Genomic DNA, 144179 nt, shown 5'->3' with positions numbered 1-144179 from the left:
AAGTTCCGTGTTAGTGCTGCTAGCTATTAAGGCGTTGTTAGCTATTAAACCTTCAACAAGGAAATAGTTTTCCACAGTAGGATCAGGCAGCTTACAAAGCATAGAAAAAGGCATCCTTCAAATTGAAACTATTCCAGTACTACTCACAGACTACATTTACTACCGCGTCATCTTTTAAATGAGCATAATCAATAACAACAGTAGCATGCAATTATCAGGTACTAGTATCTCACATTTCTACAAATTCAGCAGTCAAACAAGTGTATTGCTTAGACGAACGCCTGGCAGGATAAAGCATTCATTGACTAGGTGCTTTAAAAAGCAGAGCAAGAAAAGCTCAAGATATCACGGATTTCACATTTTTGTCTGCAACGGTCCAAATTCAGTACTGAGCATACATGTTTACATTATAGAGAAACTGGGCTCATTTATTTTGTGTCCATTTCTTAACCCCTTCCACTAAATTCAGAGCAGCAGGTGTTTAAGATGTAGACACCAAAATTTTCAGTGTATTTTTTGCTTTTGAATGTTGCACAAGACATTAGTTAACATGAATTACCATGGGAAATTTTCCAATTAACACTCATTATCTAATTTATAATTTAGTTTGTTCTTCCAAGCAGTTCCAATTTAAGCAGTCCAAACACGGTTGCGATATCACAAGTTAGCACCCGTTCACGCTGAGGCATACAAAAAGTGCAAAGTAATAACCATTTGAATGAACGAAAAAGACAAAGCAGTGGTTATACTGCACTTGTATGCCTCACGTGATATCATACCCCCCTCTGACGTCACAACTGTCGTATGGCAACTGAAACTGAAAGTACTGAAGAAAAATAAATCAGCTAAAAATTGCCCGTTGACAACACCACTAGGTGAGCTGGTGCAGCAACGACGCGATGCTCGCCGCCTAAAGTCAAACCTTACACACACAACGTGTGCACTCAGGGCATATGCTTCATCGCACTCCATTCTATAGCCGCCCCCGCCACTTCTTCCTCGCTGGCGTTTTGTGCAGCTAAGCGACAACAAGCCAACTGATTTACGTCGGCCATCATCTACCCGCGCGGCATCGTCGTTTCGCGACCGAATTACTGAGCAAGACGCCAATCTGCCGCATGGCTCCATCGTTATGTACGTTGACGCAAGCATCCAGGCCTGCGAAACAACAACGGCAGTTTACTGTCCTTGCAAGCCTGCCCTGAACAAAACGTCAAGGTTTCGCCTCTCAGAACCGCCTTCCTCCTCCTGTGCGGAGATGCTTGTGATTCAAGAGGCACTTTGCTCTGTGGCCTCCGATACCGTTCTACCCACGGCCCGCACTGTCATTCGCACTGACGCCCTTCACGTCACACGCCTACTACGATGCGTCAGTCGCACCCCAGAATTCTTCCAAGACATCCACCGTCTAGCGGCACGCATCCGGCAACAAATCTGTATTGAGTGGGTCCCGCGTGACCTCCTGAGCGCACAAAGCCGCGCAGATTCTGCGTCCCGCCTTTCGACCCCAACCTCGTCTTTGCCTCGAGTCCTCACTCTGGAAGACAGCACCCTCCTTTTAACAAGAAAGGAACACCTCCGGGGCCGCACACGTGCTCTAATCCCTCAGTGTGCGGTAACCCTCCCCCGTGGTCTTACCCGTGCAGAGGAGGTTGCGCTTCGGAGGATACGGGTCGGGGTTGCCCTAACTCCAGCTGTGACACGCAAGTGGCCGCATTAAGTGGCCGCATTTCAAAGATCAATATCCCCGCCCCGGGTGTCCAGTCTGCAAGAACAGAGACTGTGAGGCAGATATCCACCACCTGTCATGGGTTTGCCCGGCGCTGAAGCCGACGAGAATTCGGCACCTGCCGGCGGTGGGTCTCTCACCAGACAATCCGGATTCCTATATTGCCTGGACACAGGGTCCATATCATCGTTCACTACTTAATTTCATTAGATCAGCCCGTGTTTTTTTCACTTATTTAAGCATCTTACTCATCTCTCATTTCATAACCTTTATGCCCCGAGGCAATAAACATTGCTTGAAAAAAACTTCATGTGGTGACCATGTTTACTAATGTCATGCGCATCATTGCAGAAGCAAAGGCAAGGAAAATTTTGGCACCTCTACTCCTTTCGAAAAGTACGATTTAAAACCAAGCAGAGGAACAGCTTTGGCTGCCACTATGCACTGTAGCAAACCATTAATGAACTTTAGAATAGATGATGCATGCTGCGCTGAGTCTCGCACAAGTACTGCTTCTGTGCTTTCACAAAACATCTGAAAAAAAGCCTGCACTAACAGGTCAGCAGACCTCAAAAGGACCATGTAAGAAAAAATAAGCATAGGTTTTGGTCTACTCTCCGAACTTGAGTGCATGCACAGCCTTCCGCCGCCTGTTCCTGCCTCCGCTGTGGCCTGGAGCTCCCACAAGCCACTTTTTTATCACTCCAGTGACGTCCTTCAAGGTTACTTGGTTGCAACTACCTTTGACACAGCCCGCAAAAAAAAAGAAGAAAAAAAGAAAACAAAACAAAACTTGGTTTAAGTTCATTTGACATACATCAGTGCAGGTAAAACAGGTTGAGAAACTGTGCCAGGCATTATTGATCACAGGAGGAAAACTTGAGTACGTACACTTTTCCACCCATAGCCAAGTGACAGGGTATTCACCAGTTTTGTCCCATAGAAGAAAAATAGCCTTCGGCATGAAAAAATTTATCCTAAACGAAGGTAAATACCTGAAAGGTATTAACTAAACATCTGGAAGTGCGCTAGTGGTAGGTCAATGCTTAGGCGAACACTGCACTTGATGGCAGCCAAGGCTCCAGAAGCATGCTTCTCTCAAGTGTGGACACTACAAAAAATGCCCAGCGGCTACATTTTTATAACTATAGCACCTTGTCTGTGCGCAACCCTGCATTCAATCTTGCTGTCCCAGATCCCAAAGTATTGCAACTTTTGTGCAGGCCATGGTTATGAAAACAGCATTCAGCTTCACTGTGCCACCACTCAATATCCCATTGTGTGCCAATGATACAATTTCATAGACCTAATGCTCGCTTTCTGGGGAATAGCTGTAATTTCATTACATGCAACACCAACAAGCCTTAAGGTGCCTCGAAAAAAAAACAGTACTTAACTGCTGTTCTCTCATTTCAGATAAACATCAAACTGAAAACCCAATTTTGAGACTATTAAACTTCCCAGTAACTGCTCCTCAAATAGGGAAGAACCTCAGCTATCGCAACCTTTCCTTTTCACCTTGTACCTCAGTTTTGCTACCAAGAATACACAGGTTACAGCACTCTCAGACAGTTAAACTCATATATATTACGTCAAGGATGGCCTAGCTCTGCTTCTGCCCTCATGAAGGCAATTCTGTCGTTCAAATGATGGCAATAAGCAGAAGCATCAGTGATTGGCGCTGCTTCTGTTCCCAAAAATCCACACACAATTTGTCGCATGGGTAAAATATATAGTACTATAGTTGTAGCAAAAATGACAATCTTACATTTGCATATTTTTAGAGGTATCGGAGAGCAGGCAGAATGTGGTATACATTCCATTTGCGAAGAACTGCATACGCCATCAACTACAGCTTCATTATTACTTCACTAATATGATCATAGAAAGCAATGCGTCATACTAATCATCATGGTGAGGACAGTCTGGAGCTCCTCAAAAGCAAGTTTCTGGCCCCGTGATCCTTTCCAACTGCACCCAAGTGCTGCTTCCTTAGTCAGCAGGAGGTGTGGGAGTGTCTCACACAATCTTGCATGTCTTGGCGCCCAAATCTTGAGAAGTACTGCACCTAAAGAAACAGTGCATACAAATGCTTAGACCCAAGCAATCAGTTCTCATCCTATGTGAATTACCAGCTTTTCGAGGTTGCTGCCTTCCGACAAATATTCGTCAAGCCGCAGCAGCTTCGTTGCTGTAGCTACCGGCAACGTAGGGCAGTCATCCGGCAGATAGTAGTTTTTTGCTTTGTGTGGATGACATCAATGCCCTCAGAGTTTTCAATTCGTGTAAGATACGCATCTGATTGTCAAAATTTTTCTTCTCAAAAGCTGAAAGACACAAACAAGTGTTCACGAGTAATTCTGCATGCCATTCACATTCTTGTTTGATGAAGACTGCGCAAGTACAGATACAAAATTGTGTTCCTACTGCCCACAATCAGGTTTCATTGAACAGCTCAAAATTTTATGGAGTTCCCAGTTATTACACTTATTTAGGCAGCTGTGTTCACATTGCAATACGAGAGTTAGCCGACTAAAATAGAGAGGTCCAGAACATATTACTGCTTGAATTTAGAGCAGTGAAAGTACTGCATCTTGAGTAAATGCCACAGAATGCATGCCTCCTGGAAAGCACAAGTCATAAATCTTAACCACACGAACGTGAAGGGCTAGTGGCATTGAGGTGTATGGCACAAATCATAACGATATATTAAGAATATAATGCATGTATTTCAAGACTTCCCTTGTGCAAATGGCACCAGAACCTATTAGACACAAATCATCGGTAGTTCTAAGCTATAAAAATTTAGTACATTTGAATTTCTCACCGAGGAATCGCTGACTGAGGCAGCGGAGTAGCTGATCAAGGATGTTGAAATCACTGGCAATGAAAAAGGGAGAATAAAGGAATATTTTTTTAGCACTTGTAATACCTCACAAAATGTTAACTGCTGCAGTATGTATGAATACTTTGTGCTGAGGTGATGCAGCACACTCAGCAGCACACAACCTCAATTGATTCACTATGCTGCCAAGTACGAGGCTGTACAAGAGGAGCAACAAGTGCCAGCATAATTTGTTCACCACATGCCTGCTCGATACACTGTCTTAAGTCCTTGACTGCAGATTGCTACAATTATTTGGTCTTGTGCCAAGCTCAAAACTCTTGTGAAACACCCGGCTTTTCAAGAAGCACAGTAGAGGAAAGCTCTGGACACTGCAGTGCTCTATTTACTATTTGCAAGCTAAATTAAGTAGTACTCCCAACAACTAGGACTATACATGCAAGGCTGCATGCAGACATCACCCTCAGTTTTGCACAGCTTCCCCACAACTGATGTTTTTAACTACAATTGCAAAAAGTTGGACACCACCACAATGCTGTTTTCTGTGAGCAACACACAATTATCAGGACGCTTGTTCGTCACAATGCTGTTGTTCCAAGTGGCCCTCTCAAACTGCTTCCAGTTAGCATATGACCAAGCCTTTCTCATGTCTTGAGGATTGAAGAACACCAGCAGTTGGATCTTGTTCTTCCATCACGTTTACTGAAAAGAGCGCTATCCTTTTGTGTGATTCTAAGATATAACTGCTCTAATGGTTTGTGGCCAGACTTCACTGACTGCTTCAGTTCTTTGAGATAATTTTCACAACTTTCAAGTGTTCTAAATTTTTTGCAGTCATCAGCCAAATGGATTAGTGCACGAACATTTTACACAAAAGATACTTTGCCATATATTTCTTTGCATTGCAAAACAAATCTTCGGAGCAACTTCTTTGGATACTCTATATGACCCAACATAGAAGGGGAGCACAAAATGGCAATGGCGACATGCAAACACAAGAAATCTTTGTGCACAGGGGGCATAAAACCTTCTTTAGCACAACTGGCCCAAGATGTAGCAAGAATATATATATTCGGAGGTCGTGAGTTCGGATCCCACCGGCGGCATGGTTGTTTTTTCTGCTGCTTTATAAGTAATTTTCTTTAAACCAATTGATTGGCACTACAAATTAAAAAATTAGAAACATTCACCTATGCACCTTGGTTTCGGTGACTGTTGGCTTCCTTAATATTTGTCAAACGAGCCCCTCATTTCATTCGCCTTGTCTACTAATAGCTTAACGGGGGTCTCGGTTCTGGCAGTCTTGATGCCATAGGTAGCATAAGAGGGCTCTCGCACAGTTTCCGCCTTCGCCGTTAGATGACGTTCTACGTCACACTCGCGGTATTACAGGACGTGCTACGTTCACCGCTATGGACGAGGGTGGCGCTGGTGAACACTCTCAAGGTTCGCTTATAGACCTCCTGCATGTTTGTAAACAAACGAGGTGGCGCTGCCGTCGCTAGCGGGCTCGTGGTAGGCAAAAGGTCGGGGAGTGGCGTTGCGGATAGGTGTTGAGCGCGGGTTTTCAAGGTTTGTAGGCGCGTTTCCAGTTTCTGCGAATCACAGCAATGGTTGATACTTCCAACTTATGTAATTTCTCGAAGTACACGAGCTCGCGTTGGCCACGTGCGGCGTATTCAGAGAAATAGTTTACCACTGTGTATTGCATATATGGTTAGTAGTAAACATGTATAAAGCAATCCTGCCGTTGGTTTATACGCTAGGCATTGAATAAAATAAGTTTTGACACTCTGCACTAGCCGTAATGATTTTATTTCGGGACAGCAGTGAGGGGAAGTGCTGGCGTTGCTTCTTCGGAGCAGGCCTGCGCTCACCGTCTGTTGACACACGTGTCGCGCTCTGCGAAAAGTGGGGACAGCGTCGTGTCCCCGATCTCCTCTGTCTCGCTTAGCGCTGTTTTTAAAAAAGCCGCATGACCACGCACCAGCCAGGCCGACCTCTCCCCTTGTGAAACTGGTAGATTTGGTGAAAATTTTTATTTCTAGAAATATTTTCTTTCCTAGCCCTAGAGTCTTGCTTCGTGACGAAAAATTATAGCAAACTATTGAGTACAAATTTATAAATTACGCTTTCTAGATGTAAGGTCGTCGAAAATTGTGAGGTAATTTCTTTGATTTCAGTGCCGCATTTCTTTGACCAAAGCGAAAGCGAAGAGGCCATAAACGAGGGAATAAACTTAGATTCGTTTTCTGACCTCCCATTTTCTGCTACTGGCATCACTCACCTTCGTAATTCGCATGAAAATCAAATGATTCCATTTGTCGCAAACTATTCCTGAGACGTTGAGGAGCGTAATAAATCTCTCGATTTTTTTTTCCTACACGTGCAGTACTGTCTTATACCCCTGTCACACGGGACCTCTTCAGGGCCTTTGCCGTAAAGTTGTCTTAATGTACTAAAGGAGGAAAACCGAAAAGGAGCAGCGGCGCTGCTACACGGCAGATCCAAAGGAGCTAGAACCAACACCCCCTGGACAGGTTTTCAGGCCTGCGCCCAAAATTTTGACGTCACGGCCCGCCGGCCGACGTTCCCGGCCTCCCTTCTTCCCGTCAGGAATGTGGTTAAAACTGAGCCGTTACGGAAGCGGCTACAGTGGCCAGAGTGACCCTCGACCTCGCCTTGACGGCCGTGCTTTCTCTGTGCTATACTGCAGTCAGCGTTTCAATGCTTGCTACTTGCTGACTTCCTATGCGTGTTATAGGAGGTTGAAGGTGCGATGCCCAATAAGTGTTGCGTGCCGGGCTGTTCTGGCAATTACCTGAAGGGAAAAAAGGTGCAGGTGTTTTCATTTCCAAAAGACGAGAACACCATGAGAAAATGGACACGTGCCATTCCTCGGAAGGATTTTGTGCCGACTTCGTACACCAAGGTGAGCTCATTCTTGCATCTCTGTAGCTTTTCTAGTGCCACTTCATCTGCGTTAATCCTGCTTTATTGAAAGTGTTAATTGCTGATGCAACGATGTGGCAGGATAACCGGTAGTGGTAATGTTTGTGAGACTGAATGTGTACTCCGTGTTTGCGCAGGTGTGCGCCGATCATTTCGATCCTTCGTGCTTCGAGCGAAAAACAACGTACACCGATCCGAGGACAGGGAGAGTGCTTGAGGTGGACTTGCCAGTGCCTCGTTTACGCCTCGGATCTGTGCCGAATTTGTATACCTATCAAAGGCAGGTCACAGCACAAGAGAGGCGCCTGACGTGAAAAGAAGCCGACAGGAAGCTTCAGAACTAGCTCGGGCTCTCGAAGAGTCTGTAGCGTCATATGAGGAACAGCGTCAACAACGTCTCTTCTCAACGCTTGAAGAGATGCGAGTGCGGCTCGAAACTGCACAAGTACCCAAAATGTGGACAGTCATTCATCAGACCCAGTGCACAATGTTTCTGCAGATTGTCGATGAAGGAACACCATGGCTGAAAGCGTCAGTGACAGTTTTCGGCAATCTGCAACTCAGTGCATGCCATTATGGCGTTCAAATCAAGAGGGTAGCAGAAGGTGTTGTGCCTGACTCTGTTCGCGATGTGAGCGACTTGATGGATTTATTAGAACGTCTTGGCTCGTTAGGTCATCATCATCATCATCAGCCCTACTACACCCACTGCAGGGCAAATGCCTCTCCCATGTCTCTCCAATTAACCCTATCCTTTGCCAGCTGCATCCACCCTTTGCCTGCAAACTTCTTAATCTCATCCGCCCATCTAACCTTCTGCCGCCCCCTGCTACGCTTACTTTCTAAGGTAACGGAGTGGGTTCCAAGAGAAAGTAAGCGTGGCTCGTTAGGTGATGAGCACCAAACCTGTTCTCACTTTCTGAACACAATAACTGCTCTCATCGACAAGCTTGAGACGTCTCTGGATGAGAGCAAAAAAGAGACCGTGAAGTTTATGCGGGAGCAGTTGCTACTTGTTGGAAAAGAGCGCATCCAGTACAGTTCACAGACTATGGTTCTTGCATGTATTTTGCACACAATTTCAGCACACGCGTACAAATTTTTAAGGAAAACAGCCTCAGTCATTCTGCCGCATCCCAGCACTATCAGGAATGTGTGTTCATCTTTCCGATTGTCGCCAGAGAATGAGTGCTCAAACAATAATTTCTTGCAATATGTTGCACAAAGGTTCAAGAATCTACAGCCTCATGAGCACACAGTTATTCTGATGCTGGATGAAATATATATAAAAGCTTGCTTAGACTACAAAGGTGGCAACATATGCGGCGCCGCTGCCAATTCCAGTGAAGCAGCGACGTCGGCGCATGTGTTCATGATTCAAAGCCAGCTAAGTTCCTTTAAAGAAGTGGCACACATTCTGCCTGTTAAGACGATAAATGGTGATCAGCTTCATGCTGTTCTGAAAACAGTCATTTTGGGCTTAGAAAAAATTGAGTACAGAGTAGCTGCCGTCGTCTGCGACAACAACTCTCTCAACAGGAAGGCGATGATGATGTTCTCAACACCACGTAAACTTCGCATTGTTTATCAGAATCCAGCAGATTGTTCGCGACCACTTTTTTATGTGGTAGATTCTGTCCACCTCGTGAAATGCATTCGTAACAACTGGCTAAATCAAAAAAATTTTTGCACATGCTTTTTCTACCCTCACTTCGACCTCTCGGACAACAGTGTCCATCCCGAGAGCATTAAAACAGCTTCGTTCAAAGACTTGCGCGAGCTGCACAAGCAGGAAGCTTCAGAACATTTAAAGTCAGGTTATGGGCTAACATCAAAGGCACTGAACCCCAGCAATTTAGAAAGGCAGAACGTAAAACTCGCACTTCAAGTATTTAATCCACATGTAGCGGAAGCCCTCAAAGCCAAGAACTCAGACACTTCTCTCTACCATGCGGAAGCGACTTCGAACTTCATCAAGATCATCAATCGCTGGTGGAGTATTGTTAATGTTAAATCTCCAAAAAAGGGATTCCACCATCGCAATGTGTTCGAGGAGCCCATTTCATCTACTGAAGATGATCCAAAGATAGCCTTCTTGTCTTCCTTCATCACATGGCTTGATGCCTGGGAATTTTACCGTCACGACACAGGCGTGCTGACAAAGGAAACGTTGAGCGCTTTAAGGCTTTCATCGTATTCTCTAATGGAGTTTTCGAAGTATTGCATTAGTGACCTTGGCCACAAGTACGTACTTCTTGGAAAAGTTCAGACCGACTCTTTAGAAAGCCGCTTTGGGCAGTACAGGCAGATGGCAGGGGGACAGTATCACATTTCTGTTCGTCAGCTGTACGAAACTGAAGGAAGGATCCGCCTCCAGAACTCTCTTCCCGTAATGAGTACCGAGGACTTGAGAGATATTGATGACACTGACTCCAGCAACGAGATGGAAAACAGTTTCCACATAACAGTTACTGACGCTGACCTTGATGCTCTGAAGTCGCGTATGCCTGTCATTGCTTATGTTGGAGGCTATTGTGCTCATGCTGCATTAAAAGTCGTAAAATGCGACAGCTGTCGAGACAGCCTGGTTGTTGGTAGGGTTGAAAGTGCGCCAGATGATGATGCCCATTCATTAATAGCCCAGCTTGATCGCGGTGGCCTGAAATTCCCATCAGCATTTGTGGTCACCGTGGTGATGCACGCAGAAGCCGTTGTCAGGAAGCTTGTAGCAGAAAGCACCTACGCACACTTTCTACAAGTCGGAAATCAAAAAAAGCTTGTAAGGTACCTGACAATGAAATCACTCCCAAGCTTTGAAGAGGTGTCTACTTGCGAAAAAGGTCACACATCCGATTTGCTGGGGGCGTTAGTGACTAACTGTGCCACAAATATTTTGCTCAATAATCTGTGTAAGCAGAAAAACGATCTTGACCGTGTCGCACGAGAGGATAAGTTGAAAAAAAGGAAGGCGAGCATTTTTGTTGAAAAGTAAGTTTTGCCTGTCTTACGCTTTGTGTACTTGTGCGCCGGGTGATATATGTAAATACATGTTATATTTATTTGGCTATGTTTTTGATTCACTGCTTGCAGAAGTCATGTACGCTTGTCCTTCGCCCCCCATATATTTTGAGTGTTTTTCCTCATGTACACTTTGCAATAACGTTAGCATCTAAACAAGTTCGCCGATCATTTTTGATTCACGCGTGAGTGATGCTCAAAATAAACAAGGATACTTCTGTTTGATTTCTGTCTGTCATTTAAGGATGTATGGCTCACTGGAATCTGAAACCGTACAAAATGTGTACTCTAGCTCCTTACCAAAAGTTTGTCTGGGAGAACAACCTGTTTCTTCGTGGGTCATCAGCACAATAAATGAACACCAAACGGATGTTCAGCCGGCGCGTCATGAGCTGCGTTCGTTTACATCTCTAAAATTCCTATTTTTATACGTAAAACACACGTCCGTATATGCCGATGCTTCCCTTTTCATGCTCATGCGTTCGCAACGCGCGCGAATGAATACCAGCCAAACCGGCTGGCCTTCGCGCCGTGACGTCGCCGACGTCATATCACGTGACGCGCAGGCCTGAAAACCTGTCCAGGGGGTGTTGCTAGAACGCGGCCTCCGTGAATGCCAAAAGTCACCGCTGTGTGTGAAGCGGCGCTAGTAACATTATGAAATTAAAGCAGACTGTAGCACTTCAGCTAAGAGGATAAGAGTGCTTTTGTGTATGTTTGAAAATGTAGCTAACACTATAATAAACGAGCGTTCTGACGGTGAGAAACAGATATTTTGAAACAAAAGTTTCTTTTTTTTTCATCGTTCCCGGTCCGACCACGGTAGGCGCACTTTTCCGTTCGGCTCCTCGTGTGTGAGAAGCGTGCTTTGTTGCTTATATTCTCGTGCGTATTTCAAAGAAATTAGGTTGTGCCTGGTTAGCGTGCTGCCGTAATCATGAGCGATGAACCGCAAGACGTTAGAACGAAGTGTGTAATTGCCATGAAGAGCAAACGAAGAAAAAACAGCAAAGCGAGAAGCGCAAGCACGTGTGTGTCGATGCTGCTGCTGAAATGCAGTCAAGTCATTTCTTAGCAATGTAGGTGTCTTAAGCCATCCTCCTCTACGGTTAAGTGCACTGTAACGCAAAATTAACCATTAAATAAGATAAATTAGATATTTGTTTTACGTTTTCAAAACTAAATATTGCGTTATTTTTTTATTCTTTGAGCTCGCTAGCTGGCGCTGCCGTCTTGGTTGCTTGCGGCTACGGACCTTTTTCGCAAAGGTCTCGACGCTTTGCCGTGTAGATGCGCGTCAGGCGCCTTTGGGGCAACGGACCTTAATTCCTAAGGCCTTACACGTGCCCGTGTGACAGGGGTATTAGTTATTTTTTGTAATAAACGTTTTCATGTAACTATGTATGCATAAGTACTGACCATCTAGCAAAAGAACTAATCGCGTCATCATACAGAACAGGGCTTTGTGTACATGCTGGAATGAAAAAACTGCGCACTATCTACTCAGTTATTTAAGACCTTGGCGGGACTTGACGAGCGTGTTAATTATAATTACCCATAACTGCACCAGGTACAGCTATAAATAAAAGAAATTACTGAAACTAGCGTAGGAATTAATTCATATTTGCGCCAAGTTTAGTTACGCATCGCATGCATAAATAACGAAAACACTTTTCATTGCCGCGTCCCCTCTCAATCTCGCCACGTGTCTGTTAGCAGTACGCCTGCGGCTGCTTCTTTCCAAACAAGCTTCGCAATCATATACTACCTCATGAAGCATGACACATGCTTGATGCAATGAAAAAGCATATGGCGTTTAGGGCACTTAAGGTACACTATTCTAAGCACACCAGTGCGACCGCGCAAGATTGACGCAAGTTACCAGACTTAATTCTTTCTACTCGAATGAAATAGTTACGTCGTCATATCAAGAAACAGTTTCAAGTAAATATTAAATGCCATAAAACGCGCCATTAAAACACGATGTGCTATTAAAAAAAGAACGCATTCCTTGGGGGCGAGTGAACCTGCCGGCGCCCCGTGCACTCCGGCTCAAGGTGATAAGTACGCGTGCAGCTACATGTCTTTTTTTTCCCTTGAGCAATTATCAACCTACTATCGTGATGTTCAGGCTAATGAACGCAGTAACTTGAGTGGCAGTGCCTATCGACTCCCAGACTTCGCGCTTTACTACCGTGGCCCAATGCCTGTTAGTTTCCGAATGCAGCATTTATGTGCGAGAAACCTATCTAGGCTAATTTAATTTTTTTTTATGCTACTACGCGGATCCAGCAGTGACGCAGGTGGTGAATACATGCTGCTTCTGCAGTGCACAGACTTGAAGCAGCCGCCGGTAGCTGCGGTAGGCACGGGCAAGCGGAACCTGTTTTGCCTACCATGCGAAAGTAGCTGCTAACATCAGTGCCACCGCATCTTGGTGACGTCGCGGGGTGAAGGAGGTCTATACGCAACACATAAATACCCACGAAAGCAGCAGATTGGTCATCGAAACCGAGGTGCATAAGGGTTTCGGTTTCGGTGACTGTTGGCTCCCTTCATAAGTTTGTCAAACGAGCCCCTCATTTCCTTTACCTTGTCTGCTTTATATATATATATATATATATATATATATATATATATATATATATATATATATATATATATATATATATATATATATATATATATATATATATATATATATACAGGGTGTCCAGGCAAACTACAGCCAAAGGTTAAAAGGTAAAATATTTGAGGTCGGCCAGGTACTCCTACCAATCGGCTTGCGCATTATAGGCAATTTTTTGTTTTGCAATTAGTTAATTATTAATTCACATATTTTTAAATGCGTAAATATTGACTCTAGACAGCAAATGTGAATAGCAAAGTTGGAGAGCACCTTCATAAAACCCCATTCTATTTATTTGCGATAAAGAAAGCCTCACATGGGTTTTTTTACCAAGCTCTAAAGAAAGCCGGCGGAATACAAAAAAAAAATCACGTGACTAGCGCATTCTCACGCCACGATTGTGTTTCTCTCAATCCTGGCTTGAGTGAACGAAATCGCGCAGGCTCGCGTGGGCGTCGCAACCACCGTCGACATATCGGCCTGCCCGAGCAATGGGGCCGTCGAGCCTTGCCAGCAGCTGATTTAGTTCACACAAGCCAGTATTGAGAGCTGCACAATCGTGGCAAGCGAATGCGCTAGCCATGTGATTTTTTTTTATTTCGCTGGCTTTCTTTGGAGCTCCGAAAAAAGATACTTGTGACGATTTCTTTATCGCGAATAAATGAAATATGGGTTTCTGAAGGTGCTCTCGAAATTTGCTATTCACATCTGCTGTCTAAAGTCATTATTTACATATTTAGAAAAATTATCTTAATACTGCTTAATTAATAGCAATACAAAAATTGCCTAGATGCCCAAGCCAACTGGTAGATTTATGTAAGTGGTTTCCCTGGCCTACCTCAAATATCTTATTTTTTAACCCTTGGCTAAAGTTAGCCTGGACGCCCTGTATATATAATATAGCAGATATAGCTTTCTATCGCTCAAAACTGAAGTTCTTGAGGCTTGCGGGAGAAATCTCTTGGTATGCAACCTCGAAATGCAGACAGCAAATCTGAAACTTGTTGCAAAAAGGAGGGCTGAAGACGGACCTTACGAGGACCAACAACCCAATAAGCAACCAGCTTTTGTACTACCCCGAGGCACACTACATGCATGTAGTCCAAGGGGACGCCTGAAACCATTTTCAAACCAAGTTTGGTTAGTAATGACAATCCCCTTTGATGTTCACTTTGGGCTTGTTGCTTGAAAGAATCATCTCTTCTCAGAGGGATTTCAATGTACTGATATGTGATAAGACCAAGGTATGTCCCCTTTGAGCAGCATCTGTCACACCCGTAACAACCAGAAAACTGCTTCGTAGCTTTCACAAATGCTTTTCCCCTTGTGGAGGTGCCCATTTTCCAGCAATGGTTTCATTTCTGTTATAAAAGGTTCCAAGTACTCGTTAAAAGAGGATTGCTTTGTTGAACCACAGAAAATGTCTACAGCAAGAACTTTAAGCTATGAGTAGGTCGGATGATGAAGATGAGCCAGAAGTGGCCAAACTTGCTGACTACTGCATTTAAACAAAGGCAGGTCATCAACATTAAGTGAAACAGAAAGTGCACAAACACTGTCATGAAGAGGTGCCCCGTTTCCAAGACACGATCAATGCCACCAACAATACCAAAATGCACAGTCTCCATTTGTCATTTTCACAGTTCGCACCGCACGAAGAGTATGACTGAGAGAACAGCATGTTTTTGGGAGTTCTGGAAAATGGGGACGCAATATCTGAAGCAGGACGTGAGTCAACTGCAGGTTGTGATGCTATATCTCACTGCCCATACTCGTAACTGTGATTCAGTGCCTGCTGGACTTGCTGGTGTCTGCTCCTATCGATGCTCACGTTGCGCCACATCACACTCAGCAGTCATGTCATTCTTAGCACTGTTAGCTCTATGTTCAGAGTCTCTGACAGGCACATCTAGAGAAGATGCATTTGAATTCTCAATTTCATACTCTGGCTCACTTCCACCTGTGGGCACAAAAACACTGCTAGCAGAGTGCGATGCTACTTGATGTACGAGACTTGCACTCCTTCAGATCAGGCTGCACTAGCCTGTTTTGCAAGCCTGAGCTCTCGACGACACCAAGCAGCAAGTAACTTTTCCATGCTAAATATTTCCTAGAAGATTAAGTAGGGCACTGCCACAGGGAATGCTGACTTGCTATGTGCATGTGCTAACAATAGCATACACAGCCATAGTGCTTTGCATGTGCTTGCGCAAATCGAAACAGCCCACCTTTCCCTCATCTATAGAAAGTGGTTGACAGCGTCTAACTTACTTCTGCCGTTCACCGGGCTGCAAAAGGGACGTCATTGCTGCAAGGCCATAGAGAAATATTTGTTACTTGTGAAGCAGGGAGTTACATCTAGTAATAAAAACACAGTTGCACGAAAGGTCACAAGATTCGCAGTCAAAGACACCAAAATTAAAAGATTGCTGCAAGGCCATAGAGAAATATTTGTTACTTGTGAAGCAGGGAGTTACATCTAGTAATAAAAACACAGTTGCACGAAAGGTCACAAGATTCGCAGTCAAAGACACCAAAATTAAAAGATGGTAAGCTGTGCTGTGAGCCACTGAATAAAGCAATGCATAGTGGTCACCTTTGGTTCTTTTCATAATGCTGTTTGCCTTGAAGCACTGAAGAAACAGTATCATGAAGCAGTCTGTTGTTTCTCAAGAATCAGCAAAACATGTGCAAGAAGGAGTTAAGGATTAAGCTTCCCCACATTTTTCCCACAGCCCAGAAAAGCAGTTTACCCGAGGGTCATGAAAAGGTCTATAAAACTCTTATGCTAAATTTCTCCAGAAGCAGAAGCCGATATGGCAGCAAGTGAACAAAGAGCTATTATATCGGAGTTTTTGCATGCCGCATGCGATCCGCTCCTCACTTGTTATCTCGCAACTCTGTTTCGACTGCTGAGGCTGAAACTACAATTAACGACTGAGCATAGGCAAATTTCATGTGGTGATTCAAATTTACTAATCTCTTGCACATCATTCGAAAACAAAAATACACTACAAATATTTTGGTGCGTCTACCCCTTAATAGAATGATCATAAATCATTTGGAAAAAAATTCTTGAAAAAAGCCTCATTTGAGAATTTTGTCATTTTGAAAATTTTTTTAGCAAGCGACAATTCCTTTAGAATGGTGAAAACAAATGTATGGCGTAGTCCTTCTCTCCTGTACTTTTAGCAGGCAAAAAACATCCATCACGGCTTTCTTCAAATGATGTCATTGCAAATTTGAGAAATTGAGCTGTGTATGAAAACACTGTCTCTGCCACGACATCGTTTACAACTTTTTTCTCCTCACAAATATTAGCACTTTCACAAAACAAAATTCGCTCGTGGCCTATCGAATAATGTGTGCACAATACATAAAATAATCAAGGATATTAAGAATTTAAAATATTTGGTTAGTTTGATATCTCTCGTGCAAAGACCCCTCAGCATTTCGCCTCCATCGAAATGCGACTGCCGAGGCCGCGGGATCGAACCCACGTCTTTCGAGTCAGCAGCCGAGCACCACAACCACAGAGCCATTGCGACGGCTTCCTTTAATTAAAAATCAATTTTCAGTTCACTCCAGCCAGGCAAGAAGTTTCGCGCCCTGCAGTGACTCTGGTCGTATCGTTCGGCTGCTGAGCACTGAGTCGTGAATTAACAACATCGTGGCCGCGGCGGGCACATCTCCGTTTTCAGTGAGGCGAAATGAAAACGAAAAAGAAGGCCCCCGTCTACTGATGCTTGCAATCGGGAGCGTTTGTAGTGAACACAAATTTGCCGCGGATAAGCCGCGGTGCTGCCAGCGCGGAACATAGCCGACCGCAGTCGACCGTAGCCAGCCGGTCGCCGAGAAAGGGCCGGCGCACAAAGAATAAAACCAGTTGGCACCGAGACTCTAAACCCCACGCCTCGTCTCTGCTTTCCTCGTGCGTGCCAATAATTGGTGACCCGGACGTGATAGCCATGAACCAGCGAAGCGACGTCGGCAGCCCCACGGTAGCCGTACTTGATGTCGAGCTACCTCCATTTTGGACTGGCGACCCGGAACTTTGGATCGTGCAAGTTGAGTCACAGTTCGCTGCACGACCACCACATGGTGGGCAGCCTCCCGCCTGCGACGGCCAGCTAGGTGCGGGACCTACTGCTAACACCACCCGCAGAGAACGCCTACCAGACTCTAAAAGAGACACTGATTCGCCGTGTCACATCTACAGAGCCGGAGCGTCTCCAGCAGCTACTGCGGGAGGCCGAACTTCGAGACCGCCGACCCAGCCAGTTGCTACGTCACATGCAGCAGCTGGCCGGCAGCGCGACAGCAAGCGACGGCCGTTTAGTGCGGGAACTGTTCCTGCAAAGGCTTCCACAAGCGTATGGATAGGCCTCACGGCGTCGGGCGAGACAGACCTTGCCAAGATGGCCGAGCTCGCCGACAAACTCATGGCTGTCGCCGTGCCCACTGTCGCGTCGGTGCACGCAGACGCACCGTCCGCCAATTCCCTGCAAGAGATACGAGAGGAAAGTTCTCGCCTCGCAGACACCGTCGCAGCGCTGCACTCGAGCGGCAGCCAGCGACCACGACAGCGTACCGCATCACAACCACAACAACGCAGGGTGTGCTGGTACCACCAGAAATTCGGCAACGCTGCACGGAACTGTGTGTCGTCCTGTGAAAATTCGGGAAACGCCCCGGGCCAGAACTGAGGGTGACCAGTGCCCCCGCCCCGCCGGACAGTCGCCCATCGGTTTTCTTCCTGACCGATCGCGAAAGAGGTGCTCGTTTCCTAGTCGACACAGGGGCGGAAGTTAGTGTCGGGCCGGCGTCGCCAGCCGATCGCAAACTGTCAACAATTCGACAATACCGGCGTACGGGCAACGCTCTCTCTCGCTGGACCTGGGCCTCAAGACGACATTTCGGTGGATTTTCGTCGTGGCTGACGTAAATTTGCCATCCTGGGAGCGGACTTTATGCGCAACTTCGGACTGCTTGTCGATGTCCGCAACCGGCGTTTACAGGACCCCCTGTCACAAGCAGAAGTGCGCGCGAAGCCATCCAGGCATCCACCCCTCAGCACCACGCCTGTAGCACCGCCGGGCGCTACACGATTCACCGGCATCCTCGGCGATTTCCCCGAACTGACGCGGCCACCACAGGCTAGCGCGGCCGTCAAACACAATGTATGCCACCACATTGTCACAATAGGCACACAAGTTCACGCACGCCCACGTCGCCTGCCCCCGCAAAAGCTGCAAGCAGCTCGACAGGAAGTCGACCACATGCTCGAGCTCGGCATAATCCTCCCGTCCGCTAGTCCTTGGGCGTCTCCACTGCACATGGTGCCGAAGTCTACACCAGGAGACTGGCGACCCTGCGGCAACTATCGAGCCTTCAATCGAGCAACCGTGCCCGACCGCTATCCGGTACCTCACATTCATGATGTCACGTCCAGCCTACATGGTGCGGCGATTTTCTCCAAGATCGACCTCGTGCGGGCGTACCATCAGATCCCCGTGGCTCCAGAGGACGTATCGAAGACGGCGATAACCACGCCCTTCGGCCTGTTCGAGTTCCTGCGCATGCCGTTCGGCCTGCGAAACTCCGGACAGACATTCCAGCGTTTTATCAACAGCGTTTTGCGTGGCCTCGACTTCTGCCAAGCATACCTCGACGACCTACTCATCGCAAGCACTGCACCGGACGAGCATGAGGCGCATCTGCTATCCGTGTTTCAGCGCCTGGCGGAGCATGGCATCCTGGTGAACACGGACAAGTGCGAGCTGGGTGCCGAGAAGCTGACTTTTCTTGGCCATGTTGTTTCAAGCTCTGGCATTCAACCTCATCCAGACAAGGTTAAAGCTGTCGAGAAGTTTACACGACCCACCACTAAGCGCCAGCTCCGCGAGTTCCTTGGCCTTGTAAATTACTACCGACGTTTCGTACCTCGGTGCGCGGCTGTTCTACACCCTCTCCACCTCCTGCTGTCGACACACGAAGGTGCTGCTAGGGAGCTGCTCTGGACGGACGACGCCGAAACGGCTTTTCAAGAGATCAAAAGACACCTTTCCGACGCCACACTTCTCGCCTACCCGCAACCCGGAGTTCCACAGTGCATCATGGTCGACGCCTCGGACGCAGCTGTGGGTGCTGTCCTTCAACAACTCAACAAAGGAGTATGGCAACCGATCGCTTTCTTTTCTCGGAAATTGACACCCACCGAGCAGCGCTACAGCACTGTCGGACGCGAGCTGTTGGCCGTCTACGCAGCAATCCGGCACTTTCGTTATTACTTAGAAGGGATGGAATTCTTTGTAATGACTGATCACAAGCCTCTCACCTACGCCTTACGCTCCCTCAAATCTGATGGCGGCACGCACACAGCCCGCGAGCTGCGGCAGATGTCCTACATATCGGAATTCACCACGGACATTCGCCACATAAAGGGAGTAGACAGCGCAGTCACCGATGCTCTGTCGCGCAGCCCAGTAAATGCCATCACTCACACGGGAATAGACCTCGCAAAAGTGGCGGCAGCTCAACGCGACTATTGCGAACTACACCGTTTGCAGGAAACATCGACGTCACTCATCCTACAGTGCTTTCCTTTGCCCGGAGCAGGAGACATTTGTTGCGATACATCTACAAGTAGTATTGAAGAAGCGTAGCTTGTTGGGCCAGTTGGTGCATGGTATGAGGAAAACCAGCGAAAAGGACGCATTCACAAGGAGGAGAAGTACACAGGACAACGCTGGAACACAGGACAAGCGTTGTCCTGTGTACTTCTCCTCCTTGTGAATGCGTCCTTTTCGCTGGTTTTCCTCATATCTACAAGTAGCCCTCGACCATTCGTGCCTGCTTGCCTCCGTCGTGAGGTATACGCTTCGTTACACGAGCTTTCACCCCAGGAATCTCGGCGACCCAGAAGCTGCTCACGGCACGTTTCGTATGGCCTGGCATCAACCGCGATTCCCGATAATGGACTCGCGAGTGTCTTGCTTTTCAACGGTTCAAGGTTCAGCGTCACACGGTAACACCGTTGGAGACTTTCCCAGGACCAGATGCTCGATTCGACCACATCCATATGGACATAGTCGGACCATTGACACCTTGCCGGGGCCAAACGTACTTGCTCACTTTGGTCGAACGTTTCACGTGGTGGGCAGAAGATATCCCGATTCCCGACATTAAAGCCGAAACTGTTGCTCGCGCCTTTGTCAACCACTGGCTATGTCGTTTTGGTGCGCCTTCCTCCATTACAACGGACAGAGGAAACCAGTTTGAGTCTGCGTTGTTCGCCAGTCTGGCGAAACTCATCGGCGCCTCGCGCATCAGGACTACGGCCTACCACCCGATGAGCAATGGAATGGTCGAGAGGTTTCACCGGCAGCTGAAAGCAGCACTCATGGCAAGTGAACACGACTCTTGGGTGGAAGCATTGCCTATCGTGGTCTTGGGCATACGCACAGCGTGCAAGGCAGATATCGGCTGCAGCGCTGCGGAACTTGTCTACGGCACGACGCTACGTCTGCCTGGTGATTTCTTTGCATCTGGCCAACAGCAAGCTCGCATTTCCACCAGCGACTACGCATCTCGCCTCCGTTACATCATGAACAAGCTCCGAGCTACACCTCCGCGACAGCCCACAGAGAGGAGGACACACGTGAGCAACGAGTTTGAGTCATGTAGTCACGTCTTTCTGCGGAACGACGCTGTACGACGACCACTACAAGCACCGTACGATGGGCCATTCAAGTTTCTCCGTCGTGGGCGGAAGACGTTCACTATCGAAATGCGGGGGCGGCGGGAAGTTGTCTCGTTGGACAGACTTAAACCTGCGTACGTGGAAACGCAGTCTATGACACCCACCTCCACCCCGTCGCCTGGAACCCATACAAAAGTGCCTCGTCCCAGGGCAGCGGTCTCCACCAGAGCGGAAAACTCACCCACGCCTGATACTCGCACCTACCACACGCGCAGTGGCAGACGTCTAAATGCGCCAAATCGCCTCAACCTCTAATCGCACGAGTGTTTTGTCGTGTTGGTTCCGTTCGTGTTCTCACTAGGGGGGGGGGGGGGGGGGGGAGGGGTACTGTGGTGAACACAAATATGCCGCGGATAAGACGCGGTGCTGCCAGCGCGGAACATAGCCGACCGCAGTCGACCGTAGCCAGCCGGCCGCCGAGAAAGGGCCGGCGCACAAAGAATAAAACCAGTTGGCACCGGGACTCCAAGCCCCAGGCCTCGTCTCTGCTTTCCTCGCGCGTGCCAATACGTTCTGCTACAACGTGCCTAATAAAAAAGATGTGTTGCTCTGGAAAACCATATCCATAAACAGCTTACCATGACTCAAGACCGAGGCTTATGCGCATGTAGGGAAGCCAGTGAATCATTTTGGGCATCCTCACCACAGTGATCTTCACTTTACTTTCACAACCATGCAAAGAGATGCTCGGGGAAGCACTCGTAGCCTTCGGAGTGCGTGCTGTATAGTTTCTCTTTCATGCCACGCATGGTTTCGAAAGCAGCACGATATCCGCAACTCGCATTTCCGTAATTACAGGCTTAAAGCCTTTCATATTAGCGTGTGTTGTTCGATATCTAGTTTGGGTACACAGAAAAGAGTATACTTTCATTCACACTTACCGCACAACCGAAAATGCTTGCGATTGACGGCTCGAAAAACCCGCAAAACGAACCACCGACGCTGACAACGCTGATGTATGGCGGCTTACGCAACCGACGCACGATGCAGAGCTGCTATTGGGCAACTCACGAAGACTAAAAATAAACCTACAGCGGGTTAAAAAAAATGAAGTGTACACGAAAAGTGTAAAAAAGTAATTGTTATATATTTTATATACCGCAGGATTTTATTTTATCAATAAAAATAATCAGTTTTACATTTATTATTTAGGCTGCATTCATTAATCGTAAGACAAAACAAGGCAAGAACCCCGGAGCAGTACAGCAGCGCGAAATAGAGTTTGGGACAGACGTATATAAACAATAAATGGTGAAGGTATCCGTTCAACGACGCCAACATGTTGAACATTGAGGGAGCGTGACAGCTAGCTCTGTCCATGCAGTTCGTGCTAGAGAGCGGCGCCCGTGTGCTTACGAGATCGAGCTCTAAGGGCCTGCAGTGTCGATAACGTAGAAACGCAAGCAATGTGCTTTTTCCTCCTTTAACCCTACGAATTATTATTGTTTGGTGTTTTCACTGCTGACCCGAACATTCAAGAACATCATGTAGAAAATGCCACGTTAGATGTTTGTGAATCAGGAGCAGCTAGCCTAATGCACGCTATTATGAAATAATTGTAGTTTCCTTCGAATTTCAATGGTTTTGATCGCCGTTCAGTCGTGAATATTGTCATTGGAATTTAATTATATACTTAAAATAACCCAGCAAACAGCGGATTGATGGTATAATACAAGATAATGCCATTGATTCATATTACTTGATTGGCACATTTCGAAACATGGTGCATGAAAAATATTGCGACATATACGATTACAGAACTTTGTTAGCGATCAGACCGGCACTAAATTTGCATCGGTTAAACAGTCGTGACCTAAGCTCCATATATGTATGATGAAATATGTCATTTTACACCACCTAATAGCAGTAAGCATATGTTGAAATTAACTGTATATACAGCAGCTGTATATCTAGAAAACATATACTGACCATGTTTCAAAGCCCGACATCGGCCCAACCCGGTCTGCAATAGCTACAGGGCAAAATTGGTTGCACATCGCAGTTCAACGTCGGCCCAACCTAGCTGGCAAACCTCGTGCCAAGAAACTTGGCACCCGATCATGGCCTGGTCGCTTGCTGAGCATGCATTGCCGACCAAGTCGGCAACCGACCAAGAGCCGGGAAGCGGCCGATGATCGGAAGTCGGTCATCGCCACATGGGTCGGCCGCACGGTGTATGATAGGGCGCTCAGAACACAGCACAATACTTGCGCACTGAAACAGCTTTGACATAGATTCTGATTGGTGTGCAGTGCTATAACCGCAAAAAAACAAAGCAAACATATATATTGTGACACACCCGAGAAGGTTGGGATGATAGATGCCTAAAAGGCTAAGCGCGCCTCGTTCAAATATCGTTCGCCCCAACCCCAGTGGTTGCACCCTTGTGCCCTCCAAGCGGAACCGCTTTTCGCCACGTATCAACAGCAGTTATGCCATATTCTTGACTGCTCACGTCGGGGAAAAAAGAAACGCACAGGTATGGGCGTGGCGCCGCCCGCCTTGACGAGAGTGTAGCGGGCGAGATGTGTAGAAAAACGCGACGGCAGCGCCAGTAGTTCCAGCGACGTCCGCGATAGGCGCGCCCAACGTTACTAGAGTAACGTTTAGGCACGTTAGCATGACAGTGTTCTAGAAGGTATTGTAGTGGCAAAAGCGGCGCTCTCCAGCTTTAGAAGCGGTTGCCGTGGCGCGTCGCTGGCGTAGACTCCTGGAGCAGAAACAGCGCGTCGTCGTCACGCACGCTGCGCGCGCCTACGAGGGGCCGACAGGACATTCGCGCTGTTTTTTATGGCGTTATCGCATAAGTATCCCAACTTTTAATGCATCACCTCTTGGCTGCCAATTATGACGCAAAAAATGAATGGATAAATATTTTTAGCCTTTCAAAGGGAAATCAGTGGTTGTGTTTCAGTGACGGCGCCAGCGGGCCGGAGGCAAGAGATGGCGGCCGCTACCACGAAAATTTGCCTGCCCGGTGCTCCTTTCTGTCACTGGAGGAATTGATTTTGTTCGCTCACAAGCACCTAAGCAGCTTAATCTTTGCGTTGCGTTATGTGAAACCAATATATCGCGGTCTCAATGCCGCGATTTGTTCTTTTTATTTTTTCTTGATGAGGAACAATGCCCAAAAATTAACTCCCCCTCCGACGTGCGCCACCCCCGTAGGATATCCTGGGCGGCCCTTGGAATGGTAAAACCATAACCTACACAACTTTTGGCTCCAAGTTTGCTCTATTTGAAAGAAAGGCAACTGCCAATCTTGGTTTTTCCGGGTTTTGTTTCATTATTTTGTTTTTCAAAATGTCAGGTGGAATATCTTCCAGACGAAATAGGATAGCGCAAGTGCCTTTTACTGTTTCGCTCACTCGTTGAGGTTCACAACGCAGGAAACCGGATCCTTGATCTTTTTTTTCCTATGCAATAATTCACCACCGTTCTGACTGTAGTTTTATAACTGAACATTTTATAATGCTATTAAAATATCATGCGCTCAAGGCGTTCCTGTAACACTACTAGGAGAATTTACAACTACTCCTCCATTGTTGGATATTTCATGGCTGATGGAACGGGCGGATGTAGCATCAGCTGCATGGAAGTACGAGGCCCACTATTTAATGAAGGCCATTCATGCATTCATGCAAATCGCCTTATAGTGCGCGATTTTCTACCCATCGTGTGAGTGCTTATTCTTTGTTCAAGTTCACTTAAATAGGTTGCGCCATTAATTACAATGGCCAACCCATACTGTTACTGCTTATTCTAATACTCGCTTCTCAAAGCTTTGTTTTTCACTACTAATTAATTAATGCAGACCTTATAATTGAGTTCCATGTCGCTCCTCCCTAGTGTTAGAAATGACTGTTTTTCAAATTTAAGTTTAACGTTAACGTAACCACAAGCCAAATAAATGCAGTTTTAGAATTATAAATTGATAATTTTGATGCAGTTAACAACGCAACAAACTTCCGCTTTTAATAGAGCATTCATTTCGCGCTTGGACGTACATTTTTAGATGGGACATATTCACCAATAAAATAACAGCTGTTATGTTCACATGATACATATATGCAGACAACTGCCCCGTTTCCACTTTGTACTGGTTCTCAAGCGATGGAAAGCGTGATTCAAAGGTACCGTGGCGGACACCTTAATGGTGTCACTGCAGGGACTGCGGCTGCCTGCCAGGCTTTGAGAGCTGCTCAGTGATCACGAATAGTGGCCGCCTTACCAAAGAAATTACTGAAACCGTTCAAATTACTTCTGCCGCCTCAGCGAGCCCTCTCATTCTCACAGAAAGGGAAATGTTTCTGTAGGCGTCGGCGGACGTAAGTCTCTTCTGTTTGTCTCTTCGCATAGTTTTATTTTTTGCCTTCTTTTTCCTGCTTAATGAGCACTTGCTTTATTGTATTTTTTTCGCGCTTCTCTTTTCTTTCGCCACCGGGGTGACTGACCAATGGTTGTAGTGCGCGCACGGCTGCTGGTCAGAAAGATTCGGGTTGGATCACGGCCACAGCGGTCGCATATTTATATGGAAGCGAAGTGCAATAAAGGCACGCATGTACTTTGCGATGTCAGTGCACATTAATAAACGTAACCCAGGGGTTCGAAATTATCCAGAGTGGCTACGGAGTCCTTCGTAACCCGAGTCACTTGTCCCAATAGCGACTCAGGTTACGAGGTTAAACCCCATCCAGCCGATCCAAGTGTTTCAGTAGTTTATCTTCTCCAACACCTCCGTTCGTTCCTTTTACTCTTCGTCCACACCCTTTCATTCTTGCTTTACCGTCGTTTCGTGCTATTGCCGAGTGGTTTCACCTCCATTTCATTTAGCCTATCATCTTTCACCTCCTCCTCAAGCTTCACTGCTCATAGCTTGTAATTGTTCGTCAAGTTTGCCCTCGTTCGCTGGCCGCCTACTTGCTGTGCAGTGCACTTTCCCTGCCCCAGATGGTTTTTTGCTCTATGTGCCTTTTGTTGGCAATGCATCCTTAGGGTGCCCAACAAAGGGGAAATGTTTGCGGTCGGCTGGGTCGGGAGTAGTACCCGCGGTTTGTAGACTTTTTGCATATTTTTATGTCTCCGAGGGACGCGCTTACCCGCTTTTATTATCCCAACGAGTTTAAACCGCCACCCTTTCCCAATTACAACGCTCAAACTCGCTGAACGCAACGACGCAGCAACGCAGACAGCCGGCATTTCCCCTCCAGTATTCGACGGCAGCGCCGCGCGCAGCCAACCACTTTTTTTTTTTTTTTTGCTTCAGCGCTTCCCATCGAAACCCGCTTCGCTCTTGCCGCGACAACTCCTAGAAAACTGTACCAGCATGGAGGAAAAAAGCTTTTTTTTTTTCCTCCATGCACGCCAGCAAGCGGCGAGTATACGGAGCTGCGAAACTGAAACACAGGCGGCATAGGCGTTTGACACCACTAACAACACATTCTCATTATTGACACATTCTCTCTTCTAGTTCACGGTGGATGCCGTGCTCTTTCATGGCTCTTTAGAAACTGGCATAGACGGTGGCGCCAGTTTTCCCTCTACGTAATATTTAGAAACGCTACGACGACGTATGCTACAATTTTTTTAATATTCCGCAGTCAATAAAATACAACCACCGGAGTGAAAGTTAAAAAAATAGTAAAGTGGTTAATTTACGGAAACTTTTCTATTCGGATCATATATTTCACCACTTCGCATTCTCTTTTACTGGCAATTTTTGGCAGTCGCTATGTATGGTGCTGCGATGCTGCAAATCACCGCGCTGCAAATACATTCCAGCTTCCGTACGCAAAATAGAATGCGCAATAAAATGATTTGAAAACAAAAACCGAAAGTAGGTACATTTCTGCCTCTAGGCGGCCATCGGTACCTTTGACCATTTGATTTTCCCCGCCTGCAGTCTGTGTGCCTGCTTCGGAGGTTGACGTGAACTGCGTTTTCGTCCGCGTTTTTCGAGGTACGGTGTTGAAGGGAGTGGGCATATATGACTGGAGAGGTGCGTAGATTCGTTTACTGCTGTCCGAGTACCGTATCTGACGCATGGGGACAGAAATTGCCTTCGGAGCAAAACTTGTTGGGCTAGTTGGTAAGCCATGGTCTCAGAAGAACCAGTGCAAAAAAGGACAACGGACAAGGAAGGAGGAGGACGACACGGACAGAGCGCGCCTCTGTCCTTCGTTCTTGTCTGTTGTCCTTGTTTACGCAGGTTCTTCTGAGATCACGGCCTTCGGACGCTCTGCCGAATGCGTTTCATTGTTCTAGATTTGGAGAAAGTCTGGCGCTCACTCACATTTTAAACGTTTGAAGTCAGAAAGAGTGGCGGAAGTTATGTGCGCGTGTTCACGCTCCAGAATGCATTTGTGAAGTAGCAATCGTTGTCCTTAAGTCAGCGTTAATGAAAAATACCAGCGCTGCCGTGGTGTGGAGACGGGGAGCTTCTCGGCACGACTACTCACCTGCCTCGAAAGGTACGCGATCCTAGCTATGTCTCGATACATGCTGGTGCGCATTTTTCAAAGGATATTTTGCGTAAATAGCAGCCTCCGGGCTTGCCGGCTCTACCTAAGTGCCAAGACCAGCAGAGCGACAGGCTCCTCTTTCCGTAAAGTATCCAAGGAAGAGACGCAGCACCGAACAGAGTTCGCCGAGGATCATTCGTCTCGCAGCTGTTATTGTTTTGACGAAATGAATGTTGCAGAGTACTGGCGCATGCCGCTTAGGAGCTCAAGTATGTGTGTTCTGTAAAATTTGATGTCGTTTAACGCTATTTTGTCAAATTCCTCGCCGTATGGATTATTCACACGCGGTAATTTTTCCGGCCGTGCACAGGGACTGTGCCTTATCTCTGCATAACATGCATTCCGTAAGCCTGACGTCTGAGTTCAGCTCTCAGTTTTTCTGCTGCACAAGCGCTAACCGCTGGTTGTTTTGTGCATCATGCCGCTTTGCAGTTGGCGCTACCATCAATTTTAGGTTTTGTGTTTTACAACGGCACCCATATTAAGAGATCCTGTGCTGTTGAAGCTAGGTATCTTTAGCATGCTTATTGAAGTTTTTAAAAGCTTCATTGTTTGGCTAGAGTGCCCCAATTTGTGAATTTTCGTGGTCTGTAATCGTGATGGTATTAAATGAATGCCTGCAGGGGAAACAACTACTTCCACATGGGAGCCCACACATCCATAGCGTTTACCTTGCTGCCACTGGGAAATATTCATGAGCAGTATGGAAGCAAAGGTGTGTTTTAGTTCTTGCTGCGAGCTTCTTTTTAGATTGTATGTTAGGTTCTCTTCGGAACATTTTTCCTTCTTCATCGAGGTGCTTCAAGAAACTGGGTACATAGCCTAACCATGCCCACATTTATTTCTACAGCCCCGGTCAAAGTATACAGCCCAACGGGGTTTCCTTCTGAACTGTTTAGCATGTCTCCCTAGCACATCATGCAGTCCAAAGTGTGGGAGGATTGAGGACGCAAAGCCATTTTTCTTTTGAGAGATTTACGGTTGCTGAGGATGCATAACGAGGCATGCTGCAGACCTCACAGCGAAACCCTTTGAGCTGTATACTTTTGACGGGGACTGTACATCCCTGCTAGTTCGTTGTCAGCATACGGTTATCGCTAAACAGTGAGTATTTTTGAACATCGTTTTCTGAAATGCTGCATTAAATGAGTGAAGTGCCAAATGTGTGCATGGGTTTGTTTTGTCTGATGTGAGTAGGCCAAAAAATGGGGCTTCTCGCGCATCTTCTTTAGGTGTGTCGCGAGGATGGGAATTTCTAAACATTGTCAGCATCATTGGTTAATAATGGAAAATGGGTTATTACAAAAAGTGATGCAAAATAAAATCCTTTACTTAAACAACACCCCAACTCACTTCGTGCTTGTTTTAAGACCTGCTTTTATAATTAAATATATTTGTACAGATGTTCGGGCCTCTGTATGACAAACATAACGCAGGTTCACCCATTTACATAAGTCAGTCACAAAGGCCTAATGCATCAGTAAGTATGAATAATGAGACAATCAAGGGTAAAACTTGAAAAAAAAAAAAACCTAGACCCTGACTGTAGCATCAGCATTCAAGCTGGCAGCCGCAGTTAGCATCAAGTAAGAGGCACTGATAAAGATGGCATAGAAAGCCAGGAGGGCTAGTTTGTGTGACATCTGGCACCAAGAGCACACATACAGATGTAGACAAGTGCAGGTTGAGTAGCTTTCTTTTTTTGAAAAATCTTCAATTTCCTCTGCATTAGAAAAGCCTGTACAGTCTCTGATGCCAGTGCAGACTGTATTAAGCAGAATATCCAGATGTGTGGTTCGTAACCCTACTGATTTTTTCTTTTTTCGAGGATGTACGTGTTCATTGACCTTTTTCTAGCAATAGCTGGCTTCCTAATTATTTAAATCATTGGCCACAGTGTAATCAGTAGCATTTACCTGCTCCTCCTAATCCGTATGTCTGTCACTTGCAAGCAGAGGAGCATATTCCACCTCATCACTTCTTGCATTGCATTAGAAACTATGAGCGAAAGGCAACGGCTTCCAGAAGTGTGCACATGCCCACGGGCCAGTCACAGTTGTGGAAACTGTCACCTCACTAGCATAGGTTCGGCTCCACTCTACGAAGTTGTGAGATGGAGCGTACTAGCAGTGTAGGTAATGTGCCAGACTGGGTGTTTAAAGTGTTTTTTTTTCTGGTATAAGCATGCATTGAGGTACCTGCTTATTTTTTATTTATCTTTTATTATTTTTGGAGCAATCCTGAAGCCGCAACATTGAGCAACGGTTAATCCCTGCTCTTTCCATGCAGCCCATCGACGACGAACAAGCGCTCTTGGGTAAAACATTGCAACCGCTTCGCTAGCACATCACTCTGCTGCTGCAAGGGTAGTACACGTGTCGGCGCAAGTTGTTCCTCCTGCACCTCCCCCTGCGCATGCATGGCCTGGACTGACATCACCATTCAGCCAGAAAAGGCTGCGTTGGTTGACAAGAGTCGTCGTTTTGGAGCAATCCAGGCAGCCGCAGCATTGAGCAGCGGTTAATCCCTGTTTCTTCCATGCAGGTACGTGCTGGCTGTTTTCTTGCCTGTTGAAGAAAAGAACGTATTTCTTGTTGCTGGATTGCTGCATATTTGACGAAAGTGATGTCTGATAAACCGCCATCAACGATTAAGGAAGTGGAAAAGGCACTGTCTGAGATGTCTGCTCATTTTGATGCCAAGCATGACGAACTGAAAGGTACCCTGAAAACAGTGATTGAAACAGAGTTGCAATCATTAAAAGAATCTGTGAGCTTGAGCAGTGAAAAGTTTGAGGCTTTCAAATCTGAAATCGTGGAGCAGAGGAAGGAACTTGCTGCTACTAGAGCAGAAAATGAGGAAATCGGAAATAACAACCGTTCGACATCATAATTAAAGAAAGTAACGATGGAGTTCACTGATATGCAACATTATAGTCGAAGAAGTAACCTTCAGATAAAAGGTGTTCCTGTAGTGATGGGCGAGAACCTCATCTCCACCATGAAAACAATATCGAAGTGCCTGAACTCGCAAGTCGATGAGTCTGACATTGAGGTCATTCACCGTGTGCCCACAAAGGAAACAGATGAACAAAACATAATTGTCAAATTTTTTTCTTGTACTGTGTGGGATAAACTTCTGGACAATGCTAAGAAACAAAGTCTGAATGTTCCTCACTTGGGGTTTGAGGGCGAGATGCCCATTTACGTGAATGAGCACATATGTCCTGCAAACTAAGTACTCCTAGGAATGGCACTGAAAGCAAAGAAGGACAAAAAGTGGAAATTGACATGGATATCAGATGGGAAAATTCTGATGCAAAAAGTTTAAAATTGAAATGTTATACTCGTGATAAGTGGAGAAGACTTGCGACAAATTCTCTAACACAATGGCTGTCGGTATTTTGCAAATCGAGCGAATCTGGAGAGAAAGAGAAATTATTTTTTTCCTACATTGCAATTTTCGCAGCATACGCAAAAATTTAGACCACCCTCTTGTGTATTTATCACTGCACTTCTTCTATGAGGTTATTGCAATCACGCAAAAGCGGTTAAAAGAAAATGAAACCGCTGAAATACCTGGATATGCCATGGCATCGCTACAAAGGTCCTGCGCATCATGCGGTGGTGGGGTATCACTTTTTGTACAGAAAGATGTTTATTACCAGGGCATCACGGATAGTTCATGTAGTAAGCAGTCTGTCAAAAACTCTTTGTTCACCTCAGGTGTGTTCTTAATATTGGGGTAGTATACCGACCTTCCAACCCGAGCATAAAGAAATTTCTCTTGGATATGGAAACTGTCATCAATCCGCTAATGAGTTCTAATGTCCCATTGTTATATGCAGTGACGTCTATATTGACCTTTTTTATGGTGATGTTCTGAGTGCGAATACTTGCTTCTTATTTAGTCATTTAACCTTAAAAATGTTAGTAGTTCTCCTACTAGAACAACGCAGAAATCTTCAACCCCTATTAATCATATGTACTGTGACAACGAAATGACCGTGCGCATTGGCGTTTGTGAAACAACTATTGCTGATCACTGTCTAACTTTCATGTTTTTACCGCACAGTTACTTGCATCCGTATTGCAAAATGTACTCTCGAGATGAACTCGAGTGAATTATGCCAGTGCCCCAAACCTCTTGCAGGGCATTGAGTTTAAAATATTATGACAGTGATGTCAACACAGAATGCGAGAACTTCATCCATTCTATATTAAACACTATAATGAAATCCATGCGCGAAGGCGCATGTCACAAGTACGAAGAAGCTGTGCGCCCATGGATTAATGATTGTATACTTGGTGTTCTAAAGAAAAAGATTCCATTTATCACAAATGCAAGCAAAACAAAACAGTTATTATCGCGGACAATTCAAGCATTATGCCAACCTTGTCATGAAACCCAGCATTCATTCGAAACAAGTGTGGAAAATTGTAAAGGATGTCACAGGACGTGGACAAATGAAACGCATTACCCCTGATGGCTGTTCCGTGCAAATTGTTAATGATTTTAATAGCTACTTTGCTAATATTGCTGAAACCCTTGCAAATCAGTTCTCGTCTAATTTCGCTTATACATATTAACCTACCTAGGGCTGTCGACAACAACTTTAATCTCAGTACGATTACTGTCGAGGGCGTTATATCTGTATTAGTCACACTGCCGGTTAATAAAGCAGTTGGACATGACGGTATTCACACTGCAATATTTAAGTACAACACTGACATTCTGTCTATTCCATGGTGTTCTATATATAAACATGTGACTGAGTCTAGTTGCTGTCCAAATATTCTCAAAGTAGCCAAAGTTGATCCTGTTTACAAAAGTGGGGCCCAAAACGATCCAAGCAGTTATCGACCGATATGAGCACTAAGTATTATCAATACTATTTTTGAGAAACTATTCGCTGCACAGCTAAGAATATTTGTTAGAATAACATAATCTCTCTTCAGCAGCATGGCTTTGTCCCAAATAGGTCTACCTCTACAGTGGTTCTAACACTTTTCCATTTGATAAATTCAGCTCTCCATAATAACAAAATTGCAATCAGCATTTTTTTTTAGTCCTGAAGAAGAAGGCATTCACAGTGTATCGCATTTGATACTATTAAAAAAATTTTCCGCTTATGGGCTTTTTGATGATACGCTGAAATTTTTCACTATAGACGGGTACAACTTAAGAAGGCAGCGGCATTTGCCCCTCAATGGCAGATGCACACGAGCCTCCGCCAATAGGCGCGCACTTCAGGTGACGTCATGAGCCGGACGGCCGGTGACCCCGCCGACGGAGAACATGCCTAACATGGCCGCCCTCGCTTCGAACTGGGCCGAGTCGCGTCAGCTGTGTGCGTCTCCCTTCGTCAGAGTGAATTCGAATTGTTTGTGGGCGTCTGTCATGTCGGAAATATTATTGCAAGCTTACGATGCACAACTTGTGCCGCGTGCGTTTGTTCTGAGCCGTGAGGCGACGAAAAAAGGTTACAGCGAACATCGGTGACTGCGCTGCGCTTCGTCTGGAAACAGGATCCCGCAGCGGCACACCGCTGCAAACAAACATCGTGCGTGTTTGTTCTATGGTGTTTTGTTTTGCTCCTAAGTGAAGTTACGACGAGGAGAATTTGCCAAAGTCTGGTACCTACTGTGAGCGGCGGGTGTGTTAGTGTATTGTGCCCCTGCGTTTCACGTCGGACGTGGCGAAGTGATGGAGCAAAACATTTCTCAGGATAAATGAGAAAAGCTTGCGCGGATGAAACCAACCTACGAGTTCCTCAACCGAAAATATTTGCGGAAGCAACCTCCAACGCAAAGATTTGTTGCTGCCAGCTCAGCGCGCAAACGTTCGATCATTGGCAGCAGTATGATAAGATAGCCGAGCGTCTAGCAGGGCGTCGTTCGAGTGTTGTGTAGCACCGTCGATTGATCACTTTCCACCAGTGCTAACAATCAGTGACTAACACGCGCTGCTTGAGCGAATGTCATTGGATTATTAACGGCCAGGCGTGTGGGAGCAGTGTTTGTTTCCTTAATGTCAGCCTTAGTACTAATATAAAATTATGACCGATACACTGGTGCCTTTACAAGGGAGCTTGGCATGAATTCGCGTCTCTGTATGGCTTAGAATTCTTCACTCACTGCACGCGCCAGATGTAGAATGCCTGCTGTGACACAATCGCACATCAGTTGTGCTGCCAGCGCTCGACTTGCTTTCCCACAACACAGCTTTGCGCTGCTTTTCAGTTGTTATGATATGTTGCTACTAAAACGATTCCAAGACAGTGAAGGCAACAGAGCCATTATGTACATCGAATAAAAGTACGACAAAGTAGGCACAGCTGCTTGTGAACTGACTCCTAATACCTCTACTCGCGTCTGCATTAAATGTGTGTGCATGTTTTCTTGCGTGTTTGTTTATATTTGTTATTTTCCCCTTTTTTGCATTTTAGATCTTAGTTTTCGCACTCGCGTTTGTGTGCATGTGTGTGAATATGTGAGTGCTTCTGTGCGTGTATGTGTTTATTATTCCTATTTGTGTCCTTTTATTTTTGTGTTTGTTCTTGTAAGCATGCTGCATCCACCTCTTCCTTTACAATCTCATTAACTCGTCTCATTCAAAGCACCAAGTCCTGTGAATAGCAGGGCTGGCTTCTTCGATGTCATTAAATCCTTACATTCTTGTCTACCTTGCCTCCTCGGTCTGCCATCTTGCTGTGTTTTCTCCTACTATTCTGACCTTGCTTCTTGTGCTGTTGTCGCAACGTGATTAACCAACTTGCACTAAAGAAACTTCTATCAGCTGTGACGACAGAAACATTGACCGATACAAAATGTTAAAAACATCACGTGGCTTGCGCAATAACTTCGTCTCTTACCCCTGTTAATGTGTTTATGCATCAGTGCATACGGCAGCTCGCCAGGAGTACACATGAAAGGGTGCCATATTGTGCAACAGCATCTTGCGATGTTGTTGCATTCAGTCTTAATAAATAGATGGTTTTGCTGCCCGTCATATGTGGGGGTACACATAACATTGTGCAGTGGATTATCATTTCCTGTCTTGGCGCTTTCATCATTACAAATGCAGTTTTCTAGTGAATGGAGTCTAGCAAAGCAGTGCTGTGAGAGCTTTTTCAGCTTTCACCATTTATTACCTCACCAATATCACTGTCTGAATCTGGCCGTCATTTTGCCTTTGGCTTGTAATGTACAAAGTGACTCACTAAAACACGTTCAACCTTGCTGAGCATTTTTCCGGTACGTAAATATGACAAAAAAATGCTAGCAAAGTTATTCACGTTAATAATTGTGCTTGCATTCGCGTTAATGCCAGAGTCAGATAAATAAATTAAAAATTGGCTATGACAAGGCTGCATTTTTCAGTGCATACTGCTAACAGAGCCATAAAGCGTGCTCTGACTACTGTTATTTCAACATGGGGCCCGTCAAACTCGACGATGGCTGCCTGAATGAGCATTTTGGGCCTCAATAAGCTAATGATGCTTTATATTTATTCTCTTATTCTCATTACTTGTGTGAGCCAGATAACCAAAACAAACAATGCAACCACATGAATGTGCTTTGGCGTGCAAGCTGCTAACAGTGGCTGTCAGTTTCGTGTTGACTACTAGTATCGCAGCAGCACTGGCTATGACATGACTGCGATTTCCAGTGCATACTGCTAACAGAGCCATAAAGCGTGCTCTGACTACTGTTATTTCAACATGGGGCCTGTCAAACTCGACGATGGCTGCCTGAATGAGCATTTTGGGCCTCAATAAGCTAATGATGCTTTATATTTATTCTCTTATTCTCATTACTTGTGTGAGCCAGATAACCAAAACAAACAATGCAACCACATGAATGTGCTTTGGCATGCAAGCTGCTAACAGTGGCTGTCAGTTTCGTGTTGACTACTAGTATTGCAGCAGCACTGGCTATGACATGACTGCGATTTCCAGTGCATACTGCTAACAGAGCCATAAAGCGTGCTCTGACTACTGTTATTTCAAAATGGGGCCCGTCAAACTCGACGATGGCTGCCTGAATGAGCATTTTGGGCCTCAATAAGCTAATGATGCTTTATATTTATTCTCTTATTCTCATTACTTGTGTGAGCCAGATAACCAAAACAAACAATGCAACCACATGAATGTGCTTTGGCGTGCAAGCTGCTAACAGTGGCTGTCAGTTTCGTGTTGACTACTAGTATCGCAGCAGCACTGGCTATGACATGACTGCGATTTCCAGTGCATACTGCTAACAGAGCCATAAAGCGTGCTCTGACTACTGTTATTTCAACATGGGGCCCGTCAAACTCGACGATGGCTGCCTGAATGAGCATTTTGGGCCTCAATAAGCTAATGATGCTTTATACTTATTCTCTTATTCTCATTACTTGTGTGAGCCAGATAACCAAAACAAACAATGCAACCACATGAATGTGCTTTGGCGTGCAAGCTGCTAACAGTGGCTGTCAGTTTCGTGTTGACTACTAGTATCGCAGCAGCACTGGCTATGACATGACTGCGATTTCCAGTGCATACTGCTAACAGAGCCATAAAGCGTGCTCTGACTACTGTTATTTCAACATGGGGCCCGTCAAACTCGATGATGGCTGCCTGAATGAGCATTTTGGGCCTCAATAAGCTAATGATGCTTTATATTTATTCTCTTATTCTCATTACTTGTGTGAGCCAGATAACCAAAACAAACAATGCAACCACATGAATGTGCTTTGGCGTGCAAGCTGCTAACAGTGGCTGTCAGTTTCGTGTTGACTACTAGTATCGCAGCAGCACTGGCTATGACATGACTGCGATTTCCAGTGCATACCGCTAACAGAGCCATAAAGCGTGCTCTGACTACTGTTATTTCAACATGGGGCCCGTCAAACTCGACGATGGCTGCCTGAATGAGCATTTTGGGCCTCAATAAGCTAATTATGCTTTATATTTATTCTCTTATTCTCATCATCTTGTGTGAGCCAGATAACCAAAATAAACAATGCAACCACATGAATGTGCTTTGGCGTGCAAGCTGCTAACAGTGGCTGTCAGTTTCGTGTTGACTACTGGTATCGCAGCAGCACTGGCTATGACATGACTGCGATTTCCAGTGCAGACTTCTAACAGAGCTATAAAGCGTGCTTGAATACTGTTATTTCAACATGGGGCCCGTCAAACTAGATGGTGGCTGCCTGAATGAGCATTTTGAGACCGCCAAAGATAATCAGAGTTAACAGTTGTGTTTCAATTCAGATATACCAGCATTTAAACATGTTTCTATGCCACTTCTTAAATCGAGCACAATGTGTGCTGGACGTTGCTTATCAGAATTGAGCTTCTATTATAAGGAATACGCCATAAATGGAACTGCTTATTTGTTTCAGAGGTCACAGAATGGATGGTTGTCTGTTGCGAACCAACGGGAAAAATTTTGGTAGCCCTAATAAAGGCTGTTCTTTCGTTAAAAGAAGCCGTTATGCTTCGTCGAGTGGCTCAATGCCAGACAGCTCGCAGTCGGAGTCGCTTTCTTCAGTGTCATCTTCACCCAGCTGGATGATGATGGGTTGAATGTGCTCACTCCCAGACGTGTCAAGTCTGAACTTTGCCTCCAAGTCCATCACGTGCTGAATGCTCTTCGCCCAGTCTTCCGCCGCTACGTGCTTGATTTTCTCCCTCAAGATGGCGTCGACCGTGGACAGCTTGAAGTCTCTGCTGTCCGCAGCGATGCCATTTTTGACCTTGGCCCAAACAAGCTCAATGGGATTAAATTCGCAGTGGTACAGCGGGAGCCTGAGTACAATGCAACCGGCGCTTACAGCTGCATTGTCTACGATGTAGCTCAGAAAGTGTGACTTTACAGATGCCACCAGCTCAAGCAGCTGCTTCTTTATCATCCTTTCAGCGTAGGTGATCTTCTTGCTTGTGAGCCACTCCTGTATCTTCTCCTTCTTCCAGGCCGTTGTTGGCAATTTCTTTTCTGCCGGCTATGGTAAGGTGCATTGTCTAAAACAATGACGCTACCAGCTGGCAACTTCTGCAGAATGCCATTAAACCAGCCCTCAAAGCGATTGCCGTCCATTTCCTCGTGGTAGTCGCCTGTCTTTTGGCCTCGGAATACATCCAAGCAGCCGTCGACGAAGCCATCCTCGCTGCCGATGTGCATGACGATCAGGCGCTGACCTTTCCCAGAAGGTTGTTTTAGACCCGTCGTTAGGCCATTTGCTCGAGCGAACAGGCTTCCGCGCTTCTGCACCACGGTGTCTGTCCACACGATCGACCGAGTGTGTCCCGCCGTCACCCATGTCTCAACCAGGTAGAAGATCTTTCGGCCTTCCGCTCGGTAGCGCTCCATGTCACGGAGGTAGCGATTCCGCCAATCGGTGATGTCATCCCGGTCGATAAGCAGCGAGTTGCGGCTTCTCTTTTCGTGCTTGAAGCCGATCTCGGCAAGCAGGTGACGCACAGTCCACCTCCTTAGTGATGGGAGTTCCATACGTTCCGAGAACTCGGTAGTGATCTTCTTGACCGTCGGTATCTTGTTGCGGCGAAAGAAATCGTGTACACATGACCTCAGCACGCACAACGTGAAGCTGTCAAACTTCGCGCTGCGTCTTCTGTTCTCCTCATTGCGTGGGCGCTTTCGGGACGGTGTCGTCAGTTTGCCACCAGAAAAATGCAAAGCTTTAACTTCCTTCTTCACCCTGAACACAGTCCTCTCGCTGACACCGAGCATGTCAGCGACAAACTTGCTCGTCTCCTCTACGCTGCGTTCAGGCTCCCTGTTACGCCAAAACAATCGCTGTTCAGGATGCGGCCGCTCTTGCTCTTGCCGAGGCTCCTTGGTGGTGTGATCATCGATGCGACACAAGGCTCGTTCGGCAACAAAGGCTCGTGTTCCGATGTCACCTCGCTGGGCTCCATGGCGGAAAAGAGGTACGGAATGCCGTGCGCGAACGTGCGTGAACTCACGAGATTGTAGGTTCGCAACCGCAAAAAAAAAAAGCAACAAGTAGCAATTGAAAAATAAGCTTGTGAAAACACACAAAAAGTACATATGAATCCTATGCTATTGAGCCAGACTGTTTTGTAATTAGATGCTTGGTGCCGTTGATCTCGCTCCGTAGCAGACGACGCACAGCGTTGTAGAAGGCACGGAGTTATTTTTCTCTCGCGATCCGGCATGTGCTGAAGCATTTGCATCATGATAGTTTTACTAAACCACTCATCAAGATACACAAATCTTATTTATACAGAGAAATACGCGTTTTAGAAGCAGTCACAATTTTTTGAGCGGGACTATTTCTTTAGTCGCGGAGGCAATTGGCTGCTGCGCTTCGGTCATCTGGGCGGGGCCTCTCCTGTCTTCTAAAGTTGTACCCGACTATAGTTACTTATCATATCGACAATAAAAAGTGGTATTTAAATATCATGAGTCTATATATAAGAACATAAAATGCCGAGTTCCCCAAGGATCTGTCCTGGGGCCTATACTGTTTTCCCTTTATGTGAATGACCTTCCATGTGCAGTTTCATACTCCAAGATTCTCAGTATGCAGACGACACTGCCCTCATGTTCACAGGTAATTCGGTGTCTGCAGTGCAAAATGGCATGATGAAAGATTTAGTGGGCATTTCAAACTGGTTCTTTAACAATCAGTTGACTGAGCATCGGCTCTAGCTGCTATTCTTTTCAAGTTGTGAGACATAGGTGAGACAAGTTATGTCTCACAACTTGATAAGAGTAGAAGCTAGAGCTGGTGTGAGTAGTATTCCCTGCTGCAAACAAATTCCAAACCTCTGCAAGAGCATCAGCCGGGAAGGGCTGCCACCTGCATTCTACAGTGCCACGAACATATGGTGTACAGAATGGAGCTATCCTGTGGACTATGTTATATCGGCCAAAGAGGGAAATGCCTAACTGACTGCCGAAGGGGACACAAACGCTTCTTAAAACCACCTCCCAAACGCATTCTGGTCATACATTGGCTGCCGTGCAAAAGCTGCACCCCTGTTTTCAGCCGGACAACTTTAGTGTACATGCATAAGGACCACAGAATGCGAGAGATTGTTGTTGAGGCGTTTGATTCATCACGAGCAAGACAGGTGCATTGGCAAACCTTCTGTTGCGCTCACACTAAGAGAACTAGACTACCTCAGCAGTTTAAACGACAGAGTGGTGGTTTTTGTACGTTTTTGAACATTTTTCTGTTAGTTTTTATTTACCATTGTTTTTGCTCCATGCAGTCAATTTTTGATGCAGTGCCACATGTTTGTTCTGCTCGTTTTTCACTTATTTATTGCGTGACAGTGATAAAGGTCATCAATTGGGACTCAGCACCGTGTCTATCTGCTTCGTACATCTTGTCGCAATCGTGCTGTGCCTTTACCTGATGAGCATCTACCGACTAGCTCGAGAAAGTGACCTTTTACATTGTGAAGCCATTTTGCAGGCTACATGCAAGAGCAGGAGTGTGGTCAGTGGTATGAAGCCTCTTAGAAAGGGAACTTGCATTCATACTTCCAATATTCACAAAAATAAACTGTTTCTTGGCATGAATTTCTGTCCAATACAGTGTAATGTACTGAACATGCCTCATAAAACGAAAAGCTCATCGTTTTTATATTGAGCATTGCAATTTCACTTAGAGCAGTATTTCCAAGCAGTTTGGAGCCTTTGCTTTAAAAATGCAAGCATTAAATTACTAGTGCAGTGCAAGCTTTTCCCATCTCGCATATTGCTGAAAATTGTTGGTTTTCTAGCCTCAGCTGCGTCCAGAACATAAGAACTCACTTGAGCAGTGCCAGAGTGTACTAGAATCAAGATCCCATTTATGGAATGGGGTTATGCTGCCGCTGTTTTTTCTCTTTTCTACTGATTCAGTGAGCCTGGTACGCTAATGGCATACAGGTTAATTTTTTGTTACAATATACGAGCAGTGTTTGTTGACTTGTAAGTGAACAAAAAGTGCAGTAGTAAGGATGCAGTACTACATGTAAAAGTGCTTTTTCTTGCATCTAAAGGATTGTTTTTAGCTATGAATTGCTTTCTCGAAAGTGATCAAAGCCACATTGGCTCTACTGGCATGAGCGCCTGTGGGACCACTGCTGTTTTTGAAGATCGTCACTTGTTGTCACTAGATGCTAGATTGGAAACAGTAGGTGCATTAGTAGCATCTCTGTTTACGAATAATTAATTATACTAGTTGAAGCCTTCTTTATTCATTTGGGAGCCCTGGTTCTTTGTTCTCGCTGTAAATTTGCATCTCGGCCTATTAGTTAGTAACGGATACCCCACGAGAATGAAGTGCATAGGCCCCCATACGGGGCCCTCTAGCCAGCAGTGCCAACATATTGCAATGACAACAGTCAACAGCCTTGTACATATTCGCTTAGCAATGTAGATGACTAGCACATACAATGTCAACATGTAAAGTGCACTGTCATGAGAGAACATCATACTTGACCTCCTGCTTTCCGGTCATGCAACTGAAGCCCCTGGGGCATATTCATGTGCAAGCATGCCCTTTTCATTATGCTGCTGGGGAGTCAGTTTTCTTTTGTCAGCTTCTTGGGGTGCCACAGGTGTTTGTACTGATTTGATTGGTCATGTGTTCAAGGTGGTGGAAGTCATATCACTTTGTCATGACGGCCTTTTTTTCTATTTGTTTCTATATAATTTAGGGAAGTGGCTATTTATATTATTTAACTATGTATAGCGTTTTTTCCTTGCCAAATGAGCACACTTGTAGGAATGTTGTTCTGCAGTCAGCTGCACATTTTTTTGCAAAGGCAGGATCTCGCATGGTTTGAATTAATGACTATTCAAATCACAGTTGGCATATTTTTGGAACTGAACAAGCTTAAATTCTGCAGGCTTACGAAACTGTTAGGAAGGTGCTTACGTCTGTACTTTAGCATCATGAAGTCTCCTTTGCTGCTCAAGTCTACAGGGGCACAATGCTCGAGATCTATGATAATACAGGGAGTATATCTGAAGTACTGGCAGGAACAATGACACTGTCCAAATGCACAGGGGAGTCAGAGTGCTGAGTGTCATGGTTAAACATCTGCACAATGTAAAGACTCAGGTTGATGTCCTCTTTGTAACTTGCTGTCCAGTTAGCACTTGGGTAGGTTTGACCAATTGTTCAGAATAAAAATCGCATTTCAAGTCGTTGTAAAGCAGTAGAGTGAAGCACTTAAAAACTGCTCTGGGAATGTATTTAGCAAAGTAGAATTTTGCACAAGTTGATGAAACACGGAGGAAACAATGCTGAGAAGGTAGGGCCAGTCAAGTGCTGAAAAAACAATGTCTATTGCGTACGTCCTTCTCAGAAAATGACTGCATCTGCTTACAGGCTGCAATAGTGGGAATGTGATAGAACTCGTAATTCCATATTGCAGAGCAAATTTCCTAGTAAAAAACAAAACCTACAGAAGGGTCAAAAATAGCCAAGGAAAGCTCAAAGTAACAGGATACCTACCTTGCAAACAACCAGCACGAAGCATTTTTCGTTACCAGTTGGAAGCATTCTTTTGACACGAGAACATGAAATGAATGACACGCGAAACAATTTATATTAAAGGCCATCTCGGGGGGGTTTTTTGAACATTTTTTGGTGGTAGTCACGTCACATTCTATAGTCTCCTCACTCTGGTTTAAAAAGCCGTTTTTCAAAATACCAAATAGAAGTATTTCAAAGGATGAAAACCCAGGAAACCTATATCATGTTTCGACCTAACAATGACTCCACGGCAGACCGCCACCCTACGACATCACAGATATTTTCACAAAGTCTATCTTGTGCTCATTGATTGGCTGAGCTGGTGAGAGCAAGTGCGAGCTTGGGCCATTATTTGTCTGAAATGACCAGAAACCAGCTCTACACTTTTGTCGTTCAGCAGAGCAAATATCGATGGTCGTGCATCCATTGGCATCACACACGCATTGTTGCCCTCTGCCAGATATTGCCATGATGTGGGAAATTTGAAAGTTCTTTGCACTGCAATAGAACACCTGCCCACTGCGAAACTTGGCACAAAGGATCAAAAAACTGTCGAGAACATACTGTGAAAGTTTTAGTATAAACAGACGAGGTAGAAAGAAACGCGAGTTGGGGGAGAGTGTCCTTAAAGCGGATTTTTAACATTGAGTTTTAAGGGAAACCAACCAAATGGTCTTGCTTTGTTCGTCCTATCTTAGAAGTCATCATAACTGAGTTCGTATTAATGGAAGTCTATTGTAGTTACTGCAATGCTGTGGGAAGGGAGCACGCTGTGTTGCCCCGTTCGAGCCATAATACACATGCGTCAGCCCACTGCAAAGCATGCTGTCGCTGTCTGCAGTTCAGAAACGGTGCAGTCCTTAAGGGCAACTCCGGGAATTTTTTTAGTCATGTATTGTGGTGAAACATTGGCTCCGAGTTTTCCTCCCAATCCTGATTTTTTCTTGCAGGTATGGCAGCCTGTGCGGAATTCGTTCCTTTGCCTATCCATTTTCAAGTTTGCTGTTTCCTTAGCCTCAGTTCCGATGATTTCTGTGGGCAACAATACATTCGCAACCATCACAAACATTAGGCACACGTTATTACTCTGCCCGCATGAAGAATCAATTTTCGTACTTGTATTAGGTCGCCAAAGGCATGTTATGAATGGGGTCATTGCCAGTCAGTATTTCTGCCATTCAATGCGCATACGAGTGTTCTCTGTATAATGTTCATGAGAGCATTGCTGCATTGACCGAAGCATCATCCTTGATTGTAAACTGATGTTCGGTTTTCTGCTTTAAAATAGTTCCACTTTTGATTTTGAAAAATTGCTTCTTGTGCCAGAGATAGGGGAGTCCTAGGAATGGGATGCGCTCATTCAGTCAAGATATTGGAAAACTACCTGAAGTTGCCTCTTTTGTTGCGTTTTCTCTCTTTAAACTGATCCGCAGCACATTAGAAAATACACCGTCATGTAGATTGCTGCAACATGTGGTAAATAATTTATAATTGAATTTTGTTATCTCATGCTATTTCAATTTCAGTTTCAATAGCCGAACAACAGCTGTGACATACATGGCTGGTTCTTGCCAAGTGAGGCATACAAAGACTAGCGTGGTGCTGCTTTGATTGTTTTAATTCATAATCAACTCTTACGAATGCCTGTTCAAGGTTCAGAATGACAAAAAATAAACACGGAGTGACTCGCTCTTTTTGCACGCCTCACATTACCCGATTGCTTCTTGTACGTTAAAGCTATTGTTTGCCTTTTGAGACCAAAACCGAAAAAAAAAACATGCAAAAAAATAATCATAAATCATTCAGTTGCCGTAGGTGAATTCCACGTTGTGACTCTCATCACACCAAAGATAAAAAGCGCATTACACCAAAACAAAAAATAGATACAAAAATTTGGCACCTCTACTTTTAAAGAGGCAAGGAAAGTTTGCAGGAAAATTTTTGACCGGGCACTAATGCATAAATTGGGAGGTGTCACACATGTCTACATTGTATGTGTTGCCATTTAGAATGCTCATACTGCTTAACTTGTGGCTATTTTTATTGGTTTTCACTGTTTTTTGTTTAAAGTCGGGTTTCCTTTCCATTACTCTTTCAAATGTGCGTCAGATGAAATGCTGTTTTTATTGCTTCTCTCAGATTTATCTTCTAATTTTGTGTGCCATTTGGTCTTTAGATCTTTTTTATGTCATTTTTCAGGCATTACAGAAGCTTCTTGTAGTCCGGCCAATATTTTGACCCATATAAGTGCTGCTATATACCTGGTGATAAGTTGGCCGTGTATTTTGTTGTTGTCTTATACTGAATGAGGTCATTCCGCGCCGAATGATCCAGACTTTGCGCTTGACTGAGTTTGATTTCTTAAAAAAACTCATGTCTTGCTATGTACTGTCGCAGATTTTTGCACCTTGTTTTTTCCAGAAAAAAAATATTTCATGGCAAGGCTGTCATTTTAAGTTTACAAGCGATAGCAGAGCCTAATCGTTCAAAATCTTGTAAAAATAAACGTTTTTACGCATGACTTAAAATTTTTCGTATAAATAAACCACATTGTGCTTTCATATCCAATAAATTAAACGAATATTATTTCTTTCTGCCTTTATATACAACAAGAAAGAAGGTACAAAAATATGAAAATTTGTAATTCTTGTCCAATTTATGTTCTCATAGTAGTCATTCCAGCTATTTCTCTTAGTTTTTCAAAAGGCAAAGAAGCTGATAAAAATGTTTTGAGATGAAAAGCATAATGCGTGTCAGCAAAAAAATTGTAAATTTGATGAATTTGTTTTTTTCAGGCATATGCAGCCACCAATTGCACAGTGAGTTAAAGTTTAATTATAACAATTTTTGTTTTAGGCGAGAAAATAAGTTTGCAAGTCGAGTCCCTGCGTTCAACCCTAGCATTGTTCGCTGCTTGCTTGTAACTGCAGTACACGCTAAAGCTGGCATCAAGGACACACATGAGCTTTGCGGCATGGTGCTCCAAGTGGATGCTCCTCATGTTTTGCTTTTGAAAGGTCTGCTGGCATGTTCATTCTCATTTTGTCGCTTTTAACTTTTAGGTTGTTGAGCATGACGTAAGTCCAGCATGCTCCATTGAGAGACAGATGAAGGCTTGATGTGGTGAAACTTTTGTTTTCCTTTTAATGATAGCATTGAAACTGCCTAGTGAGTCCACCTTCATTTTCTTGAATGATTTGTTGGGGCACTCGGAGCGCTACAACACGCTCGATAGTTTTTTCTACGCCACCCACGTAAGCAGCTCATAGAGGGTCAGCATTTGGCCTTTGTACGGCCTCTGAATACTTTCTGTTGCTGGCAAGGGCCTCATAGTTCCACCAATGCCATCGCAAACACGACTACCATGTGACGTGGCGAAAAATCCGTTCCACTGAACATTTAAAATCATTTTCATGGTAGCAGAGATTTTAACTGATTGCTCAGACTGCAAAATGTGCTTCGCAGCTCAGTACCGTTTGTGTTGAGGTACAATAGCCGTTCTGCCATGCGGCCACTTCATTTTTCTTTTTGTAAACGGGCCCTTCAGCAGATGTATGTATTACCAAAGCTGGCAGTATGGAAGCCCAGCACTCCATTGTATTCGAGCAGTGGAGTGCTGGTTTTTTGTATACTTACAGCCGGAGGCAAAATGTGCTGCAGGAAGCACGGAGCAATGTCGATGTTCAAGGCAGGGGCTCAGTTTGCATAATTGTTTTCTTTCTTAAAACAAAATGTGCTCTGAATAAACTTCTAGCAATAGATGCCATTAAATGGTGCCATGCAACTTGCTGATTTCATAATTTCAGTAAGATCACCTGATTGTGCAATTGACAGCTCAATTTGTCGAAAAAAGCGAATTTTCTCAACTTTAAAATTTTTTTGCTGACTTGTCTTATGCTTTTGCTCTCTGAAACGTTTTTATCTCCTTTTTTGCCTTCTGGACACCTTAGAAAGTTAGTTGGAATGACAATTGTAAGAACATAAAATTTGATAAAGGATTCAATGTTTTGCACCTTCTTTTATGGTTTGTTCAAAAGAAAGTATGTTCAATTTACTGCATATGAATGTGCAATGCCTTTTATATATATAAAGAAATTTTCGCAGTCATGTATAAGAATGTTTATTTTTACACATTTTTTTGCAAGCCTAGGTTTTGCTACCGCTTCCAAACTTGAGATGGTAGCCAGAACGTGAGAAAATTTATTCTGCCAAAATCAAGGTGGGATAATGTTTGTCATAGTAATGTAATAAGCCAGGATTTTTTAAAAAGAAATCGAATATGTTCGAGTGCTAAGTCTGGATCAGTTGGCATGGAATGCCCAATGACATATAAATGTCAATTGTGTGCTGTTTTGAAGCAGCCTTTATATTTTCGTAGCTCGAGTAATATTGCAGTGTAGGTAGAATGCAATTTGTTCTGCTTTCATATCGCGGCCTTTAGTTTTGCATCTTGTGTGGGAACTTACATTGCTTTCTAACTAATTTTTGCTGCAGGCATTCATCCCATATGGATACTGCTGCTCTTGAGCAGAACTCAACTGGACCAATGGAGTGGTATCGCTGTTTGTACCTTTTGGTAAATTTGTGGGAAAAATTTATGCATTCATCTGGCTGCTTGTTATTTTAATGGTTCATGTGTAACGGCAGATGAAATGCTCATTTCTCCAAAGGATGAATGTGACCATTTGTTAACGCCATTTTACAATAGCAATATATGCAAAAAGATTCATTCTATTTATCTAGTTAGTACTTTTGCTCACTACGTTTTGCATGTATGCTTCAAAGGAAGCGAAGCAGCACCCCTTGTGTAGTAACAAATTCACCCGACTTGCTTGCTGTGGATATTGTGATGTCCCAGCTAGCATTTATGACCTCCAAGTGCACACTTTTATGTGTATGTATTTATGTGTATTATATGTATGTATATACTGGCTGTTGCCCTAGCACGAGCGCTAGGCCAGCAGCCAATAAATCATCTCTTGTCCATCGTTCATCACACCTCATCCTCTGGCTGACTGCCACGTAACATTTGGTAGAGGTGCTGGATATCATCGGCATCCTGGTCCTGGAGCTTCGGCGTCCTGCGTCAGCTGTGGTCGTTGGCCGTTTAGTTCTTGGCCTGCATCTACTGACCATGCCACAGCCTATCAGACCTGAACCAACCTCGCCGTCCACCCTAGTCCCGTCCCCTGGCCCGACCAGAAGACACGATGAAATGAAGGCGCTGTCGCGACCAGATCCTATGACCCGCCTGGCTCGAGACGCGGCCCTAGCATGAAGAGACCGTTCCGTTGCCCAGGCCGTTTCGTGTATCCAGGTTCCACGGCCATCGGCTCTGGCACCCTGAGGCCCGGAAGCTTTGTTGACCGGGACTCATTCTCTCATCTCATTGTGGGAGCCAGCACTTCACCACATTGCCATTTATTTCTGTTGTGCCGTTGCTGAAGCCGATCACCATTTCACGCATCCCTTTGTCGGTGTCTTCTTCTGTTTACCATGGGAATTGTTCAGTGGCCTAGAGTAGTGTCATGAAGAAGATGGCAGTGGCATGAGACGGAGCGCACGCGCTTAGCTAGCAGCCATGAAATCATCTCTTGTCCATCATTCATCGTGCTCATTCTTTTGCTCGCTGCCATGTAACAATATGGCATGACATCTACTTTTCATTCTTATTTCTCAGTCTTGTATCTTGTAGGTGTAGATAGGCAAATTTCTCTACCTTGAAGCCAAAGCTACAGATGAGGTCATCGGGGAAACCAGGTCACGTAACTGTGTCAGTTGGGCCTCGCTGCTTTCCAGCTTATGGTGAATACACGATCTGTTTAGGGCACGTTTCAATGCACCTCTAGGCACAGCCCTTATTACCAGCTTCGTGGCCGCTGATGATATGTTAACATATCTTATTTCTACCGCGGGCCATAACACCCGCACTTTTGGGCCGCTCTGATGTGCAGCCGTAGAAATTTAAGCAGTCCTCCAATGGCATTTCTTTGGTCAGCTCAATGTCTGGAAGAACTTCAAAGATGATCTTAAAGATGTTTTCAATAGCTACCTTGTGCTGACCCTGGTTAGGAAGGTTTTTGGATCACTAGGAAGTCCACAAGCAGAAAAGTTATGATATTGCAGTCATGCAAAGCTTCTTTTAGCTGGTGGTCTCAACAGGCTGGCAGAAGGTTATAGAGAATTGGTGAAACGCAGGAAGCGGTGCATACTCCTTGCCGTTGAACGTAAAGATGACCATTAAATGTTACAAAGGAGGTAGAATGCAAATAGTTTGCTAGCAACTCCAAGAATCTATCCATTTTATTCTCCATTGGTTTGTGTAGTCTTACTGCTCCCATGAAATAAATGGCTTCTCTCACAGTCTCAAAAAAGGCGGTATGTGGCAGTGAGTAATACAAGTCTGATGTCAGTGGAGAAGACGCTTTTTTTTTTTGCAGTGTTTCAATTGGAATATGGACATTTCTAGTGTCTTATTTACCAGGATCTTCCATAGTGAGGAAGGAGAATGATTATTGCAGGTACCTTCCTAAGGGTTCCTGCCACAATCCTTGTTGAGACAATTACTGAGGAAGGCCACGTATCCTTGTGTGTTTTTGCTGTAAAAAAGGCGTTCATGCATAGTTCCTCGCTTTTCTTCATAGCCGGCCCTGGTTTGGTCAAGTTGTTTCTACACACAATTTTTGGCTTCGTTCTTCACTGCTTGAGACTTGATTTATTTTGCAACTTACGGAAGTGCTTGGCTGTGGCTTGATTTTTTTTATATCTGTACATCGGAGAGGCCCATTTGTGTTATGCCCCACGGTCGAAAAAATGGCCGTGGCTACAGGTGCATTGAAAAATGCCATAAACACATCATGTATTCATCGTAAGCAGGAAAGCGCCGAGGACCAACCGAGTGAACGAATGAAAGTTTAATGAAACAGACAAGATACAAAGAAGTTGGTCTGTCTAGGAGGCTGACGAAAAGGCATGGATGCCTGAAAAGTGTTAGTCCCCTTTTCTCAAACACACTGCACCCAAGCACTACATCAAGGTTACTTGAAGCTGGTTTCCACATGACATCATCTGCTGCTTGAGCAACGTGGAAATTCGGGCTTGTTGGTTCGTATTTCGTGGCAATAGCGCAAACAGGACAAGGGACCAAGACGAGTAGACACACACAGCGCTGTGTGTGTCTACTGGTCTTGGTCCCTTGTCCTGTTTGCACTATTGCCACGAAATCATCTGCTGCCTTGGCTTCAAGGTAATGAAAGAAATTTTTCTATTTACCCCTACTAGGCTGCAGAAAGAAGAACGGAAGTTAGTTGTGAAGCCGTATGTGCATGGTGTTAGCCACGTGCTAAAAAAAGAGGTCGGGCGGGCTGGCCTGAACTTAGTATGTAACGCGCCCACTAAATTCTCTCGGTTGTGCAGAATGGTCAACCAAGGTGCCTCAAAAACTGCCCGCTGTAAGATGAAGCCCAGAAACAAATTCATAGCATGTGACAGTGATGTAGTTTACGAGATCATTCTGTAATGTGAAGCGTCATATGTTGGACAATCAGGTTGGTGTGTCAACATTCTTCTAATGGGACATGTCTCCTACGTTGAGACAGGATATGGTAGCAAGCAAGACGCTTGTCGGACTGTGAGTGCATTACACATTTTTGACGATTTAAAATTCTGAGGAAATATAATCGAAAGCTAATTTGAAAGTGTCACATGTAAAAGGCCAAAAAAGACAAAAAAAGAAGACTACGAAGACGGCAAGGATGAAGTGTGCCAATTGAAGAACAAAGAAGAATTATTCGACGGGGGGCGTGGCAAGAGGTGGTTCATGGAGAAGAGAAGATGACAAGGATGACATATATCAATGCCGAGGGTTTTAAAGCTCGAAGGGATGATACGGCATGGGGGAAACAGAAGAAGTGGAGGCTCCTGGTGGTCAGGGACGCCTTGGTTGGGATAGAGCAACGCCGGCTGCTGCTCCAGCAGTCCTGAGCCTGTTCCGGGGATTCAGCGGCTGACGCAACCACCTCCTGTGCCCAGCGGTATCACTAACGCTGCTGCCACGTGCCAGCTGCATCGCCCTGGTGGGCCCTCCAATGCCAACGTCAATGCCAATGTTGCTTCCACCAGTGCTTTGATCGGGTGTTCATCCGACACCAGCTCTTCACACTTCGAACGTCACCTCGGCGCTGACGCCGCTGCCTGGACCCACACAACACTTCCTCGGCACTGACCTGTGAGCTTTAACACTGAATGCTAGTAATCTCGTACTGGTTAAGTATCGTGTGTACCATCAGATTTTGTCTTTTGTCTTTTTAATTAATTTTCTGTGCTAGTGCCTGTGTGGTGTAGGGTTTATTAAATGTGTGTCCATGTGCGTTCAGCTGTTGTCCGGTCTATTCTTTTAGTCCGAGCGTTCTCCTGTTATCCATGACAGCAATGTATTTGAGGCGTACATCATGGATAACAATTGTTCAATCTGCATAGGCACATCGTCACTAACATTAATGAAAAAAGAAATTGGTTATCTGGATAAATAATCACAACAGATGGGCCAAATGACGATTCCATGACTTTCTTTTGTATTTTGGATGGTGCTTCCTTTATATATTGCAAGCAAAGCAATAAATTTCTCAGTCATTTGTCAGCGCTTTGCCTGTGTCATCTTGTCTGTCTCCTGATGCCCTGCACCTTGTTTTGCAAAGAATCATGCACGAACTGGGCCAGGTGCTCTCCGTGAAATATTTTAGGGACCTCGTGCAAATTTTTCTTGATGGCTTTTTGAATTTAGTTGTTGCGGACACTGGAGATATGTTAACTTAGCGCTGTTGCCTACCTTTCAAGATGTCACATGCGGGGTAGAATAAATGCATACTTTGTGTTGTGTTGTGGTGTACCACTGTCATGGAAGGGGTTGCGTCGCTCACTTTGACACAAATACTATGTTTTCTTCTGTAGCAGCGAATGTTACTTCTGACTTGTTGTTGGTGTGATTGTAAACCATTAAGAAGTGTGCTATTATTTTTGTCTTTGTTATGGTGGTGTTTTCTGCCATGTGTAGTCAACTTATGTTCCAGCCAGGCTGGTGGTTTTTGTGCTGGCTTGTCGCAGTTTGTACGGAATTAATTGCATGGCCTGACCACCTTCATTCAATTTTCTAACAGGTAGAATTTTAGCTCAAAATTGTTTTTATATTGCCATTTAGAGCTGTTTTCTCTGAAACCACAATCACTTCTTTGCAATGGTTCAGGGTCTAACATCTGGCGCTGGCTCGCCATATGGTCTGATTTTTGTTTTCTGTTGGCGTTAGCATGCATAATATCACCCATCATTAAGGAGCAGTATGTTGGCATTTTGTAAGTATAATTGAGCAAAGAAAATTGATGTGAAAAGTTTTTTTTTTTAAAGTGTAGACTCGCACTATGCATGTTGTTCTTGAAAGAAAATGCTGAGGTGGCTGAGAACCTGTTCGGGGGGAGGGGGGGGGGATGACTGCTCGGCACGCTCGCTATTGTAGTTGACTCCACAACTGCCATAATGTCAGGATTATGGATGGTCAACATAAGCTCTTAAGTTTGTGTACAAGCTATTATATGTCTTTGAACACTTATTCTCTGATATATACGTGTCGCAGTCGAAGCGTTCCTCAAGCTGGTTTATAATGGTGCACAAGCATGAATTTTTTATTGTTTGCTCTGAAAATTTAGGTAGATATAAGTTCAGTTTGAAATTTTTGCTTTAGTGTTCATTGGGTGACAGCAAGGAATTCATTGGCGAAGATCTTTGTGCTTTGTTTGTGGGTGTGTTTTCTTCTTATAATTAAAATGTTTCCATATTTCTGTACTGTTGTGGTTTGCCTGTAAATAAATGTTCATAGGTGCACACAGCCTGTCTACTGCTATGAAGAGCTCTGGTAGTACCGGTATGTTGCATTATGTAGGCGTTATAATGGTAAATTTAAAGAACGCTGAAGAAAAGTACTAAATGTGGACACAAAGTATGAACCCATTGCATGCATTTGTCCTGATGGCTGTTGGGCTGTAAGAAGCGTTAAAATGCCATTGGCTTGGCGGTAAAAGCGTGTGATTCACGGCAACAACTTTTGGTCACTTATTTTTATTTTTTTTTATTTTCGGGGCGGTTCTTTTTTGAATACGCAGCGTAAAGCCTGTATGAAAACACAAGGCACCCTTTTGGGCCTTATTATGAACACTTGAAACCGCCTTTAAATATGTTTTTTTTTTTTTTACAGTGAGAGCTCCACTCCTCTGGCTACATTTTCTGATTTCGATGCGGATGACACAGTGTCCTACAGTGCCTCACAAGGTCAAACCAAACTTAACTGCGTGGGGATATGGCTTAAGCTATGTTAGTATCACCACGTGATCATATGACAGGCCATTGGGTACCTGATTTTGACAGTGGAGACCATGCTGAACAGAACTTTCGCTCGTATAACTTAGGTCAAGCCATGTTGAACCCTGGCCAATATTTTTTTTTGACAGTGTAACTGCATGAGGTGTTTTGAAAGAGTTTATGATGCTGTTACACTGGAGCCCTTTTGACATTAGTCTTCCATTAATGATGCTATGAATTCGGATCCAATAGGTGGTATGCGGTCTTCTACCTTTTATATGACCTTATGTCTAAAATGATGACACTATTTTCTCCTCTAATCAGCATCACAATGCACAGATTAATTCCCTAATGGTGTCCATTTCACTAACCATAAACCATTTTTTTTGTACGTGCTGGAACAGGTAACTCAGTGACATTGACAAGCACGGACAGCGTGATGTTTCAATTACTCTGAAGTGGAGCGCTGCTGTTTCTCCCTGCCAGCGCATGACAATGGGTCATGTCTTGTTATAACAGTCGAGAGGAAGTGTGCTACGCAGATTTGGCAAACAACTTTTGAGTGGATGGTGTTCAGTGCAGATTAACAGGTAATTTTCCCACGTTGCAGTGGGCGAACAGTATATACGTCATTTTACAACTTTAACTATTATTAGCGTACCCAGTGGCTTTATTAGATAGGTCATCCACAGATAAGAGACCCCCTCTACAACCCCACAGGAACGAATCATTCATCGCGATGGGAGTTGAGGGAGATGCCCCCCGCCTCAAAACCTTTGTTTCTGAAATTCCTTCCTTTCCTGCTCCAGCTTGCGCTGGTTCGTATTATGCACTCGCGACCCTAGGCTGAGGGTTTTTTTTTTTCTGACTGACTGATGTAATGCCTATTTGGCCAGCAGTTCTCTAAAGAGTATTTTATTTATTTGCACCAGTAGCTGCAGCACCACAAGGGCATTATTAAAGGGGGGGGGGGGGGCAATTGGAGGAAAATGAACATGTGACAAAAACCTAATACAGCTAAGCACAGATGGTAAAAGCAAGAAACCAACAAAATACGTAACATCGATAAGTCATCTCGACGGCAAACGGTCTTCAGTAAACCGCGGTGCAAAATTCCAACACACAAATGGAAAGGGTACACTATCGCATGAAGCGCAATGCAAGCCAAACGATATGGAGTAAACGGGATATTAATCTACCGCTTACTGTGTGACAATAAATACAAGCTCTGAACACGTTTTACATTCACCAATGCTCATATCTTCGGTACTATTTTTTTTTTACATTGGCCATTGAATTTTTTATTGCTTGTGTTTAAGCGGTGATTTTATATTTATACCCCAGCACGTGGCGAAAAAAAGACGACGCGCGCGTGACAGCGCGCGACTGCGCTCTCGGAACGGCAGACATCTTGACGTGGCGAGTGGATGAGGTCGTGGCCAGGGGCTGCTCTTGCACGGACGTTCGTGTTCTGCGCGATACGAAGGAACGGCTTTCAACCAGCTTGCTTGACAGCCTGGAGGTGAGCAATGCTCGTCTATTTTATCGCATTCACCGTCAAAACTAACGCACAATGTATGTGGCCTTGACCACATTGTGCGGCCCTGGAGGACGCGGTGATATTTTCTGTAATTGGCTATGCCTAGGTCTGATTCTGAAAAACTTTCCTGATGACGCATCATCCCGCAGGAACTACCGAATGAGCGTAAACGCGGAAACAAACGAGGGTATTCGCGTTCGATGTACAGGCACGACCAATATGGAAAGGGGACGCTTAAGTTTGAGGCATACTGAAACGCGTTTTCGCAGCGAAATATTGCGCACAGCTCATTCTGGTTTGTTTTGTATTCCCATTTGCTCTCACTTCTTTTTACTAAACTAGAATTATTGTTTCGTACAGTACAAACTGTGTTCAGAAATGGCGGTAGTGGATGTTCCATGAACATTTTTTTTTTTCAACGAAATTTTGATAGGTGATGGGTAAATGTGTCAGTTTGGTTTGGTTTATGGGGGTATAACGTCCCAAAGCGACGCAGTCTATGAGGGACGCCGTAGTGAAGGGCTCCGGAAATTTCGACCACCTGGGGTTCTTTAACGTGCACTGACATCGCACAATACACGGGCCTCTAGAACTTCGCCTCCATCGAAATTCGACCGCCGCGGCCGGGCATTGTGCGTTGCGTTGTGTGTGCGTTGTGGGCAGAAATTGATCGCTCATGTGGAGGCACTCTGTCATCGACGGCTTCGCAACCATTCCTAGGATTTCGAGTTCGGTCGTTGAACGCGAGTGTTTCTACGTTGCTTTTCAATTAAAATGTTGCGGCCATGGCCAACGCAAGCTGCAACTCCGTACTGTGGATCTAGACTCCATAGGAGCTTAGGCCCGTTCCTCGTGCTGCTATTAGAACGAAAAAATTCAGGGGCGCACTTTGTTGACCTAAATTGCGGTGAGGCAGAAGCCTTTAGCGCGGTGTTGCTGGTTGTGTCGCTGATGTGTGGTGAAGATGTTTAAAGACTAACTACAAAGAGCATTTAGGCGGCATATCGTTCCAGATCTGCGTTCAAGAGGCGTCTGGATTGGGATGTGATAGCGTACGTGTTGCAGCACTGCCAAGGAGTCAACGGAACACCACCGCCCGTTCGGCGCGACGCCTTGCCCGTTGGACAATTTAAGGAAAAGAAATGACGCCTGTCACACATATCTCGGTGGACACCCTATCCGCGCTGTAAGGGAAGGAAAAGGCTTTCGTTAGTTGCTGGACCCCGCCTCGGTGGCTCAGTGGTTAGAGCGCTCGTATACTGATCCGGAGTTCCCGGGATCGAACCCGACCGCGGCGGCCGCGTTTCGATAGAGGCGAAACGCAAAAGGCGCCCGTGTGCTGTGCGATGTCAGTGCGCGTTGAAGATCTGCAGGTGGTCGAAATTATTCGAGCCCGTGACTATGGCACCTCTTCCTTCTTTCACTCCCTCCTTTAACCCGAATTTCCTTACGGCGTGGTTCAGGGTTCCGCCTATATGTGAGAGACACAATTGCGCCATTTCCTTTTCACAAAAACCAATTTTCAATTTCAGTTGTGGGATGTAACGGACACATCCACGGCGGCGAGTATGAGCCATTAAAGGCTTAATTTCGCCTTTAAATGGTCGGCCTAGTCGGTGACGCCACAGCGCGATTTTCAGTCAGTCTGTTCACATGCAACGCGTGCCCAGCGAATTCGGTCGGAGGGACAACTTTGCATATGCAAGGCATGATTAAACGCGACGGAAGCTTTACACGAATTATGTTACTGATATTATTACCTGTGTATTTTTGCAAGACAATATTTCGTATGTTTTGATTAGAAAAATGAGCTGCAGTTTAACTACTGCTGAACCTGGTAAGAGAGCGAAAGGTGTGGTGTATCGGGCAAGTAGACGCGGCTTTGCGTCTGTGCGTTCCGCACACCGGATAGGCAGCGTGCCTGCCTTCCTGGCAGGTGGCAATTAAATTAATGGCTGATCGCGAGAGGTTAGTCACCCAATTAATGCTGCGGCCTATTGCTGCAGTGCCTCGTGTCTGCCACAACGTTGTCAGCGCTAATACATGTAGGCCACATGTCTCTCACACCATCGCCACGCCTCAAAGCGCGATTGAGGCGTCCACTGACCCAGGGATCCAGTTATATGCGCCCTTCCTTTCCTCAAAATCATCGGAGTCCGACGCAAACAAACATGAACGCCGACGGCCTATAAGCGGTATTCACATGGGGACATCGGCATGGATGGATGTGGGAAGGAGTTGAGCGACGTCACCGATCCGCCCAAGTCCACCCGTGCTCTTGGATTCACGATTCAGTGGGCGCCTTAGCGTTTTTCCTCCATAAAAACGCAGCCGCCGCGGTTGGGTTCGAACCTGTAGTTCCCGGGTTCGAACCCGACCGCGGCGGCTGCGTTTTTATGGAGGAAAAACGCTAAGGCGCCCGTGTGCTGTGTGATGTCAGTGCACGTTAAAAATCCCCAGGTGGTCGAAATTATTCCGGAGCCCTCCACTATGGCACCTATTTCTTCCTTTCTTCTTTCACTCCCTTCCTTATCCCTTCCCATACGGCGCGGTTCAGGTGTCCAACGATATATGAGACATATACTGCGCCATTTCCTTTCCCCAAAAACCAATTATTAATTATTATTATTCAGTGGGGCAGCAGGGAGACGCCGACATGGACGAGCGAAGCGCTGCCGGGCTGCGGAGAGAGGGGGGCAGGGGTCGAAAAGGAAGTAAGGGGCCAAAACAACGCTTCCTTGTGGGGTTGTGGCGAAAAAAAGACAGAGGGGGAAACAATAGATGCGCGATAGGAGGGGATATAAGACAAAAGAAACCAGAGGGGGAACAGCCAAAAAAATTAATGTGGATTATCCCAGCTAATCCAGCATATACAATGCGAAAGTGAGATCCACTGGACCACAGAGCCGGTTGTGCGCGTTTCCTTTGGTGGAAATGAACTGTATTTGCAAAGTTATCAACGCCAATGAACTGTATGAACGCTGTCGGCTCACTTGTTTTGTTTGGTTTTTGAGGAAAGGAAATGGCACAGTAACTGTCTCGCATATCTCAATGGAATCCCGAACCCCCGCCGTAAAGGAAGGGATAAAGGATCGAGGGAGGGAAAAAGGAAAGAGACAACTGAAAATTGAATTTTGGATTTTGGGGAAAGGCGCAGCGGAACACCTGTGGCTCTGTGCTACTATAGTGGCGCATGGGCAGTATTGATAGGCAGCGAGAGAGAAACAGGCGACGGAGTCAAACAGGCGACGGAGTCGGCGGCGGCCACCTGCGCCGTGCCTGACGTCACTCCTCCTCTGACATACGCCGGCTGGCGCGAAGCGCGGTGTTGACTGGCGTAGTGAAGCTTTTCGCTTCAAAAAGACGGCAGCGGGCTGCACCCCACGCATCACCGAATGCCACATCTCCCAGGGAGACAAGGACTGAACGCGCCGGCCGAACGAACGGTCCCCTCCTCGATGGCGGCGGCCGCCGGAGCAAAACCGAAGGCTGCATCGCCACGATCACTCTCGAAGGCAGGACGTGTGAATACTTTCGGTTTCGGCGGCGCCTGCTGAGTGACGTCATAGCTGCCACGTGGTTTCGTCTTCAAACTCGCGCACGGCGAAGAAGCTGCGCAGGAGTGGTGGTGGTGTTAATAGACACAGGAGAGTTTAGGACACACAGGTCCTTGGGCCCCTGCACGGCCCCACTGCACTCAAACGTTCATGTCCCGGAGGCTTATGACGCTGGTAGCCCGGCCTGTGGCGGTGGCTTGTTTAGCCGCGGGTCCTCGGAGCGCAGTAGGTCTCCCAAGCCTCCAAAGTGGTAAGTGCTCCAGGCCCCGCAGGGGAGGATCCGCCGAGCAGAGGAATAGGATATGGTCGAGAGTGGCTTTGGGGTGGTGGCAGAATGTACAGGAGGGGTTTGTGTGGACTTTGTGATAGCGCGAGCGTATATATATAAGGGGAGGATATCGTGCGTGTTAGGAGCCGCCTCCAAAGTGTCTGGTGATAATTTTCGAGGGAGGGAGGGGGCGGGGGGTAGAGCCGACATCCAGCTTTGCAGGTCTTCGTCTGTTCACTTAATGAATAGATAAGCGCTCCCGTGAGAACTCTAGATCGGAGGCCGCCGGTGCCCGGTTGAGAAACCCCGGGCTATGCGTTGGCAGCCTCGTTTTCGGGATTCCCATAGTGGGCAGGCACCCATATGAGCTCCATGGGGCGGGGCGGGTGTGCGGCGAGCGAGTTCAGTATGCGATATTGCAGGGCCGTGAACTCTCCTGCGAGCAAAATTTAGTATGGCAGTTTTAATATACCAGGCCTCCGTGCACGTGATGGCTAGGGCAATGGTGGCCTCTTCATCCTCCTCCGAAGTGGCAGTGGGGGATATGTGAAGGATGGCAATCGGTTGTAGGGAGGGGTTCGTGATGGCCACAAACGCGTCCGCTCCTGTGCATGCGGCATCCACCCGCATGGCATCCGCTTCCGTGCCATAGTGTTTGTGGAGCGCACGTGCGCGAGCTCTGCGGCGGGGCTCGTGGTAGGTGGGGTGCATATTTTTGGGGAGAGGTTTAATAAGTATAGTTCCTGGAGCTGTATGGGATCCGTGGCTGGTGTCTTGATACTGAGGGTGTGTAGGATGTGTCTGCCGGTGGTGGTTCGCTTGAGACATATGTATTGTATCTTTCAGTGGGCCTCGATAAGCTCAGCTATCATGTTGTGTAGGCCTAGTTGGAGGAGTTTTTTGGATGAGGTATTGAGGGGCATGTGCAGTGCTGTCTTAAATGCTGTTCGGTTCATGGCATCCGGGTTGGAGATTTCTCTGCCCTGGAGTTTCAGGTAGGGGAGCGTGAAGTGAAAGCAGCTGAGGACGGAGGGGAGTATAGTAAAGCTTTCGCTTAAATAAATACTTTTGCTTCCATCGTGGCAACAGCTCCCACGTGACCCCTTGTTGCAAGCCGTCTCCAGCTAGACCGATGTCCCTCCCCAGTCTCAGACCGACAGAAAGCGCAACGCCACAGGTGAAAATCGCATGCTCGTGAAATGGCCCTCATTTAGCCGCCAAGGCACACCGTAAGGGCCTGTCTTTACGGTGTGCCTCAGCCTTCACCTGAATGAAGGCCTTCACGGTGATGCCTTCAGGGTAAAGGTCTTTCAGGTAAAAGCCTTATCCTGAAGGCGTTTAGGGTGATGCATTTAGGGTAGATGCATTCCGAGTAAAGACCTCAGGTAGAAGTTATTTAGGCCGAAAAACTATGTTAAAGGCCTTTTATGTTAAATGGCTTTTGCACGTGAGGACCTTAACTCAAAACTATATAGACCTCCTGCATGTTTGTAAACAAACGAGGTGGCGCTGCAGTCGCTAGCGGGCTCGTGGTTGGCAAAAGGCCAGGGAATGTCGTCGCTGAGAGGTGTTGAGCGCGGGTTTTTAAGGCTTGTAGGCGCGTTTCCAGTTTCTGCAAATCACAGCAATGGTTGATGTTTACAGCTTAGTAATTTCTTGAAGTACACCAGCTCGCGTTGGCCACATGCGGCGTATTCAGAGAAATAGTTCGCCACTGTGTATTGTATATATGGTTAGTAGTAAACAAAGCGTTTCTGGCGTTGATTTCTACGCTAGGCATTGAAAAAAATAGGAAGTTTTTGACACTCTGCTCTAGCCAGAATGATTTTACTTCGGGGACAGTAGTGAGAGGATGTTCTGGCGTTCTTTCAGCGGAGCAGACGTGCGCTCACCGTCTGCTGACATACGTAGGTGTCGTGCTGTGTGAAAAGTGGGGACAGCGTCGTGTCCCCATTCTCCTCTAGCTGTCCTGCTTAAGCGCTGTTTTTATCTGTAGGATCACGCACCAGCCAGGCCGACTTCTCCCCTTGATAAACTGGTTCGATTTGGTGAAAATTTTTGATTTCTGGAATTATTTTCTTTCTTAGCCCTGGGGTGTTCTGTTTCGTGACGAAAAATTATAGCAAAATATTCAGTAGAAATTTTTAAAGTACGCTTTCGAGATGCGTGGTCGTCGAAAATTATGAGGTAATTTCTTTGAATCTTTCTTTGAGTTCAGGGCCGCATTTCTTTGACCAAAGCGCAAGCGAAGAGGCCAAAAACGAGGAAATAAAAGTTAAGGTTAGTTTTCTGGCCTTTCACATTTTCTGCTATTGGCATCACTCACACCTTCGTAATTTCGTAACGCATGAAAATAGAATGATTCTATTTGTCGCAAACGACTCCTGAGACGTTGAGGAGTGTAATTTATCTCTTGATTCTTTTCCTACACGTGCAGTATTATGTTCGTTATTTTTGTAAGAAACGTTTTCACGTAAATTTGCATGCATAAGTATATGATCATCTAAAAAATGAAGTAATAGCGTCATATGCAGAACAGGGCTTTGTGAACATGCTGGCATAAACAATTTCCGCACTTTCTACTCAATTATTTAAGACCTTGAGGTGACTTGACAAAGGTGTTAATTATAATTATCCATGAACTTCATCAGGTATAGCTAAAAATAAAGGCATTACTGAAACTAGTGCAGCAATTTCATATTTGAACCAAATTTAGTTTCATATCGCATGCATAAATAACGAAAACACTTTTCATTGCCGCACCCCTTCTCAATCTCGACACATCTGTTAGTAGCACGCCTGCGGCTGCTGCTTTCCAAACAAGCTTCGCGGTTATGGACTGCATCATGAAACATGATGCAATGAAAAAGCATGTGCCTTTTAGCACACTTAAGGTACGCTATTCTAAGCACGCCAACGTGACCGCACATGAACTTACCAGACTTCTTTCTACTCGAATCAAATAATTACGTCTGTCATATTAAGAAACACTTTCAAGCAAATATCAAATGCCATAAAACGCGCCATTAAAACATGCTGTGCTATTAACAAACGAACGCGATCCTTGGGGGTGAGTGAACCTGTCGACGGGGGCCCCGTGCACACCGACTCAAGGTGATAAATGCGTGCGCAGCTACATAACGTGCTATTTTTTTTTCCTTGCGCAATTATAAGCGTACTATGCTGATGTTCAGGTGAATGAACGCAGTAACTTACATGCTATTAAGTACATTGAGTGGCAGTGCCGATCGACTCCCAGACTTCACGCTTTAGTACCGCGGCCCATTCCCTGTTAGCCAGTTTACTAATGCGAGAAGCCTACCGGGGCTAATTTAAATTTCCTTTTATGCTACTACGTGGATCGAACAGTGACGCAGCTGATCAATACGTGCTGCTTCTGCAGTGCGCAGGCATTATGCAGCCGCCGGTAGCTGCAGCAGCTGCGGTAGGCACCGGCTGGCGGTAGCTGTTTTGCCTACCATGCGAAAGTCGCTGCTGACATCAGCGCCACCGCATCTTCGTGACGTTGCGGGGTGAAGGAGGTCTATAGTACTGCATGATATTGTCACAAATGGGTTGCAGAATCAAAAAGCTAGGCACAGGCCGCAAGTAATCAAGCAGTGTTCCAGCTCCAAAGAGTATGCGCGTCTCACTTCTTTGTCCTCAAGGCGCTGCCCGGGGACACCTGGCGGCATTATTCCCCCTCCCTATCCAAAAAAAAGGAAGCAAAAACGTGGGCGCACATGGGGCGAACGAGGTGCCCGTTACTGCGTAAAGTACGACTTCATACGCTGTACGTGCACGACCTCAGGCTGTGGTCGACGGCGCGAACTGGGCAGAGTGCCATCGGGGTGGACTTCATACGTCACATCCGTGATGCGGCGCAGCACTGTGTAGGGTCCAAAGTAGAGGCTCAGGAGCTTCTCCGACAGGCCGGGGCGACGTACCGGGGTCCATACCCACACTTTGTCATCGGGGTGGTACTCGACGTAGCGATGTCGTTGGTTGTAGCGTTCTGCATCCGTTGCCTGCTGCCGGCGGATGTGCATACTAGCCAGTTAGCGGGCTTTCTCTGCTTGCCGGCTAAATTCCTCGGCGTCTGGTGTGAGCGCCTGGTCGTCAGGGGGGCATGGAAGCATGGCGTCGAGCATTGTTTAGACATCACGCGTGGAGACGAGGCGAAACTGATGGCACGACTAGGAGGTAGGGCCGGTCACCGTTGCTGGAGTTTTTCTTGAACAGTACACCATTGCAAATGCAAAAAGAGGACAAGTGGCATGAAAAGTGTCGAGGTACGTTGGAGGCATGGCCCTCCAGGTGATCCATGACAGACCGCAGGTCAGCGTCAGCACGCTGCTTTGCCACTAAGTCCGAACTGCTGATCACACCTAGGAAACGATTGTCATCCTCTGCACTGTCATCAGCTTGCTCGACGGGTGCGCATGAGAGCGTGTTGGCGTCTTCGTGTTTACGTCCGGACTTATAGGCAATTGTGTAATCAAATTCTTGAAGGCGAAGGCTCCAGCGTGCTAAGCGTCCTGATGGGTCCTGGAGATTGGTAAGCCAGCACAAGGAATGGTGGTCGGTGACCACTTTAAAATGACGACCATAGATATAAGGTCGATGTTTCATCGTGGCCCAGACGACAGCGAGGCACTCCTTTTTCGAGGTGGAGTAGTCGATTTCGGTGCGCGAGAGTGTGCGACTCGCATACGCGATCACACGTTCCACGCCTTCTTGACGTTGAACCAGGACGGCACCAAGCCCGAATTTGCTAGCATCGGTGTGTATCTCGGTAGCAGCCTCCTCATCGAAGTGAGCCAGCAGGGGTACTGTGCAGCCGTTGGCGCAGCTCTGTGAAAACAGCCTGTTGCTCGGCAGTACAGATTAACGGTGTATTGTCACGTGTTAAACGAGTGAGGGGTTCAGCGATCTTGGAGAAGTCGGCGACAAAACAACAGTAGAAGGCGCACAAACCCAAGAACTGCTTGAGCGTTTTCTTTGTAGTAGGACGGGCAAACTTGGCTACGGCGGCAGTTTTCTCGGGATCAGGTCGTATGCCATCGGTGCACACAACATGGCCGAGATACTTGAGCTCTTTGTAGCCAAAGTGGCATTTCTTGGGTTTAAGTGTCAAGTCGGCCAACCGCAGGGCATCCAACACGGTTCGCAGGCGTTCAAGGTGTTGGTCGAAGGTTTCTGAGAACACCACCACGTCATCTAGGTAAACTAAACAGGTTTTCCATTTGAGGCCGCTGGATTCGGGGGCAGGGCGTTGCAACACATCAGCGTAGGTCGGGCGGTAGTAGTCCGTCTGGTTGGGCGGCGGAAATGCCGGTGGATTTGGGTTGGGCGTCGCAGAGCTTCAGCGTACGTCGGGCGGCAGTAGTCTGTCTGGGTAGGCTGTGGTTCGGCGTGTAATAACGGAGGCCTGACAGCTTGCTGCACCTCTTCGTGGATAACGCTCATAAGGGAGCTGGCCACTAGCTGCGACGTGCCTCAAGTCTTCTCTAGCTCCTCACGGACAACAGCGTGGATCATGTCGCGGAAAAAGTTGGTATTGCTGTTAAAAACCGGGAGGAACTCCGTAACAGAAGCAGCAAGGACTGGCCATTTGTACACGGTGGAATGCTGCCGGATGACCTGCTCCATCGTGACTGCCTCCACTAGAAACTCGGCAACAGTGCTGCGCGGTGAGGCCGGCGAAAAGCTGTTCTTTAACACCGCGCATTAGGTGGCGCAGCTTTCTGGCTTCCAACATGGTTGGGTCAGCCCGTCAAACCGTGTCTTGTCTTCGACGTACATGGTAACCGTTACGTTGGGCATTTGCATACAGGACTGCAATGCTCGTTCAGCTCGCTCCCAATGATCAGAGCTGACATACGCGGCGAGCAGTCGACGACGGAACTCAGGCCATGATGAAACAGTGTCGTCACGGTTTTCATACCACGTACGAGCACTGTCCTCCAAGCTGAAGAAAATGTTCCTCAGCTTGGCGGCGTCATCCCATTGGTTAAATGCGGCGACACGTTCAAACTGAAGGAGCCAATTTTCCACGTCCTCCAGTTGAGTCCCGTGAAAGGACTTTGGTAGCAGTGGGTTCTGGAGGGTGTAGTACGCGGCGCCTTGCATGACTGGTTGGGGGGTAGGCGCCGAGGGAAAGTCGAATGGCCTGAGCCAGGAGGCAGTCAGCCAGGCGGTGAGGTTGTCTCCAATAGCCCATGCTCAGGGGGGGCAGTCCAAGATTTCGGCTGCTGACCAGGTGCTCTGGCGTGTCGACAGGGAGAGGTCTGGGGTCCTCGGTGTTCGGAGGGATGTGCGAGATATTCGCACCTCCACCACAAAATGTCACAAATGGGTTGCAGAATCAAAAAGCTGGGCACAGGCTGCAAAGAATCAAGCAGTGTTCCAGCTCCAAAGAGCACGTGCGTCTCACTTCTTTGTCATCAAGGCGCCGCCCGGGGACACCTGGCGGCATTATTCTACACGGAGTCATGCTAAACTGTCTGCTATTTTTAAGGCGTAAGCCTTTCTTGGCTCATGAGTGGCGTGGATAGAAGTCCGCACGAACTGTCCATCATAAGTTGTACAGTAATTAAATGTAAAAGTTGATAAGCAATGTTTGCTAAGCAACATATATGTAATTATAGTAGTGACAGTAAATAGATAGTAAAAAATAGTGATAGCAATAATGACAACTACTGATAGTGAGAGTGCTGGAGATATTGATGGTAATGATAGTGATGATAGCAGTGGAGAGTAATAGTTCTAGAAATAGTGATAATGATAGTGGTAGAGATAGTGATAATGATAGCTACTGGAAGTGCTAGGGATAGTGATAGTGAAGATGACAGTGATGGTGATTGAGATAGTGATAGTCTGTGATACCAATGGTGATGATAGTGGTGACCATATTAATGAAGGTGATTGCAATAGTAAAAAATGAAAATGGAGGGAGAAAAGTAAAAATTGAAATAAATAATAAGAAACAAAAATAAAAACAAGATGAAAAAGCGAGGGAGAAATAAAGGAAAGAGAAAGGCTTTCACATTTCTGCTCTTAAGCATACATAAGTGCAATCTTGTATTTTTTTTTGCAGCAGCACTGTGTGCTACTACAGAATCTTTAGTGGGCAATACATGATGTTATGCATGCACAACACGGCTTCTAATTCTAAAAAACTTATTTACTATGCAACATTTCCTACGGTATACCTGAATGCAGCACTCCAAGATGGCTACCTGCAAGCGGCATAAAGGACACCTACACGAGAGTATCTGGACACCGCAACTTGGCTTAGCCCCAAGGCTGGCGCTGCTGCTGTTCCTCATCGGCAAGAAGCCGCGACTTCAGGAAGCCGTCATGCTGGCGCCCCAAGCGGACCCAGTGGTCGTGGTGCCCAAGTACCGACTCAACCTGTTCCTCATCGGCAAGAAGCCGCGACTTCAGGAAGCCGTCATGCTGGCGCCCCGAGCGGACCCGGTGGTCGTGGTGCCCAAGTATCGACTCAACCTGTCCGGCTTATTCACCCCCAACTGGAGCGACGCGCCAGGTGAGTGTCTACAAATGGCACCTGTTTGGAATGAACTTCGGGGCATTAAATATGTGTAAAAATTTTGCAAAACATATCCTCATTTTAATATACTATTTTTCTTTTATTATCAAAAGAGTATTTTTCAGCATTTTTAACAAATACGCCACAGCTACTGAGTTGCCAAATAGTGTCCTGGGCCTTGAAGGTATATGCAAAAGCGTAATTCGATTCAATACCTGGAGTGCAGAAATATTCACTAATTTCTACAATGTGCTCTCAGCACAATTCTCAAGCAACATTTCATAGAAAAATAATAAAGTAATTATTTTACAGCAAGCCCAGTAACCTCTTTAGGTTACTGCTATAAACATCCATGGTTTCTATCTGACTTATTTGAAATATCACATGCGCTGCAAGATGAGATTGAAGGAAATAAACAACGAGTAGCTACCCTTGGAAGTGACGCATGTTGAACACAGACCTCTGGAATCGTACGTCGAAACAAAAGAACATATTTTAAGGCGCTGTAACAGACTGGCTATTGCTTGTCGAATGTGCCTTGGAGATGAAAAGTGGCTGGCATCGCTAATTTCACTGCCTTCACCATCGCTTAGTTGGGCAATGCGCCAACTTTAGTGACACATTTTAGAGCAAAAAGGGAATTTATTTTGTTCACAGTTTGGCCTCATGTCGCTATAAGTATAGGCAGTAGAAAAGGACACATACAGGAGCCAATTTAGACAGGAAAATAGTTTCACTGGCTGCACTGATGTAGGTGCAACCGACGATTCTGCTTGTGCACAACTTTCATGAAATGCCACTGTGCGTCTTGTAATGATGCCTCTGCAGTATTAAAGGAGGCCTAAACCTAGTGGTACAGATGCGCAGAACTTGCGATTGTGTTTAAATCTCCTTAATCACTAGCTCTTTCAACCCTGGGAACTATTGCGCGAGGTAAACCAACTTAGCAAACACAGGAGAGAACAGTTGGTGTGTGTGCACTGAGCTGATGCCTGCCTTCCATTGCTAAAAGACAGAAACAGAAAAAGTAAGGAATTCATCCAGCCATGTGTGGTTCGATTCTTTGCTGTCACAATTAACTTTATAGGGTTCACATTTAGTTAGACCTAGTATACTCTTCATGGCACTGATGTGGAGGCTGCATGCCATTCTCATGTCTGAGTCTCTGCTCCAGGAGTGTAGTGCTGGAGACGAAATCTCGTGTTTCCCATGCTTTTAGCCACTGTATCGTTTGCACAAACGCTGTGGTCTTAGTCCCACATGTCCATGTCAGGAAGGCTGGTTGGTATTCACAAATTTATTGCAGGCCTTTGTGGCTCTATTTAGTTGACTTTAGCAATATTGTGGACTCGGGGTGGTTTTCTAGTGAATAGCATGTTGCTTTGCTGAAGACACCAGATGTTTTAATTCCCTGGATAATATATAGCTTCATACGGAAAACACAAAAGTAATAGACAGTTGGGCATGACATTGAAAAGAAACTCTGGGAAAATACACTTGACGCCTTTTCTTGAGAGCCCAAGTTAACTGCGCAACATATGTTAATTGTCCTTACGAAATATCCACTATGTTTGCAGAATTGTTGAGCTTTGCTAGACCAGCGACTAGGCAACCATGGCTGCTGGTGTGCGTATCGTCCTTTGGCGGCCACCCAAGCTCCCTGGAGCCGCAGGAGTGCGACCCTGGAGCCACATCGCATGGCCATCAATTGGTGAGTCCGAAGTCCTGCTGGGTGCAACACCGCTTCCGGAGGCTAATGCTTAAGAGGGGCTCGGGGCTGCAGCCTTTCAAGCATGATGTCACTAAAATGCTAGAGCAACTCGGCGCCATCGTGGAACTCACATGCAGGCCCAGTGTGGCAGTGAGTGACCTCGCATTGAGCATGGGGGTTGGTGGTATCATAGATCAGATCAGAATAAAGTACACTCAGCTAGCATACGCTAGTGTACACATATTTGTCTTAGCACACACTGAGCATCCAAGAAGCATGCAAAACATTCAGGACCTGTTATACAGTGAGAAGTCTGTCAAAAATCATTTTTTTGTGACAAATGAAAATTCAGACATAACGCTGCAAATCTCCTTGTGTTTTTAATACGAAAGCAGTTCTTGTCTCATGGGTGGCGGTCACAGGAGCTGTCACCAGAGTGTGTCATCAGAGCATGTCCTCAAGAAAATTACCGTTAGAAAAAAAAAATGCTCCAGCATTTCGGCTTCTAACCCTGGACCTGTGTGCGCCAGGCGGGCACGCAATGCATATGCCATGAAGGGTCTTCTGTTCTAGTGTGTTAGAGGGGCAAGAAGTCAACACATTTTGATGTGTGCAACAGTAAAGTGTGTTCCCAATGTGTACTGATGTCAGACAGCGATGACTTGCAAAAAAAGTTGCTGACATCATCCAAGGGTCACTTGATAGGTGTCATGTGACAATGATGACTTGCAAAAAAGTTCCTGAAAGCGGGTGTTAATGTTCACTGCCATCTGGCTTCATTTGTCGTCATCAGAAGGCGTTAAGGATAATTTTATGCCAAAAACAATGGCAAAACAAGCCCGAAGGGTGCTGAAAAGGGAAGAAAGCATACTTATTAGTACGGTATTAACAGCACTTGTTGCATTGGCGAACAAACGACTATGACGACTTGTAATGCAGAGAGGGGGGACTCTGAATTTTTTTATTTTCCTTTTGATTGTGCTGCTTTATTTATAAGGGAAATAACACGAAGCTAGCATGTCATCATAAGCAATGCATAAAGTGACCAAGATATAAAAGATAAAAAAGGAATCAGAGGAATGGGCCAACAATGCTTATTGAAACCCCTTTAAGCCTTGTGGTTCTTAGGCATAATACAGATGACAGGTACATAGTTACTCCTAATTTTGTTTTGATTCTTGCGCTAATTGCATTATATACTTTTACTCTCCTTTGACTTTCAGTTTGCTTCATAGTGCACCGTGAAGAAAGAAAAGATGCAAGATAACGGAAGTGAATTTGATTTCCTGCAGGAAAAGAATGGCCTGCGAGTGTTGTCTGTGGGTGCACTCCTGCAGCTCGAAGCGTGCATCTGCGGTGCGTTCGAGCCACGTTTCACGTCTGCCTGCCTGCGGAGGGAAGGGGCCTACAACTTCTGACGAAAACTGGTAACGTTTAATCATCAATGGCTCTTCCAGGGGTGTTAAACGGAATGTGCTTTTCGTGCACTTATCCATCCTCAATGCCAGTATCGTTGTGGCATTACAGAAAAAAAGTGAAAATGGCCGCGCTCAGAAGTAGGAAAGTTCCCATTTGAGGCAGTTGCGGAAAGTGCGACAACAGGAGGTTGTGGAATATTTTTGCAGAATATTGAAAAAGGCACAAATTTGTCCCCTAGCCTATGCTATGAACTACATAAAGCTTACTCATTGAAAAAAAAAGAAAATGAAACAGTGACACAGGAAAATATGTCGCAGGATTGTTTTAAAATAATCTAAGTGAACAAACGGAAATGTAGCATTCTGCTGCATTACCTACTTGCTACTTTTAGAAGTGTTTTCTTTTTGTGTTCTTGTATGATGCTTCTAATATAATTGTTTTTCTTTTTTTAATGCTGGAGGTCTTCTGTGGTTCTATTGGGTGCTTTTAGGGTGTGCAGTCTTCTTGTTGCATCTGGTGACAAGTTTTCTGTTCTGTACAGTTGGCTTACAGTTTGAATAGGAAAAAAAAAGATTACTTGATGATCAGACAAATGAGGCGACAATTCTGCGAAAGCAGTTATTTACCCTATATTATTACTTTGATGTTTTCATTTTATTGAATGGTTTTGCTCTAAGCTGAGAATTTTTCTGAAGGGTGAATAAGGGTGGAGGTGAGTGGGTAGTGGTAGGTGGTTGAGTGGAAGGTGCAGGTGGGGTGAGAGGTGGGTGAAGGTTGGCTGTCGGTGGGGGGCAGTCCCCTAGATAAGAGGAGGTGGCTGCTGAATGGGGCTTCTGGCAGCTGATTTACTCACTACTTCTATGAATTCAATTTCCCTATCACATATTTGTTCACCTGCTGCCGAGGCTTCTAGTGGGCTGAGGCCTTGTGGAAGGGGGAGATAGGAGGGCTGGTGGTGTACAGTGCATCTGGAAAATAGAGTTCCCTGGTGAATGAGGCCTCTGAAGGGTGGCGGTGGGCGGGAATGGGGAGGATGACCAATGGTAGTGGTGCATAGATGGGCTGCACCCTATCTTGCGGGGTGATGTGGGGCAGGGTGCTGGTGGGTGTGCTGCCACCCCCTAGGGTTCTGCCAACCAGATCGGCATTTGGTGATGAACAGTAGCACTGCTTCTGCAGTAAAAAAAAAAAGCTTTATGTCTTCTGTGCACTTTTGGTTGGTTGTATTTGGTAATCTTGTAACGATTACATCATTAATGTCTCATTTGATCTTTGACAACAAATTCGAATCGGTTTATGGGTTTTAACGCCCCAAAGCGGCTCGGGCCGTGAGGAACGCCATTGTGAAGCGCTCTGAAAATTTCAACCACTTTGGGAAGAACACCAGGTGGTCATCCCTCATAGCCCTCAGAGCCTTAGCGTTCCTCGTGGCCCGAGTTACTTTGGGACATTAAATGCCATAAATCGATTACATCTTTTGCTAATTTTATTCCGATGCTGTTTCCTATGGTCAGTATACATATTTATGTAGGCCCAGCGTAACTGTCAGCACAGAGCACAGGACAAGAAGGACTTGGACGCAGACACCACTGCGCTTGTGTCTGCGTTTACTTTGCTTCATGTCTCAACATTTACACTGAACCCATGATATATACATGCCACTGCTGTTAAAAGAAACCTGGAGGGGACACTTAACCTCCACCTTAAGGGTATCATGTGATCGTGTTAATCAGGTTATGCCTGTATATGTGGATTTTGTCATCCTCAACTTTACGTTCATTGATCTCTGAGAGACCTTATGCAACCCCTGGCACAGTAGTGCAGCAGTTAAGCTATGTGCAGCTGCCCAGCGATAACAAGTGCTGCTACGAGTGGGGCTCGAGGCCCAGCTTGCTCTTCCCGAACATTGTCTTGCGACCAATTATTAATTGAACTGCCATCTGCCATGGAGGGCAGTTTGCTCACAATTCGGTGGGGAAGTTGTGATGACACCACTAGGTCACTTGACCTAGGTGGCTCATTTAGGCTGCTTCTCTGAGGATTTTTCACTTACTACACCACCGCCGCCGCCGTATTTTTTGCAGAATGAAAGCTTAACATTATCGCTTTTAATATACAGCCGAAAGGGTCTCTTTTTAAGCCATGTAGTGTGGCTCTTGTTTAACTTCTTGAAGATCTGTGCTCCGGACCGCTTATATCAAGACCTGCGGTCGCCTTGGAAAGATTTGGAATGCCCATGAGGCAAAACAAGCTGCGGGCATGGACCAGAAACAAGCCAAGTAGTCTGTATACTTTGTACAAACTGTGTAGCAAGTAGCTCAGCCTCAACCTCACTCATGGTTCTAATACAGTTGGGAGGTTTTGTGTGGCATTGGGTTTCGTGAGGTTTTTCAAAGGAAGGTTGTGCTCCAACCGATATGTTTTTCGTACCGTGGTCCAACACCTTGTAACCCCTCGCCCTGAACCTTGCCACAACTCAGGCACGAGGTATAAAAATCTTGCTGGCTGCATTTCTATTCAGTGGCTTCTTCAGCTCAAGTTAGTACAGCTGAGCTGGCCACCTTGCATCTCTTGTGGCAGAAATGGAACGAAAAATAATTACAGAAATGAGATGTTCTGGATATGTAGGACCCTCCTCAGTGATGGCCTTGTAGTATCGCCAGTAGCATGCAGAACCTAGCGATGTTACTGAGTAAGCCAGCGCGACCCTGCACCAGATCGAACGCTTGGCCTAGATTCCCAGATGTTCCACTGGTGCTTTAAGCTGTGTGCTGGTAAGCGTGTGGAAGGTAAACCGAGTGCTGCTTCGCACATTACAATTTATCGGACCAAAGCAAGTGTTGTGTGGAGACCACATGAAAAATCTCGTTTGTGAATTTGTGTTGCTATGTGTTGGACCCTTGCCACGCAGGGGCCTCCCACGCTGGACACGGCTGTTGCGTGGCTACCGTACAGGGACCAGAGGGGAGCCGCCTTCTTAACCGCACACTTCAGCCCGGAGCAGCGATGGTTTTCCGAGACTTAGGAGCCATGTCGCTGAATTTTCGACACGGAATCGCATCATGGCGATGGCGTATTGTGCTGCCATGCACGTTACTTTTACACGTCTTGGCAAATTTTGTACTTTTTTTTAGTTTGTTTAGCGTAACATTGATTGCGTGCTAAAAAATTGTGTTCTGTGTGTGATTATTACTTAGCCGTGCACTAAAGCCTGCGGTGTGCAGGCTCGATGCAAAATAGTTTTTGTGCAGTTGGCCAAAACGTTAATGAACAGCACTGAATCCCGAGAGGACACGTGCTGCATCCACTGGTGAAATAAGAGCTGATTTACCGGTGAGGCAATGTGGAAATTTTTTTTCCCGCTAATCGGCATATCTGGAACTTTTGTCTATGACTTTACATTGTGAAATTAGCCACCCAAACCTTGCATTCAGTTCCTCGTACGTGGTTTGTAGTACTTGATGTATTTGAATGCGTACGCATTTGAACCCCAACCATGAAAAAAAGTGTCCGGCGTTGTCCGGCGGCGTTGTGTTGTGTAACTTGACACTCGCGACGTGGCCGGTGGAAAGAGCCACATGTCACTACCTTCCACCTGCCATGGTCTCATGGCAAAATGGGCAGGGAAAAAGAACCCTCTGCACTTGTAGGTTAGAAGTGAGTCCAGAAGGTGGCTACCTTGGGAAGGACAAAAAAAAATGATTGTAAAATCGATAAGAACTAATAATGACTATGAAAGGAGAGCAAAATTAAAGGTATTAAAGAAAATATAGAAAAACATAGTAGAATTGAAGAAAAGCAAGGAGCATACCCAATGCTAGTGCACTGCCACCGCATAATGATGAATAAGCATGGCCATAATTTGTAGTGTCAGGCTATTGGCAAGCCGTTAGAGCTAGGGGGAAGCACTCGTTAGATGAGAGCGTGTCTATGAGAGAGAGTGTGATTTGCGAAGTAACTGTGAAGTCCAACGTGGAGCATCTTCAGTTTCGCTACACTTGATTGACGCCAAAAAGCATTGCAGTGACGCATTTTGCTTTTTAATCGTCCATGCGTCAGAGAGGCCTCACTGTGTTCTCAAAGGGCAAAAAATTTTCTTAGGCTGCTGGATTAGCAATCCCCATAGATTGCTGGGGAGTTGAAGACAATCTTGGGAAGACAACTGAGTTCTTTTGGGCCAGAAGGGTGACGTAACTCTTGCAAAAGAGCCCAACGTTCCCAATGGTTGCATTGACGATAGTGGGCTTGTACAATGATTCATTGATGTTATCATGCCTGCAGCTTTGTGGCAGCATCACCGTTATAGAGAGAGTAGCAGCGATGTGCTGCACCATTCTATAACCAGGAATGTAAAGCCACAAGGATAGAGAAATATTCTTAAGAAATTAGGGTGATGGGCAGAATAGAGGAAACTGATGCTCAAATAAATTGTCAGTAAAACAATAATAGCTGTAGGGAGCAGTTGCTGACTGGCACTTGAATGAGGATAAGTCAATTTTCAAAATGGCCTTGCACCAGGGCCTTGAGCAGAAACTGAAAAAAAAAAGCATAACAAGCCATGGGGTCGTAATATTAAAAGCTATATATGAGGAAATTGATCGCTTGCCTTCGTGGCAAACCTTTCAAACTGTAGAAGGTTAACCAGAGTGAGTTTTGGTATACATGTCCAATGCTCTGGGACAATTGTTCTGAATATAAAAAATTGTTAAATGCTGTTATAGAAATATTCAAAATAATAATGCTTCAATCTTCGGATGTGTAACAAAATCTTTCTTTTGGCGTGGTTCCATCGATCGCATTGAACACTGCCGCAGAAGACCAATACGAAACTCTTTTGACGATAGCAATAACGCTAATAGCAAAAGAAAATTCAAGACTGCCGTCGGGTGGTCGGCGGATGTTTTGATCGGGATGCTGGAATCCTACATTATATGAAAAAATTGCGTTCGTAAACTGTTTCCCGCTCATAAGCGCTCTTGTCCAGAATTGTTGGGTATGGATTCAGTGACAGATTTTTAAAGCCTGCTGTGAAGTATATAAGCTGTGGGCGATTTTTGGGAGGAAACATTTTGAACTTATGTACCTCACCCTTAACCGCCTTGCTCATGTAAGCGGGTAGACTGTCTTGAGGGCTGTGCCTGCTTGACGCCTCTAATAATATTCGCGTGGAATATGGTTTAAGCAAGTTTACTGACGTAGTCGCCGCTCTCACCTTTCATGCGCTTAGCTGCAAGCACTGCGATTACCGTGTAAACGCGTGTAAGGTCCGCACCCGTGTATGGGGCTCACCCCGTTTTCCCCAAGGAAATATTACCAAAAATATTATCCTTGTAAAGGCTGCACCCAAGCTTTCCGTGACCCATGTGGGAATAAGCTTCGAAATGCACGCGCCGTGGCCTCCGCTATCAGCTCCGGCTGCGAGTGAGGGGGGCATGATCGCGGAGGCTACGCATGCGCACAGGAGCATCCATGTACCGCCCACGGATGGCGCCCGAGGCGGCGGCTTATCACGGGAGCTATCCATATCGGCATCAGTATCACTAGCTCCATTGTTGCTCTCAGAGGCACGGGGCTTTCATGTGCTGACGCCGAGCGTTGCAGTTTTAGCACAATAAGGCATGACACAGCTGGGTGTTGTCGAAAACGGCAAGCGTGCGGCGGGCAGGAAATTTGATGTGACCGAGAAGTGCGTCTTATGGTGTTGCAACTAAAAGGATGCATTGAGGAACACAAGCTGTAAAAAGCGCGCTTTCCGAGGCAAACCCGGCAGGTGTCCCGAACCGGAAGAAGAGCTGCTCTGCTAAGTGACGGAAGCGCGGAACAACGGCGACGCGTTGACAGCAGAAATGCTGTGCGACTTCTTTTGGGTTGAGCGTACACCAGAGCACGGCTCCAGCTCATAGCCTGAATACACCGCGAATGTCGTAGAACATAGAATATATTAGAATATATGCTGCAGATTTCCTGATTGCTTTTTTTACTTGAAAAAAAGGTTTTTCGCAAATCGCCTGTATGGGCCGCAGCCCGAAAATTGGCCCTCAAGTCTGGAAAAAAAGTGCGGCCCTTGCATGCGTTTATACGATAGGTAACCCTTGAAAATCTATCGAATTCATGGTTGGTGCCCCTATGCGGCACCAACCTCCTCAAAGTTCCACCCTGGCCTCGGGCTCTGCGCCGGATCGAAACGCATCTCACACACTCATGGGTTTTTCAGCGAGCCTTATGGAATGTCGAATTTCTGGAAGTGGAGGAATTACAACACGTGTTCGCTAGCACAGAACATGGGAATTAGAAACATATGGGACGGGAAGGGATCTGGAGAAAGAGGTGAAGGTGGCGGGTCGCCTGGTGCCTCAAGGTGAGTTATCGCATCCGGTCGAATGTTATGTGGATCGTGAGCATGACCGCGAATCCAGTGTATGCGCACAGGACATGTGTACTTCGCTCAAAGCAGATGAATTTATTTTGTAATCGGAATGTGTGTCGAACAGCGTAAGGACGGCGAGGGAGTTTGTGTAAAGACTACCTGTATTGATTATGGGAATGAGCGGAGGGGACGCAGTGCATTGTAAATGAAGTTTCAATGCCAGGGGAGTTCACATATCTACGGTATATGTCACGCGAGAGTTAAGATGAGAATGAGAGGGACTATACCCCTACATCAGTAACTCCCTGGTCTGTAGTATGTCATCCATCGGTGTACAACACACTAATACTACATTGGCTTTAAAAATTAACATATAGCATTGTGTGTTTATAGCAAACGCTCTAAAGAAACATTGTTTTATTATATAAGTCTTTGAAACATCAATATAACAAAGTCATAACTATAGAACAACATTACATATGTATTTGCTGCACTGATTTCCAGAACCTTTCCAACTGTTTTTGCAATAAAGATGTTTTTCAACTAGCAGTAGGTTGCAACCATATCTCTTGGATAGTACTCGCCATAGATTGCGTGCACAGCCCTATTATTTTCTCAGAAAACTTTGGTTATTATGCATTCGCCACTATCACTCAAGGGACATCCCTTAGTAATGGATATATAAGCTTGACTCCATGATATCCGTCCGCAGGTGAGTGAATACGAGTTGTATGTTCTGCTGTATAGTGGAACTGAAGTATCGCCCTCATTGCTGGTTCTTGCAAAGCGTTGTAAGTTGTGTGTCAGCACAACCGGCGGGCCTGCATGCTTGTGCAGGGCTGCTTCACCATTTTCGAGCATATTACATTTATGTTGTTTAGATGTTTTATTACTGTTCATATGTAACATCATAGTAACGTTAGGAAAAGGGGCATAGGCACTATGAAATAACATTTGACGATAACAAAAATGTAACATTATCGTAATGTTTCGGTGCTACAAGGGCAACATGCACCATTCAGGCATATACGCGGCTGATAGCGTCGGGGAAACGGTGGGGCGATTATCTGTTTGCTGACGGTAGAATACGGAGGGAGTTTCATCGAACGATGAAGTTGTAGAGACTTTGCGAGCTGTGCCACCCATTGGTCGATTAGTTCACTGAGTGTATTAAGTTGGGCGAGCTCCTGAAGCTCGGGTATGGGCGTTAAACGGGGCAGATAGGTTATGGCACGCATAGCCTCATATTGATATGGCTTCAAGGGCTTAATACGGCTTCACCCACTTTCTGTGGGTGAGGCGTTGAAATTGTGCCTGATATATTATCCATGGCTGAAGGACAGCGCACACAAGCTGGCTCGCAGTACGAGCACGCGCGTGGTTACACGACTGATCGGGCCTAGAGTAGCGTGAGCCGATTTACAGGTGGCTGTCAGTCACGGGATGCCATTCCAAGACGTATGAAGTTTCCACCGGAGGAATCGGAGAACTACCTATCGTAAAATTTACAGGGCGAGCTTTCCGTAAGCCGGCTTTAATTCCATTGCGAATGAAACATGATTTAGTAGATGATAGGGTTAGACCCAAAAAGGTGGGAGGCGAGATGTCAATCAAGACATCGAGCGCGTGCTTGAGGACCGACTGATGGATAGGCACATCTGGGTGACAGCACCAGAGGGTTATATCGGCGTATCCAAGCACGCAGATAGAGGGGATGGTCTCTAGGGTTCGAACAAGAGGAATAATTAAAAGCCACATTAAATAATGTGGGGGCGAGAACTGAGCCCTAGGACACCTTACTGGAAGTTAAGTTACCAAAGGGCTTTCCGTGGACACGCACACTGAAGGTTCTATTTTTAGAAAGACGGGAATGGAAAGGAGAAACCAGTGAGAGAGACCAAGAGTTTGAAGGAAGGAAAGACTGGCAGAGTGAAGGATGTTATCATATGCCTTTGTTATGTCTGTAGCGATCACTTTTTAACAAGGTGACTTTACGGAGAGTGGTGAAGCACGTCAGCAGTGAAACTAGCAAGCCCGTCCTCTGTTCCAATTTAACTGTGGCAGAAACCGATCTGGGAATCTGGGTACAATCATGGGATTGGAGCCATCATGACAAGTGTGTGGACAGAATGTTTTCTTAAAGTTTGGAGATGGTAGGCGTGTTAACTGAGCTTTATCGTCGCTTTCTGCAGCGCGACAGCACTGCTCCCATAGGAGCCTATGTATTCTGCAGAGGCTTCTCCTAACATTCATCGGCACAGGGCTAAATGTTTGCCATCTAAATACAAATGAACAGCCCGCTTTGTGACCACTGCGGCTCGATTGAATCTGTGGAACATATCGTGCTTGAGTGCCCTGCATATGCTGACGAGCATGCGTACTATGAACAGTGCATGGAAAAGCTCTCCCCAGTGCCTCTAACAATGGACAGGGTATTATGTCCCTTAGCCTGCCCAGCCTGGGCAACAGAGATATGTAATGAACTTTTTTGTTTGCATATTTAAAGGACATTATATACATCTTGACAACCTTTAATTTTATCTTGCATGTTGCCCTCATGCATTTTCCTCGCAGTGAACCTTCTAAGCCCTTTTACCAAAATATATGCACTTCATCATTTCATTTGTTACGTCATTTCTGGCCGATGCACCTTAGTAGGCATTTAATGGTCGCATTTTATATGTTCTCCCCCCTTTTTTTCTTTATTTCACTTAACTTTTCCCGCACCGCTCTCCTTCCGCCACTAGGGTCATACCGCTTACTTAACACTGTTCGGTCTTCATCCCTACAAACACAATTGAAATCACCCAAAAGCATAGTTTTACGATCTGTGGACAAATGGTCTACTAATGACAGGAAAAATACCCTTCTATCACTGCTTTACAGGGCCATAAACACAAATAATTCGCCACTGTAGGCCCGGAATTTCGAGGTCACAGCAGATAAGTCGCCCCTCGTTATCTGGGCTATACGACACGGCAGTAATCCCCAGTGTTTTGGCCAGGAATAGCATGAACCCACCTGATATGCCTCTCGAGTGACTAACGATAACATTGAATTCTGACAAAAAGGCTCGACAGCAGCTTCAGTCTCCTCATCAGAGGACAGCTTGGTTTCCTGGATGGCTGCCACACTCTCACACCCCATTTGTTTACAAGATGCGGTAACTGATGTTGCCTTCTACGATTACGCAAACCCCTGATGTTAAGGGTAGCGACTTGAAATGCTGTGACGCCCGCCATTTTTGGTGCTTGTCTTATTGAAGGCCATCCCCTGTACTGGGGCGGCCAGCCTGCAAATCGGTGGCCTGTAGGCCAGACATCGCCCTGCGTTTTTAGGTGACCCTTCCCAATGCCACCACACCAGGTGCCTTCTGCACATCGCCATCGACACACACCTCGTCATCAGCAGGACGCTTCAAAGGTGCGCTGTTGTCCATCGCCTCTTCTGAGACAGCCAAGGTTTCGGCCCATGAAGCCGAGTGAGGCACTTCACTCGCAACCACGCTTATAGCCGACGGGGCTCCGAACACACTATAATAGAAGCAGACACTTCAGGCGACACACTGCCGCACGCCGGCGATGAAGGGGCATAGCCGGCACAGAAGGCATATGTGGCACATTCACTGGCTGAAGCGCCTCCACTGACTCCACAGCAGGGGCGTCCTGCTCTCGTGATCGTTGGGTGACAGGTGGCTCCTGAGCAGCAAGCACAGGACTCAAAGTAGCAGACCCGGGTCCGGTGGCTTTGGGTCTGGAGATGTGGAATTCCTGTTTGTCCGTACTTGCAGGCGGACCCATGCCATTATTCGGTGCAGAAGCCTTTCGTCCATCTTCTGTTTGGAGCTCTGACTCAGTTCACCCGACGCTTCCACTACACATCCATAATGTGCCCTGACACCATGTCACATATATTAGGGAGCCTAAATTAAATTTTAAAGGAAAGGTGTGAAGAAGACGATATGGGTGAACTGAAGAATAAAGAAGAAGCATTCGGTGAGGTGGAGAGAGATGATTGGTGGAGAAGCATTCTGTGAGGTGGAGAGAGATGATTGGTGGAGAAGACGACGACGACAAGGCTTACGTGGGCTAACGCCAAGGCTATAAAAGGGCTAGAGAGAGCGAGGCACGTGGAGGAACGGCAGAGAAGCGGAGGCTCCGGCGGGTCAGGGACGCATCGGCTGGAAGAGAGCGACGCCGGCTACTGCTCCGGTGAGCTCGCGTTCTGCCGCTTCGCATCGTGGACATCCTGCCGTGCCTGAGCCCGTTCCGGGGAGTCAACGGATGACGCTATCACTTGCTACGGCCAGGGGTGTCTCCAGAGCTGTTGCCACCCATCCGGGTGGTGCCCCCAACGCCAACACCGGCACCACCTACACGGGCGCTTGGACCTGGAGCTTGTACGACGCAGCCAGCGACGTCGCCACTGATGCCAGCCCAAGCACGCCGAACGCCGCCTCGACGCCGGCTACTGGATCCATACAATGCCGCAGCTGCACCGAACCAACTGTGAGCACGAACGCCTACCACTAACAGTAACGCTAGTAGTAGACGCTGGTAGCAGTGTTCCCGGGTCGTGTGTTTTTATAGTCTGTGTTTTTTGTTAGTTTTGTGTTCTAGTGTGTGTGTCACGTAGGGTGTATTAAATGTGCATTTGTGTGGGTACACCTGTCGCCTAGTCCATTCTTTCGGCCCGAGTGTTCTCCGGGGAGATCCGTGACACACCACTTCATCCTCATGTGCCGTTTCCTTGGCGTAACCTGTCAGCATAACTCATAACAATTGTCTACTGTGTGCCCAAAGCGTCTGCACTGGGTGCATCGAGGCGTACGTACAACTAAAGCTTGTACCCCGAAAACGCTGAGCGTGTGAGGAACGGTACTTGCTGACTCTCCGTCCTTGAGCGTGAGCAAGATTTCACGATTCGCTGTTTCCATGTGGTCCATTCCGGTGCATCGCCACTTCTCACGCTCGATAGTTTGTGCAGTTCCAAAAGGCTCCAAAGCTTCGACAATTCTCCGGTGCTGCAGATAGCGCGGGAGCGAAAGAAGCCTATAAGCTGCACATTTTTGGTGTACCGGTCAAACACGATACATTTTAGACATTTGATGTGGAACTCTGCTTTGTCTATAAGTTTCTGTTTTGAGGAACTGCTCTCGCAGGAAACCATCCAAACGTGACTCATTTGGTACTGGCCAATACGCAGAATCTCACGGAGGTCCACAATCTGCGCAGGTGCGTTTTAGAAGCCGGGAACACGGTATGGGCGACCCTTGAGGTGAGCATGCAGAAAGACGGTGTTGAGGACAACATTACCGGTAGGTAGTTGAGGGAGGACAACGTTGTACGAGTCCGTGGAAACTTCAGACGTCGGGAGACCTCGGCCAACGGCCGATGCGCTGTTTCCAGCTAGAAGGAAGGAAGGAAGGCCTCAACTAGAAGCTAGAAGTTAGTCCTCAGACGTTGCTGGCACATACCCACTGTGGGGAGTGGGCAAGGCACAGGCGGTTAATTGCTGGAGATAGGAAAGTTTTGACGGGAAAAGGAGTGGTAATAGTATGTAGGGTGATAGATTTGAAGACGCAAGGACAGGGGTCCTGTTAACTTGGAGATCGAAGACGGGACAATGGCTTAATGTGCATAACCATATGCAATGCCTGTAATGTTTCATTGTTGTACTGACTGAGAGGGGGAAAAGAAATTAGAATGGGAGTCGCTGCGTTTCTTGAATGAAATTTTGCACAGCAGAGCGCACACTCCTGTCGCTTCGTCTAAGCAAAGAAGCGCCAATGGAAAGAACAACCACGGAGGACACAGGCAAACCCAGTTACTGAAATGGAATTTGCTAAAGACGCTTCCTCAAACAAGAGAAGCGGTGGCAGAACAACAAGAAATGATCTATTGTCTCAGGTTGGGCACAAAAAGGGCACAATGGGGAAGCAGCCAGGCCAGATTTGTGAAGGTAGAAATTTAGAGGGGAACCCGGCAACGCAAACGAGTGAAAGAGACCTATAGTCTGCGCGAGCGCCAGTCTTTGCTACTCCAAGGATGCAGAAAATGCTGATATTCGGGAGATGATGTAAGACCCGAGGCAGCAAATTCCTGAAATATTGTGTAGCTGCGAAACCACACCGCAGCTGTATATGCACACGTTGGCAGGACAGCAACAATTGGGCCGCAGAGAGAGGCTCTTGCTAAGAAAACTGCAACCTCATTTAAGTGAAAGCCCATGTGACCTGGTACCTAAAGCAACCTTACCGAATTTAGATGGAGCGGAATCAGGAACTTAAAGAGGAGTAATGTCTGAGACTCAGTTGGTGAGGATAATGAAGAGCAAATGGACAAAGAGTCCGTCATAACCACGACCTGGGAAACGGTAGTTTCTAATTTTCGTAAGGCTACCATTACTGCTAATAATTCTGCCAGAAAAATTGGAGTGAAGTCAGGAAGACGGAGAGAAAAAGACCAATCCAGTGAAGGCTAAAAAAATCCCACACCTGCCTTTTCGCGATCTTGCGAGGCATCAGTAGCAATAATAACATGAGAGGGAAAAGACCTTAGGTGGTCCTGTAACAGACCCTGAAGAAGCGGGAAGGGCTGCAGCTTTGCATTCGATGGGAAAATGTCATCGAATTCAATCTGGACAGTTGAGTTATACATTTGGCGGACATCTGTGAAATGAATATTTATGGGATCAAGGAGGGACTGCACTTAACATATCTGCGGAGAACGAAAACGAGACCAGGCGTCACTAAAAAAGGCGGAAGGTTGATTAAGAAATATACTGGAGGCGTGAAGAGGTGAGTCGCACAATTTTAAAAATGTTTTAACTGTTAAAAGGCGAAACCTAGCTGATAACGACGGGATTCGCGCCTCAAGGTGCAGAACATCATTGGCGACATAATTTGGAAGCCCCAGACAGAGGCGCAACGCCTCACGCTCCAGGAGCACAAGAGGGTGAAGTTTATAGGCAGGAGCTCCTGCGAATAAAACACAGCCGAACTGCAAAATTGGGTGGACATACATTTTATAAATCATCAGAAGTATATGCCTTCTCATGCCTGACCTAGCACTACAAAGCCTGCGCAGGATGCCAATGGCCCGAACTCCTTTTGCAGAGACTTGTTCAATGTGTGGCCGCCAGGATAGAGTAGAGTCGTATATTACTCCGAGATACTTCACCGTCTGAACTTCAGGAATTATGTTATTTCTATAAACCAGGCAGATATTTACAGGAACAGAAACCAGAAATACTAACAATGCGCATTTCTTCACATTGAGGGACAGATGAATTCTTCCTAACCAGTTGTCAAGAGCATTGAGGTAATTTTGCAGGGTTCGATAGAGAGTGTGAATGTCCCCTGCTGATGCAAAAAAAAATGCAATATCGGCGGCGTACACGTAAGTTTTCACATTTTGAATGCATGGAATTGAGCTTAGAAGAATGTTAAAAAGAAGAGTTGAGAGAACTGATCCTTGCGGTACACCTCTCGTCTATTGAAATCTCCTTGAGGAAACACCATTCTGGCAGCAATAAAATTCTCTATTTTCAAAAAAAAACAAATACAGGCTACAAAATAGCTTGGGAAGTTCAGTTCCTGTAATCTTAGTAACAGAGTCGAGTGCTCAACGCTGTCGTATGCTTTACTGACATCCACGGTGACAAGCGCAGCAAACTGTTTTCTATTGCGAGCTAATTTAATACGACTCTCTAGGTCAATATGAGCCCACCAAAATTAAATCCTCGGCCTGAAACCAATTTGACACAGATTCAAGAGCGCATTTTTTGAAATTATTGACATGGCACGGCTGAGAAGGACCCTTTCCACTAATTTCACTAGGTTCGATGTTAATGAAATAGGGCGTATGTTGTCTGAAGTTAAGCCTTCCCCTTTCTTTTTAATCAATGGAACTATTTCCGCAAGACGCCTTTCATGAGGAATCAAAGGACCTTTAATGGAATGGTTAAATTGAGCCAACAGGTCTTCAGAAGATTCATTGAACAAAATTTTGATCATAGATGAAGTGATCTTATCGGGTGCCAGGAGCCGCTGGAGATAAGCACATAACAATTTGCGACAGCTCAGTCATAGAGACCTCAGTGAAATCACTTGAGGTGAATGTGAATATAGCAGGAGAAGGTAGAGCAGATGTAAAGCGAAGCTCTAGGCCACACGCAATATCCTCTAAGGGCTTTGCGACGTCAGCAAGGGACTGAACGAGGGATTCAATGTTGACAGCCGGTGAAATCACCTTGTTGTGCGTCATGAAATTAATAAAGCTCGTTTATTTCCTGATTGCGAAAGGAAATCATAATGGTTTCTATTATAATCCCCCTTTGCACGGGCGACAGTGCGCTTAAATGTTGCTGCAACATACTTATAATCCAACCATTTTTTGGGGATTGATTGATGAGAAGTTTCCTCCAATCTGCTTTCTGTCGTCTATATGCACGCGTGCACTCAGCATTCCACCGGTTGTTCGCGATTGCACCCTTGGTTCCCTTAACCAAAAATTCAGACTTTTGCCTTGCATGATCCAGTACTGAACATGGATGTTTAGCCTTGCTTTCGGCATTTGCCTCAGCGCAAGGATCTGAAGTGATTTGAAGAGCTGACTTTAGCGTGTCTTTAAAGCAACTGTAATTTATTAACGTGTGCTGATGTCGCTCAGGAAGAGTTAATATACACACAAACTTGAAACTAATCGGAAGATGAGCACTGTTTGTTGCACAGTCAACAGGCGCCCAAGACATAACAGAGACTCCTTAGGAGGAAAAAGTTAAATCCAAGGCAGAGCGGCATTGACTCTGAACAAACGTAGGCAATCCGGAATTGTTGCAGATCAAGTTGTTGTCAGAAGCCCAAGCAAATAGTGTAGACACAAAGCTGTCTGTTTTAAACCCCCACGTCACATTATGCGAATTGAGGTCTCCAAGTAATAAAACCTGAGAACGGCTACTAGACATGAGTGAGTCAAGGGGCCGAGTGTCATGCACACCAGACGGGAAATATGCATTAGCTACCGTAAAGGGCTGTTGACCTGGGACACTGAGGGCAACCGCAAGAATTTCACATTAATTGTCCGCATACTGGAAAGAAATGCAAGCCCTGCGGCAAAACTTTGTAGAGATGAGCACTAACAACCCTCCCCCTCGTGATGACTGGTCAAGCCGGATCGGACGGTAATACTTGAGATGATAATTGAAATTTGTAGTTAGCCATGTTTCCTGTAATGTAACTCAATCTGGTAGAAGCTGATTGCATAGGCAATTTAAATCTGCTGAAGCTGAGAATATAGATCGGCAATTCCACTGGAGTACACTTAAGAACCCTATCTTGGCGGGAGTGCCGCAGCCGCGACTACCTTTTCTAGAATCCTGGTCTTAGGATTTTCACCTGCGTTACATTTCTTTGTCTTTGACTGGGGGCAAGATGGATCTGCAAGATTCAAAAGAGACCCACTTCGTTTCTGGGCACGGAGGTCAGACTCCGTATCCACACAGTGCATAGAGGATGCGTCCATAACGCTGTTCGGAGGAGAGGCCTGAGAGGTCTTTTGTTGCTCATATTGTTTTTGGCCCTGTGGAGCGGAATTGATTACCACAGGAGGAGCAGCTTCCGAAGCCAAAGAAGGCAAGAGCGGAGCGGTGGGCATCTGCTGCATATTGGTCATCTGCGTAGCTATTACCTGCGAAATGCTCGTGGAAACGGTTTCCATATGGTGATTCCATTGCATTTGCCACAGCTTTCTCAACAGCCGCTGTAATAGCCTGGGACCAACTGGCATCAATTATGGCCATGCTGAAAAACAGCGCATACAATACAGGGATGAAGAAAGGAAACGACAACACGAGCGCTGACTTACAACTGATATTTATTGACCAACACGTGCATAATATATAGAAAGGAAGGAAGTAGCAGATGCAATCAGAAGCTGTCAACGTCAGGTGTAAATGGCCATAAAAGCGATAAAAACGTAAACGGGTGGTAAGGATAAAACAAGACGAAATCTCGAGATGGTAACGGTTACGAAGCACTATGGTTGACTACGTAGCGAATAATGTCATAAGGTGTAAAGAGCCATAAAAACGAAAAATACACGAATAACAAAAATCGATAAAATCTAACAAGTGAATGTCATATGAAGGTGACAAGGTTATGCTGCCAACTGCACTACCTTATTAAAAGACTAAAAGATGACATGGTTGAATTAGTCTTGCACGAAAAAATGTAACAAATTTTCTAGAAGGGAAGTTCACTCTTATTCGACGGTGTTTGGCATGTTACATGCACATTGACACGCTTGCATAAGGAATTAACAAGCACATGTTTTCACATTTTTATATTTTTCTTGTTCCTTTTTTCGAAAGCAACGCCATTTCTTTGTCAGATAAGATTATAGACAGCTCATTGACACAGGTATATTTATTAGATTTTATGTTGAAGGCTTCAATCACTTCCCTGGTTAGTTGATCAACGTGGCGTCCTATGACATTGCATTGTTTGAATTCTGGCTGACATGCACTGCAGTTTTCTACGTGGGCTGTTATATGTCCTTTTTCCCCTTTTTCCAAATCTTTGTCATGTTCACGTAACCGGTCATTAATGCATCTACCTGTCAGCCCAATGCATTTTTCACCGCATGTTAAGGGGATTGAATAGATCACTTCCTTATAACATGGAACGAACTGTTTTTGATGTTTGGTCCTCCATGTTCTTGCTGGCTTGGAAGAAGGGTTAACACGATTGCATATATTAGCGAACTTTTCGGGCGCTGAAAACACCGGTCACCTTTACTTTTCCATGATTCATAATCTTTTAGAGATTATGGGATAGAACGTGGCAGTATGGAATGACTGCGACTTTTTGTTTCTTTCGGTCTTTATTCTCCCTAGCTTCTTCAATTTGCCTGCCTTTTCTTTTCATCTGCTTTTGAAGCTTCTGGGAGACGGAAATTAAAAGATGATTGGGGTAGCCTGCTTCTGATAACCTATTGCATTGTTTTTCAAAGCTGGACAACATGCGGTGGGGACATGATTTTTGAGCGCATTAGACATACAAATACTAGCAATCGCTCTCTTCACTAATATGGAATGAGCTGAATGGTACGGAATCACCGGTTTCTTATTACGTGGTTCATAGGTCCAACAAATGTAGTGGCCTTGGAATTCCAGCTTGATGTCTAGAAATCTGATAGTGCTATTGTCTGGCACCTCGTGTGTTAAGACTAGAGGGGACATGGTCGAAGTAAAAGTATTCATAATATTCTGTAAGGCTGAGTGGAATGGCTGCCTGTGACTATTTATGACCACGAGATAATCATCGACGTATCTAAACGTCCGTACCACTGACGAGCTGGGAAGGGTGGAAGCCAAGGTCCTGTCTATGGAAGCCAGAAAAATGTCACTTTGTATGGGTGCAATACATTAACCTATGGGTATTCCGGATTTTTGGAGGTAAATATGTTCATTCCATGTACGGAAAGTTGAGGAGAGGTACATAGATAATAACCCGAGAAAGCCTTCTACTGACATACCGGAAGCGTTCTGAAAAGCGATAGAACTATGGTGATCAATGCACACTTCTACTGCCTTGAGCAATTTTCCTTTTGGTATAGCATAATAAAGATCTTTAATGTCGATAGGAAAGGCAATATCACCTTCTCCTTTCTCACCTTTAAGGAACTCTATAACTTCATAGGAACTTTTTAGCTGAAAAGGATCATCTATTTGCAGGATTGCTAGATGTGCTTTCAGAAACATGGAAACTGACTTTTGCTATGTATCGTTTTCGAATGTTATTACACGAAGAGGGCATTCAACTTTGTGAGTTCTTGCAGAGAACATCTTCAAGGTGTTGTTTTCACTGCCATCAATACGTTTTAAGAGACCATTTAAGTTGTGCTTAGAGCATATCTGTCTTACTTTTTTCTTCGTCGAGGTTAATGATTTTTCATTCATTTGAAAGAATACCGAGTTAATGGCTTTGAGTGCTTTCGTTGCAAAGATGGCTTTTGGGAACACAGCGAAACCCCCTTCCTTGTATGCTACCAGCACGCATAGGAAATTTTCTTCTAGATACGATACAGTTCGACTAACAGGACGACTTACTTTTCAAATGAATGAAAAATCATTAAAAGTTGAAAAATCATAAAGTTGAAGAAGGGTTGGAGTTACATACAAATAAAAAAAGGTTGGGGGTACCCAGATAAGCTGAAATGGTTTCTGACAGGACTCCTAGTCATTTGATATAGAAGGCTCAAATAATGCATATTCAGAGTTTATGAAGGTTTTTGTAGAAATATACTCTACGCACTTTCTCTTCAAGAACATTAAGCAGTGTAAACGAATTAGAAAACCATGGATCACGCCAGAGCTCAAAAAGAATGATAAAGCGCAAAAACAAGTTGTACCATGCCTTTTAAATAATGGTCTCTAGAATCTGTAATCTTATTAAAAAAAAATAAACTAAATGCTGAGCTTAGGCGTGCTAAGATTGTGTATCATCAATAACTGTTCTCTGATATTAGAATGAAAAATTCGGACGCTGTCTGGAAAGTTTTAAATAACGTGTTACGTCGCAATAGGAAAAATGCGCCAACTCAACGAATAACCTATTAGGGCTTTAACTACCAATTTATCTATGATGCATTTACCTGAAGTTCCTTAATCTTGTAGCCCTTTCGAAAGCCTTTTCCTTGGGCCCATCATTGAGACCGAGGCATGTACAACCTTTATGAATTTAAATAATAGCAAAGCCTTATATGTTGACAATATTAAGATAAAACCAGTCAGATATGTACTATCTTTTATTGCACCTGTGCTTGCAAACATTTTCAGTTTGGTAATTTAAACGGGAGTTTACCCGAAAGAAATGAAGAAAGCAAGTGTGACAGTTGTGTTTAAAGAGGGAGATAAAGATGTAGTATCCGATTATAGACCAATATCTGTGATCCCAGCCTATTCAAACGGCTTAGAAAAAGTAATCTTTTCCCAGTCAAGTGAACTTTTCTAATGCAAAACAAATCCTGTCTAAGGCTCAGTTTGGCTCCCGAAGGAGCAAGTCAACGGAAACAGCTTTGTTATGACTTAAAAAATGTATCCTGCAAAACATTGAAGCAGGCATTCTCACTGTCGGGCTCTTCATTGATTTTAATAAGGCTTTCGATTCCCTAAACCATCAAACTTTAACTCATAAACTTTCTCAAAACGGAGTTCGTGGAACACGTTTAGACCTCACAGAATCATACCTGCAAAATCGAAAACAATCTGTCTATATCCACAACCATCAGTCTTCTTTTCTGGCAGTACGAAATGGTGTGCCTCAAGGCATCATTCTGGGCCTGATGCTTTTTACATCTATGTAAATGGCATTGTGCATATCTATGACAAAGCGAAATTTATTATATACGCCGATGATAGCAGTATACTAATCTCTGGTCACGACATAAACGAGTTAATTCAAGAGTGCAACGTAATCCTTACGAAACTAGAGAACTGGTCCTCTTCTAATTGCCTCCAAATAAACCCTACAAAGACTAAGGTAATAATTTTCCGTGCAAGGAACAAGCCAGTCGTACTACAACGCGCTCCTAAGTCAAGAAATTCAAATCTTTGACAACCACAAAATCCTTGGAGTTACTTTCTCGTCGCATCTCAACTGGGATCGGCATGTGGAAAATATTTGTAAAAAGCTTTCCTCAGTAGCAGGTGTTCTATCACGATGTCGATGGCTCTTTCCTACTCACGTGAGAATTCAAATTTATCATGCTCTTTTCGGTTCTGTTTTTAATTATTGTAACTGTTTGGGCAACCACCACAAAAACAAATGTGATAAAAATACAAGTTCTGCAGAAGAAAATGATACGCTACATTGCAAACCTTCCTTATCTCTCTCCAACGCAAAATGCTTTAAGAAATTATAGCATAATTCGTTTTGAACATGTGTATGTTTTTCGCATTTTGAGGTTGTTTTACCATTCTTCTCCTGCTTATAGAGATTTCTTAATACGTACTGCACATTTAAGGACCGCTTCGAATCGACTCTACACCTGAAACACCGGCCTCTGGTATATTTCATATTTTCGAAATAATTATAAACTACAAACGAACACAATTTACCGACCACTCTTAATAAGTACGAAGTTTTGGCTGGTGTTAAACCAAGCAAGTTAAAAATGTATTTTGTAAATATATAGCCAGGTTGCATTTTATGTGCCTCTGTTGTCTGCCGGTGCCATGTATGCCTATTCAGTGTTTTTTCTCTTTATTTTTCTTGGGTCCTCTCTCTGTTTCATGCGTCTGTAAACTATTGTTAGTGAACATACATGCTCATTGTTTTCATTGCATTGAATCTATATGTCACTTGCTTCGTTGTTGTTTTTGTGTTATATATATATATATATATATATATATATATATATATATATATATATATATATATATATATATATATATATATATATATATATATATATATATATATATATATATATATATATATATATATATATATATATATATATATATATATAAACATTTTTTTTTGCTTTAAGTGCGTTTGTCGTGTACTGCCATTTTCAGAGGTGCTTGGGCCCAGTAAAGCTGGTGGATGTAACTTGTATTCTGGAAAAATAAGGTGAAATGAAATGAAATGAAATTGCATTTGGAAGAGAAAGACAAGGCTTCATTTTGCAGTGTAAGCTTGCGTCTCTAGAATGAACAGAGAACGTTGCCTCACTCTGCTTGGGCCTGTCGTTAGACCCCTCATTGACCCCACAGAAAAAAGGACGTTTCTAGGAAACGATTTTTGGAATCTTTCCCCCCTTCAGGAGGGGAGGGGAGTGATGGCCTCCCCTTTGTCGGGTTCGCTGCGAGACGCGACGCACGATGGACAAGTGCTGTCTTTCCGAAATTAACCGTGACTTACAGGTGCCTATAGCTGTGTTTGGATTCCAGCAAAGTAGCAACGAACTTCCGAATCCTCCTCGTCCATTCCCAAGGGGCTCCGCGTGCCATGTCGCTATGTGCGGTGAAAAGAGCAGTGTGCAGAGTTTAAATGAAACAAGTATGAAGCTATATTCAATGAAGTCGATCACAGACAGCTAGAGGAATTTCAAGAGCATGCTGTGTGATGCTAGTTATCTCAGTAAAAACTAATGCAGTCAACTATTCTTTTGTATTTTTTTACCCAACAGACATGAAATGTCTGATGATGAATGTGTACCAAACACATATCGGTGCATCAGTTGTGATGCCTGAAAAAAGTTGTACCAACATATAGATGCCCATGTCGTGATAATCAGGAATACTGAAGAATTAAGGAAAATTAAACACTTTTTTTGTTCGGGCTCACACACCTGCTACAAACATCTTTATACGAAGCAATTTAAATGACTCTGTAGGAAGCTTTTTAGGTAAAAAGTACAGTATGGCAAAAAGGAGTCTTTAGGAAATGCACTGTGTAGAAATAGCCATGCCAATTTCATCTCATCGTTTGATAAATGTAAGAAATACCGTTCAAAGAAGCTTGCTGCCTAGTATAGTTGCAAGTTACTGGTTGCAGACCGCTCTGCAGTCACTGGACTATGATTGTGTATGTACTGCATGACAGTGCATGGATAGCAGAGCAGTTAACCAACAAAGAGATGCTTGACATCATCAATTAAACAGGATGCTATGTGTAAATTTTTGACATGTTCCTTTTTGGCAGCCTCTAAAAATGTTTCCGCATGAATGAGCTAGCTTGTTTTGCAGCAACATAACCACGGGACTGCTGTAACTTGCCACATTCTCAAATTATGTGAAAATCATTGCATGCGAGGGGTCACAACCATATCGTGTTTCTTGAAGGTCCCGTTGCTTTGTTGGCAATGCTTGGACAACCATGACCACCTTTCTGCATTCATGTGCACATGGTATGCCCATTACGTTCATGCCTTTCTACCTATTACTGGTTTACAATGAAAACAGACAAAAAAACAGGGCACAAGTACAGATAGTGTTTGTAGTCCACACGCTTCTTCTTCACCTCAGTAAATATGGCACATACCCACGCGGGGGGACTGGCCAATTACAGTGGAGATTGCCAATGAAGTATTTGCACGGGAAAAAAGACGTGAGGTGGCGGCGTAGAAGACTGAATCAAGATAAAAATATTGAAATTCAGTTAAATTTAAGAAATATGAATGACCAGGAATAGAATCAAGCATTTTGGACATGAGACAGAATTTTGTATACAGCTAACAAGGTAGCCGATCAGTCACACTTATGTAATCATGAAGGTAGCCACAAACACTGCTTAACGGGAATTCCTTAAATTGGCGCTCGCACCGAACGAGAGAAGAACTGGAAGAGACAGAGGGAGTCCTAACCTCGAAAGTGGACCTCCAAATACTGCTTTCATTGAACTGCGAACCGCCGGCAAGAGAGGAGAAAATGATCTAATGTTTCAACTTGCCCACATGAGACACAAATGTTTGTCGCAGCGAACCCACATCTGCGTAAGTACAAATTTAAGTGAGGGATTCTGCATCGCAGAAGTGTCACTGACACCTCACAACGACTTGATTTACACTACAGGACATTCCATGGGTACTTTAAGTGGTGAAAATCCACGGTATTGAGCAACAGATCACTCAAGCTGGCTGAAATATTTTGGAAAAGCTGGAAACGTGAAGTTTCCAACAGAATGAGGTGAGGGACGGGATAGATTACAGGAGCGCTGAGAGCTGACCTTGCCACTAAATCAGCCACCTCGTTAAAACAGATACCGAATGCCTGCAGGTACCCGGACAAAGCGGATCTCACGCGCTCTGCACGGAACAAAAAACCTTAAGCGACCGATTCAATAAAGATTTTCCGGAATTTCAGAGAGAGGCTAGAACTGAAAGGCAGTCTGCAAGAATAAGAACCCGTGCTACACGCCTGGGAATTTTGAGAACAGCCGAACCAAAAGCAAAAAAAACTATACGAAGAATATAGGAGTATAATCACGGATACGAACGGAATAGCTCCAAGCCAGATCCTGCGAATATATCCCAATCGCCGCCTTCTCACAGCTGCCGGAGGCATCAGTGGAGAGAACAGTATGATGAGGAAAATTCTGTAGGTATTCAGAAAGAAGACCATTTACGATATTTACGGGCATATGTTTCGCATGGGACGGGTAAATATGGTCGTAATGGAAGACTGGGTCAGCCTGCGTATCAGCAACTCGTTGCAAGGAGATCAGATCAACCTGAAGCGGAGCTTGCGTGAATCTAACTTGTGGAAGGTGATAGCGTGGCCAATGCCTCCCATGCCTACTGTCTTTTTCTTCTATGAATCATGACAGCATTCCGGCTCACCCCTTTCTCCATGCTTACACAGACATTTTTCACAACTAGCAGGCCGTAGTATGGAATGAGCTTAGGGAAAATTACCTTTTTTAGTCGTTCTATGTACACAGCTTAGAAGTATGTGGAAGGTACTTTGGCAGTGAGTGCTTTGGCCTTTCTCTCTCATAGTCCTTTTGCGAACTGAAGTGGTGAACTATATTACCTTCTTCATTACTTATTGTGCCATCATTTTCGCAATAACGAAAAGTGGGCACATAGTAAAGATCTGCAAGCACTGAGGATTTGTCGTTAAACTCTGACATCATTATGAATGGAATCAATACAATGTAGAAGAACAAGTATAGTGCAGCACATGTATGAGTGCAAGTGAAAGACGAATGTTGATCTTGTTAGCCTATCAAAAGATTACACATACCCACACTGGGCGATCGGCCAAGAATCTGGTGGCTATTCACCTGTACTCAGTTAAAAAAAAAGAAAACCACGCGAGAACGCAACACCGGTGGATGTGCTGAATTTCAGAAAAGAAAAAAACCGTGCAACAAGTAACAAAAATATTTTACATTGCATAATGAACCATGACTGTTCCAAAGCAATGAGATATAAGTGAAGCATTTCATTCCTTTCGTGACAGAAATGAGCTATGAGGTTTGTTGAATAATTAAAAAAGTGATTTTTGATGGGGCGTTTCAAGTTATAACTCACGATTACAATCACATCTGATATAGATGACAGGCATGCTATGAAAGCAAGATCATTTTTTTCCTTTTTTTTTATGAGAAATGCACAGGCAGTTTCAAGGTTTGCTTCACAATTTGATTTCTGACGTATACACAAATGCATGCCTATAAATTATTTGTGTTACACCAGAACCAAACTACTTAAATTGGTAACTCATGTTCATTACCTGGGTGTCATTAATAGAAAACATATACTAATTCTGCTAATCTTATAGAAGAACAAACAGCGGTTTTATGAAGACCTAAGTGATACGTGATACTTCTGTGTCCATCAGGTAATGAACTATGCGGCAGTTTCAGTTCTCTTCTCTTATTTTCAGTTTCGGTTCTCTTACTTTCAGTTCCGCTTCTTCAGAGTTTCAGTTTCAGTCACATGCATATTGCTTGACACCACGTATACGTGACGCAGAAAAAGTAGGGGGAGGGGGGGGGGGGGTCTGAGGAAACTTGGCGTCAGCATGAAATCGCTCGCTCCGGTGTGTCGTTCGATCTTGCATCTACAATACAACAACGTGCCGACGAGGTAAACCTTTTCTATGTGTTTCGCGGGATCTTACGCCCCCTCGTACATTCCTGGAAACCCCGGGCCAGCCACCAATACCATGGAACCAGTGGAAGGCACTGTTTTCTACCTACTTAGAGGCGTCTGGCACCTGAGTGCTGCATCCCGGTGAAAAGCTGTATGCTTCTGCATTCGCGCGGCGTCGAAAGTCAGCGTCGTTGCGGAACGCCACCCGCCACGGGCGCAATTTTAAAACGAAGGAGCAGGGACCTCAATTAAATGAAGTTACGAAAGGCGAAGATGCGTTTCTAACCGCGCTCAACACTTGCGACCGTCTGTTCTCAGCCACGACGGAACGCCACCGTGGTTCAAGATATGTTACAGAACCCTAGCTGGTGAGCCTAGATCTGTCAGAGGTTTATATTGCTCAGTTACGCGATCTTGCGAAGAATTGCGACTTCGACAATTCCTGCCCGCTCCCCGCGGCTGCTCGGTGGACAGGGGGTGACAGCGCGTTTTTTTTTTGTTCTTTTTCTCCCTTTTCTAGAATTTTTCGTTTGTGCATATCTTCTTTCCAGAATCTGATTGCTTGTTGCTCTGTTCATGTGGCGGACATGTGTGCCAATTCCAACTCCTTAAGAAGGGAAGGAAGATCGCTGTAACTTCAGTCTTGAGAAAGGACAGGCTCTGTCCGAAACGTCGACTCAAAATAAATCTGTCTAAATGAAGCGTTTCTCAACTATATATATATATATATATATATATATATATATATATATATATATATATATATATATATATATATATATATATATATATATATATATATATATATATATATATATATATATATATATATATATATATATATATATATATATATATATATATATCTCTTCCTCTCCTTCCCCTGTCGAAACACCTTTCCCAGGAAGGAGTTTCACAAACTAGAAGTTACGCGCTGCTACAGAGCGGCTTCCAAAATACGTCCGTGAGCGTACGTGAGCAAAGAGAATCATACTTTATATATAAGTTTAATACTGTGCAGGCCGGTATGAATGAAAACCCTGGTACTCTCTCCACACTCAGAGGTCAGAGTCCTAGCCGTACTGAAATTAACAGCACCCCGACTGCATCGCCTGAGGTCATGCCAATTTGCGTGCTTGCTACCACATGCCGCCCTTCTCCTCTCCCTGCCATTCTTTCTTGCTCATGACCAGAGAAAACAGTTGTGACAGCAAAGCATATTGCCTATTCCCCCCTCAACTTTATATATTTTTATTTTTCTTTATTTTTTTCCCTGCTTTGCAGATAGTAAAGCGTGATGCTCCATATAGGACAGTAACCCATTGCAATAACGGACACTTGGGTGATTTAGCGCCTTCGTTCCCCATTTCCTTTCTGTTACTCTCCTCTCTCTCTCTCAGTTTCTAGGAAGGAGCCCTCTTTTTGTCTCTGCGACGGAACGCGGGGTGGAGGCACCCTTCTGACCTCAGCCAACCGCTTTTTTTTTTTTGCTTCAGCGCCTCCCATCGAAACCCGCTTCGCTCTTGCCACTACAACTCCTTCTAGAACACTGTACCAGCATGGAGGAACAAAGTTTTTTTTTCTTCCATGCACGCCAGCAAGCAGCGAGTATACGGAGCTGCGAAACTGAACCACAGGCGGCATTTAGGCGTTTGACACATTCTCTCTTCTAGTTCACGGTGAATGAAGTGCTCTTTCATGGCTCTTTCAGAAACTGGCATAGACGGTGGCGCCAGTTTTCCCTCTAGGTAATATTTAGAAACTCTACGACGACGTAGGACCCGCCGCGGTGGCTCAGTGGTTAGGGCGCCCGACTACTGATCCGGAGTTCCCGGGTTCGAACCCGACCGCGGCGGCTGCGTTTTTATGGAGGAAAAACGCTAAGGCGCCCGTGTGCTGTGCGATGTCATTGCACGTTAAAGATCCCCAGGTGGTCGAAATTATATTCCGGAGCCCTCCACTACGGCACCTCTTTCTTGATTCTTTCACTCCCTCCTTTATTCCTTCCCTTACGGCGCGGTTCAGGTGTCCAACGATATATGAGACAGATTCTGCGCCATTTCCTTTCCCCAAAAACCAATTATAATTATATACGACGACATAGGCTACAATTAATATTCCGCAGCCATTTACAACCGCCGGAGTGAAAGTTAAAAATATAGTAAAGGGGTTAATTTACGGAAATTTTTCTATTCGGATCATATATTTCATCACTTCGCATTCTCTATTACTGGCAGCTGTTGGCAGTCGCTATGTATGGTGCTGCGATGCGGCAAATCACCGCGCTGCATATACATTCCAGCTTCAGTACGCAATATAAAAAGCGCAATAAGATGATTTGAAAACAAAAACCGAAAGTACATTTCTGCCGCTAGGCGGCCACCGGTACCTTTGGCCATTTGATTTTTCCCGCCTGCAGTCTGTGTGCGTGCTTCATAGGTTGACGTGAACTGCGTTTTCGTCCGCGTTTTTCGAAGTATGGTGTTGAAGGGAGCAGACGTATATGACTGGAGAGGTGCGTAGGTTCGTTCACTGCTGTCCAAGTACCGTATCTGACGCATAGGGACAGAAACTGCCTTCGGAGCAAAACTTGTTGCGCTAGATGGTAAGCCACGATCTCAGAAGAACCAGTGCAAAAAAGGACAACGGACAAGGAAGAAGGAGGACGACACGGAGAGAGCGCACTTCTGTCCTTCGTTCTTGTCTGTTGTCCTTGTTTACGCAGGCTCTTCTGAGATCACGGCCTTCGGACGCTCTGCCGAATGCGTTTCATTGTCCTAGATTTGGAGAAAGTCTGGCGCTCACTCACATTTTAAACGTTTGAAGTCAGAAAGCATGGCGGAAGTTATGTGCGCGTGTTCATGCGCCAGAATGCATTTGTGAAGTAGCAATCGTTGTCCTTAAGTCGGCGTTAATGAAAAATACCAGCGCTTCCGTGATGTGGAGACGGGGAGCTTCTCGGCACTACTCACCTGCCTCGAAAGGTACGCAATCCTAGCTATGTCTCGATACGTGCTGGTGTGCATTTTTCAAAGGATATTTTGCGTAAATAGCAGCCTCCGGGCTTGCCGGCTCTACCTAAGTGCCAAGACCAGCAGAGCGACAGGCTCCTCTTTCCGTAAAGTATCCAAGGAAGAGACGCAGCACCGAACAGAGTTCGCCGAGGATCATTCGTCTCGCAGCTGTTATTGTTTTGACGAAATGAATGTTGCAGAGTACTGGCGCATGCCGCTTAGGAGCTCAAGTATGTGTGTTCTGTAAAATTTGATGTCGTTTAACGCTATTGTGTCAAATTCATCGCCGTATGGATTATTCACACGCGGTAATTTTTCCGGCCGTGCACAGGGACTGTGCCTTATCTCTGCGTAAAATGCATTCCGTAAGCCTGACGTCTGAGTTCAACTCTGTTTTTCTGCTGCACAGGCGCTGACCGCTGGTTGTTTTGTGCATCAGGCCGCTTTGGAGTTGACGCTACCATCTATTTTAGGTTTTGTGTCTTACAACGGCACCCAGATTAAGAGATCCTGTGCTGTTGAAGCTAGGTATCTTTAGCATGCTTATTGAAGTTTTTAAAAGCTTCATTGTTTGGCTAGAGTGCCCCAATTTGTGAATTTTCGTGGTCTGTAATCGTGATGGTATTAAATGAATGCCTGCAGGGGGAAACAACTACTTCCACATGGGAGCCCACACATCTATAGCGTTTACCTTGCTGCCGCTGAGAAATATTCATGAGCAGTATGGAAGCAAAGGTGTGTTTTAGTTCTTGTTGCAAGCTTCTTTTTAGATTCTATGTTAGGTTCTTTTCGGACCATTTTTCCTTCTTTTCTTCATCGAGGTGCTTCATAAAACTGGGTACATAGCCTAACCATGCCCACATTTATTTCTACAGCCCCGGTCAAAGTATACAGCCCAACGGGGTTTCCTTCTGAGCTGTTTAGCATGGCTTCCTAGCACATCATGCAGTCCAAAGTGTGGGAGGATTGAGGACGCAAAGCCATTTTTCTTCCGAGAGATTACGGTTGCTGAGGATGCATAACGAGGCATGCTGCAGACCTCACAGCGAAACCGTTTGAGCTGTATACTTTTGACGGGGACTGTACATCCCTGCTAGTTCGTTGCCAGCATAGGGTTATCGCAAAACGGTGAGTATTGTTGAACATTGTTTTCTGAAATGCTGCATTAAATGAGTGAAGTGCCAAATGTGTGCATGGGTTTGTTTTGTATGATGTGAGTAGGCCAAAAAATGTAGCTTCTCGCGCATCTTCTTTTGGTGTGTCGTGAAGTTGGGAATTTCTAAACATGGGCAGCATCATTTATTAATAATGGAAAGCGGGTTGTTACAACAAGTGATGCAAAATAAAATCCTTTCTACAACAATACCCCAACTCACTTGGTGCTCATTTTAAGACCTGCTTTTATAATTAAATATATTTGTACAGATGTTCGGACCTCTGTATGACAAACAACGCAGATTCACCCATTTACATAAGCCAGTCACAAAGGCCTAATGCATCAGTAAGTATGAATACTTAGACAATCAAGGGTAAAACTTGAAAAAAAAAAACCTAGACCCTGACTGTAGCATCAGCATTCAAGCTGGCAGCCACAGCTAGGATCAAGTAAAAGGCATTGATAAAGATGGCATAGAAAGCCTGGAGGGCTAGTTTTTGTGACATCTGGCACCAAGAGCACACATACAGATGTAGGCAAGTGCAGGTTGAGTAGCTTTTTGGTTTCAATAAATCTTTCATTTCCTTTGCATTAGAAAGACCTGTACAGTCTCTTATGCCAGTGCAGACTGTATTAAGCAGAATATCCAGATGTGTGGTTCGTAACCCTACTGATTTTTTTCTTTTTTTGAGGATGTAAGTGTTCATTGACCTTTTTCTAGCAATAGCTGCCGTCCAAATTATTTAAAGCATTGGCCACAGTGTAATCAGTAGCATTTACCTGCTGCTCCTAGTCCAGTGTGCCTGACTTGCAAGCAGAGGAGCGTATTCCACCTCACTTCTTGCATTGCATTAGAAACTATGAGTGAAAGGCAACGGCTTCCACAAGTGTGCACATGCCCACGAGCCAGTCACAGTTGTGGAAGCTGTCGCCTCACTAGCATATGTTCGGCTCCACTCTACGAAGTTGTGAGATGGAGCGTACTAGCAGTGTAGGTGCCAGACTGGGTGTTTAAAGTGTTTTTTCTCTGGTATAAGCATGCATTTAGGTGCCTGCCTATTTTTTATCTTCTAATATTTTTGGAGCAATCCAGGAAGCCACAACATTGAGCAGCGGTTAATCCCTGCTCTTTCCATGCAGCCCATCGACGACGAACAAGCGCTCTTGGACTAAACCATTGTAACCGCTTCGCGAGCATACATCACTGTGCTGCTGCAAAGGTGGTACACGTGTCGGCGCAAGCTGTTCCTCCTGCACCTCTCCCTGCGCATGCAGGGAGAGGCTGAAATCACCATTCACCATTCAGCCAGAAATTGCGGCGTTGATTGACAAGGGTGATCATTTTGGAGCAATCCAGGCAGCCGCAGCATTGAGCAGCGGTTAATTCCTGTTTCTCCCATGCAGGTATGTGCTGGCTGTTTTCTTGCCTGTTAAAGAAAAGAACGTATTTCTTGTTGCTGGATTGCTGCATATTTGACGAAAGTGATGTCTGATAAACCGCCATCAACGATTAACGAAGTGGAAAAGGCACTGTCTGAGATGTCTGCTCATTTTGATGCCAAGCATGATGAACTGAAAGGTACCCTGAAAACAGTGATTGAAACATAGTTGTAATCAGTAAAAGAATCTATGAGCTTGAGCGGTGAATAGTTTGAGGCTTTCAAATCTGAAATCATGGAGACGAGGAAGGAACTTGCTGCTACTAGAGCAGAAAATGAGGAAATCGGAAATTACAACCGTTCGACATCATAATTAAAGAAAGTAATGAAGGAGTTCACTGATGTGCAACAATACAGTCGAAGAAGTAACCTCCAGATAAAAGATGTTCCTGTGGTGATGGGCGAGAACCTCATCTCCACCATGAAAACAAAATCGGAGTGCCTGAACTCGCAAGTCGATGAGCCTGACATTGAGGTCATTCACTGTGTGCCCACAAAGAAAACAAATGAACAAAACATAATTGTCAAATTTTTTTCTCTTGCTGTGTGGGATAAACTTCTAAGAAAATGCTAAGAAACAAAGTCTGAATGTTCCTCACTTTGGGTTTGAGGGTGAGATGCCCATTTACGTGAATGAACACCTATGCCCTGCAAACTAAGTACTCCTAGGAATGGCACTGAAAGCCAAGAAGTACAAAAAGTGGAAATTGACATGGGGATCAGATGGGAAAACCCTGATGCAAAAAGTTTAAAATTGAAATGTTATACTCGTGATAAGTGGAGAAGACTTGCGACAAATTCTCTAACACAATGGCTGTCGGTATTTTGCAAATCGAGCGAATCTGGAGAGAAAGAGAAATTATTTTTGTCCTACATTGCAATTTTCGCAGCATACGCAAAAATTTAGACCACCCTCTTGTGTATTTATCACTGCACTTCTTCTATGAGGTTATTGCAATCACGCAAAAGCGGTTAAAAGAAAATGAAACCGCTGAAATACCTGGATATGCCATGGCATCGCTACAAAGGTCCTGCGCATCATGCGGTGGTGGGGTATCACTTTTTGTACAGAAAGATGTTTATTACCAGGGCATCACGGATAGTTCATGTAGTAAGCAGTCTGTCAAAAACTCTTTGTTCACCTCAGGTGTGTTCTTAATATTGGGGTAGTATACCGACCTTCCAACCCAAGCATAAAGAAATTTCTCTTGGATATGGAAACTGTCATCAATCCGCTAATGAGTTCTAATGCCCCATTGTTATATGCAGTGACGTCCATATTGACCTTTTTTATGGTGGATGTTCTGAGTGCGAATACTTGCTTCTTATTTAGTCATTTAACCTTAAAAATGTTATTAGTTCTCGTACTAGAACAACGCAGAAATCTTCAACCCCTATTGATCATATGTACTTTGACAACGAAATGACCGTTCGCAGTGGCGCTTGTGAAATAACTATTGCTGATCACTGTCTAACTTTCATGTTTTTACCGCACAGTTACTTGCATCCGTATTGCAAAATGTACTCTCGAGATATAAGAACTCGAGTGAATTATGCCAGTGCCCCAAACCTCTTGCAGGGCATTGAGTTTAAAATATTATGACAGTGATGTCAACACAGAATGCGAGAACTTCATCCATTCCATATTAAACACTATAATGAAATCCACACGCGAAGGCGCACGTCGCAACTACGAAGAAGCTGTGCACCCATGGATTAATGATTGTATACTTTGTGTTCTAAAGAAAAAGATTCCATTTATCACAAATGCAAGCAAAACAAAACAGCTATTATTGCGGAAAATTCAAGCATTATACCAACCTTGTCACGAAACCCAGCATTGATTCGAAACAAGTGTGGAAAATTGTAAAGGATGTCACAGGACTTGGACAAATAAAACGCATTACCCCTGATGGCTGTTCCGTGCAAATTGTTAATGATTTTAATAGCTACTTTGCTAATATTGCTGAAACCCTTGCAAATCAGTTCTCGTCTAATTCCGCTTATACATATTAACCTACCTAGGGCTGTCCACAACAACCATAATCTAAGTACGATTACTGTCGAGGGCATTGTATCTATTTTAGGAACACTGCCGGTTAATAAAGCAGTTGGGCATGTCGGTATTCACACCGCAATATTAAAGTACAACAAACATGCGACTGAGTCTAGATGCTGTCCAAATATTCTCAAAGTAGCCAAAGTTAACCCTGTTTACAAAACTGGGGCCCAAAACAATCCAAGCAGTTATCGACCGATATGAGCACTAAGTATTATCAATACTATTTTTGAGAAACTATTCGCTGCTCAGCTAAGAATATTCGTTAGAATAACATAATCTCACTTCAGCAGCATGGCTTTGTCCCAAATAGGTCTACCTCTACAGTGGTTCTAGCACTTCCCCATTTGATAAATTCAGCTCTCCATAATAACAAAATTGCAATCAGCATTTTTTTATACCTGAAGAAGGCATTCACAGTGTATCGCATTCGATACTATTAAAAAAATTTGCCGCTTATGGGCTTTCTGATGATACGCTGAAATTTTTCACTAGTTACTTATCATCTCGACAATAAAAAGTGGAAATTAAAAATCATGAGTTTAAATATAGGAACCTAAAATGCCGAGTTCCCCAAGGATCTGTCCTGGGGCCTATACTGTTTTCCCTTGATATGAATGACCTTCCACGTGCAGTTTCATGCTCCAAGATTCTCAGTATGCAGACGACACTGCCCTCATGTTCACAGGTAATTCGTTGTCTGCAGTGCAAAATGGCATTATGAAAGATTTATTGGGCATCGGCTCTATCTGCTTGTCTTTTCAAGTTCTGAGACATGGGTGAGACAAGTTATGTCTCACAACTTGATAAGAGTAGGAGCTAGAGCTGGTGTGAGTAGTATTCCCTGCTGCAAACAAATTCCACATATCTGCAAGAGCATCAGCTGGGAAGGGCTGTCACCTGCATTCTACAGTGCCACAAACATATGGTGTACAGAATGGAGCTATTCCGTGGACTATGTTATATCGGCCAAAGAGGGAAATGCCTGACTGTCGCAGAGAACACGAAGGCTTCTTAAAACCACCTCCCAAACGCATTCTGGTCATACATTGGCTGCCATGCAAAAGCTGCACCCCTGTTTTCAGCCAGACAATTTTGGTGTACATGCATAAGGACCACAGAATGTGGGAGATTGTTGTGGAGGCGTTTGATTCATCACGAGCAAGACAGGTGCATTGGCAAACCTTCTGTTGCGCTCACACTAAGAGAACTAGACTACCTCAGCAGTTTAAACGACAGAGTGGTGGTTTTTGTACGTTTTTGAACATTTTTCTGTTAGTTTTTATTTACCATTGTTTTTGCCCCATGCAGTCAATTTCTGATGCAGTGCCACATGTTTGTTCTGCTCGTTCTTCACTTATTTATTGCGTGACAGTGATAAAGGTCATCAATTGGGACTCAGCACCGTGTCTATCTGCTTCGTACATCTTGTCGCAATCGTGCTGTGCCTTTACCTGATGAGCATCTACCGACTAGCTCGAGAAAGTGACCTTTTACATTGTGAAGCCATTTTGCAGGCTACATGCAAGAGCAGGAGTGTGGTCAGTGGTATGAAGCCTCTTAGAAAAGGAACTTGCATTCATACTTCCAATATTCACAAAAATAAACAGTTTCTTGGCATGACTTTTTCTCCAAAACAGTGTAATGTACTAAACATGTGTCATGAAATGAAGGGCTCGTGATTTTTAGATTGAGCATTTCAAGTTCACTGAGAGCAGTATTTTGAAGCAGTTTGGAGCCTTTGCTTTAAGAATGCATTAAATTACTAGTGCAGTGCAAGTGTTTCCCATCTCGCATGTTGCTGAAAATTGTTGGTTTTCTAGCCTCAGCTGCGTCCAGAACATATGAACACACTTAAGCAGTGCCAGAGTGTACTACAATCAAGATCCCATTTATGGAATGGGGTTATGCTGCCGCTGTTTTTTCTCTTTTCTACTGATTCAGTGAGCCTGGTACTAATGGCATACAGGTTAATTTTTAATTACAATATACGAGCAGTGTTTGTTGACTTGTAAGTGAACAAAAAGTGCAGCAGTAAGGGTACAGTACTGCATGTAAAAGTGCTTTTTCTTGCATCTAAAGGATTGTTTTTAGCTATGAATTGCTTTCTCGAAAGTGATCAGAGCCACATTGGCTCTACTGGCATGAGCGCCTGTGGGACCACTGCTGTTCTTTGAAGATCCTCACTTGTTGTCACTAGATGCTAGATTGGAAACAGTAGGTGCATTAGTAGCATCTCTGTTTACGAATAATTAATTATACTAGTTGAAGCCTTCTTTATTCATTTGGGAGCCCTGGTTCTTCGTTCTCGCTGTAAATTTGCATCTCGGCCTATTAGTTAGTAACGGATACCCCTCGAGAATGAAGTGCATAGGCCCCCATACGAGGCCCTCTAGCCAGCAGTGCCAACATATTGCAATAACAACAGTCAACACCCTTGTACATATTCGCGTAGCAATGTAGATGACTAGCACATACAATGTCAACATGTAAACTGCACTGTCATGAGAGAACATCATACTTGACCTCCTGCTTTGTGGTCATGCAACTGAAGCCCCTGGGGGCATTTTCATGTGCAAGCATGCCCGTTTCATTATGCTGCTGGGGAGTCAGTTTTCTTTTGTCAGCTTCTTGGGGTGCCACAGGTGTTTGTACTGATTTGATTGGTCATGTGTTCAAGGTGGTGGAAGTCATATCACTTTGTCATGACGGCCTTTTTTTCTATTTGTTTCTATATAATTTAGGGAAGTGGCTATTTATATTATTTAACTATGTATAGCGTTTTTTCCTTGCCAAATGAGCATACTTGTAGGAATGTTGTTCTGCAGTCAGCTGCACATTTTTTTGCAAAGGCAGGATCTCGCATGGTTTGAATTAATGACTATTCAAATCAAAGTAGGCATATTTTTAAAACTGAACAAGCTCAAATTTTGTAGGCTTACGAAACTGATAGGAAGGTGCTTATGTCTGTACCTAGGCATCATGAAGTCTCCTTTGCTACTCTAGTCTACAGTGGCACAATGCTCGAGATCTATGATAATGCAGGGTGTATATCTGAAGTACTGGCAGGAACGATTACACTGTCCAAATGCACAGGGGAGTCCGAGTGCTCAGTGTCATGGTTAAACATCTGCACAATGTAAAGACTCAGGTTGATGTCCTCTTTGTAACTTGCTGTCCAATTAGCACTTAGGTAGGTTTGACCAATTGTTCAGAATAAAAATCGCATTTCAGGTCGTTGTAAAGCAGTAGAGTGAAGCACTTAAAAACTGCTCTGGGAATGTATTTAGCAAAGTAGAATTTTGCACAAGTTGATGAAACACGGAGGAAACAATGCTGAGAAGGTAGGGCCAGTCAAGTGCTGAAAAAACAATGTCTATTGCGTACGTCCTTCTCAGAAAATGACTGCATCTGCTTACAGGCTGCAATAGTGGGAATGTGATAGAACTCGTAATTCCATATTGCAGAGCAAATTTCCTAGTAAAAAACAAAACCTACAGAAGGGTCAAAAATAGCCAAGGAAAGCTCAAAGTAACAGGATAGCCACCTTGCAAACAACCAGCACGAAGCATTTTTCGTTACCAGTTGGAAGCATTCTTTTGACACGAGAACATGAAATGAATGACACGCGAAACAATTTATATTAAAGGCCATCTCGGGGGGGTTTTTTGAACATTTTTTGTTGGTAGTCACGTCACATTCTGTAGTCTCCTCACTCTGGTTTAAAAAGCCGTTTTTCAAAATACCAAATAGAAGTATTTCAAAGGATGAAAACCCAGGAAACCTATATCATGTTTCAACCTAACAATGACTCCACGGCAGACCGCCACCCTACGACATCACAGATATTTACACAAAGTCTATCTTGTGCTCATTGATTGGCTGAGCTGGTGAGAGCAAGTGCGAGCTTGGGCCATTATTTGTCTGAAATGACCAGAAACCAGCTCTACACTTTTGTCGTTCAGCAGAGCAAATATCGATGGTCGTGCATCCATTGGCATCACACACGCATTGTTGCCCTCTGCCAGATATTGCCATGAGGTGGGAAATTTGAAAGTTCTTTGCACTGCTATAGAACACCTGCCCACTGCGAAACTTGGCACAAAGGATCAAAAAACTGTGGAGAACGTACTGTGAAAGTTTTAGTATAAACAGACGAGGTAGAAAAAAACGCGAGTTGGGGGAGGGTGTCCTTAAAGCGGATTTTTAACATTGAGTTTTAAGGGAAACCAACCAAATGGTCTTGCTTTGTTCGTCCTATCTTAGAATTCATCATAACCGAGTTCGTATTAATGGAAGTCTATTGTAGTTACTGCAATGCTGTGGGAAGGGAGCACGCTGTGTTGCCCCGTTCGAGCCATAATACACATGCGTGAGCCCACTGCAAAGCATGCTGTCACTGTCTGCAGTCTGCAGTTCAGAGACACTGCAGTCCTTAAGGGCAACACTGGGAATTTTTTGAGAGTCGTGTATTGTGGTGAAACATTGGCTCAGAGTTTTCCTCCCAATCCTGATTATTTCTTGCAGGAATGGCAGCCTGTGTGGAATTCGTTTCTTTGCCTTTCCATTTTCAAGTTTGCTGTTTCCTTAGCCTCAGTTTCGGTGATTTCTGTGGGCAACAATACATTCGCAACCATCACAAACATTAGGCACACGTTATAACTCTGCCCGCATGAAGAATCAATTTTCATACTTGTATTAGGTCGCCTAAGGCATGTTATGAATGGGGTCATTGCCAGTCAGTATTTCTTCCATTGAATGCGCGTACGAGTGTTCTCTGAATAATGTTCATGAGAGCATTGCTGCATTGACCGAAGCATCATCCTTGATTGTAAACTGATGTTCGGTTTTCTGCTTTAAAATAGTTCCACTTTTGATTTTGAAAAATTGCTTCTTGTGCCAGAGATAGGGGAGTCCTAGGAATGGGATGCGCTCATTCAGTCAAGATATTGGAAAACTACCTAAAGTTGAACCTTTGTTGGGTTTTCTCTCTTTAATCTGATCCGCAGCGCATTAGAAAAAACACGGAGTGAGTCGCAGTTTTCGCACGCCTCACATTACCCGATTGCTTCTTGTACGTTAAAGCTATTGTTTGCCTTTTGAAACCAAAACCGAAAAAAACACTCAAAAAAAATAATCATAAATCATTCAGTTGCCGTAGGTGAATTGCACGTTGTGACTCTCATCACACCAAAGATAAAAAGCGCATTACACCAAAGAAAAAAATAGATACAGAAATTTGGCACCTCTACTTTTAAAGAGGCAAGGAAAGTTTCCAGGAAAATTTTTGACCGGGCACTAATGCATAAATTGGGAAGTGTCACACATGTCTGCATTGCATGTGTTGCCATTTAGAGTGCTCATACTGCTTAACTTGTCGCTATCTTTATTGCTTTTCACTGTTTTTTGTTTCAAGTCGGGTTTCCTTGGCATTACTCTTTCGAATGTGCGTGAGATGAAAGGCTATTTTTTTTGCTTTTCTCGCATTTATCTTCTAATTTTGAGTGCCACTTGGTCCTTAGATCTTGTTTATGTCATTTTTCAGGCATTACAGAAGTTTCTTACAGTCCGGCCAATATTTTGACCCATAAAGTGCTGCTATATTCCTGGTGGTAAGTTGGCCGTGTGTATTTTGTTGTTGTCTTATACTGAATGAGGTCATTCCGTGCCAAACGATCCAGACTTTGCGCTTGACTGAGTTTGATTTCTTAAAAAAAACTCATGTCTTAGTATGTACTGTCGCAGATTTTCCCACCTTGTTTTTGCCAGAAAAAAAAATATTTCATGGCAAGGCCGTCATTTTAAGTTTACAAGCGGTAGCAGAGCCTAATCGTTCGAAATCTTGTAAAAATGAACGTTTTTACACATGACTTAAAATTTTTCGTATAAATAAACGACATTGTGCTTTCATATCCAATAAATTAAACGAATATTTTTCTTTCAGTCTTTATATAGAACAAGAAAGAAGGTACAGACATGAAAATTTGTAATTCTTGTCCAATTTATGTTCTCATAGTAGTCATGTCAGCTATTTCTCTGATTTTTTCAAAAGGCAAAGAAACCGATAAAAATTTTTTGAGATGAAAAACATGATGTGTGTCAGCAAAAAAATTGTAAATTTGATAAATTTTTTTTCAGGCATATGCAGCCGTCAATTGCACAGTGAATAAAAGTTTAATTGGAACAATTATTGTGTTATGCGAGAAAATAAGTTTGCAAGTCGAGTCGCTACGTTCAACCCCAGCATTGTTCGCTGCTTGCTTGTACCTGCAGTACACGCTATAGCTGGCATCAAGGACACACATGAGCTTTGCGGCATGGTGCTCCAAGTGGATGCTCCTCATGTTTTGCTTTTGAAAGGTCTGCTGGCATGTTCATTCACATTTTGTCGCTTTTAACTCTTAGGTTGTTGAGCATGACGTAAGTCCAGCATGCAACATTGAAAGACAGATGAAGGCTTGATATGGTGAAACTTCTGTTTTCCTTTTAATGATAGCACTTTTGAAACTGCCTAGTGAGTCCACCTTCATTTTCTTGAATTATTTGTTGGGGCACTCGGAGCGCTACGACACGCTCGATAGTTTTCTCTACTCCACCCACGTAAACAGCTCATAGAGGGTCAGCATTTGTCCTTTGTACGGCCTCTGAATACTTTCTGTTGCTGGCAAGGGCCTCATAGTTCCACCAATGCCGTCGCAAACACGACTACAATGTGATGTGGCGAAAAATTCCTTCCGCTGAACATTTGAAATCATTTTCATGGTAGCAGAGATTTTAACTGATTGCTCAGACTGCAAAGTGTGCTCCGCAGCTCAGTACCGTTTGTGTTGAGGTACAATAGTCGTTCTGCCATGCGGCCACTTCATTTTTACTTTTTGTAAACGGGCCCTTCAGCAGATATATGTGTTACCAAAGCTGGCAGTATGGAAGTCCAGCACTCCATTGTATTCGAGCAGTGGAGTGCTGGTTTTTGTATACTTGCAGCCGGAGGCAAAATGTGCTGCAGGAAGCACGGAGCAATGTCGATGTTGAAGGCAAAGGCTCAGTTTGCAAAATTGTTTTCTATCTTAAAAGAAAATGTGCTCTGAATAAACTTCTAGCAATAGATGCCATTAAATGGTGCCATGCAACTTGCTATATTTCATAATTTCACTAAGATGACCTGATTTTGCAATTGACAGCTGAATTTATCTCAAAACAGGAATTTTCTTAACTTTAGAATTTTTTTGCTGACTTGTCTTATGCTTTTGCTCTCTGAAACATTTTTATCTCTTTCTTTGCCTTCTGGACACCTTAGAAAGTTAGTTGGAATGACAATTGTAAGAACATAAAATTTGATAAAGGATTCAATGTTTTGCACCTTCTTTTATGGTTTGTTCAAAAGAAAGTATGTTCAATTTACTGCATATGAATGTGAAATGCCTTTTATATATATAAAGAAATTTTCGCAGTCATGCATAAGAATGTTTGTTCTTACAGATTTTTTTGCAAGCCTAGGTTTTGCTACCGCTTCCAAACGTGAGATGGTGTCCAGAACATGAGAAAATTTATTCCGCCAAAATCAAGGTGGGATAATGTTTGTCATAGTAATGCAATAAGCCAGGAATTTTAAAAAGAAATCGAATATGTTCGATTGCTAAGCCTGAATCAGTTGGCGTGGAATGCCCAATGTCATATAAATGTCAATTGTGTGCTGTTTTGAAGCAGTATTTATATTTTCGTAGCTCGAGTAATACTCCAGTGTAGGTAGAATGCAATTTGTTCTGCTTTCATAATTGTAATGGTTCCATGTCGCGGCCTTTAGTTTTGCATCTTGTGTGGGAACTTGCATTGCTTTCTAACTAATTTTTGCTGCAGGCATTCATCCCATATGGATACTGCTGCTCTTGAGCAGCATACTCAATTGGACCAGTGGAGTGGTATCGCTGTTTGTACCTTTGGTAAATTTCTGGGAAAAATTTATGCATTCATCTGGCTGCTTGTTATTTTCATGGTTGATGTGTAACGGCGGTTGAAATGCTCATTGCTCCAAAGGATGAATGTGGCCATTTGTTAATGCCATTTTATAATAGCAATATATGCAAAAAGATTCATTCTATTTATCTAGTTAGTACTTTTGCTCACTACGTTTTGCATGTATGCTTCAAAGGAAGCGAAGCGCACCCCTTGCGTAGTAACAAATTCACCCGACTTGTTTGCTGTGGGTATTGTGATGTCCCAGCTAGCATTTGTGACCTCCAAGTGCACACTTTTATGTGTATGTATTTATGTGTATTATATGTATGTATATACTGGCTGTTGCCCTAGCACGAGCACTAGGCCAGCAGCCAATAAGTCATTTCTTGTCCATCATTCATCACACCTCATTATCTGGCTGACTGCCATGTAATATTTGGTGTAAGTGCTGGATATCATCGGCATCCTGGTCCTGGAGCTTCGGCATCCTGCGTCAGCTGTCGTCGTTGGCCGTTTAGTTCTTGGCCTGCATCTACTGACCGTGCCACAGCCTATCAGACCTGAACCAACCTCGCTGTTCACCCTAGTCCCGTCCCCTGGTCCGACCAGAAAACATGATGAAATGAAGGCGCTGCTGCGACCAGATCCTATGACCCGCCTGGCTCGAGACGCGGCTCTCGCATGAAGACACCGTTCCCCTGCCCAGGCCATTTGGTGTGTCCAGGGGCCACGGCCGTCGGCTCTGGCACCCTGTGGCCTGGAAGCTTTGTTGACTGGAACTCATTCTATCATCTCATTGTGGGAGCCAGCACTTCACCACATTGCCATTTCTGTTGTGCCGTTGCTGAAGCCGATCACCGTCTTACGCATTCCTTCGTCGGTGTCTTCTTCTGTTTACCATAGGAATTGTTCCGTGGCCCAGAGTAGTGTCATGAAGAAGCTGGCAGTGGTGTGAGACAGAGCACTCGCGCTAGGCTAGCAGCCACGAAATCATCTCTTGTTTATCGTTCATCGTGCTCATTCCTTTGCTGGCTGCCATGTAACAATGTGGCATGACATCTACCTTTCATTCTTATTTCTCAGTCTTGTAGGTGTAGATAGGCAAATTTCTCTACCTTGAAGCCAAGGCTACAGATGAGGTCATCGGGGAAACCAGGTCGCGTAACTGTGTCAGTTGGGCCTCGATGCTTTCAAGTTTATGGTGAATACACGATCTGTTTAGGGCACTTTTCAATGCACCTGTAGCCACAGCCCTTATTACCAGCTTCGTGGCCGCTGATGAATATGTTAACATATCTTTTTTCTACCGCGGGGCATAACACCCGCACATATGGGCCGCTCTGATGTACAGCCGTAGAAATTGAAGCACTCCTCCAATGGCATTTCTTTGGTCAGCTCAAAGTCTGGAAGAACTTCAGAGAAGATCTTAAAGATGTTGTCAATAGCTACCTTGTGCTGACCCTGTTTAGGAAGCTTGTGGATCACTAGGAAGTCCACAAGCAGGAAAGATGATATTGCAGTCATGCAAAGCTTCTTTTAGCTGGTGGTCTCAACAGGCTGGTAGAAGGTTACAGAGAATTGGTGAAACGCAGGAGCTGGTGCATACTCCTTGCTGTTGAACGTAAAGATCACCTTTAAATTTTACAATGGTAGAATGCAAATAGTTTGCTAGCAACTCCAAGAATCTATCCATTTTACTTCTGCATTGGTTTGTGTGATCTTACTGCTCCCATGAAATCAATGCCTTCTCTTACTCTTACAGTCTCAAAAAAGGCGGTATGTGGCAGTGTGTAATACAAGTCCTTGATGTCAGTGAGGAAGACCCTCTTTCTGTGCAGCGTTTCGATTGGAATATGGACATTTCTTCTGTCTTCTTTACCAGGATCTTCCACGGTAAGGAAGGAGAATGATTATGTCAGGTACCTTCCTAAGGGTTCCTGCCACAACCCTTGTTGAGACAATTACTCAGGAAGGCCACGTATCCTTGTGTGTTTTTGCTGTAAAAAAGGTATTCAGGCATAGTTCCTCGCTTTTCTTTATAGCTGGCCTTAGTTTGGTCAAGTTGTTTCTACACACAATATTTGGGCTTCGTTCTTCACTGCTTGAGACTTGATCTTTTTTTGCAACTTAAGGAAGTGCTTGGCTGTGGCTTGATTTTTTTTATATCTGTACATCGGAGAGGCCCATATGTGCTGGTGTTATACCCCATGGTAAAAAAAAATGGCTGTGGCTACAGGTGCATTGAAAAATGCCATAAACACATCATGTATTTATTGTAAGCAGGAAAGCGCCGAAGACCAACCGAAGGAACGAATGAAAGTTTAATGAAATAGACAAGATACAAAGAAGTTGGTCTGTCTAGGAGGCTGATGAAAAGGCATGGATGCCTGACAAGTGTTAGTCCCCTTTTCTTAAACACACTGCACCCATGCATTACATGAAGGTTAAGTGAAGCTGGTTTCCACATGACATCATCTGCTGCCTTGGCTTCAAGGTAATGAAAGAATATTTTCGATTTACCTCTACTAGGCTGCAGAAAGAAGAACGAAAGTTAGCTCTGAAGCCGTATGTGCGTGGTGTTAGCCACGTGCTAAAAAAAGAGGTCGGGCGGGCTGGTGTGAACTTAGTATGTAACGTGCCCGCCAAATTATCTCGGTTGTGCAGAATGGTCAACCAAGGTGCCTCAAAAAACTGCCCACTGTAAGATGAAGCCCAGAAACAAATTCATAGCATGTGATAGTGATGTAGTTTACGAGATCATTCTATAATGTGAAACGCCATATGTTGGACAATCAGGTTGGTGTGTCAACATTCTTCTAATGGGACATGTCTCTTACTTTGAGACAGGATATGGTAGCAAGCAAGCAAGACACATGTGGGACTGTGAGTGCATTACATATTTTTGACGATGTAAAATTCTGAGGAAATATAATCGAAAGCTAATTTGAGTGTCACATGTAAAAGGCCAAAAAAGACAAAAGTTTGAAGGAGAAAAGAAGACTGTAAGGATGAAGTGTGCCAATTGAAGAATAAAGAAGGTGAATTATTCGACGGGGGCGTGGCAAGAGGTGAGTGACGGAGAAAAGAAGACGATGACAAGGATGACATATATCAATGCCAAGGGTTTTAAAGCTCGAAGGGATGATACGGCATGGGGGAAACAGAAGCGGAGGCTCCTGATGGTCATGGATAGAGCAACGCTGGTTGCTGCTCCGGCAGTCCTGAGCCTGTTCCGGGGATTCAGCGGCTGACGCAACCGGCTCCTGTGCCCATGGGTATCACTACTAACGCTGTTGCCATGTGCCAGGTGCATCGCCCTGGTGGTCCCTCCAACGCCAACGTCAACGCCAATGTTACTTCCACCAGTGCTTTGATCAGGTGTTCATCCGACACCAGCACTTCACACTTCGAAAGTCACCTCGGTGGCAACGCCACTGCCTGGACCCACGCAACACTTCCTCAGCACCGAACTGTGAGCTTTAACACTGAATGCTAGTAGTCTCGTACTGGTCCAGTATCGTGTGTACTATCAAATTTTGTGTTTTGTGTTAATGTTTTTAATTAGTTTTTTGTGCTAGTGCCTGTGTGGTGTAGGGTTTATTAAATGTGTGTCCATGTGCGTTCAGCTGTTGTCCGGTCTATTCTTTCAGTCCGAGCATTCTCCTGTGCTCCATGACAGCGAGATATTTGAGGCGTACATCATGCATAAGAATTGTTCAATCTGCATAGGCACATCATCACTAACATTAACGAAAAAGGAAATTGGCTATCTGGATAAACAATCACAACAGATGGGCCAAAATATGATTCCATGACTTTCCTTTGTATTTTAGATGGTGCTTCCTTTATTGCAAGCAAAGCAATAAATTTCTCAGTCATTTGTCAGTGCTTTGCCTGTGTCATCTTGTCTGTCTCCTGTTGCCCTGCGCCTTGTTTTGCAAAGAATCATGCACGGACTGGCCCGGGTGCTCTCCTTGAAGTATTTTAGTGACCTCGTGCAAATTTTTCTTGATGGCTTTTAGAATTTAGTTGCTGCGGACACGGGAGATATGTTAACTTAGCGCTGTTGCCTACCTTTCAAGATGTCACATGCGGGGTAGAATAAATGCATACTTTGTGTTGTGTTGTGGTGGACCACTGTCATGGAAGGGGTTGCGTCGCTCACTTTGACCCAAATACTGTTTTCTACTGTAGCAGTGAATGTTACTTCTGACTTGTTGTGGGTGTGATTGTAAACCATTATGAAGTGGACTATTATTTTCTGCCAATGTATTTTCAAATTATGTTCCAGCCAGGCTGGTGGTTTTTTTCTGGCTTATTGCAGTTTGTGCAGAATTGTATGCCCTGACCACCTTCATTCCATTTTCTAACAGGTAGCATTTTAACTCAAAATTGTTATTATATTGCCACTTAGAGCTGTTTTCTCTGAAACCACAATCACTTCTTTGGAATGGTTCAGGGACTAACAGCTGGCACTGGCTCGCCATATGGGCTGGTTTTTGTTTTCTGTTGGCGTTAGCATGCATAATGTCACCCATCATTAAGGAGCAGTATGTTGGCATTTCGTAAGGATCATTGAGCTAAGAAAATTGATGTGAAATATTTTTTTTTGTAAAGTGTAGACTTGCACTATGCATGTTGTTATTGGAAGAAAATGCTGAGGTGGCTGAGAACCTGTTCGGGGGGGGGGGGGGGGGGGGTTTGGGGGATGACTGCTAGGCACGCTCGCCATTGTAGTTGACTCCACAACTGCCATAATGTCAGGATTATGGATGGTCAGCATAAGCTATTAAGTTTGTGTACAAGCTATGATATGTCTTTGAACACTTATTCCCTGAGAGTTACGTGTCACAGTCGAAGCGTTCCTCAAGCTGGTTCATAATGCTGCACAAGCATAAATTTTTTATTGTTTGCTCTGAAAATTTAGGTAGTTATAAGTTCAGTTGTTTGAACTTTTTGCTTTAGTGTTCATTGGGTGACAGTAAGGAATTCATTGGCGAAGATCTTTCTGCTTTGTTTGTGGGTGTGTTTTCTTTTAATTAAAATGTTTCCATATTTGTGTACTGTTGTGGTTTGCCTGTAAATAAATGTTTTTCATAGGTGCACACAGCCTGTCTACTGCTATGAAGAGCTCGGGTAGTACAGGTATGTTGCATTATGTAGGCGTTATAATGGTAAATTTAAAGAACGCTGAAGAAAAGTACTAAATGTGGACACAAAGTATGAACCTATTGCATGCATTTTTCCTGATGGCTGTTGGGGTGTAAAAAGCGTTAAAATGCCATTGGCTTGGCGGTAATAACATGTGATTCACGGCAACAACTTTTGGTCACTTATTTTTATTTTTTCATTTTCGGGGCGGTTCTTTTGTGAAATACGCAGAGTAAAATCTGTATGAAAACACAAGGCACCCTTTTGGGTCTAATTATGAACACTTGAAACCGGCTTTAAATATGTTTTATTTTACAGCTAGAGCTCCGCTCCTCGGGCTACATTTTCTGATTTCGACGCAGATGACACATGGTTTAGAAGAACGTCAGTTTGGGCTAGATGGTGCATTATTTGAGACAGAAATGGTAATAGCGCTGCAATTAGACGTACACAAGAAAGACTGACACAGGACATGCGCTAACTTCATCTGATTTTATTTACTGCAAAGCCAGCAAATATATGGAAAATTCAAGGCATGCGCAAACAACACCTACACAACAGGCATCAACAAAACCGTTCAAGATATGATATCTCATTCTTGAAAAGGCGAACCGAGGTATCACTCACGCAATCTACTCCCCTCTTCCTAATGTGGAATGCTTCCAGAAGCTCCCTCGCCTTCGTATCTCCACTCCTGCCCAGAATCTTTATCTCTCGAAGCCGTGGCTCACACTTGCATTGCTGGCATGTTTTTTGCCCCGGCCCATGTTCTGCCGCACGATTACAAACGAAGCACTCCGCGCAATGCTGTGAAAGATGCGCACCTCCTAGATTTGTAAGCGATCTTGCGTGCTCAGCCGCGCGGTCATTAACGCACCGCCCCGTTTGGCCCACGTAGGCTTTTCCGCAGGTCAGTGGTATTTCATACACCACACCTGTGCAGCACTTCACGTACTGCTTACCATGCTTTTTGTTGCAGGAGCTCTTTTTATCGCTCCCAATGCGCGCGCATAGCTGGCCAAGCTTTCGTGGGGCAGAAAACACGACCGGCACGCCATGTCGCTTTGCCACTTTCTTCACATTGTGCGCGACCCTGTGCACATAAGGCACAACTTCTGGTCTCACCGACTGTTTGTTCGGCTCAGTCGACTTGTGAAACAACGCACACTTGACTTTTCTTAGGAGGGCTTCAGCAACTGCTGTGATAACCGTGCATGGGAACCCCGCCGAAACCAACCGATCAACTTGCGTGTCAAAACTCATCTGCATAGCATGGTGACACGACTTCACGAGAGCCGACTCAAGGCAGAGGCGAGCAATGGCGCGTTTTACAGTTTTTTAGTGTGCTGATGTGTAAGGCAAAAGCTCCTGGGCTCGAGGGGAATAACGCCAACAAACATGATCCTCGCCCAGGGTAATATTAAGGTCTAAAAACTGTAAGCTCCCCCCTTTGGGTAGCTCATGAGTGAACACCAACCCCCTCCCCTCTTTTTGGAAGTTGGCTAAAACTGTGTTAACAGCATCCGTGTAGGTCAAGTTATTTTGTTTTTTAAAAACAACTAGAAAATCGTCAACATACCTAAATACTTTTAGTACTCCCTTCCCTGTTAAACTTAGTTCTAGGGCGCGGTCAATAAAAGCTAGAAAAATGTTAGTAAGAACTGGAGCTACGCAGGATCCGATGCAAATCCCTTGTCTTTGGCGGTAAAATTTGTTGTCAAATGAGACAAACGTCACACTAAGATAAAATTCAAGCAACTTAATAAAATCACAAAACGACACGCCTGAGGAGTTCTGGAAACTAACAGAACCGCTACTTTCTATGGCTTCCCTCACGCAAGTGAACAAGGCATCGTGGGGCACCGAATAAAACAGTGGCCTACAATGCCTCACAAGGTCAAACCGTACTTAACTGCGTGGTGGTATGGCTTAAGCTATGTATCACCACATGCTCATATGACAGGCCATTGGGTACCTGATTTTGACATTTGATTTGACAGTGGAGACCATGCTGAACAGAACTTTCGCTCGTGTAACTATAGGATCAAGCCATGTTGAACCCTGGCCAATATTTTTTTTGACAGTGTAACTGCATGAGGTGTTTTGAAAGAGTTTATGAGGCTGTTACACTGGAGCCCTTTTGACATTAGTCTTCCATTAATGATGCTATGAATTCGGATCCAACAGGTGGTATGCGGTCTTCTACCTTTTCTGAAATGACCTTATGTCTAAAATGACACTATTTTCTCCTCTAATCAGCATCACAATGCACAGATTAATTCCCTAAAAGTGCCCATTTCAGTAACCATAAAGCATTTTTTTTGTACGTGCTGGAACAGGTAACTGACATTGACAAGCACGGACAGTGTGATGTTTCAATTACTCTGAAGTGGAGCGCTGCTGTTTCTCCCGGCCAGCTCATGACAATGGGTCATGTCTTGTTATAACAGTCGAGAAGAAGTGTGCTACGCAGATTTGGCAAACATTTGAGTGGATGGTGTTCAGTGCAGATTAACAGGTAATTTTCTCACGTCGCTGTGGGCGAACAGTATATATGGCATTTTACAACTTTAACTATTATTAGCATACGCGGTGCCTTTATTGCATAGGTCGTCCACAGATAAGACCCCCTCTACCCCGCAGGAACGGGTCATTCATCGCGACGGGAGGTGAGGGAGACGGCCCCCGCTCGAAACCTTTCTTTCTGAAATGCCTTCCCTGCTCCAGCTTGCACTGGTTCGTATTATGCACTCGCCACCCTAGGCTGAAGGGTTTTTTTTTCCTGATCGACTGATGTAATGCCTATTCGGCCAGCAGTTCTCTGAGGAGTATTTTATTTATTTACACCAGTACCTGCAGCACCACAAGGACATTATTAAGGGGGGGGGGGGGGGAATTAGAGGAAAATGTACATATGTGACAAAAACCTAATACAGCGAAGCACAGATGGTAAAATCTAGAAAGCAACAAAATGCGTAACATTGATAAGTCATCCCGACAGCGAACGGTCTTCAGTGTACCGCGGTGCAAAATTACAACACAGAAATGGAAAGGGTACACTATCGCATGGAGCGCAATGCCAGCCAAACTATATGGAGTAAACGGGACATTAATCTACGGCTTACTGCGTGACAATAAAGACAACCTCTGAACACGTTTTACATTCACCAATGCTTATATCTTCGGTACTATTTTTTTTAAATTGGCCATTGACATTTTTTATTGCTTGTGTTTCAGCGGTGATTTTATATTTATACCCCAGCACGTGACGAAAAAAAGACGACGCGCGCGTGACAGCGCGCGACTGCGCTCTCGGAACGGCAGACATCTTGACGTGGCGAGTGGATGAGGTCGTGGCCAGGGGCTGCTCTTGCACGGACGTTCGTGTTCAGCGCGATACGAAGGAACGGCTTTCAACCAGCTTGCTTGACAGCCTGGAGGTGAGCAATGCTCGTCTTTTTTATCGCATTCACCGTCAAAACTACCGCACAATGTATGTGGCCTTGACCACATTGTGCGGCCCTGGAGGATGCGGTGGTATTTTCTTTAATTGGCTATGCCTAGGTCTGATTCTGATAAACTCTTTCCTGATGACGCATCATCCCGCAGGAGCTACCGAATGAGCGTCATGTACTGTAGTGCGTTGTGGGCAGAAATTGATCGCTCACGTGGAGGCACTCTGTCATCGACGGCTTCGCAACCATTCCTAGGATTTCGAGTTTGGTCGTTGAACACGAGTGTTTCTACGTTGCTTTTCAATTAAAATGTTGCCGCCATGGCCAACACTGAAGCTGCTACTCCGTACTGTGGATCCAGACGCCATAGGCACTTAGGCCCGTTCCTCGTGCTGCGATTAGAACGAAAAAATTCAGGGGTGCACTTTGTTGACCTAAATTGCGGTGAGGCAGAAGCGTGCTGCGATTAGAACGAAAAAATTCAGGGGTGCACTTTGTTGACCTAAATTGCGGTGAGGCAGAAGCCTTTAGCGCGGTGTTGCTGGTTGTGTCGCTGATGTGTGGTGAAGATGTTTAAAGACTAACTACAAAGAGCATTTAGGCGGCATATCGTTCCATATCTGCGTTCAAGAGGCGTCTGGATTGGGATGCGATAGCGTACGTGTTGCAGCACTGCCAAGGAGTCAACGGAACACCACCGCCCGTTCGGCGCGACGCCTTGCCCGTTGGACAATTTAAGGAAAAGAAATGACGCCTGTCTCACATATCTCGGCGGACACCCTATCCGCGCTGTAAGGGAAGGAAAAGGCTTTCGTTAGTTGCTGGACCCCGCCGCGGTGGCTCAGTGGTTAGCGCGCTCGGCTACTGATCCCGAGTTCCCGGGATCGAACCCGACCGCGGCGGCCGCGTTTCGATAGAGGCGAAACGCAAAAGGCGCCCGTGTGCTGTGCGATGTCAGTGCACGTTGAAGATCTGCAGGTGGTCGAAATTATTCCGAAGCCCTCGACTACGGCACCTCTTCCTTCTTTCACTCTCTCCTTTATCCCGAATTTCCTTGCGGCGTTGTTCAGGGATCCGCCTATATGTGAAACAGACACAATTGCGCCATTTCCTTTCCACAAAAACCAATTTTAAATTTCAGTTGCGGGATGTAACGGACACATCCATGGCCGCGAATATGAGCCATTAAAGGCTTAATTTTGCCTTTAAATGGTCGGCCTAGTCGGTGACGCCACAGTGCGATTTTCGGTCAGTGCTTTCACTTGCAACGCGCGCCCAGCGAATTCGGTCGGAGGGACAATTTTGCATACGCAAGCCATGATTAAACGCGACGGAAGCTTTATACGAATTATGTTACTGATATTATTACCTGCGTATTTTTGCAAGGCAATATTTCGTATGTTTTGATTAGAAAAATGAGCTGCAGTTTAGTGTGGTGTATCGGGCAAGTAGGCGCGGCTTATCGTCTATGCGTTCCGCACACCGGATAGGCAGCGTGCCCAGCCTGCCTTCCTGGCAGGTGGCAATTAAATTAATGGCTGATCGGGCGAGGTTGGTCACCGAATTAATGCTGCGGCGTATTGCTGCAGTGCCTCGTGTCTGCCACAACGTTGTCAGCGCTAATACATGTAGGCCATATCTCTCACACTATCGCCACGTGCCTCAAAGCGCGATTGAAACGTCCACTGACCCAGGGAGCCAGTTATATGCACCCTTCCTTTCCTCAATAATCACCAGAGTCCGACGCCAACAAACATGAACGCCGACGGCCTATAAGCGGTATTCACATGGGGACACCGGCATGGATGGATGTGGGAAGGAGTTGAGCGACGTCACCGATCCGTCCAAGTCCACCCCTGCTCTTGTATTCACGATTCACTGGGGCAGCAGGCAGATGCCAACAGGGACGAGCGAAGCGCTGCCGGGCTGCGGAAGGCGGAGGGGCAGGGGTCGAAAAGGAAGGAAGGGGCCAAAACAATGCTCCCTTGTGGGGTTGTGGCGAAAAAAAGACAGAGGGGGAAACAATAGATGCGCGATAGGAGGGGATATAAGAGAAAAGAAACCCGAGGGGGAACAGCCAAAAAAATTAATGTGGATTATCCCAGCTAATCCAGCATATACAATGCGAAAGTGAGATCCACTGGACCACAGAGCCGGTTGTGCGCGTTTCCTTTGGTGGAAATGAACTGTATTTGCAAAGTTATCAACGCCAATGAACTGTATGAACGCTGTCGGCTCACTTGTTTTGTTTGGTTTTTGAGGAAAGGAAATGGCACAGTAACCGTCTCGCATATCTCAATGGAATCCCGAACCCCGCCGTAAAGGAAGGGATAAAGGAGGGAGGGATAGAGGAAAGAGACAACTGAAAATTGAATTTTGGATTTTGGGGAAAGGCGCAGCGCTGCGCAACGGCGGAACACCTGTGGCTCGGTGCTACTATAGTGGCGCATGGGCAGTATTGATAGGCAGCGAGAGAGAAACAGGCGACGGAGTCGGCGGCGGCCACCTGCGCCGTGCGTGACGTCACTCCTCCTCTGACATACGCCGGCTGGCGCGAAGCGCGGTGTTGACTGGCGTAGTGAAGCTTTTCGCTTCAAAAAGACGGCAGCGGGCTCCCCCCACGCATCACCGAATGCCACATCTCCCAGGGAGACAAGGACTGAACGTGCCGGCCGAACGAACGGTCCCCTCCTCGATCGGCGGCGGCCGCCGGAGCAAAACCGAAGGCTGCGTCGCCACGATCACTCTCGAAGGCAGGACGTGTGAATACTTTCGGTTTCGGCGGCGCCTGCTGATTGACGTCATAGCTGCCACGTGGTTTCGTCTTCAAACTCGCGCACGGCGAAGAAGCTGCGCAGGAGTGGTGGTGGTGTTAATAGGCACAGGAGAGTTTAGGACACGCAGGTCCTTGGGCCCCTGCACGGCCCCACTGCACTCAAACGTTCATGTCCCGGAGGCTTATGACGCTGGTAGCCCGGCCTGTGGCGGTGGCTTGTTTAGCCGCGGGTCCTAGGAGCGCAGTAGGGTCTCCCAAGCCTCCAAAGTGATAAGTGCTCCAGGCCCCGCGGGGGAGGATCCGCCGAGCAGAGGAATAGGATATGATCGAGAGTGGCTTTGGGGTGGTGGCAGTGAACAGGAGGGGTCTGTGTGGACTTTGTGATAGCGCGAGCGTATATATATATATATATATATATATATATATATATATATATATATATATATATATATATATATATATATATATAAGGGGAGGATATCGTGCGTGTTTGGAGCCGCCTCCAAAGTGTCTGGTGATAATTTTCGAGGGAGGGAGGGGGCGGGGGGTAGAGCCGACATCCAGCTTTGCAGGTCTTCGTCTGTTCACTTAATGAATAGATAAGCGCTCCCGTGAGAACTCTAGATCGGAGGCCGCCGGTGTCCGTTTGAGAAACCCCGGGCTAAGCGTTGGCAGCCTCGTTTTCGGGATTCCCATAGTGGGCAGGCACCCATATGAGCTCCATGGGGCGGGGCGGGTGTGCGGCGAGCGAGTTCAGTATGCGAAATGCAGGGCCGTGAACTCTCCTGCGAGCAATATTTAGTATGGCAGTTTTAATATACCAGGCCTCCGTGCACGTGATGGCTAGGGCAATGGTGGCCTCTTCATCCTCCTCCGAAGTGGCAATGGGGGATATGTGAAGGATGGCAATCGGTTGTAGGGAGGGGTTCGGGATGGCCGCAAACGCGTCCGCTCCTGTGCATGCGGCATTCACCCGCACGGCATCCGGTTCCGTGCCATAGTGTTTGTGGAGCGCACGTGCGCGAGCTCTGCGGTGAGGCTCGTGGTAGGTGGGGTGCATATTTTTGGGGAGAGGTTTAATAAGTATAGTTCCCGGTGAATGTGGTGGGGGACCTGGAGCTGTGTGGGATCTGTGGCTGGTGTCTTGATACTGAGGGTGTGTAGGATGTGTCTGCCGGTGGTTTTTCTCTTGAGACGTTTGTATTGTATCTTTCAGTGGGCCTCGATAAGCTCAGCTATCGTGTGGTGTAGGCATAGCTGGAGGAGTTTTTTGGACGAGGTATTTAGGGGTATTTGCAGTGTTGTCTTAAATGCTGTTCGGATCATGGCATCAGGGTTGCAGATTTCTCTGCCCTGGAGTTTCAGGTAGGGAGTGTGAAGTGAAAGCGGCTGAGGACGGAGGGGAGTATAGTAAAGCTTTCGCTTAAATAAATAGTTTTGCTTCCATCGTGGCAACAGCTCCCACGTGACCCCATGTCGCAAGCCGTCTGCAGCTAGACCGATGTCCCTCCCCAGTCTCAGACCGACAGAAAGCGCAGCGCCACAGGTGAAAATCGCATGCTCGTGAAATGGGCCTCATTTAGCCGCCAATGCACACCGTAAGGGCCTGCCTTTACGGTGTGCCTCAGCCTTCACCTTGATGAAGGCCTTCACGGTGATGCCTTCAGGGTAAAGTTCTTTCAGGTAAAAGGTATCCTGGAGGCGTTTAGGGTGAGGCGTTTAGGGTAGACGCATTCCGAGTAAAGACCTCAGGTAGAAGTTCTTTAGGCCGAAAGACTATGTTAAAGGCCTTTTATGTCAAATGGCTTTTGCACGTGAGGACCTTAACTCATAACTATATACTGCATGATATTGTCACAAATGGGTTTCAGAATCAAAAAGTTAGGCACAGGCCGCAAGGAATCAAGCAATGTTCCAGCTCCAAAGAGCACGCGCGTCTCACTTCTTTGTCCTCAAGGCACCGCCCGGGGACACCTGGCGGCATTATTCCCCCTCCGTATCCAAAAAAAAGGAAGCAAAAACGTGGGCGCACTTGGGGCGAACGAGGTACCCGTTACTGCGTAAAGTACGGCTTCATAGGCTGTACGTGCACGACCTCAGGCTGCGGTCGACGGCACGAACTGGGCAGAGTGCCATCGGGGAGGACTTCATACGTCACATCCGTGATGCGGCGCAGCACTGTGTAGGGTACAAAGTAGGGGCTCAGGAGCTTCTCCGACAGGCCGGGGCGACGTACCGAGGCCCATACCCACACTTTGTCGTCGGGGTAGTACTCGACGTAGCGATGTCGTTGGTTGTAGCGTTCTGCATCCGTTGCCTGCTGCCGGCGGATGTGCATACGAGCCAGTTGGCAGGCTTCCTCTGCGTGTCGGCTAAATTCCTCGGCGTCTGGTGTGAGCGCCTGGTCTTCGGGGGGGGGGGGGGGGGGGAGGGGCACGGAAGCATGGCGTCGAGCATTGTTTGGACATCACGCGCGGAGACGAGGCGAAAGGGCCTAAATCGAGTCGTTTCCTGAATCGCTGTGTTGTAGGCAAACGTCACATATGGGAGGATCTCGTCCCAAGTCTTGTGCTGTACATCGACATACATTGCGAGTATGTCTGCTAAGGTTTTTTAAGGCGCTCCGTTAGTCCGTTTGACTGCGGGTGGTATTCAGTAGTCTTGCGGTGGTTCGTGTGACTCAACTGGAACACCTCGTGCATGAGCTGCGCTGTAAATGCGGTGCCCCTATTGGTGATGACGGAGAACGGGGCGCCATGTCGTAAAACAATGCGGTGTATGAAGAAGCGTGCGATTTCAGAGGATGTACTGCGCGGCACCTCCTGGGTTTCCGCGTAGCGCGTCAAATAATCAGTCGCAACTATAATCCACTTATTGCCAGAAGGCGACACAGGGAATGGGCCCAAAAGATCAATGCTGACTTGGCCGAAGGGTGTGCGGGGTGGCGCAATTGGTTGGAGCAAACCTGCGGGCTTGAGCGGTGGTGACTTACGATGCTGTCACTCACGGCAGCCTCTGACGTAGCGTTGGATGGTCTTTGCAAGTTTAGTCTAGTAATAGCCCTGACGCACTCGAGCGAGCGTGCGTGCAAATCCCAAATGTCCAGAGGTGGGCTCATCATGACACGCCGAAAAGATATCGTCGCGGAGGTCTGATGGCACGACTAGGAGGTAGGGCTGGTCACCGTTGCTGGAGTTTTTCTTGAACAGTACACCATTCCAAATGCAAAAAAAGGACAAGTGGCATGAAAAGTGTCGAGGTACGTTGGAAGCATGGCCCTCCAGGTGATCCATGACAGACCGCAGGTCAGCGTCAGCACGCTGCTGTGCCACTAAGTCCGAAGTGCTGATCACACCTAGGAAACGATTGTCATCCTCTGAGCTGTCATCAGCTTGCTCGACGGGTGCGCGTGGGAGCGTGTCGGCGTCTTCGTGTTTACGTCCGGACTTATAGGCAATTGTGTAATCAAATTCTTGAAGGTGAAGGCTCCAGCGTGCTAGGCGGCCTGATGGGTCCCGGAGATTGGTAAGCCAGCACAAGGAATGGTGGTCGGTGACCACTTTAAAATGACGACCATAGATATAAGGCCGAAGTTTCATCGTGGCCCAGACGACAGCGAGGCACTCCTTTTTCGAGGTGGAGTAGTTGATTTCTGTGCGCGAGAGTGTGCGATTCGCATACGCGATCACACGTTCCACGCCTTCTTGATGTTGAACGAAGACGGCACCAAGCCCGATGTTGCTAGCGTCGGTGTGTATCTCGGTAGCAGCCTCCTCATCGAAGTGAGCCAGCGCAAGGGTAGTGTGCAGCCGTTGGCGCAGCTCTGTGAAAACAGCCTGTTGCTCGGCAGTCCGACGAACGGTGCATCGTCACGTGTTAAACGGGTGAGAGGTTCAGCAGTCTTGGAGAAGTCGGCGATAAAACGACGGTAGCAGGCGCACAACCCCAAGAAGCGCTTGAGCGTTTTCTTTGTAGTAGAACGGGGAAACTTGGTTATGGCGGCAGTTTTCTCGGGATCGGGTCGTATGCCATCGGCGTACACAACATGGCCAAGATACTTGAGCTCTTTGTAGCCAAAGTGGCTTTTCTCGGGTTTAAATGACAAGTTGGCCAACCGCAGGGCATCCAACACGGTCCGCAGGCATTCAAGGTGTTGGTCGAAGGTTTCTGAGAACACCACCACGTCATCTAGGTAAACTAAACATGTTTGCCATTTGAGGCCGCTGGATTTGGGGCAGGGCGTTGCAGTGCGTCAGCGTAGGTCGGGCGGTAGTAGTCTGTGTGGTTGGGCGGTGGAAATTCCGGTGGATTTGGGGCAGGGCATCGCAGAGCTTCAGCGTATGTCAGGCGGCAGTAGTCTGTCTGGGTAGGCTGTGGCTCAGCGTGTAGTAACGGATGCCTGGTAGCTTGCTGCACCTCTTCGCGGATAACGCTCATTAGGGAGCTGGCCGCTGTTTCAACGTACCACAAATCTTGTCTAGCTCTTCACAGACAACAGCGCGGATCATGTCGCGGAGAAAGTCGGTATTGCTGTTGAAAACCGGGAGGGACTCCGTAACAGAAGCAGCAAAGGCTCGCCTGTCGTACGCGGTGGAACGCTGCCGGAGGACCTGCTCTCTCGTGACTGCCTCCGCTAGAAACTCGGCAACAGTGCTGGGGGGGGGGGGGGGGCTGCGCACGAGGCCGGCGAAAAGCTGTTCTTTTAACACAGTGCATTATGTGGCGCAGCTTTTTGGCTTCCGACATGGCTGGGTCAGCCCGTCGGAAGAGCCCCCGACGATCAGCGCTGACATACGCGGCGAGTAATTGACGACGGAACTCAGGTCATGATGAGTGTCCTCACGGTTTTCGTACCACGTACGAGCACCGTCCTCCAAGGTGAAGAAAATGTTTCTCAGCTTGGCGGCGTCATCCCATTGGTTAAATGCGGCGACACGTACAAACTGAAGTAGCCAATCTTCCACGCCCTCCAGTTGAGTCCCGTGAAAGGACTTTGGTAGCCGTGGGTTCTGGAAGGTGTAGTACGCGGTGCTTTGCATGACTGGTTGAGGGGTAGGCGCCGAGTGAAAGTCGAATGGCCTGAGCACAGGAGGCAGTCGGCCAGGCGGTGAGGTTGTCTCCATTAGCCCATGCTCAGGGGGCAGTCCAAGATTTCGGCTGCTGACCAGGTGCTCTGGCGTGTCGACAGGGAGAGGTCTGGGGTCCTCGGTGTTCGGAAAGATGTGCGAGATGTTCCAGAGCGATTTACCCAGCACCTACACCACAAAATTTCACAAATGGGTTGCAGAATCAAAAAGCTGGGCACAGGCTGCAAGGAATCAAGCAGTGCTCTAGCTCCAAAGAGCACGCGCGTCTCACTTCTTTGTCCTCAAGGCGCCGCCCGGGGACACCTGTCGGCATTATTCTACACGGAGTCATGCTAAACTGTGCTATTTTTAAGGCATAAGCCTTTCTTGGCTCATGAGTGGCGTGGATAGAAAGTCCGCACGAACTGTCGCTCATAAGTTGTACAGTAATTAAAATAAAATGTAAAAGTTGATAAGCAACGTTTGCTAGGCAACATATATGTAATCATAGTAGTGACAGTAAATAGATAGTAAAAAATAGTGATAGCGATAATGACAACTACTGTTAGTTAGAGTGCTGGATATATTGATGGTAATGAAAGTGATGATAGCTGTGGAGAGTGATAGTTCTAGAAATAGTGATAATGATAGTGGTAGATAGTGATAATGATAGCTACTGATAGTGCTAGGGATAGTGATGGTGAAGATGACAGTGATGATGATAGAGATAGTGATAGTCTGTGATACCATTGGTGATGATAGTGGTGACCATATTAATGAAGGAGATTGCAATAGTAAAAAATGAAAATGGAGGGAGAACAGTAAAAATTGAAATAAATAATAAGAAACAAAAATAAAAAAAAATAAAAAGGGAGGGAGAAATAAAGAAATAAGAAAGGCTTTCACATTTCTGCTCTTAAGCATACATAAGTGCAGTCTTGTAATTTTTTTACAGCAGCACTGTGTGCTACTACAGAATTTTTACTGGGCAATACATGATGTTATGCATGCTCAACACAGCTTCTAATTCTAAAAAACTTATTTACTACGTAACATGTCCTACGGTATACCTGAATGCAGCTCTCAAGATGGCTACCTGCAAGTGGCATAAAGGACGCCTACATGAGAGTATCTGGACGCTGCAACTTGGCTTAGCCCCAAGGCTGGCGCTGCTGCTGTTCCTCATCGGCAAGAAGCCGCGACTTCAGGAAGCCGTCATGCTGGTGCCCCGAGCGGACCCGGTGGTCGTGGTGCCCAAGTACCGGCTCAACCTGTCCGGCTTATTCACCCCCAACTGGAGCGACGCGCCAGGTGAGTGTCTACAAATGGCACCTGTTTGGAATGAACTTCGGGCATTAAATATGTGTAATAATTTTTCAAAACATATCCTCAATTTAATATACTATTTTTCATCACCAAAGGAGTATTTTTCAGCATTTCTAACTAATACGCCACAGCTACTGAGTTGCCAAATAGTGTCCTGGGCCTTGAAGGTATATGCAAAAGCGTAATTCGATTCAATACCTGGAGTGCAGAAATATTCACTCATTTCTACAATGTGCTCTCAGCACAATTCTTAAGCAACATTACATAGAAAAATAATAAAGTAATTATTTTAGAGCAAGCCCAGTAACCTCTTTAGGTTACTGCTATAAACATCCATGGTTTCTGTCTGATTTGAAATATCACATGCGCTGCAAGATGAGATTGAAGGAAATAAACACGAGTAGCTACCCTTGGAAGTGACGCATGTTGAACACAGACCTCTGGAGTCATACGTCGAAACAAAAGAACATATTTTAAGGCGCTTTAACAGACTGACTTATAGTTTGTCGAATGTGCCTTGGAGATGAAAAGTGGCTGGCATTGCTAATTTCACTGCCTTCACCATCGCTTAGTTGGGCAATGCGCCAACTTTAGTGACACATTTTTAGAGCAAAAAGGGAATTTATTTTGTTCACAGTTTGGCGACATGTCGCTATAAGTATAGGCAGTAGAAAAGGACACATACAGGAGCCAATTTAGACAGGAAAAGAGTTTCACTGGCTGCACTGATGTAGGTGCAACTGACGATTCTGCTTTTGCACAACTTTCAAGAAATGCCACTGTGCATCTTGTAATGATGCCTCTGCGGTATTAAAGGAGGCCTAAACCTAGTGGTACAGATGCGCAGAGCTTGCGATTGTGTTTGAATCTCCTTACTCACTAGCTCTTTCAACCCTGGGAACTATTGCGTGAGGTAAACCAACTTGCAAACACAGGAGAGAGCAGTTGGTGTGTGAGCACTGAGCTGATGCCCGCCGTCCATTGCTGAAAGACACAAACAGAGAAAGTAAGGAATTCATCCAGCCATGTGTGGTTCGATTCTTTGCTGTCACAATTAACTTTATAGGGTTCACGTTTAGTTTGACCTAGTATACTCTTCCTGGCACTGATGTGGAGGCTGCATGCCATTCTCACGTCTTTGAGTCTCTGCTCCAGGAGTGTAGTGCCAGAGAGGAAATCTCGTGTTTCCCATGCTTTTAGCCGCTGTATCATTTGCACAAATGCTGTGGTCTTAGTTCCACATGTCGGGAAGACTGGTTGGTATTCACAAATTTATTGCAGGCCTTTGTGGCTCTATTTAGTTGACTTTAACGATATTTTGGACTCGGGGTGGTTTTCTAGTGACTTAGCATATTGTTTTGCTGAACACACCAGATGTTTAAATTCCTTGCACAATATATAGCTTCATACGGAAACCACAAAAGTAATAGACAGTCGGGCATGACATTGAAAGAAAGCTCTGGGAGAATAAATTTTCTCACATGTATTGCTGACACCTTTTCTTGAGAGCCCAAGTTAACTGCGCAACATATGTTAATTGTCCTTACGAAATGTCCACTTTGTTTGCAGAATTGTTTCCAATGAGAGTTTGTTTTATAAAGCCTCTGCTTGTTAGTGCTCACAGCAGGTGAATTTGTGTTTGTACTGTAATTACTTCAGTTAGTTTTTGGAATAATTTTTGCACTTTTTGTCCCCTAACATGTTGACTCCGGTCATCTTCGCGTTTCCTAAAATTTATATGCTTGGTACGCAACGTAGCTTTGCTAGACCAGGGACAAGGCAACCATGGCTGCTGGTGTGCGTATCGTCCTTTGGCAGCCACCCAAGCTCCCTGGAGCCGCAGGAGTGCGACCCTGGAGCCACATCGCATGGCCATCAATTGGCGAGTCCGAAGTCCCGCTGGGTGCAACACCGCTTCCGGAGGCTAATGCTTAAGATGGGCTCGGGGCTGCAGCCTTTCAAGCATGATGTCACTAAAATGCTAGAGCAACTCGGCGCCATCGTGGAACTCACATGCAGGCCCAGTGTGGCAGTGAGTGACCTCGCATTGAGCATGGGGGTTGGTGGTATCATAGATCAGATCAGAATAAAGCACACTCAGCTAGCATATGCTAGTGTACGCATATTTGTCTTAGCGCACACTGAGCATCCAAGAAGCATGCAAAACATTCAGGACCCGTTATACAGTGAGAAGTCTGTCAATTTTCATTATGTCATGATGAATGAAAATTCAAACATAACGCTGCAAATTTCCCTGCGTTTTCAATGCGAAAGTAGTTCTTGTCTCATGAGTGGCGGTCACAGGAGCTGTCAGCAGAGTGTCATCAGAGCATGTCCTCAAGAAAATTACCATTAGAAAAAAAAATGCTCCCGCATTTCGGGTTCTAACCCTGGACCTATGTGTGCCAGGCGGGCACGCAATGCATATGCCATGAAGGGTTTTCTGTTCTAGTGTGTTAGAGGGGCAAGAAGTCAACACGTTTTGGTGTGTGCAACAGTAAAGTGTGTTCCCAATGTGGTACTGATGTCAGACAACGATGACTTGCAAAAAAAGTTGCCGACATCATCCAAGGGTCACTTGATAGGTGTCATGTGACAATGATGACTTGCAAAAAAGTTCCTGAGGCTCAAATCACTTCGCATTTCTCTAACATAGCAGAATGCAGTGGTCTCCAACTTTTTTACATTCTCCTCATCCTTGTTCTCCTCAGTACTAGAGATAATAAATTCTTGCGTACAAATGATGTTCTTAAAGGCGAAAGCAGATATTAATGTTCACTGCCATCTGGCTGCATGTATCGTCATCAGAATGCGTTAAGGAAAATTTTATGCAAAAACCCAATGGTTAAACACACCCGAAAGGTTCTGAAAAGGGAAGAAAGCATACTTATTAGCACGGTATAAACAGCACTTGTTGCATTGGCGAACAAACGACTATGACGACCTGTAATGCACAGAGGTGAGACTGAATTTTTTTATTTTCCTTTTGAACATGCTGCTTTATTTTCATAAGAGAAATAACGCGAAGCTAGCATGTCATCATAAGCAACGCATAAAGTGACCAAGAGGTGAAAGGGAAAAAAGGAATCAGAGGAATGGGCTGACAATGCTTTGTGAAATCTCTTTAGGCCTTGTGTTTCGTAGGCATAATACAGATGACAAGTTACTCCTAATTTTGTTTTTATTCTTGCGCTAATTGCATTATTTACATTTAATCGCCTTTGAGTTTCGGTTTTTTTCATAGTGCACCGTGAAGTAAGACAAGATGCAAGATAACGCAAGTGAATTTGATTTCCTGCAGGAAAAAAAGAATGGCCTGTGAGTGTTGTCTGTGGGCGCACTCCTGCAGCTCGAAGCGTGCATCTGCGGTGCGTTCGAACCACGTTTCATGTCTGCCTGCCTGCCATGGGAAGGGGCCTACAACTTCTTACAAAGACTGGTAACGTTTAAGTCATTAATGGCTCTTCCTGAGGTGTTAAACAGAATGTGCTTTTTGTGCACTTATCCATCCTCAATGCCAGTATCGTTGTGGCATTACAGAAAAAAGTGAAAATAGCCGCGCTCAGAACTAGGAAAGTTCCCATTTGAGGCAGTTGCAGAAAGTGCGACAACAGGAGGTTGTGGAATATTTTTGCAGAATATTGAAAACGGCACAAATTTATGTCCCCTAGCCTATGCTATGAACTACATAAAGCTTACTCATTGAAAAAAAAAGAAAATGAAACAGTGACACAGGAAAATATGTCGCAGGATTGTTTAAAAATAATCTAAGTGAACAAACTGAAACGTAGCATTCAGCTGCATTACCTACTTGCTACTTTTAGAAGTGTTTTCCTTTTCTGTTCATGTCTGATGCTTCGAATGTAATTGTTTTTTTTTTAGTGCTGGAGGTCTTCTGTGGTTCTCTTGGGTGATTCTATTGTGTGCAGTCTTCTTGTTGCATCTGGTGACAAGTTTTCTGTTCTGTACAGTTGGCTTACAGTTTGAATAGGAAAAAAAAAGATTACTTGATGATCAGACAAATGAGGCGACAATTCTGCGAAAGCAGTTATTTACCCTATATTATTACTTTGATGTTTTCATTTTATTGAATGGTTTTGCTCTAAGCCGAGGCTTTACAGACATGATACATTTTCTGGAGGGTGAATAAGGGTGGAGATTATTGGGTAGTGGTGGGTGGTTTTGTGAAATGTGCAGGGGGTGTGGGTGGTGGGTGAAGTTTAATGGTCTGTGGGGGCAGTCCCCTAGATAAGGGGAGGGGGCTGTTGAATGGGGCTTCTGGAGGGCATCTGATTTATATACTGCTTCTATAAATTGTAATTCGCCGACGCATTTTTGCTCAGCTGATGGGTAGATTGCCACGGGGCAGAAGCCCTGTTGAAGGGGGAAGTAGGAGGGCTGGCAGTGCCCTGTGCATCTGGAAAGTAGATTTCTGTGGTAAATCGCGCCTCTGAAGCACTGGGCGCGGATGGGGAGGTGGCCAATGGTGACAAGTGGCGGGTTTTTGAGTGCTGCCGCTGGGTAGGCTTCTGCCAACCAGATCGGCGCTTTGCCGATGGATAGTAGCACCGCTTCCGCAGCAAAAAAAATGCTTAGACTTCTGCATGCATTCGGTTTGTTGTATTTGGTAATCTTATAACAATTACAGCATACATGTCTCATTTGGTCTTTGTCAACAAATACGAATCGGTTTAAGGGGTTTAACAACCCAAAGCGACTCAGGCTATGAGGGCCGGCGTAGTGAAGGGCTGCGGAAATTTTGACCACTTTGGGTTCTTCCTAGGGTGGTCGAAATTTCCAGAGTCCTTCACTACGGTGTCCCTAAGCCCGAGTTGCTTTGGGACATTAAACCCCATAATCCTATTAGCGTTTGTTACTAATTTTATTCCGATGCTGTTTCCTAATGGTCAGTATAGATATTTATGCAGATCCAGCGTAACTGTCAGGACAGGACATGAACAACTTGTACGCAGACACCACTGCACTTGTGTCCATGCTTACTTAGCATCATATCTCAGCATTTACACTGAACCCATTATAGATACTGTCACGACGCAGGTGGCATACGTCGTGGTAAGGTGTTAGGAGGGCCGCCGAAGTGGAGCAGGGGAACGCGCCGACAAAAGGGAAACGCTCTCAGGGCGGCATCGCGCGCGAGTTTCGGGAGCCTCGGCCTAAGCTAGGAGGAGTGGTCTGATCAGATGCATGTGTCGTAAAGGGTTTCTCTCCCCTCGTTGTGGCATGTTTCTGGTTAGCCACGGCAGCTTGCTCGATGGGCCAGCGCCAGAGGCGAGCGGGCATCCGGGCACCCTAGGCTGGAGCGGCTAACAGGACGCATGTGTCCTAAATGGTTTCTCTCCCCTCGTTGTGGCACTTTTCTAGTTAGTCACGGCGGCTTACAGCCAGCCGTGTGTTTGATATTTTGGTGCTTTTCTTTTGCGTTGCAAGGCGTGTGTTTTATATTGTGTGCTTTTCTTTTGTGCTGTGGTATGTTGCTTCCGAAATGTGGTGGGAAAGTCACCGATTGGCTGAGGGGGTAGTTTTGGCAGGAGGACAAGGAGATGGGTGCGCGCTGAGAGCGCGAGGGGTTGGTTGGTGGCAGCCGGACAGATCGGTTGTGCGCGGCCGGTGGTGGTCTCGGGGTCGCGGAGTTGGAGAAGCGAGTTCCTTGAGCGGCGGCCGGGCTGGTTGGCCGTGTGGTGGCAGACGGCGGTCCGGAGTCGCGAGAGTTTGGAGTTTTTTCTTTTTTTAGCTAAAGCGGAGAGGCCGAAACCTTTCGGCATATGTAAATCAGTTTTGTAAATATTGTAGTAAATCACTTTTTGAGGAAAGCTTTTTCAAGTGCCGACGTCAAAAGAGCTGCACGTCTGTCTCAAACTCACCAGTCGCGAAGTACGTCCCCTGGGTCACTCATGAGACCCGCCCTCTACAACTTCATGTCAGCATCTGGATACAACATCGTACAAAACAAGAGAGAGGGAAAAATATCGTGACTGATACGTGCAACTATTTTTAGATATATGGAACTGTTGTTAAAAGAAGCTTGGTGGGGACACTTAACCTCCACCTTAAGGGTATCATGCGATAGTGTTAACCAGTTAATGCCTGTACGTGCGGAATTGGTCATTCTTCACGGTCAGCCCTCATGCAACCCCTGGCGCAGTAGTGCAGCGGTTAAGCTTATGCGCAACTGACCGGCGATGGCAAACGCTGCTACCATTGGGGCTTGTGACCCAGGTACCTCTTACCGAGCAATATCTTGCAACCAATTGATAATTGAACTGCCACCTGCCACGGTGGGCTGTTATGATGACACTAGTAGGTCACTTAACCTAGGTGGCTCATTTAGGCTGCTTCTCCAGTGATTTTTCACTCGCTACTCCACCGCCACTGCCGTCAGCTTTTATGCAGGTTGGAAGGCTTAACGTTATCGCTTTTATAGATAGTCAAAAGAGTCTCCTTTTAAGCTGTGTAGTGGAGCTCTTGTTTAACTTCTTGAAGATCTGTGCTCCAGAACACTTATGTCAGTACCAGCGGTCACCTTCGAAAGATTATGCGTAACAAGCCACAGGGATGGGCCAACAAGAAACCAGGTGGTCTGTATATTTTTGACAAATTGTGTAGCAAGTAGCTCAGCCTCAACCTCAGTCACGGTTCTAATACAGTCTGTTTTCATGTGGCAGGGGGAGGTGGGAAGCTGTTGTGCAGTATGGGGTGTCGAGAGGTTGGGCAAAGGATGGGCGTGCTACAACTGATATATTTTTCATACCATTGTCCATGAAACGTTGTAATCCCTCGCCCTGAACCTCACCGCAAGAGTTCAGGCAAGAGGTATAAAAGTCTTGCTGGCTGCCATTCTATTCAATGGCTTCTTTAGCTGAAGTTAGTAAAGCTGTGCTGGCAATCGTGCGTTTTGTATAAAAGAAACAGTATGAAAAATAATAAAATTACACAAAGGGGTTGTTCTGGATATGTAGGACATGCCTGAGTGATGGCCTTGAAGTATCGTCAGTACCACGCCAAACCCAGCGATGTTACAGAGTAGGAGCCTGCACGGCCTGTCCACAGATAAAACGCTTGTCCTAGATTCCCAGATGTTCCTCTGGTGCTTTGAGCTGTGTGCTGGTAACATGCGGAAGGTAAACGCATGTTGCTTTCATGCGTTTCTACTTTGTGGACCAAAGCAAATGTTGTGTGGAGACCACATGACAAATCTCGTTAGTGAATTTGTCTTGCTATGTGTTGGACCCTTCCCGCGCAGGGTCCTCCCCATGTTGGACAGCGGCTGTTGCGTGGCTACCATATAGCGACCAGAGGGGAGGCGCCATCGTAGCTGCATGCTCCAGCCAGCAGCTGCTGGCCGCAGCATTTTGTCATGCCAACTCCCGGAACCTGCAACCACGCATGACCAGCAGCTACAGGCTTTGTCAAGCACAGTGTACTGTGCACTTGGAAAATACTTTTCCAAGGACACCTTTGGCAGCCACGTGGTTTTTTTCCGAGATTTAGGAGCTATATTTCTGAATTTTCGCTTGGAGTCGCTTCACCGCAATGGTGTATTGTACTGCCATGCACCTTATATTTGTAAGTTGTTGCAAATTTGTAATTTTTTGTAGTTTGCTTAACGTAACATTGATTGCGTGCTAAAAAAAATGTGTTCTGTGTGTGATTATTCCATAGCCATGCACAAAAGCTTGTAGTATGCGGGTTCGATGCAAAATATTTCTGCGCAGTCGGACAGAACACACTAATGAACAGCACTGAATCGTGAGGGGGCAGGCATGCTGCATCCACTGGAAGAATACCAGCTGATTGACTACTGTTGCAACGCGTAAATTTTTTCCCATGTTGCAAAGTATATTGGGGTGGCATGAAGTTAGTCACCCCAAACCTTGCATTGAGTTTTTCGTAGGTGGTTTGTAGCGCTTGCTGTATTTTAATGCGTTAGCATGTGAAGTCGCTCCTTGAAGAAAAAGTGTCCGGCATTGTCCAGCGGCGTAGTGTTGTGTACACTTGACTCTCGGGACCTGGCAGGTGGAACGAGTGCATGTGTCACTATACCTTCCACTAGCCATGGTTGTCGGGTGGAAAAATGGCAAGGAGAAAAAATACCCTCTTCGCTTGTAAGGTTGAAAAGGGTAGGGCAGAAGGTGGCTTCCATGGGAAGGACAAAATAAATTGATTGTAAAATTGCTAAGGACTAATAATGACTATGATAGCTCTAGGATAGCTCAGCAAAACTAAAAATCACAAATGACTGAGCAATGTAGCAAAGTTGTTCAGTAATTTGCTTTAATGAGCAAAAAAATACCGTGCAAAGTATAAGAAAATGTGAAAAAAAACTAAGTTGAATTGAAGAAAAGCAAAGAGCATACCCAATGCTAGCGCATTGCCACCGCATAATGATGAATAAGTGCGCCCATAATTTGTAGTGTCAGGCTAATTGCAGGCCGTAGAGCTAGTGGGAAGCACTCTTGTGTATCTGCGTTGATGAGAGCGTGTGTAGGAGACGTGATTTGAGAAGTAATTGTGTAGTTAATGTGGACCATCTTCAGGTTGTGGTTTCAATCGTCCATGCATCAGAGTGGCTTCACTGTGTTCTCAAAGAGAATGAATGAATGAAAAACTTTATTGGTTCCTTTAGGAAGTAGAAGCGGTAGAGGACGAAGTCTTCGTCTTGAAGCTTGGGTCCTCCTTGGCCGTGGGTGGGCCCCTAGTCTGCTGGATTAGCAATCCCCATGGATTGCTGGAGAGTTGAAGACATTAATCTCGGGAGGACAACAGAGTTCTTTTGGGCCAGAAGGGTGATGTAACTCTTGTAAAAGAGCCTAGCGTTCACAACAGTTGCATTGACGACAGTGGGCTTGTGCAATGATTCGTTGATGTTATCATGCCCAGAGGTTTGTGGCAGCATCACCTTTATAGAGTGAGTAGCAGTAATGTGCTGCACCATTCTAAATACAGAAATGTACAGCCACAGGGATAGAGAAATATTCTTAAGAAATTAGGGCGATGGGCAGATTACAGGAAACTGATGCTCAAATAAATTGTCAGTAAAAAAATAATAGCTGTAGGGAGCAGTTGTTGACTGGCACGCGAAGGATAAGCCAATTTTCAAAATTGCCTTGCACCAGAGCCCTGAGCAGAAACTAAAAAAAAGCATAACATCCTAGGGTGTCGTAATAAAAGTTATGTATAAGGAAATTAATCGCTTGACTTCGTGGCAAATCTTTCAAGCTGTAGAAGGTTAACTGGAGTGAGTTTTGGTATACATGTCCAACACTCTGGGACAAAAGCTTTGAGTATTGAAAAATTGTTAAATGCTGTTATAGAAATATTCAAAATAATGGTTAAATCTTCAGATATGTAACAAAACCTTTCTTTTGGTGTGTTTCCATTGATCGCATGGAACACTGCCTTAGAAATGCAATAGGAAACTTTTGATGATAGCAAACATACTAATAGCAAAAGAAAATGTAAGACTGCCGTCGGGTGGTCGGCGGATGTTTTGATCGGGATGCAGGAATCTTACATTATATTGTCACCGAAAGCCAGCAGAAGGGCGCACCAGGACTAGCCAGGCACACACACTCAGCGAACGAACGCATGAGCCGGGGGAAGACAAAAGACCAGCGGGTGCTGTCCCACCGCATGGCGACGCCAGTAAATGGCTAACACTGTGGCATTGCCCCTCCTTTTGGAAAGGGCATCGCCCCGATGCCGCGGAATCACGGAAATCTGGAATAAAGTCTGTGGTGCCGGACTAGGCAGAATAAGTCCTAGCGGGCGTGGTACCCAGCAAACAACGTACCTCCCCAGGAGCGCCCAGAAAGGATGGAATGTCCCTGTCCCAGTACAACATTTATCGAACATTTCCAGGCCGTAGAGGCAGGACATAGAAACACAAGCAAAAAGGAAGTGCGCCCACTAATGTCCTAGAAACGTTTTTTCGAGGGTCTTAAGCAGAAATAAAAACAAATCATAGCATTTTGTTCCCAGAAAAGTAACTGGGAGAACGTTTTTGGGACCAATGATTTTCAACAAAAAATACAAATTGACTCCTCGCTCCCTTTTCTCTCTCCCTCGCGCCAAAAGCTACGGGGAGATAAGGTTTTGCGCTTGCACTCGCCATTTTGAGAGATCAGACAGTTTTGTTCGAACAGCCGAATGAAGCGCAGGTAGGTAGGTAGGTAAACTCTTTTATTGCGCCCAAAAACAGGGGACCAGTCAAAGGACCGGTTGCGCTGACTTAGAGGAGGTCGGCGGGGATCCTTTGGGATGCCGCGGCCTCCACCGCGCGCTGGATAAGCCAGCGTTGGTCTGCTGGCTTGGAAGTACACAGGAGAGACTCCCACGTCTCTGGGGTGTTTGCGTTGTCTGTGTTGTAATGTGTACAAGTCCACACCATGTGTATGAGTGTGGCCGGAGTTGAGCAGTGTTTACACATGGGGGCTATCTGTTCCGGAAAGATCCTGCTGTATAAGAGGGGGTGTGGGAAGCTGCCAGTTTGTAGTTTGCGCCATTGGACGGCCTCGCGTCTTGTTAGATCGCGGTGTGCGGGAGGATATGTGCACCTTTGGAGTCGGTAGTGCTGGAGTATGTACGTGTAAGTGGTGAGTAGAGAAGCGCGTGGGATATTAGTGTCAGCGGAAGCAGGGTGGCTGATAATACTCTCGGCTCGGCAGCTGAGATCTCGAGCGAGAGTGTGTGCCTGGGCGTTTCCGCTGAGCTCACCCCGCCTATCAATCGTGGGCCGTCGGCTCCATGCTGCAGGCAGACAGGCGACGGCGGTCTGCCTTTTCATCGCATCGCCGGGAGCGGCGGTCACCAACGTGCCCGTCTTCAATAGTGTTTCCAACTTCAGCACGGTGCGGCGGTCCCTGCAGGCATCTCCAACTACCAGCAGTCCTCGTTGCGCCGCTGTCTCGCAGAGGTGCAGTGATGGCCTTCCGTCGCCCGCCCGGCTTCCTCGCTGGACGGAAGCCATCTTGCGCACACGTATTCGCGCAGCCCCTAGCCGCTCGCGCGCAAGCCCCAGCACGCAGCAGCTCTTGCTCTCATCACTGGGCTGTCGTGAACTTCGTAGCTGCGGATTCATGGCAGCTTTCCCGCACACCTCAGCGTGCCCACATAATTCCTTTTGGAACTGGTGCAGCGGCGCGCGGCGCATCGCAAGTCTTGCACAGCTTCACGGCTCTACACCATAATGGCGTTCTTACAGGCGTCGTTCGCCGCAGCGGATTTCAAGGCAATGGGCGACTCATAGCGCGCACTCTGCATCCCTCAGCGCCTCCGATGATTGTGGCGTGTTGTTGCTGGCAGCGTGGCCGTCCACTGCGGTCAAAGGCGGCAGAGATCTTCGGAAGCCCACCAGACTCTTGTTGCGAGTGCCCATGGATTAACCTGCTCTACCTACATTGCCCTCCTGTCGCAGCGGTATAGTTTGTGTTGTGTTCGCGTCGCTGACTCCCAACCCACCCCCACCGGATTACTTGTGCCTTGATCACCTTGATCTCGCCTCCCACGCCGTTTTGTGCCGCACACGTGGTCTGCTGTACCATGAGTGCGGCGAGCCAGGGCTCCTACCTCAAGACGTCCCCCCTTTCCATCCGGCTGCAAGCAGTCTTATCTCCACACTTAGTCACAAGAAAATAAAACTGGGATGTAACGAGGATGTAACGCGTATGTTTGAGCGTTCGCTGTGCCGTGAGAAGGCGCAGGACAGAAGGCTGCGTTGAACTCATATAGTTGCAGCATTTTATTTCATTCCCGGGCTTCTGTTGGCAACATCGTCAAGGTATGTGGTTTATGCTCGTGGTTTATTTTCGCCTCGTGGAATTATTCTTTTTCCTGTTTGATAACACGCTCAAGATTACTCCGAGGCTCGTGCGACAGGCAAAGCGAGAGGGAGGTTTCACCCTGCAGAATATCCGTAACCTTAAACCGCGTATCTGTATCGTACGCCCATATCGTCTTTTCTTTTGGCACCCAGGTTGCTTTTTACATGCGTTTGCTTTTGCGTGTGCATATCTGCAGTTGTACCCTTTAAAATGTTTGCTTAAGGTGCATCAACTTTCAGCCTGTATTATGTTTTTATTGCTCCATTTTTCTCATTTCTCAGAGCTAGAGAAACTTTTGGCCATTATTATTTGCTGGTGTCGTAGTGCTCTGTACATCGTGTGTAATGTATATATAGTAGCTTCTTTTAAATCTAGAGATAACGCTACAACTCTGAAATTTAAAACTTTTGGGGTTCGAATAACCGGAAAACTCACACAGGGACAAAACTGTTTAACGATAACAAAAACATTGGCTATATTCAAGAGGCATTACACACGTCTTCTTCCGACGACAGTTCTTTTCCCACTGACCACGTCCACACGCTTTTTCACCCTCAATGTCCACGAGGCACTCTCTCTCTCACCCGCACGTGCACATGGTTTGGTGGTCGCGTCCCCACCCCCACACTTGCGCCGTGTTTGACATCTGGAGTTCATTCGGGAAGGAGACCGCTTGCGGGCGTGTAGAGCTGAAGCGCCGTCTGTCGCCGACCGCGCGGCTCTCCCCTATGTCGCTGCCAATTAAAGGCGCCGGGCTGTTGGCGGTCTTTTGTCCGCTCTCTTCGGGGCGCCGCCGTTCGGGTGTCTCCAAGGGCGCCCAGGTTTCTGTTGCCGCCTGTTTCTGCTTTGTGGCACTTTACCCAAGCTTGGCGCTTCTTTCCGGGGAACTGCTGTTTCTGCTTCTTTCTTTCCTTGTTTCTTTACGTCCTCCCCCCCCCCCCCCCCAAAATGAGTATAAACTCATTTTATGTTCATTTCTAATGGATAGAGGAGCTGTACCGGTCGTCTTATGATGACCCCAGACGGCATCTTGACGGTGCATGATCGGATATGTCCATCTCGCCCCTTAAAGACCTCCACAAGGCGAGCAGTCTGCTACATATGCCTCGGCGCATTTTCTTTGTGCACGATCACCAAGTCGTCCACGGCCATGACACTCGCAGGGCTTGAAGAAGCGAAGTGGGCTGACCGTAACTGGAGGATGTACTACTTCAACCATCGCTTCCAAAATGAAGTCATTATAGTTTGCCGGTATTTCCATCTCGACCTATGTCTGTTGCAGTGGCCGAATGAATGGACGCTGTCCTTGCTTCGGGCAAAGCGATCAGCCGTTTGCCCGTGATGAGATGGGAAGGCGTCAGGACCGATGGTTCCCTGCGGTACTATTTCTGCATGCCCAGCTTCCATGTAACTTCTAATAGCCGAGTCGTGCTGTTCCAAAAGTTCTTTGTTCCGCCCAAGTCGCCTCGTCAAGATGTTCAGCCGTTGCACCGCCATGTGTCTGTTATCGCTGAGTTCTTGCTATGGGTCTTTCCATGGCAGCGCAACTTCATAACGCTGACCTTTCTTTTCCAATTGTGTTTTGTCTAGTGGTCGTGCGTTCGGCGTCTCTGGAAAATCTTTTATGCCAATGGCGCCTAACTCCCAGAAGTTCTGCAGCGTAGTGTGGACTTTTAAGCCGTCTCCAAACCTATTCGTAATATGCAAATATTGTTTGCTAGTATGAGGTTGGAGGTCACACTGAACGGCCCCTGGATGGTCCAACCAAGCCTGGTGTTAACGGCTGCCAACCCTTCGTTTTCGTCGCTTCGCTGCACTTCACCAGTTTGGAATTTCCAGAGGTGATCGACGCCAATTAATAATCCAATTCCTGGGACAGATGTCATGCTGGGATAGAGAAATTTGACTGCGATTAATGCTCCTCCGAGTTTCATATTTTGCACAAAACTGTGATCTGCGGGCACTTGCTGGACATCCTTGCATATAAAGGGCACCTCAATAGCCTCTACTGTGGTTTCTTGGCCGCTATACTGGCTCCGAAGGCGAAGTTCTACGAGCCGGCATCTTTGCAACTGCGTGGCAGGCTTTCCAAAGGTGTTCAGATGGAATTCGCTCTCTCCTAACGTCTTCAAACCAAGTGTTTTTGAGATGTATTCTCGAATGAACGTTTTCTGGCTTCCACCGTCCATTACGCCCCGGATGTAGCCGTATTTAGTGTCCCCCACAGCAAAGGCGCGGAAAGTCTGCAGCGCTGTCTCTTGAGTCTCTTTTCTGTTAGCGGCTGCATGCACGTTCGTGGCAGTGACCTCCGTTGGTGCGTCGGTTTTGTCTATTCTCCAATTTGGATTGCACATTGAGGTGGCGTGTCTTCTTTCGCAATGCTCGCAGCTTATCTTTCTCCTGCAATCTTTAGATCTGTGCCCCCCCTTCGTGCACCGAAAGCACCTTTTTGCCTTGGCTAACTTCTCTGTCTTTTCTTTGTTTGTCAGCGTAGCTGTGCAAAACTCTGTGCCGTGCTTGCTTGAATCACAGAAGGCACATTTTGCAGCCTTTTCCGGTTGCGTAGAAAGCACAGCGGCACTGGCAGTATGCTGATTCGGTCGTTTTCCGAAGCGGTTCATGTGACATGGCTTCTTTGTCACAGTGGCAGGATCTTGTTTGCCCCGCTCTCGGCACTCGGTCTCCACTAGCAGAAACTCTAATATCTCATTTAACCTGCCGTCAGATCTGTCTGCTGTGTGCGTAGAGGCGGACTGCTGCGCTGGCGAGGCGGGGCTGCTATCGGCTGACGACAACGCATCTCTCTTTGTAGCTCGGCTTGTCAGTCGATGAAACTCTACTACCATGTCTCGCGGCAGCGCTGTTAGTACGATGTCGCAAAGCATTGCAGAGTAAGCATGCGTTGTCACTCCCAGTCCCGCGAGTCCGCAAATGTGTGCTTGCACATGGTCGTAAAGCAGGCGGAGTCCCCTCACATCTGCAGACGATACAGACGGCAGCATCCGTAACTTGGTAAGGTGTTCCTGCTCTATTCGTCCCTTGTCGCCGAAACGGCGCTGCAGTATCTGTACTGCGTCGTCATAGCAGGCCTCTGTTGCCTGCAATCCTCTTACTGCCGACGAGGCGGGCCCGGTGAGGAGGCTCTTTAAGTAATGGAACTTCTCCGCTTTCGACAAGCTCCGATTTTCATGCACCGTCTCGCGGAAGCATTCTCAAAAAGGCTGCCAATTGGCAAGCTCACCGTTGAATGATTCTAGATGCAGCTTCGGGAGCTTTATGCCCCTGTGCCTTGGTGTCGGCAGAGATGCTTGCGTCGATTGGGCGCTGTGTACTGCAGGCGTTGTCGGCTGCGAAGCTGCAATCCGAGCCTTGAGTAGACCGATTGTATAATACAACATTTTGGGCGAGTTGGTTACCTACATTCATTATTACAGCGCAAAGACGGCACAGTTGTGTCCCCTTCTTGTTCTGTGCCGTCTTTGCGCTGTAATAATGAAGGAAAGACCGATTGTGTTCATGGCCCGGTCGTCGTATTCGATGGCCTCGGTTAATTCGGTCTCGAAAGCTTCCTCCGGTAGTTGGTACTCCATGTCGTAGTTTAACTTCCGCAGTTCATCGTTGCTTACTTGTAGTCTGTGCAGCAGCGCTGTCAGTTGATGAACGTCGGCTGTCGGCAGCACTGCTGTGGCCTCGTTGATTATGATGGTGTTCTGCCCTCGTCGACTTCTCTTGGCCTTGAGCTTTTCCATGCTGTCGTTTCTTCAGCTCAGTCTTTGCAGTCCCTCGTGGTCCGTTCGGATTTCACCGCTGTCGTCTCATCCCGGGTTTCGGCACCATGTAATGTATATATAGTAGCTTCTTTTAAATCTAGCGATAATGCTACAACTCTGAACTTTAAAACTTTTGGGGTTCGAATAACAGCGGAAAAATCACACACGGACGAAACTGTTTAACGATAAAAAAACATTGGCTATATTCAAGAGGCATTACATGTCTTCTTCCGACGACAGTTCTTTTCCCACTGGCCCCGTCCACACGCTTTTTCACCCTCAATGTCCACGAGGCACTCTTTCTCTCTCACCCGCACGTGCACATGGTTTGGTGGTCGCGTCCCCACCCCCACACTTGCGCCGTGTTTGACATCTGGAGTTCCTTCCCGACCGCTTGCGGGCGTGTAGAGCTGAAGCGCCGTCTGTCGCCGACCGCGCGGCTCTCCCCTATGTCGCTGCCAATTAAAGGCGCCGGGCTGTTGGCGGTCTTTTGTCCGCTATCTTCGGGGCGCCGCCGTTCGGGTGTCTCCAAGGGCGCCCAGGTTTCTGTTGCCGTCTGTTTCTGCTTTGTGGCACTTTACCCAAGCTTGGTGCTTCTTTCCGGGGAACTGCTGTTTCTGCTTCTTTCTTTCCTTGTTTCTTTACATCGTGTGTTAAATGGTGCATACATATGCGTCTCCTGTTTGTATTCATTTAAATGCAAAGACCACATCTAATAAACTGAAATTACATCTGTATTGCGCTGCTATTTCCTGTTACATGGGCGGGATCGGGCGACTTTTTGAATTAACATTTCCTTTGTGTGTAAAATTCTAGCACATTTCATGTTGTTGTGGCGAGAGCAGCACAGCACGAAACAAATTAGAGAGAGGCGGGAATCAACGCTGACTAACAACAAGGTTTTTAATACACGTTCGATCGAATATATACATCTCGCTCGTGCAATAAGGAAAGGACAGAAGCATGACAAATGCAGGTGTACACATGGTAAAAGATCAGGGCAACGCACGCGGATAATCAATTTCGCTGTCACGAAACGCTATCGAAAGTATGCTGACGCATATACGTCGCTCTTTTGCCCGATGTTGAAGGCTTCTTCAATCTCCCTGGTCCGTTGATTAAAATACGACGGGGTGACCATTGTGTTGATAAGCTGCGGAGCGCATTCATGCTCTCTGCAATGTTTTGCTAATTCGCTGCTCATGGCGCCCTTTAGAGATATTTTGTGCTCTCGAAGCCATTCATTCAAACAGTGCCCTGTTTGACCAATGTAGGTGCGTCCGCATGACAGAGGTATTTCCTAAACCCCGCTTTTCACACATTTCACATGTTTTTTTCCTGTGCTTTTTTTGTATTGATTTTTCTTTGCTCGCTGTTGACTTTGGCGCACAGGCTTCTTAATTTGTTGGGTGCTGGCATGAGCACTTTTACACCAGCTCTTGCGCCTACTTTTTTGAGACTGTGGGAAATGCCTTAATGTAAGGAATGACCGCGTACGGCTTCCTTTCTTCTGATGTGGTTGTGACATATTTTCGGCCTCTAAGTGCTTGCAGAATCCCTTCTGAGACACTGGATAGCAGTCTCGTCGGGTAAACTGGTGCTTTCAGCCGACTGTTCTGGGCGTCAAAACTTCCTCGAACTTCATGATGACAGGATCTCGTCAATGCGGCTCTCATTGCTACTTTTGCTAAGGACTAGAAGAACTAGGACTAGAAATAACAAGTGAACTCCCAGAAAACAACGTTATGCGATTTCTTGACTTGACGCTAGCCTTTCTAGGCGCTCACATGTGCTGGCGGTACGGACCACGAAGCTAGAAGGAACTGCTCCCC

At 45.6% G+C, this 144179-nt stretch overlaps 2 protein-coding genes across 16 annotated transcripts; both read left to right on the top strand.

Annotated features, from left to right (window-relative positions):
* Positions 1-26819: 26819 nt before the first annotated feature.
* LOC144115190 (uncharacterized) lies at positions 26820-75227 on the top strand. Of its 9 annotated transcripts, none has more exons than XM_077649451.1 (9): positions 26820-26894; positions 28080-28171; positions 29746-30000; positions 46462-46521; positions 53659-53836; positions 64913-65231; positions 66822-66945; positions 68238-68372; positions 71276-75227. In XM_077649451.1, the coding sequence occupies exons 4-9, from the start codon at positions 46475-46477 to the stop codon at positions 71343-71345; spliced, it is 873 nt and encodes a 290-aa protein (XP_077505577.1). In that variant the 5' UTR covers positions 26820-26894; positions 28080-28171; positions 29746-30000; positions 46462-46474; the 3' UTR covers positions 71346-75227. The 9 variants fall into 9 exon arrangements, with proteins under 9 accessions (XP_077505577.1, XP_077505572.1, XP_077505578.1 ...); XM_077649446.1 differs by having other exon boundaries at positions 64904-65231; XM_077649452.1 differs by having other exon boundaries at positions 64904-65231; positions 66812-66945.
* Positions 75228-95678: 20451 nt separating this feature from the next.
* Positions 95679-138513, top strand: LOC144115192 (uncharacterized). Of its 7 annotated transcripts, none has more exons than XR_013311305.1 (10): positions 95679-96323; positions 96996-97088; positions 98650-98913; positions 106553-106619; positions 114064-114108; positions 116758-116850; positions 117377-117554; positions 126492-126722; positions 133999-136915; positions 137467-138506. XR_013311305.1 is itself a non-coding variant. In XM_077649455.1 (9 exons), exons 6-8 carry the CDS (start codon positions 126500-126502, stop codon positions 134244-134246), a joined length of 609 nt encoding a protein of 202 aa, XP_077505581.1. In that variant the 5' UTR covers positions 95679-96323; positions 96996-97088; positions 98650-98913; positions 106553-108947; positions 117352-117554; positions 126492-126499; the 3' UTR covers positions 134247-136915; positions 137467-138513. The 7 variants fall into 7 exon arrangements, 2 of the variants coding, with proteins under 2 accessions (XP_077505581.1, XP_077505582.1); XR_013311303.1 differs by having other exon boundaries at positions 117352-117554; positions 137467-138505; XR_013311306.1 differs by lacking the exon at positions 116758-116850 and having other exon boundaries at positions 137467-138505.
* Positions 138514-144179: the final 5666 nt, after the last annotated feature.

This window comes from Amblyomma americanum, chromosome 1 (assembly GCF_052857255.1).
Source record: "Amblyomma americanum isolate KBUSLIRL-KWMA chromosome 1, ASM5285725v1, whole genome shotgun sequence".
NCBI classification, from domain to species: Eukaryota; Metazoa; Arthropoda; class Arachnida; order Ixodida; family Ixodidae; genus Amblyomma; species Amblyomma americanum.
Note: the sequence above shows the minus strand (reverse complement) of the source record. Positions and strands in the feature narration are given on the sequence as shown.

Excerpts from the sequence above, each read along its gene's own strand:
- LOC144115190 (XM_077649446.1), top strand. The coding sequence starts at position 46,475 with ATGGATACTGCTGCTCTTGAGCAGAACTCAACTGGACCAATGGAGTG. Across the intron at positions 65,232-66,821 it reads CAACTGGAGCGACGCGCCAG|CTTTGCTAGACCAGCGACTA; the intron begins GTGAGTGTCTAC and ends AGAATTGTTGAG. Across the intron at positions 66,946-68,237 it reads CATCGCATGGCCATCAATTG|GAAAAGAATGGCCTGCGAGT; the intron begins GTGAGTCCGAAG and ends GATTTCCTGCAG.
- LOC144115192 (XM_077649455.1), top strand. The coding sequence starts at position 126,500 with ATGGCTACCTGCAAGTGGCATAAAGGACGCCTACATGAGAGTATCTGG. Across the intron at positions 126,723-130,038 it reads CAACTGGAGCGACGCGCCAG|GAAAAAAAGAATGGCCTGTG; the intron begins GTGAGTGTCTAC and ends GATTTCCTGCAG. Across the intron at positions 130,177-133,998 it reads ACAACTTCTTACAAAGACTG|GGTCCTCCCCATGTTGGACA; the intron begins GTAACGTTTAAG and ends CTTCCCGCGCAG.